Genomic DNA, 123,367 nt, shown 5'->3' on the forward strand with positions numbered 1-123,367 from the left:
AGAACCCGCTGGGGACAATGTCTGGAGGTGAATAAAATATTCATTGTTCAGGCAAACTTACACAGTCACTTGATGAATAATGGAATTTATAGACTTGCAGATACAAGTGGGGCCGGGAGAGGGTGCAGTCTGGAACCTGGGGGCATCTGTCTACTCTGCTCCCTGCTCTCCTCTGGCCACCCTCTCTGACTCATCTGAGGCCCAGCTCCTGATAGTGGTGGGAATGGACAGGGAAGCTGGGAACAGAGTCCATGTAAGGGCAAAGGGGACAGGTCTTTAAGTTTGTTCCTCTCTGAGAAGCAACTTTGGCATAGAAAAGGGCACTAGAGGCAGAGTCCAGGGTGACTGGACTGAAGCCTGGCTGCTGTCACCAGCTCTGTGCCTTGAGTGTGGCACCCACACTAGTAGTTTCCTGTCCTGTAAAATGCAGTTGGTGCTGTCACCACACAGCCTGCTTCAGTGGTCTGCTGAGGTGACAGATGAGGTGTACATTCCTCAGGCTGAAACTTTTGAGCCCCTTTCTGGCCCCTAGAAATCCCTGAGCCCAGGAGTCACTGAGCTGGAAGAGAGAGGAGAAGGCCACAGAACAGGAGGAGTTTCTGGCTCTTGTGGCCAGGTTTGATATCCATAACTACAAAAACCCAGCTGACCACACACACATTCAGGGACACAGCTCCTGTCCCTCTGAGTGACTCTGTTCCCACAGGGGTCTCTCAGAGGGACATTCTTAAAAGTCATGGGACAGCCAGGCTGAAAACCAGTGCTCCAGAGGAAAAGGGCCTGGCAGGGGAAACTGAGGCTAAGCAGACGTGAGAGGAGCTTAAGGATGTCCTGCCTTGGGAACAACACAGATCTCTGATCCTGGTGTCCTCTGGGAAGTGGGAGCCTATACCCCAAGTCTGGCAGAACTCAGGCTGGGAAGCTGCCCCAGGAATCAGGACCCTACATAGAGTGGAGGGGGCCATGGGTACTTCAACCCTGGCCATTGCTTCAGGCACCTCCTGAGTGACAGCTGTGGCAGCTGGCAGGAGGCGAGTCGAGAGACAGCTCCTAATTGCTCTGGGCTCACTAGGTCCCTGCTTCAGTCTATTGCCTCTGATGAGAAATGGACTGATGGCCTGGAATGGCTGCTCTCCTAGAACGCACCCATCTCCAGATACCCCAAGCCTGTGGTAATGGGTTGAGGGAAGTCACCTCTCCTGGGCAGAATCTCAACATCCCTGGAGCAGACTGAACCTGGGGCCCCACAGTCTCCCTCCTCTGCAGATGTCTCTGTGTGACATGAAGGGCTTGTGTGTAAGCTTGGGTGTCAAGACCCTCGTGGTGGGCTCTGTGCCCGCACCCACCTGTGAGCATAAGCACATCCTTCAGAGTCATCTCCTGGGTAACTTGTTGGCCCCTATTTCTCAGGGTGAGCACAGAAAGGCTAAAGTGTAAAACCAATGAGCCCAGAGTCCAGGACCGCACAAACATGTCAGCAGTATTTTAAGGTGCCTTCAGCCCTGTGTTCAGCACATCTCCTAGTGCTGAGTTTTCAGAGGGCAACTGCCCGCCCTCTCCAGTCAAATGGACACCCACTCCCTCGTTTCTTGTTTTCTGGAAGCACCTACAGGACAAGAAGTAAAGAATATGAGAGCAAACATTCTAGATTCTGTTTCAGGAAAACCTATAGCCATGTGCTCGGGTGCAGTCTGTTTGCAATCCCCCAGGCAAGGGGAGCTCAGCATCCAGAGCAGTGGCCAGCACTCTTGAGTCCCTGGGTTCTGTCTTTATGCTCAAAGGTATGCTCTGCTTTAAAACAAAGCACTTAGGTCACTACTGGGGCCCCCTTCTCATGACTTGAGAGAAGGCCAATGGTTACTTTTGACTGCTGGTTGGAGAGGCACTCTCCGTTCACTCTGGGGGACACTGTGTGAAGTTGGCACCTTGAGACTACAGAGAGTGCTATGATGGGAGAGAAAAGGGTAGGAACAGTTAGGGGCAAAGAGAAGTGGGAGCTGCGCCAGGCTTTCCGGTGAGCAACTCCATCCTTTGTCCCAGGACTCAGCTGCCAAGATTAGCCTGGTGCTGAGACTGGGAAATGGGATGGATGAATTTTGTCCTTGGGGAATGACATGGAGAAGTCTAGACTAGAGGCATCACTTGGGGAGGGGCTGGGCATGGAGATCCCCTTGCCACCCACTGCCACCAAATTTATGGGGAACTGGGCCATAGACTGAAACACTAGGGGTGGTGGAGGGAAGAACTTCCTCCAGGGCCAAACCAGGCCTACTTCCCTGGCCAGCTCCTGGCCCAGGAGTCCAGTAATGGCCCTTGAGGCCTGCAATGCCCTGGTCTTGTCGAGCCTAAGTGATGATAAAATCGACAGCAGTTTAATTGGTAATTTTAATCCTGGACAGAGCAGTAATGGTGTTACTAATTGGATCATTAGAGATTGTGCTTTATGGCTGTGTAATTAGAGAAGCTGTGGGGGCTGGGGTGAACTGGGGGGCCATGTGGGGCCAGGGGCAGGGAATGCAGGGCAGGGCCGTTTCCTAGGCTAGGGCTGGGTCACTACTAGAGCCTCCTGTTCTCCAGCAGTGCCGTGCAGGCTGAGGTTCTGGATGGCCAAGCACAGGAGGCCTGCCCGGGGTCTATTCATTGCCCCTCTTAGGTTCAGGTCCCATCATGTCAGGAGGAAGAAGACTTTGGAGAATGCTACAAGAAGAGACACCTTTTTATCCCACTCCATCCTAATAGCAAGCAGGGGCAGAGAGACTCCTCAAATTCAGATTCTCCTTGTGTTCCCTGGGTCCTTGGCTCTGCTCAGCCCCACTCTGGGTTCACTTTATGCAGTGTCCAACATCCCTGCCTGCATAAACCACAACCACAACCCCGGGCCCTCACCCCCAGGATTCAGCGTAACTGGTGTCCTCATTTTTTTTTGCACTGCTGGGAATAGAATCCAGGGCCTCACTTATGCTATAACACTGGGCCACACCCCCAGTCCTAAAGTGTCTTCATTTTAGAATAGGAAGGATCTCTGTGTCCTCTCATCCAAAAATGGATGAAATTGAGGCCCAGGAGGGGAGGGGACATCCTTGCATGTATTCTGTGGCTGATCTCATACTTGTGTGAGGCACATGCTTATCAGCCCTGATCACCCACATGTGCTGTGTTCTCAGGCACACACACAGGGGCCATCCTGTACCCACATGGAGCACAGGAGATCAGCTTTCTAGGACTTGGAGAGGGGTTGAAGGGGGCTGAGTCCCTACCCCATACCTCAGGACATCACAAGAGACTTGTGGGGGGATGAACAGCATAGAGCATCCTTTAGACTGATGTCACAGAGGCTGGAACTGTGCTTGGCATTCAGTAGATACTTACTGGATTAATTAATGAAAGAAAGAAGGAAGAAGGGAGAGAAGGAAGACAAATAGACCAACAGAAGGCCTCTGTCACATGCCTGGCCCAGGGGCCCTCTAGGCCCTCCCACTGACCCTCTAGCATCTCCTGTTGGACCCCTACCATACCACAAACGCTCCCCTAAACTATGTTGTGGTCCTCCTTTTCTTCCCATTCTGTGACACCAACCATTTTCCAAGGAAGACCCAAAATCCCCCACAGGAGCCTGCAATACCTGTTCCCTCACTGCACCTCGCAAACCCGCTTGCCTTGCTCCTCTCCTGCTCTGGCTGCCTCATCTGAGCTATGTGGCACCATCCTGCCTCAGGGCCTTTGCCCTTGCTGTGTCTTCTCCCTGGAATGCTCTACCCTCAGGTACATTCATGGCTCACCCTTTCATGTTTTTATTCAAAAGACATCTTCTTAATGGGCCTTCTCTGGCCATTCTATCTTTAAAATAAACAAACAACAACACAAAAACCAAACTGTGCCTCTTTCCCACCCTGCTTTATTGCCTAGTTTGCATTTACCACATTGTACTACATGGCAGACTTTTTTTGTTTGGTACTGGATTTTTCCGTACCAGGTTCCTGGCATATGGGAAAAATTGGGGGGTTGTGCATGATTGTTGAATGAAGGGAGGCTCCTTATAGAAACATCCTGGGGTGGGGGGGTCATGTGCAAGTCGAGGAAGGCAAGAGGCTGACATGGGACAGGGGTGGTGGCTGGAACACCTGGGCTAAGAGCTGACCTGACTCCCACCTGAACCCCCACACCCTCAGCAGATCAGTCAGGAGACAGCACCCCAGCGACCTACATCAGCAAATTACTCGGGGAGGTGGGGGAGGGGAGATAAAAATCTCTGTCCTCCTGCCAAAGGTTGCAGAGTTGTACTGCCTTGGTCCCCTCCGCCTGTAAGCCATCAGCCTGACCTACACTCCCTTCAGCCAAGTCACCCTGTGGCCTCCAGCTGCCCCCTGCAAGCTCCCACACATGAAGCAGCGACCTACAGGGTGGGCTTTGGGACCGCAGGGAAGCCCTTCCTCTGCTGGCCTCTGGTCTCCTTCATAGGCAGGTGATAGTGCCTGAAATCCCACCCTCAGCTCTGAGGCAGGTGGCACCCGAGTCCAGCAGCACCCTGCCTACCTACCGGGTCTTCCTGCCTCACATGGCCAGGAAATGCATGGCCCACCAGCCCTGCCAGGAAGTGACAGAGATGGATGGGCAGAGCTAAGGGTGGGCTGAGAGCCAGGTGCTGTGAGCAGGGGTGGGCAGACTCCCGGCTCTGGAGGAAGCCTTTCCTGGAATGTCCTCTCCCTGGCTAGAGTAGGGTGGGGAGGCAAGAGTCGTCTTGGGCATGGTTCCCAACTCCGGTCCTTGGAGTGGGGTAGTGCAGGGAGCTGAGGAATTCACGGCCCTTCACGGTAACCCTCCAGGCCTCAGTTTCCTCATTTGCAAAATAGCCAAGAAGCATCTACCGGGTCAATAGCAGGGAGAATTCACTGATCAGCACACTCAACCCTACTCCAATTCCTAGCCAGCCAACCCTGCTAGCCTTGTCCCCGAAACCTTCCTCTTCCCTGGATCGACTCAGTGGATCCCCTCCCTCCTTCCCTCAACCTGTAAGACAAAACACGGCAGACATACCTTGATCTTAGAAAGTTTCTAGTTTGTCCTCCTTCCCATTTCCCTGATGGGCAAACTAAGCTTGTGTGACAATGACCTGCCTGAGGTCAGGGAAAGTCTTGTGAGGCCCTCCACAGGGAGTCCTGAAAGAAGCCTTCTCCCTACCTTAGAGACAGAAGGGTAGCAAGTCACAGCTGCCCAGCAGGTGAGGAAGGACAGGCAGGACAGTACTGGCCACAGGGATGGGGGTTGGGGGACCAGTGCAGCTGCTGCGGCCGAGTCAAGATGCGCCAGACGCCTCCGTGGGCTCTGTCTGCATCCAAGGAGACCAGGACACCGGGCGGGCAGACAGCGTGTCCTTGCAGGCTGGGCCTGGAGAAAGTGGGAGGGGGGGTCATTCTGGGAACTGGGGCTGCCTGTGGGACTGGGCAGCATCTCCTGCCTTCTGCTCACCTGTCCTGATCTCCAGAGAAACCTGGACCCCACACAGGGCCTCCGGTGGTTGCGGCGTATGACAGAGAGGTGCTCAGACAGGTCTGGGTGGCTTGTCAGTGCAGATGTGTGCATTGGTGGTAGGGTGTGTGTGCAGTGTATGCTTGGGTGCCAGCTGTATGCATGCAGGGGTCTGAGCCACGAGAACCTGAGCCTGGGGCAGTGCAGGTGCCCAGCCAGGCAAACACATGAGGGCACATGCAGAGCAAGTATGCTCGCATTACATGCATGTGTGCTGCTGTGTCCCACACACGTGTGGCCCTGCACACTCACTCGACACCTACCAGGCTCTCCTTAAACTCAGTCTCAGTCAAGAGGATTAGTGGAAGGCCCCCGCTGTCAGATGGGAAAGTTGAGGGCAGCACCTACCTAAAGTTGCTGGGTTCCTGCCTGGAAATTCAGGAGAGTGACCCCTGCTCTGTCTTCCTCACAGGATTAGAAGATGTCCCACCAAGGTAGGAGGCAGGTCTGACCCTAAAAAAATACAGGCTCTGTGCCAGATCCTGATGGGGGATAATATTCCAAGACACGAGTCTTGCTTTGGATTTCTTCCTCTGAGCAAGGATAGGGTATACAGAATTGGATAGGATGCCTGAGACTTGGGGTAGCCCCCTGCTCGAGACCAAGGGGCAGAGAGGGTGGCCCATCTGAAGGTCTTCTCTCCAAACCTCAGTTTCCTCACCTATAGAATGGACCCCCACTACACTCCTCCCAGGTCTTTGCTGGGGAGGGCTGATGAGGCCCCACATGCCACTGCACGTCCACAGAGGGCTGGAGACCCAAGGTCACCTCGGGGCAAAGGTGATCGTCCCAGCCACACCTGGCCATATCCTGCACAGGCTCTCCTGCTGGTCCCCTGGTCCAGGACAGAAGATGAGCCCAGGGCGGGGAGAGGAGAGGTGGAGGGGATCTGAGGCAGGGCTGCAGGCCTTCCAGTTCAGTTAGTAAAGGGATTTGTCATCTTAATGATGTGATATTTCTTGCCTGGCTCCTGTCCGTGGCGGCACGGAGGGGACAGCTGCCTCTGTGAATGAGGAGGTGCTGGGCTGGTGGGGGCCATCCTCAGGCTTCAGGGCCTGTCGGGGCTGAAGAGGAGGAAGAAGCCCAGGCTCTGGCGTCCAAGGGGCCGACGGTTATTACAGAACCTTGCCTGCAGCTGGCTCTGCGTCCCCCTCCCTGTGTGACCTTGGGCAAGTCCTTGTCTGAACCTTAGTTTTCTCATTTTTTTTTTTTTTTTTAAAGCAGTACTGGGGATCGAACTCACGACCGCCTGCTTGCAAGGCAGGTTCTTATGCTGCTGAGCTAAATCCCCAGCCCCAGTTTTCTCATCTTTAAAACAGGACTGATAGGGTTGGGAGTTTAGCTCAGCGGCAGAGGACTTGCCTAGCATGTGTGAAGAGCACGTATGAGCCCTGGGTTCAATCCCTATCCCTACAAAGAGACAAAGAAAGAAACAAAACAAAAAACATAAAAATGGGGCTAATTCCTCAGCGTCTGGCACTGACCACTGTCGGCTCCAATGTCCCAAATCCTCTTCCCCTGACCCCCTGCCCTGCCACCATTTAGAACTTTGTAAGAACTTCTCCATCCACCTAATTTAGAACCAGCAGCCTGGTCCCTGGAGTCTGGTCAGAGGTGGCCTTCTCTGGCTCTCACAGCCACCCTCTACATGCCTTCTGATCACATTTGTCACACTGGGAAGGGTCATGACTAGTATCCTAGTCTGTTTTGCTGACTGCCATGTTCTAGCTCACAGCAGGGCCTGGATACTCATGTGTTTATTGAATGACTGAATGAGCAGACACCAACCTGCCCTCCTGACCCTGGAGCACAGCATCGAGGGTGCAGGTGGCGGCAGCAGTGAGGGTGGCCCATCCATCAGCCTGGCAGTGCACCTGACCAGATGGAGCTGTGCCCCTGGGGAACGGGAGAGGAGGAACAGATCCATCACCCTTCAGTGGGCTGGTGGGTGTGTGGGTGAGCCGGACGTGCCCGCCACGGGATCCTCATCCATCACCCTGTCTCTGGGACACTGTGAGGCAAGCAGGTGGTGGTCTCTCTGCCGTGCTTTTTGGGGTGGGACCTTCAGAAGACTGCAACTGTCTAGTGAAAAGGAGAAACTGAGGCCTGGAGGGTGGTAGAGGTCAAAGGTGGGTGCTCCAGGACCAGACCAACTGGTTATTTGAATGGTGGCTCTGGGACTCACTTACATGACCCCAGGTGAGTCTCTGGGCACTGTGATCCCATTTCTAAAAAATGAGGACATGGCAATGTCTTCTCACTGGGGAGAGAAGGATTCACAGAAATGGACACAGGGCCTGGCAGGTAAATGACATTTGGGATGGGCTAGCTCGGGAGTCATCCCCCTCCCCATTCCTCAGGCATGTTGGAGGAGGAAGTGGTGGCTTTGAGTGGCAGGCTGGCAGATTGAGGCAGGACTAATTGTCTGGGCCATCACAGAGAAGGAGACTTTGACGGATGCTCCTCTCGCCAGAGACACTGGGGGAGGGGTGGCTGAGTAATGACCAGGCCTTCAGTGATCACAGCTCAGCTGGCCTGACCAGCTGGCCTTGGGACATCGTGCACCTGGATCTCTCCCAGCCCCCATGTCCATTTGCTGGGAAGTTGCCATCTCCCTCCTCCTCTGCCTCAGCATTTTCATTATAAAAACAAGACCTTTTGTATCTATTACGTACCTGAGTTGCATGACAGCCTATCAAGTGGGCCAAGACCCTCTGGCACCGAGATGGTCATTCCACAAACCAGGATTCCTTCATTCACTCAAAAGTGAGTGAATGTACTGGAGACCTACTATGTGCCAAGCTCTATGTTGGGCACAGCAGAACCATACAAGCAAGCTCAGGCCACCTGCTGTCCCTGGGCATGCAGGTGGTTACAGGAGCATCAGGTCTGAGTTCTGTCGCTGGTGTGGGCCTGCCAGATAAATGCCAGTGTTACGGGATCTTATCCTTTCTGGTGGCGAGAGCTGCCTGGCAGTTATGGGCACTCGCTTGCTGCCAGGCGCTGTGCAAGCATTTACGGGTATTAGTTCATTTACTCATCCAAGGCAGACATCAGTGACCCCATTTTCCAGCTGAGCAAACTGGAGCTCAGAGAGGTGAAGAGACTCGCTCAGTGTCCCCCAGCTGAGCAGCATCAACCCCCGGACTCACGTTCTGTCAGCCACACCAGGGAGCACCAAGCCTTTTCCTCCTCAGCTAGGGTGGGGGGGTCTGCCCTGGGACCATTCCTCTTAGAATCTGACCTCTCCTCTGGGCAGCCCAGGCTGGGGTGCTGGCGTTGTCCCTACTGTTGGGCCTCTCAGAGGGTCACTGGCCCCACCTCCATGGTGGGGGCCATTCTCTGAGCCATTCTCCTCCAAGTCTGAGCCAGGGTACAGCAGAGGATGGGGTTCAAATCCCAGCTCTTGGAGTTTTTTAGCTTTTCTTTAGCCTCAGTTTCCTCTTTGTCTCACATGAGAGTAACTGCACAGAGCTCTCCTGGCGTTCTCCTATGATTCCACCAGTTAGGATCTAAGCAGGAGCCACTGCTCCTTCCTGGGCCCTGGTGTGTGCAATGATTGAGGCCTCCTCCTGGGAGTGCTGTGGAACTAAGGAGAGATCAAGTGTAGCGAGGCCAACACAGGTCACTGTTGGTATTATTGTCATCTTTCTCAGAGCCTGACCAGAGCAGGTTGCAGCCTTTCCCCATGCACACAGTATTGGTACTCAGATAGGGAACCAGGACCACAGGGGCTTACTCCCCTGAGCCGGGCGGGTAGGGCTGGGTCCACAGGGAGTTGCTAGGGACATGGGGAGGGGGCTGGCCTATGCTGATCTATTCAGTGGAGCACAGCCAGCTCTAATGAAGTGCGCTAGCCCCAGGCCACACTGATTTCACGTCTGGGTAGCCACTTCCCAGCTGGTAAATGTCACTGGAGAGAGCGGCAGAGGCACCTGGCACTGGCCCAGTAGGAAGTGGGGGTGGGAGGCTGCCAGAGGAGCTGGAGATGCCCAGGGAATGCTGATGCTGGACCAGTGCCCCCAGACCCTACCAGACACCCAAGTCCCCAAAGGGGGCTGAGTTGAGCTGGCTGAAGCTGTCTCTTACTTGGAGACATCTGTAATCACCAGCCCAGCCCTGCTATGAATCCACAACCAGAGCCCAGAGCTTGCCCCCCAGCTGGCCACATTTGCCCTCTTTCTTCACCAGGGAGGGAGCACTAAAGAATGTCGAGAGGGCACAGCTGTCCAGGTCCACAAACAGGAAGTAGAGCCATGTGAGAACCCTCCTGGCCCAACAGCCCTCCCTGCCCTGAGCTGTCTCCTTTGATAACTGATCCAGGACAAGCTAATAGTAACGAGCTATAACCACACAGCGGCAGGCCTCGTTTAATAAACTCTCGCTGCGGCAGGCGCTGGCTCAGAACCCAGATCTGTGATCTCATTCAACCCCAGGATGACCCTTTGGGGCCCTGAACCGATTCCACTGTTTAGGAGAGGAATATGAGGCTGACACTGACAGTCCTGGTGGCTATACCCCTGTTACCTCCAAATGGGACCCCTCCTCTGCCCACTCCACTTCCTCACCTTATGGGTAGGAAGTAGGAGAGGGTCTTGGGGTGTTGGCATATTGACTTATCTTGGACAGGGGGCTGGAAGGAGGGAAGAGGGACTTTCCCTAAGACATAAGCATGCCATCTCAAAGGGTTCCCAGGGGAGGCGGAGTATTTACCTTCATTATATCTCCAAACCTCTTCTCTCTCCCTCTGGAACCCTGATCTCTAGGCGTGAGATCTGCAAACCAAGCTTGGCTTGACCCACACCCAACCCAGACCTGACATCTTCTGGACACACACACACACAGCTGAAGTCACATGGATGGGCTCCTGCCTGGATACTGCATGTGAGTGACTCATGTTGGCCCTGTTGAGTTGGGAACAGTGGCCTTGGGCAGACGTGCAGCAGCAGCCAGGTTCAGGCAGCCCTGAAATTCTGAGACTTCCACATGGAGACCTCACTGGGGTCCTCAGCCCCATGGGTACCATCCCTGACTCATCTGCTGCTCTGACCACTTGGCATCTCCTTCCTTTCCCTGCCCTGTCCAAGGTTTGCCGTAAGGTTCGAGACTCACCATCATACACCCAGCACAGACTGGTCACAGCAGTGCTTGAAAAATGCTTTGGGTATGAGGGGAACTGGGCTGGGGTTGGGGGCTGCCCCAAGACCTGTGACCTCCCAGAGGGAAAGCAGAGAGGAAGATGCCTGCTGTACCTAGTTGTTGTTCTCTGTTTTCCTTTCTTGGCATTTCCAGAGGATATTCCTCAGTGGAGTAGGGAGCCCTGGCATCCCCGACCGCTTTCCCCTTTCCATGGGAAAAGAGGAGGGAGGAGAGAAAAGCCGTATTAATAAAAGAATAGGATACTGCGACTAACTCCGCAGCGTGTGCAGCTCAGAATAGCAATGTGCTTTCTCAAGGCAAACAGAACTCCCCAGGTGTTAATGCAAATTCACTCCGGTTAAGATGAAAGAGGGTTGTTTCCCCCTTTGCTGGTTAATATGAAGAACTTAATAGATTCAGCCTTAGGAACTCAGGATCTCAGACTGGAAGGCGGGGTGGGGGAGGGATCGGGTGCGGGCAAGGAAGGGAGGTCCCCGTGGGTTTCAGGGCACAGCAACTGTCACAGCAGGCCCAACCAACACTGCAGCTCATGCTATCCCCATCTTCTGCCTAGGCCAACAGGACCTAGGACTTGCTGCTTGAGACAAGGTGGCAGGAAAGCTCCGAATGGCTATGCCAACCCCCAGCGTTAGTGCTTTTCCCATTAAGCCATGGGCTGATGCAACCAAGGCCCCTGCCCAATAAATACGTACTAGAGAAGCATGGAACAAGGAGAAACAACGGGACTGGAAGGGATCCCCTAACCTGGGCCCAGGGGACCTCAGTGTAGTTCAGTTCATGACATGTAGTTTAGGTCAAGACTGTGGGCCACCCCTGTGGGATCCTGGGCCAGTGACCCATTTTTGATTCCCCAGAGGGTGACACTGATTTCATCGCATGTGAGGGGACTAGCCTGTGGAGTTTGAACTTAGGGGGCCTCAATGTTTTTTTGGCTCAACTGTGACCCTCCACAGTTCAAGCATAGAAGCTCAGAGAGTGGCAAGGACTTACTCAAGGCCACACAACAGAAGCAGAAAGCTGGAGGGACTAGAACCTCCTGTGGCCAGCTTTCCTGAAGCCTGGGCAGGCTAGGTAGTTGAGCTCCTCTGCTGGCCACAGGGGCCTTGCCCAGCAAGGAGCCACCTGCAGCCTGGGGCGCAGGGGCTAAGCTGGGCATCTCAGGACACTCAGACTTCTGTACTTCCTGAATGTCATCTTCCCCTGAAAATATACAGGACCCAGGCCAGGGAAAGCAGCTCCTGGGGAAGGCGGAGACTTCACCCATGGCCTGGCTGTGGATATGTGCTAGGGGGCTGGGGAAGGTATCACCTGGGCTCAACTGGGGATAAAGAGACTTGGGGAGACCTAGGCTCAGCTGCCCCCCATTAGCTGGTGGAAATTTAACTCCTCTCTCTTAGGGAAAATGGCACAGTAGGTGCCTGCCACAAGACACCTCTGCAGTCTTTTTTGCTTTTGTTTACTGACTTAATTCCTTCAGATCAAAGGCTACCCCTTCCTCCCCAACCAGGCAGGGAGGGGAATTACATTATTTATATTGGAAATGGGCAAGGCTCCACGGGGACTTCTTCCTTATGCCTGATAAGGGAAAACTGGGTCACTACTATGCTTCCCTGGTGTCTGCAGTTGGGTTTTAAAGCCCAGGTATCACAGGTATGGGGGAAGGAGCTCCATGTGCCGAGTCAAGTGTAGCTTGCCCAGCACCTCTCTTGTCCTGAGCTCCAGGAAATCATTGACCTGAGTAAGGGGTATTAATGTGAAAAACAGGAACACCTTTCTCTGGCAGCCCCAGTCCAGAGTTATCTATCATTTTCCAGCTTTGCATCTGGCACTGGGCAAATAGTGAGGACAAACAGGCCATATGCAGGTTCATTAAGCTCTGGGTGCAGGTGGGATGAGGGCCACATGGGGGGAGTGGGTGGGCCTCCTGCCTGTGAGCTGTGACATCCTCTCAGTCACCTTGGCTCTTTTTTGTGTACTCCTGCCCCCAAAAGAAAGAATTTAAAGAAAGAATAACATCCCCGGGTGGTGACGCAAATTTAGGTATTGAACTTAGGGCTTCCTAAGTATGATTAGTTCCCCCAAACCCTCTTAAATTCCCATTTTACAGATAAGGAAACTTTCAATGGCTGAGAAGTGGCCAAACAGGGATTTGAACCCAGGCTTGTCTAAGGACAGTCCTGGCGGGCTCTGAGCCCTTCAGGTAGGCTGTTTCCCCAGCTACCCATGGCTGGTGGTAAAGATTTCTTTTGCATCAGCAGCCTCTGTGTCTTTTGAATGATGGCAATATTGCTACATATCCACACCCCCATTTTCTTAGAAGTCAGAGTACTTTTTGCTTCGGTTCTTTATGTTGTCCTGGTAACACCCTTGAGGCAATGAGAAGAGCCACTGTCAACTGTCTTTATACAGAGGGGGTGGAACGCCTGGCCCCAGGGAAAGAAAGAGGCGCCTCCCTCCACCTGGCCTGAGCAGAGCAGCGCGGCTCAGCGGCTTAGCAGAGCAGAGAGCCGGGCGGGCTCTTGCGGCTCCCACTGCGGAGCTCTCAGGAGGTATCTTGATTTCAACTCAGCAGCAACGTGCCAGGTGCTATTCTGAGGCCACCACCCCAGTGAGAAATGGGCATCAAGTGGAAACCGGGAGAGGACACGGTGGGGGTTCCTCTCTGAGTCAGACAGAATCCTTGCCGCGCTGATAAACGGCCCTGTAATTTCCCTGAGCTGCCCTGTCACCGCTCTGAGTCCGGGGCTGTCTCCCTGCAAGCGAGCTGCGGTCTCCCTATTAGAGCTGGGACTGCGGCCGGCCGCAGGATCCTGCCGTAATGCAGTAATGACAGGCTGCCAGGGAGCCCTGCATGGCTGGGAGGGGTGAAAAGGGGAGGGGAACCCTTGGCCTCTGCTAGAGAGGAGGCTGCCCGAGGGAGAGGAAGTATGTGCAACTGACTCCACTTTCTCCTCCCCAGAGGGGTGAAGATTGGATTAAACACAGTGGCAGCAATCTTCCCAGTACCTTCACCCAGAGCTGGGCTGCCAGCTCTTCATTATACGTGGGTGGCTCCTCATCCGCTCCTCTACAGGAGGCTTCTGGGGCAGGCGGCCCTGGGGAGCAGCTGCCAGGCACTCCCCACTCAGGCGAGGCCCACAGCAAAGGAAGAACACTGGCAGGGCGGCCTGGATGATTGGCTTGGAGATCCCATGGGGTTGCAAATGCCATTCTGAAGCTTGGAGGTCCAGCGAGTAGCCTGTGTTTATAGCATGGTCACAACCAACTAAAAGCACCAGCAGAGAATTCAGCTGAACTCAATACTAAAATATGAGACAATATTGTTAATTCTAACCCTGCTTCCAGGAGACTTTAGGATCCCAGAATGAGCATCTTTTGGGGGCTGGGTGTCTTTTTAAAAAAGATTAGGTAAAAATATTACCTGGAGGAGGGGTGGGGTAGACAAAAAAAAAAAAAAAATACAGAACCAGTATATAGAAAGCAATTTCTCTGGTTTGATTATAAAGGAAATCAGACTACTCCCAGTTACTAAAATTAACAACTTCTCTTTGAAAAATGAAGAACTCATATTATTTATCTAATAAGTCTAGTTACTAATTATATTTAAAACTAACAAATATTGCTAAAATTTAAAATGCTCTAATTTTACATGTTTCCAAAATACATAAAAAACTAGTAATCAACTCAAAAAAATCTGGGAAAAATGTGTATACATCATGTATCATTTAATGACATTCTGAGAAGTACAGTGTTGAGTGGTCTCATGTGAACATCATAGTGTACGCACACAAAGACGGCTAGACCTCAGGGGGCCATATCGTGTGTGTGATCCACCAGTCACCACACCATTAGAGACACATGAATATTGTGATGGGCCATTTTCTTCATTGGCTTGTATGATACAGGCCAAGGTATATTCTCACATATGTGGCAGGCAGATCTCCTAGAAGCCCTAATAACCACTTTGTGTCACCTGTCAGGTTTTAGACTGTGGCTTGAAGAGAGTTATCCTACAGTAGTTTTGGTTTGAATAACAGACTTCTGTTAATTAAAAATAGAAAAAACAAGCCAGACATAGTGGTGCACATTTGTAAACCCAGCACTTGGGAGGCTAAGAAGCAAGAAGACAGTTGCTAGTTTGAAACTAGCCTGGGTTACAAAGTGAGCTCAAGGTTGGCCTGAACTGTACAGCAAGACTGTCTCAAAAAGATTTTTAAAAAAAAGAAAGAAAGAAAAAAGAAAAGGAAAAACAAGCCAGACATGGTGGTAAACATCTGTAATTCCAGCACTTGAAAGGCTGAGGCAGAAAGATATCAGTGAGTTTGAGGCCAACCTGGCCTGTATAGTGAGTTCAAAGTGAGCCTGAACTACATGATAAGAGTCTTGCCTCAACCAAAAAATAAAACAGAAAACACACAAAAACTCACATAAACCCGGCAGTGATGGCTTCTCAACATCAAACAAATGTTATTATGTAGCCCTATGACAGGAACTGAGTCTCTACTGCTCTACAGATGGTGCCAGGGCCCTGGTGGCTCTGCATGCCCGTCACTCTCCAAAGCCTGAAACAGGGAACTCCACAAGCAGAAGGGCCTGAAGGATGCCCTGGTCTAGCAGCCTGTTCTCAGATCTGAAGTCTGGGAGGGCAGGGGCTGGAGAGAGAAAAACCGAGGCACTTGGTCCCATTCAGGGCATTTTTCATGACCCCAGTATGGCGTATGGGAAGTGGGATAGTCCTCAGGCAAAGCTGTTTTTTTGGGAGCTGTTGTGAGAATGGATGGAGCTGATCCTCTTGCCACCAAAGACAAGGGGTTAGTGGCAAAGTCCTGGGCAGTCAAACGGAGTGAGAGGGCCCTTTCTCCACAGACCCTCAAAAGGTGGCCCATCGCCCAGGCTTCACCTGGCTACCTCGATGCTTTGAGTGACAAACTGAGAAAGCCCCTGATAAAGTATTACAGCTTAGGATTTTATTAAAACAATTGCTTAAATTACAACAATTTCCCAGAATAGCAAATAACCTTCCATGGTCTGGCCCTGACAGGAGGTGTGACTCAGGCGCTGCAGGAAGAAGTGCTGCTTGACATCTTTGAAAACGGATGGCACATCCCTAGGAGCCCCCGAAGGCCATCTTGGCCCCAGGGTAACTGGCAGAGGCTGAAGTTTTGCTAAGGCTGCCACCACAGGCCCCAGCCCTGTCAGTGAGGAACACTTAGTCACTGTCACTGGTTGTCAGCCTCAGGACTTTTGAAAAAGGAAAGACAGAGAAACCTGTCTCTAAGATGATAAAACACAGACACTCAAGAAGTGTTATATAATGCCATGGGGTGTTGTCTAGCAGGGCCGGCAGGTACATGAATAACTGAGTGGTGACCACAGGTCAGAGTGCTGCTGTGGCTGAGGTAGGGCCTTGGTCAGGATGCATCAACAGCTATGGGCCCAGAGCATGGCCTCAAAGGGAGTCCTGACCTGGGCAATGACCTCATGACTGGGTCCAGCACCATGGTGCTCCTGCCCAAGAGCTGCCAGAAGTGCTCCAAAGACATAATCACGGCCAGGGCTCCAGTCTCCCCTTCAGAGACTTCCTAATTTGACAAACTTCCATGCTTTAAAATGTTCTTTGGAAAGAATGGTTACCTCTGCTATAGCACAAGTCTCTGAAAACCAGGCACCGCTTTCATTCTTCCTCTTTCTCCTGGGGCTCCAGACATCCTGAGGACGCCCATCTTCTCCCTTTGGGGAGAGCTGAGCACTCCTGGCTGAGTGGTGCTTGCCCTCCCTCTCCGTCTGCCCCGGGGCTCCAGGTGCACTGGCATAGCTCAGATGCCAGCCAGCCAGCTCCCGTGTGGCCACATGGCTTGGCATTGCCCACACTTCAGATACACACGGCAGTTAAATTAAAAAACAAGGCCCAACATCACTTTTATAAATCACTATCATGCTCTTGTGCACCACAGTCACTGTTAAAGATTAAATTTGCAGATTGGGAGGATATTATGTCTTGGCAGAAATTCAAGGAAGAGTTTTAGGCCTAAAAAGATAAAGTCAAACCCAGGAGCTAGATCTGACTTTGTAAACGCTGAGGACTCAGGTCCTGAGGACTCTTTCAGTGGCAGTCATCCACTCTTAGGTTCCAGGCTACAGTTTCACCCTGCATGCCCTAAGGGGCTGTGGTCACATGCAGGGCTTGCTTTTGAAGGACAAGGTGGCCAGCCGAGGATGCCATTAGGTTAGCCTGGCAGCAGAAATGAGGCAGGATCTCATGAGTGCCTTTGATCCTCAAAACCAAACAAAATCTCTGCTCTCAAGGGATCTCTATCCTTCTTCAATTAATAAGAATCTTTTTGCTGATTAAGTTCTATCACCTGCTCTACATACGTCTTACCTATTAGGACCCGAATTGGCTATAGCAGCAATAGCAGCCATAAGTAAAGAAAGGGCCAGAAGGTGGCCCCCAAACACAGGTGGCTCTGAAACCCACAAGGAGCTGCGTACCAGCCTGTGTGAACACTAGCTTCTTGATGACAGTGTAAGGCTCTACTGGAAAAGACAAAATGGACTCTGATGGGCCCTCAAGGATAGACAATAATGGGGCTCCAGAGGAACAAGGGGACTGGTAAATGAGGCACAGATACAAGAGAGGGTTTTGGAAGACTTGCTTGTACATGGTCAAAGGAGGGGTGACTCAGTAGAAGTCTCGGGTTCTGGAGTTGAGTGGTGTTGGGGCCAGACAGGAAGTGCCCATGGGGCTTTGGGGCCTGTGGAGCTCCATGGTCATAGCCAGGTTTCTAGGCATTGATAAGAACATGACCAGCCCAAGCAGGAGTCTAAGGCTGACAGGGAAAAGGAGACACATGTAGCTGGCTGTCTTCTGTCTCTCAGGCTCTGGGCTGGGGTGGCTGGTGGAGGGTGTAAGCACTCCGTACCGTTAGATCCCTCCAAGGCTCTGACTCCCAACACAGGGCCTTTATCACAGCTTTTGCCCTGAGCTGTCCCCAAACCCAGCAGTGCTACCCCAGGGTGCCCTGGTGAGGACCCATTACTATTGATCCTGAGCTTCAGGCACGCTCCCCAATGATGAGCAGCAGTCAGCTTACTCTGGGCCTAACTCAGCCAGGCTATGCTTGTCCACTGTGCCAGGTCCTCACCTGTGGGGGGTGGACATTCTGGAATGCTACGTAGAATGTGGGTGGTGGAACTGGCTTCCTAGGCTTCAGCTTTGACACTTCACTCCCTACATCTGTTTCCCAGACTGGGCCATGGAGGTTGGCACTGGGCAGTGAGACACACATACACACCAGGCTACCAGGGACCAAGGATTTACAGGATCCCATATAAAACAAAGAAAGACAAACACTTCTCAAAAATAAGGGGGGGGGGTGGTTTGCAAGTCAGGAGAACTAAAACACCATGAGAGAGATCTCTACGGGGTCATAGTTCAAAGGCAATTGCACATGAAGGGGGCTGGACTCTCCTCTCAGCTGGAGAATATTCCAGAGCTCCCATGGGAGCTCCCAGTCAGCCCCCTACAAATGGTTCCCACGGAGTTGGACCATCCTGCTGGTGCTGGAAGCAACAGAAATGGCAGATCCTGGAGTGGCCGGGTCACCTGCTACAGCTCTTCAAAGAAAGCCACTCGGGACTTGGCGCTCTGCAAAGTGAGCTGTAAGAGAGCAGAGAAAAAGTTGAAGGGGGCACTGGGTTTCTGTTCCATCACAAGGGAGACCGTCCTGTAGTAGGGACTAATCTCAAAGGTGGTTTGGGGCGATAGAGATGCCTGTTCAAATAGATGTTCAAGAAGTTGGTGGTCAAGCCCAAATAGTATTCTAGATTTGCCCCAGAATTTAGGAGTTAACAAACAAGGACATGCCAGGGGTGACAGCCGGTGGGCCGAAGCATGTCAGCAGGAAAATGTCATCCATGTTGCCTTTCCACAGAGGCCACAAGGTCTCTGGATATTTTGCTGGATTTTCATTTTGCTGTCTACAAATCTTTGAAGCGCCACCTTTGTGCTGTGCTGTCTGCAGAGACACCAGCTGGAGATGCTCATATTTTCTGGGCTCAGAGGAGCTGTGGGTAAGTGTCTCAGTCCTCAAGCCCTGGAGCAGAATGACAGGCATGTGTCAGATGAAGACAAGCTTGTTCCTTCTGCTCCTGTTTCTTCAGGTATCCTCAAAGCAGACCTGCCTGTGATCCAGCAGCTGAGAGGTGGGAGGAGAATGAGTGTTCATGGGCAGTACTCTGGCCAGCAATTGCAGGAAGGACACTGCTTGAGATGGTCAGGGCCAGAAGGATGCAAAAGCAGAGGGGGGACCGGAAGCCAACCCTGGCAGTTTGTGCTTCCTAATTTCTGACTCTGGGGCTCTTCCTAGCTTTCCCCCAAATAGAAGCATCTAGCACAGGCCCCTTCTGCTGCCTGTGCCCTGCTCTGTTTCTGAAATGACTCAATCAGTAAGGCTGTGGGTTCTAGATCCAGCTCCAGAGCTCCCTATGAGTCTACACTCTTCATCTTCATGTTTTATCTTAGTGTCCGGTACCTAGTACAAACACAGATCTGGTTTGTTGTGTGAATGGGATGTGAACTATAATGTAACTAAATGATGAGATGCAGGAGAATGACAAGGGCTCCACCCAGGGATGACCACTGTGCTGTGTCCTGTGGCCTCACTGAACACCCCTGACCTCTGTTCTCTAGAGATAAATCACAGGCTAGGCTAGCTGGTGTGGTCCCTTTCCTCATCTCAGACATCCTCTGAATCTGAAGAGTCCTCAGCACTACCCACAGTGCTGCAAAGGCTCGGGGAGGGACACTCCAAAGCGACCACTTCACCATCAAAAGACAGGCAAGCATTAGTGTGCTCAAAATGAGACAGCTTGAGAGCCGACTCTTTAAATCCTGCCAAATCTTTTGGCCTTGAAGTTTCCAACTAACAAGCTGAATGCAAGGAGGCATCTGAGCTCTTTCTTTCAGTGGAACCAATTCCAGGAGCCCTCTACAAGCCCAGTTCTGATGCGAATGAAGAGCTTTTCTTTGCTAAATCCAAACTCCCTCCAGAAGGGAACTGTGTTTGGACGGGCTCCTTCAATGCTACCAGAGAAGATGCTACCAGCAGTCGTGTGCTCTATGATAATGGGACCAGGGTGATAATCTAGGAAGACAGACATTCAGCTGCCTGAGAGCTTCTGAGAAAAAACTCCACTGTGGGAACAGTTTAAATCCAAGTGTATGCAGCCCATGTTTATGCTCAGAGCCTCCCTACCTCGGAGAAGACTTCAAGAGGCTCCTCAGGGGACAAGCAACTTGGAGGGGTCAGGGCCATGCATGCCCAGAGCCCCTTGGAATACAAAAGAGGGACATCCAATCTGGTCCAGTGACCAGCTGGGTGGCCCTGGGCTGGTCATTCTCTCCCTCTGGTCTCAGTTCTCCACCATGAAGTAGGGGTGATGGTGCCCTGTCTTCTCAGGGTATATGCAGAGGAATTGGGAAACGTGTGCGAAGTGCTCAGCACTGCACCTGGCGTATGCAGAGAACTCAGCAGCTGTTATTACTAATAGTGGCATCACATTTCTTCCCCCACCCAATTCTGGCTGTTCTCCTTTCAGGGGCAGCAGGGCAGAGTGACTGTCTAGAAGGAGTATGGGCAAAAGCCGGGTCACGTGCTGTGCTGGCCTTTGAACAGGGCAAGCACTGCCCCAAGAGGCCTGGCCACTTCTCCAGGCATGGAGCCCAGGCTGTGGGGCCTGTGAGTGCATCCTGCCCATTTGCACAATGCTGGCTCCAAGAATTCCTGGATTCTCTAAATGAGGAGCATGCCGGCTATCCCCTCAAGGTGCCAAGGGATTCCAGTTACTGGAGCATGTGCTTGTTAGGATGCAAAGCTCTCTTCAGCAGGTGGGATGCTTCCCAATCCTCAATGCATTGCATGATTCAGCCCAATGTCTTCTCTTGCCAGAGCAAAGTTTGACCTTAGCTCCAAGGAAAGGAAAGGCCTAGACAAAAAGCCGATACTCCCACAGTCTTCCAGAAGAAGCAGCTGAGACCTGGCTGTACTGGTCAGTGATGGTTGCTGACCTCCTGTGGTTACTACCAAGCCCATGGGCAACATGGTTGTCACCCCAACTTCCACCCTCACCGTACAATTCGTGGCACTTCAGTTCCCTCTAGAATCTTGAAGCCTGAAGAATTTACCACACAAATTTACTTCCCATTGCTGGAACCTTCCAGCTGCCATCATGCCCTTTGCATCATCCTTTATCTCAGACATCAAATGCTCTCCTCCTGGCAGGACCAGGAGGCATGGTTTATGCAGAGGGAAGGCAGGCAGTGACACAAAGGCCTTCAAGGAGAAGCCTTGGGGATCATTCCTTCAGGTAGGAACTCAGGAAGCTCTTCCCTCAGGGCACTGCTAACAGCTTTTGCCAGCTGTGCTCCCTGCTGGGAAAGCCAGTGGATAGGCTCCCCTTACCTGTGGGACCCCTTGCCACCTGCTGTATCTACAACAGTCAGTGCCTGTGCTAGAAAGTTTGCTGTTGCATTTATAGCACTGCTATGGGCAGGAAGTATTCATAAAGGAAAAGGTGAAGGCTCTGAGGAAGTGGCACAAAGCTAGCCCTTCATAAAATAAACTGCTTTTATGGGTCTTCTTTTTCCACTCATGAAAATAAGCTAACAAGCTTCCTGGTTTTCCTGTGATTTTCTGATACCCTAAGGTGCCTGAGCTCAACACTTGGTCCATTTGCTGCTCAGTGACTCACCTTGTTCTCGCTACCCAGCACAGTGACACCTCTGCTTGCCAAAGCCAGAAAGTACCATGGAGATGATCCCACTAAGGCCTTCACCTAGTCTCATGTCTCATTGTGAATCAAGAATTGAAAGCATCCAGCAAGTCCCACCCACCACAAGAAGTCCAAGCCATGGTGCCTATGCTCCTGGTAATATAGCAACAGCCTGCCCCATCCCCAGCTTTGTCCAGGAGGGAGCAACCCCATGCATGCAGGGTGTGGGCTCTTTAAATACACTGCATTTTAGCACCAGGTTCTCATGGACAGTGGCTGTATCACTCTGTGCTGGTCTGGTAGACTTCCTTTGAATTCTTCTGTAGACAAGTGCGTGAAGCACTGCTGAATGTGACTGGTGACCACACATGCCACATACTGTCCTTCAGAACTGCTTATATCTAGACATCTTCCCAAAGACTCATGCACTCAGAGGTGGGGCTTTTGTGAAGGGACTGGATCATGGGTGTGATACTGGATTAGTCCACTGATTAGTTTACAATAGTTCTGGGTATGGATGATGGATTCACTGAAGAGGGAAGACTCACCCTGGATATGGGCGGCACCAACCAATAGGCTTGTAGCCTGGATGAAATAAAAAGGGAAAGAAAGAAGGCTTAATGCCTTCTGCCTACCACCTGATGAACTGTTTCTCCTCTGCTGTTCCACTTTGCCTTGGAACCAGCAGACTATGGACTGAAACCTCTTCAGTCTATGAGCTAAAATAAATCTTTCCTCCTTTAACTTATGAGTGTCAGGTATTTTATCTTAGTAATGAGAAAGTAACTAAGACAAGAGCTCACACTGAATTCAGGCAAGACCAACCACAAGTGTCCCAGTAGTTGGGCAAGCTCTTTTGGGAAGCCTGCAAGCCACGAGGGCTCTGTTTATAAAGTGTCCAACCCAAAGCGCTCTTGCCAGCTCCCTAAAGATGGCAAAAAGAACATGAAGTCTCCTCACCAGGCATTCGGCTGACCCGCTGCTCTCTTCCAGCTGTCTCTTCACATCTGATTAGAGTCAGTCGTGTGAATAATACAGGAGGAATTAAGTTCTCTCTTGACTGAACCGGCTGTTCAAGTCTGTCACTAATCCAATTCCATTCTGAGGAGACCAGACTGACTTCCTTTTCTTTCCCAGCAGCAGATACACAAGGCTTTGTTTTTATCTTAAGGGGCCACTGATCCATCTTCAGGGACCTGGCTCCTCCTTTCTGCCCAGTATCAACAGACTCCCCCTCTGGCAAAGTCACCTTTCCTCCCATGCACTGCTCCATCAAACGGCTACTTATTTGTGACAGCAACCAGGCTGTAGGCAGGCAGGAGAGGAAACCACTTGGCAGAGGTAGGCCTCCTCCTGTTCCCCAAAATGTGTGTGATGTAACAGAAATGGCAACATTCACCCAATCTAAACCGATTCGGATTCAGTTCTATCTCTCTCTTTTTTTTCAGTTCTATCTCTTTAGAAAGGCAGTAGCTACTCCCTACCCTGGAAGAAGAGCTGATACTGAGCCGGTGATCCCTAATCCAGGCATGCAAGCAGATGCAGCTGGCTCCAGTTCACTGCTGTGTGACAGGAAGTCCATCAAGATCTTCTGGAGAAATAGACCCAGGGTCTGGAGCCAAAGCCTGGAAAGCACCTGTGGCAAGGCTGCCTTACCTGTGGCCCACATGGATAGCTCCCAGCTTCCAGGGTTCTTCTAGCACCATTCCTGAAAGTGCCCCCTGTTGGAAACCCACCATGTGAGGCAGGCTGCCAAGTCTCCTAACCCAGCTCTCCTCTAAAAGTCCTTTTTGGGGGATTGTTTCCCAAAGAGACGAGAGGGTGACTAAATGTATTCCGGCACAGAGCCTGCAGCAGCAAGGCTGCTTGATTAAGAATGAATTACACTTTCATCAGTACAGAGAGAAAATTGATTCACAAGGCCGCATTGTGATAATCTTGTTCCTAAAGCAAAAGAGGGTGGAGGGGTGGGCAGGACACAGAACCACTTCGGCTATCAGTGGCGAGAGAAAGGAAGCTCTACAATTAAGCTGAGAGGACAAAACTAATCAGAGCACCAGGATTCCTTCAACTAGTCTCTGGAGGCCCTGCTTCAATCCACTCATCCCAAGGGAGGAGAAAGGAAGGGGGAGGGGGATAATTCATTATAAACAGTAAGATCCACTATGCTGAACCCATTTTAGATACTAACCTAATAACTCCTGGCGCTGAGACTCTGCTTGTCCCATAAAAATGCAGTGGAATTGAAATGCAAGCCCTAAAATCATGTTATACTTCCTCTCTGCCACTACATATTGAAAATGAAGGAGCGGGGGAGGGAAGAGATGCAAAAGGACATGCAGATTCTCTGGCTCCAGGATCCCCAAGGAGGAAGCAGGCTCTGGAGCAGAAAGGAGACAGCCAAATCCAGTAGCAGCAAATTCCAACATAATCTTTGGTTTGGAGTATGATAAACATTCCCCCTTCCAAGTGAGCTGAGGAGGAAGGGTTAGTGAAGGGGGACTGCTGCTGTAAAGTGGCCAGATTAAGCTCTTCTGCAGTCTTACTAGTGACAGCTTGCACCTAAATGCCATCTGGTGATGTGTACCGGAAGAGAGCTGTCCCTGCATTTATCCCTAACCAGGGGTGGTATCAAAGGCCACATCTATCCCAACGAACAAATCCAGTTTGGTATCAACTGTAGAGAGAAATCTGCTCAGGGGACCTTTTTGTGTATTAATCCTTTGGGGACCTAAAGCAGCAGAAAGATACCTGGAAACATCTCTATGTCTCTAGCCACCCATGTGATGCTGGCGGGGCTTTTTCTTACTCTGTCCTTCCACCTGACAAATGGACTAATTGGCTTGATTCACCTCACTGGGCAGGTGGAGACTAAGTGGTATCTATCCAACACTGAGTAGAGCCTTAGGAAAGAGGTCCAGATATACTGATGTCACTTTTAAATTGCCAATCTCAAATAAGAAACCATGGCAGGGTTCATAAGAACAAACCCTTGAGCCCACAAAATGAGTTTGCATCCCAGCTCTTTCCTCCCACTGTTGCAGCAACAAATCAGATGCCCGTGCAGAGCAGTGCTGAAACATATCTTCAGAGCCCAGGGGCCAATGGGATGTTTTACTGCATCAAATAAGACCCAATAATGGCCACAGGCACTTCCAAAAAGTCATAAAACATCCTAGGCCAGGAAGGCAGGGTTTGTAGGCTTGATACCTCCCAAAGAACAACTGCTTGAGCAGGTAAAGTCTCCCCAACAAAACCAGGATTAGGTCTAGTCTTTCTGGAAATGAGGCCAGTAGGCTCGTCTAAATAGAGAGCTGCCACAAACAAGCAAGGAAACTGTAACCCCCAACAGTCACAAGATACCCACAAACTGTGTCCATGTGGATGAAGAATGGCCAGGAATAAGCCCATGCTGTCACATCGGAAGAGGGCAGGCCTAAGGCCAGCTGGCTGTTCCCAACACCTTCAGTGTGCTGGGGCCGAGGAAAAGACTCTGAGAGACCACTGTGGTTTCTTCTGGGTGTCCTATGTCCCCATCTGATCCTGCTGCTGCTCTCATTCCACTCCCTATTCTTTTTTCTTCTCTTCTCAAATGCAAATGGAAGGTTCCAGAGGTGAGGAGCCAGAGCAATGCCTTTATATCATGGCTAAAGATGTTCTATCAGATGAGGCCTGGTTTCCAAAGCAAGCAGAGCCACTCAGCCTCCTGGGTCTTAAGGAGAGCTGGACACATGAACCCCATATTAAACACAAACTGTTTTAGCAGCTGCCTTCGAAGCTGACAATGTACACCGGAGGTCACCAGGGAGGATCTGGGTGCTTGTTTTAATTGTGGGAGATGCCTTTCACGCATATTCAATCTCTCCCTGAGATTTATCACTTCCCTGGGTGTCTAAAGTGTTCTGCTTCACTTCGCCAGCCCTGCATCTCCAAGGGGACTTGGCAGAAATTGGAGATGACATTGGATTTTTATGTCTTCCTGATCCAGAAGAGGTGGCAGGGCATTCCATGAATGTTAAAACTCTGCTATTCCCACTCCCCCACCAGTGGAAGCCATGGCTGGACACAGTCCACACCATCTACTAATGAAACAAGCTTTCTGTGCTCTGCGACCCCCATGATTTCTCATCTGTCGATTTCTTTTGAAATCCTTCGGAGACCACAGGCACAAAACTGATGGCTTGTTTGCTGGTGCTCCGATCACTTCATGATCAGGAGACTAAAATCAGTGTCTTAAAAGGGGATAGCAGCAAAACCTGGAAGTGGGCATGGGCATACTCCTGGACCACATTTGTACCTCTAGTATAGGGTGACACAGCTAAACCACACCTGGCCACCACTACAGTCATCAGTATAGTGGCTCTGTCGGCAAAATGCTCAGACCCAAAGAGCTCTGTGTCCCCCCATCCCTCTTGACTGCTGGACTTGCTCCCCTCCCTCAGAGGCTCACAAGCCAGGAACAGATGCTGTCTCTCTCTCTGGGTATGAAACAAATGCAGGTTCCCCAGGGCAGCTTTTGATCACTAGTGTTGCTGATTCAGATGCAAATGTCAAACCAGTTACACTGATCATCAACTGGGAAAAAAAGGAAATGTGGGGAGGTAGCAAGAAGAGAAAAATATACCCATCAAACCCAAGGAACCTGCAAAGTTAATTCTGTTTAGGATTTAGCTCAGCGGCATAAGCCCCTGCCTTGCAAGTGTGTGGTTGTGAGTTCAATCCCCGGTACCGATAAAAAAAAAGAAAAAGACAAGTAAAATAAAATAAAAAATAACTATGCTCACTACCAGCTCTGCACATAAAAGTGCCTTCCTCCTTTACACCATGGGTTCACAGGCAGATCTGGGGTTTCTTATATTGTTAAACCCTTATTGTGCTAAGTGCTTTGTGTACATTCCCTCATTTAACCTCACAACAATGGGGCTCGTCTTCCCTTTTTTTTGCATGGTGTTGAGTTGAACCGAGCTTTACACACACTAGGCAAGTGCTCTACCACTAAGCCACACAGTCTTTTTCTCTTTCTCCCTCTCTCCTTTCCCTCCCTTTCTTCCTTCCTTTCTGTTTTGCTTTTCAAGGAAGGATCTTGGTAAAATGTCTAGATTAGCCTTGAACTTGAAATCTTCCTGCCTTAGCCTCCCAAGTGGTTGGGACTACAGGCTCATGCCACTATAGCCAGTTTATAGTCACTTTTTATAGGTGAGGACAGTAATTCTTTTTTTTTTTTTTTTAATCGGTACCGGGGATTGAACTCAGGACTGCGCACTTGCAAGGCAGGCACTTATGCCGCTGAGCTAAATCCCCAGCCCCCAAGGACACTAATTCTTAAGAGAATAACAACTTTAGAGAAAGGAAGGAGCACCTCAGATAACCAGACAGTTCTGCCTCTTACTGTTCTCAAGGGATTGTGGTCCCCCAAGGGTTATTTCCCTTCAATTAACTTTGATTTTCCATAGTTCCCATAGGAACTGCTGAGACCATGTCAGACACTAAACCTCTAGGTGAAGCAGACAGTACTGAAAGCGAGGAGGAGGAGGAATAGGCACAGACTATACAGTAGTAGCTTGGAGACCTATTCTTTTGTTGAAGAATCTATGATCAAAAACCACTATAACGAAACAAAACCAATGCAGGCAGGTTTGCACCCTGATTCCTGAGCTCTCTGCTCAGGATACTGGAAACTCTCCAGCTCACCACCAGCTCTTATAGTTCTCACCCCCAGACATTCTAGATGGAGCTATGCCCTCAGTCTAGCTACCCACACTTCCAGAGTTGAAGCGGCATTTCTCTTTGGCTAGGTTCACAATGGCCCAGACTGCAGCAGGCAAGACTTCAGAACCACCCCTACACAAGCAGGTGGCTCGTCATCAGTCCTGGCCACAGGGACTGTTAAAATTTAGAAAATGAAACATCTGTCAAACTTCATGTGCAGCAAATGCTAGCACTGTTTAATCTACGGATGCTGGGAGAACTCCAGTCATAATAAAAGCTAAGTCCATGCTTTTAGTAACCTTTGATGAATGAGAATTCTTGATTAAATACAGGCTAGTAACTTGCTTGAACACAAGTTCACACATCAAGACACTGAAATGAAGCTAGGCATGGAGGCACACACATATAATCCCAGAAATTGGAAGGCTGAGGCAGGAAGACTGCCACAAGTGTAAGGCTAGGTTGGATATAGTGAGTTCAAGGACAGCCTGAACTGCATAGCAAGACCTACCTTAGACTCGAGCCTTTACCCTCCAAAAAAGTAAGAAAAGTGAAGTGAATAAATGCATGAAGGCCTCCATACACAGTCACATGTTGCTTAATGATAGTGACACAATGCAAGAAAAGTCATCAAAGCCAGGTGTTGTAGTGTACGCCTGTAATCTCTGCACTTGAGAGGCTAAGGCAGGAGGACTGCCATGAGTTTGAGGCCAACCTGGGCTACATAAGAGAGTTCAAGGTCAGCCTGAATTACAGAGCAAGACCCAGCATCAAAATAAATAAATAGCCTCAAGGGGCTCTCGCTTCTGGTACCATTAAATAAATAAATAAATAAAATTTTAAAAGCAAGAAAAAAAGGCAGGTGGCATTAGGGGACTTTGTTGTTCAATGACTATTACAGAGTACTTATACAATAAGACAACTACATCACTAGGTAATGCAATTTTCTAGGACCACCATTACATACTCAAGTTTACCACTGACCCAATGTTTTTATGAGCCTCATTATGGTATATCACAGAAGCTGTACCAACATGACTAAAAAATGAAGCTTCATTTCTCTACAATAACAATTCAATGAGAACTGACACTCAAAATTAAGGCCTTGAAGATGTTAAACATCCTGTATCACTACAAAAAGAAAGGGGAAACACATTCAGATTTTACTGTACAGTCTTATGCAAGAAACAACAGCACAGGCTGAAACAAAGCAGCACTTCCACCTGCTCTGGTGTTAACCACAGAGTCCAGTAAACCACGCTGAACCCAGCAATGGTGCCCTGGGGCCATGGGACCAACACTTGGGTGGGGACCAACACTTGGGTGGAAACCCACGTGGCTGGCCCATTCTGCAGCTGTTCCCAACTGCCTTGCTCAGAGTACCAACTGCCTGGTGTCAGGGTATTAGTGCCAAGGTGGCATGAGAATTGAAGAAACAGGAGCCCACTAAATCACTCAGGGCTTACAGCACACCAACATCAGGGTTCATGCCATGGATTCTTAGAATCACTAACAACTCTAACCTATCTTATTACAGATTTACCTGGAATTTTAGTAGCTAATTTCTCTTGCTAGGACAATGATCATAAATATAGTCTAGGGCTGGAGATTTAGCTCAGTGGTACAAGTTCCTGCCTGGCAAGTGTGAGGTTGTGGGTTTGATCCCCAGTACCAATAAATAAATATATATACACATAGATACATACAGTCTATTTTAACTGGGTGTAGTGCTGCACTCCTATAATCTCAGCTCTTGGGAGGTTGAGGTAGGAGGATCATCACAAGTTTGATGCCAGCCTGAGCTTCATCGTGAGTTCAAGGCCACCCTGCACTACAAATCAAGACCCTGTCTCACAAAAAAGAAAGAAAGAAAACAAAAAACCTAAATAACCTAAATAAATAAATATAATCTATCTTATGCCATATCTCATTTTTGGTAGAAAGCCTCCAATGAGCTTACTCTACTTGACTCCAATGAGGACTCTGAAGGATGCATTCCACACTCCTGTCAGATGGTGCTGGGCTCACTGGCAGAGGTATAACTAGGAATTAGGTGAGAAGCAGAGGTGGAATGTCTTTTTATTAGTGGGCAGAATAAATTCTCTCCAGGGTCGAGGCATGTTGGAAGAATAAGCAGCAATGGTTCAATTAATCACTCAACAATCACTGAATATTCATCTCCCTGGTGCCCAGGACAGGACTGTCTCAGTGTGGGCTCACCCTGCTCACAACTGCTCCACACTGAGCCCAAGCCCAGACAGCCTTTAGGGAGTAATGGAATAGACGAGACGATAAACTCAGACTCTCATAGCCGAGACCCTGTGTTCTGTGTTTGCTGCACTAGAAGACAAAAGGGGTGAGCCCAGAACAGGGAAGCTCTCATGGGAAATAAGCACACCTGGCAACTCCTCCCTTCTGTGATCAGAAGCTGACAGATGGGACCACAGATCTGCAAAGCTTACCGTTACACAGTAGGTGTGGATCTTGAGTGAGAGACACCAGCCTTAAAAGCACCCCAATTGGCCCATTTCCATGCTAGGGTTATTTATCTAAGGAGTACACCACCAAAACAGAGGATCTTTAGACAGACCTGACTGGACAAGAAGCCATAACCTTTCCCAGCCCAACAGTAACACAAGATGGAAAGGACAACCAGTCCTGCAGGCTGTGACATGCTCTTCAGCATGAAGCAGGCAGCCTTTTGGGCCCTGAAGGCTGGCCTGGCCCCACAGAATGGATGCCTGTTCTCAGTCAAAGCATGCTGCAGCGTGCCCGGGGACAGAGACAGGCAAGCTCATGCATGGGTTAGTATCACAGGGGGCAGGCCCATCACCACAGACAGAGTACCTGGGAATAACCTACTTTGAGGACTCAAATGCAGATAGGTCTTCTGCCTTGGGCTTGAGGCTAAACCAGCAAAATAAAATGAAGAAAAACAAAAACACACCCTGTGATATCAACATTGCCATATGTGCCATTTGCAAAATGCTCAGACAGGCCTGAAATTGTGATGAGTGACTTGTTTGTTTTTTATGACTTGAAACTATGTCTCCAGTTTTTAACAATAGGCTCCTGCGCCATAGCTGCAGTGGCAAAGAGAAGGCTGCTCCTGCTTCCCAGGTGACGAGGGGCAGGGGTAGGGCAGCTGAAATAGCTCCCTTAATGGCTGACCAGCTCACTGGCCCAGTCTTTGTTTCATCCCTTTGTTCAATGATGGAGGCCTCTATAACTCCCCTTTTGCTGATGAGTAACTCTGTTTTGGAAGGGAAACTACAAACTCCACTTCTCCTGGAAGTGACAGAAGCCAGAGGTACAAAGAACACAGAATATGGGAATGCCTTTCCTTCTAAATTATCCTATTAAAAGGAATTCTCCATTTACTGCCAATTGCCATTAGAGCCAAGAAAAAAACATGGGGGTTCCCTATCATACTCATCAGAAACGGGCAATGGGGCACAGATTTCTTGGGATTTCCAGTTATAGGGTAGCCACTGAAAAGAGATAGTCCTTAAACTAGGAGCCCATCTTAAAGACTAATGTAAAGGGCAAAGACTGAACCATAGAGATCTTTGAACTCAACCTAAATAACACCTCTTTTATAGGTGTACCCTGGCCCCTGGCTATCAGCTAAAAGCAGAGCTTTGGTTGGCCAGAAAGGACCTTTCTACTTTCCCCAAATAAGATACTTACACTCTCGGGCTAATCATTAACTGCTTAGTCTTTAAAACACCAACAGATTTAAACATCAGGAGGGAAAGGTAGGATATCATGAGCCTCATAAATGAAGACTCAGTTTTTAAAAACATTAAGGCTCCCCCAGACACTTCCTCTGATGTATGAAAAAACTAGAAACTTAAAATATGATTTCTCAATCAAGAACCAGATTTATAGTCTTTGCCACTTAAAAACACTAAAAGAAGCTGGGTGTAGGGGGTGTAATCTGGATTATAGGGCACATCTATAATCCAGATACTTCTGGTGATGGTGACACTGTGAGGCGAGAGGATCCCAAGTTCAAGGCCAGCCTAGATGGCTTTCTCAAAGTAAAATTTAAAAAATGGATAGAAAATCCTGGACTCAGGAAGCTGAGGCAGGAGTGAGTTCAAGGCCAGCCTGAGCTTCATGGAGAACTTATGGCCAGTGTGGGCTAGATGAAACCTTGTATGAGACCTTTTTATAATAAATAACTACATAAATTTTTTAAAAAGGGCTGGGGATGTAGCCTAATACGTGTGAGGTCTTAGATTCAATCCCCATTATTGGAAAAAAAAAAAAAAGGAAAACCAAAACGAACAAACAAAAACAAAGCAAACCACCAAAAGACTAGAGGGGACTCCACTGTCTGCAGCCTCGTCTTCATTATGCCTTCATGTCAAGCAAGGCAGCTCCCTGGGCGTAACTCCCTTTGGCTTAAATGACAGAACTGCTTTGGTGCTCAATGATGGATCAAAAACCGTGCTCTAGCAGGGATTCATCTCATCAGAGCTTTTAACACAAACTCCACTTCCATCAAGCCAATGGGCTCATGGTCACTGGCAGATTAAATTTCCTTTCTGGCAGGAGTTGAAAAATTTCCCCAACTAAGTACATGTAAAAAATGACAACAGTCTAATGATTCGGCTCCTGAGGAAACCAGATGCCAACCTCACATTTCATTAATGAATGTCTTGATCAGCAAAAGCCAAGAGACTCTGAATACCTTTTTAATCGTATTGTGCTTGCTGCTGGTGCCGCCCCTGTCCGAGTTCTCGTTGTGCAGAATGTCCAAAGCTGTCTCCCGCTCTTTCAGTTTCAAGGCCTCGATTTCTGTCTTCAGCTCATTGAGCTGCTCCTGTAGGTGCTTGCTCTTCTCCATGTATTCCACTCTATGGCAAGAGGACACCATGCATCAGGCCTCACGCAAGCACCGAGGCATGGTTAAGATGCTCTGTAACCCATGTGAGCTCAGTATAGGTGCCAGTGGCTGAGACTCGGGGTTCACACCTCAAATTGGCCATTCATGGGCTCTGGGAACTTGGGATGGTCACCTAACTGCTAGGAATCTCTTTTCTGACTGGTAAAATTAGGATAACAATCACAGGATTATGGTCAGGACTAAAGAAAGTATAAGAAAGTCCTCTGTAAAATCTCAGAATGCTCAACAAATACCACGTCATATAGTGGTACCTTTAGTTCTGTACAAAACAGCACATGGAATGAGCCTCCTGCGAAATAAATACCTGTTGCTTATAAGCCACTCAGCTTCTGGTATTTTGCTATAGCATTCTAAATACACTAGAACAATAAGAAAATATAAACTGCAATGAAGGAGGAACAGGCTCAGGCCTCACAGTGATCTCAACCACATACATATGCATGTCTGGACAAAGATGACAGGACCTTAGCAGATACTACCATCAGTGGCTCTAGGCCACTAGCTTCTTATCTATGCCCTCAGTATGAAGGCCTGAAGAGAAGTACAGCCAGTCTTGTGGTGGCCTAGGCTGGACTCCATGGAGGCACTTTCCTAGAGGGTTATCCTGAGGTAACCACACCCCTAGTCTGCATTTGACTCCTAGTCTGCATTTTGTCAGTTGTGTGATGCTGAGTGAGTTCATTAAACTAAGCCTGTGTTCTCATTTATAAAACAGAAACACTAATGCTAGGCATGGTGGTGCTTGCCTGTGATCCTAGCACTCTGGAAGGCTGAGGTAGGAGAATCCCCCAGTTTGAGCCCAACCTGGGCAACTTAGTGACTTAGGGAGACCCTGTCTCAACATAGAAAAAATAAAAGAGACTGATGTAGCTCAGTATGAAGTCCCTTAGTTCAATCTGCAGTACAGTGGAGTGGGAAAGGAACACTAGAACTTATCTTTGATGTCAGTGTGATGTTTGTTACTAAGAATTAAATGAGATAAAAGCCAAAAAACTAACAAAAACAGTCCATGCTGGCTACTGTGATTGTTTTCTGCCAAATGTGGCATCATTAATCAGTTCACCTCAGGTTCTGAGAATGGGATCTTGCTTAATCTTCCTCTGCAGTAGAACTCTCTCCATTTCTGGTTACATTTCCACTGACCATATAGGCAGCCTAGGCCAACCTGGGGCTCTGCTGAGAGCTGTCCGATACAGCAGATACTCCACCTGGCCACATGCTTTCCTCATCCTCAAGCCCTAGTTTCTTCTGTCTCACCTTTGTTCTAGACACAGGAAGCACCACAGATCCCAGCTATCAGAGAATATGATTAGGAAACTACAGGTTAGTACATGGCAATAGCAGTGTGACTGACTGGGAGGCCCCTGACAACCCTGCTCCATTCTTCAGAGTTCTGAGCCACTATAAACTCCAGGCCACCAACTGAATGTCATTTTATCCGACAGCACTGACTGCTCAGCTGTTGTCTTTAATTTCTATTTAGGAAACTCGTCCTTCAGTGGGTGATAACTGAGCAAACCTTTATGGGAGCTAGTGACAGGCCTCTGTTGTGACCTGTGTCCCTAGACTCAGATCCATTCACTCATGTTCCCAGCTGCCCCGAGCAGGCCACAGAGGACTACATACTTTTCTTTCTCTATTTCCATGGAAAGTCGCTTCATATCAGTATCCTTGAAGTCGAAAGACAGGCTGTCACCAATGAGGTTGAAGCTTGGTATGTCAGGAGGCATTGGCGCTGGGATTGGGTTCACAGGCTATCAGTGAGAAAGCTCAGAATTAGGAAATTTGGGTTTTATAAGAACATGCCCCCCACATTCAATGAGGTCTAGGTAAAAAGTCCCAAAAAAGGGAACAATAAAACTTATCTTTGATGTCAGTGTAGTATTTATTATTTATTAGAAATGAAACGAGATAAAAGCTTAAAAGCCCCAACATATAGGTAGCCCAGTGTGTAGTAGTTACTGTGATCGAACCAAAATCCAATCAAATTACTTGTCTTCCTACAAATTTAATCTTTTGCACACTCAGTCAAATCAAACATAAACTCCCATTCACTTTTTCGTTTAGCAAATTCCCATTTCCTGCAGTAGGAGCTGGGGATACAGACAACAAGGCAGGGTCTCTGGCTCTGAGCAATTGAAAGCCTTGTCCAGGAAACAGATGCATTCACAAATCTTCACAGTTAAAAAAGGCAAACACTGGAGCCAGGAAGCAAACAGGCCAAGGAAGATAGAGGGGACACACTAGAAGAGATGCTGCTTCTGCTACAATCAGACAACGTGCCAGGTGAGAAAGGTGCCAGATGAGAAGAACGGTTGCAAGCTGCACCAAGTGTCCAGCAAGAGTGCTGGCCATCTGCAGCTCCTGTGTGGGCAGGTGGGCAGGAGACTGGTTCTGGACCAGCAAGAGTCAACCAGCATGCTAAGGGACTCAAATTTGGAAGACAGGGCCCAGAATGAAGTAACACAAATGAAGCACTAGATTTATTTTGGGATTTTCTCATCCAAGAACAAAAGGTCATCTAAAATATGGCCCTAATTTACCTCCCTGGTTTCTTTTATTATTTGCCCTACAAAGTCCTAAGTGGTATTTAGTATTCTTTGAGCTGTGGTGCTTTTCCATCTCTTAAGCTCTGTGCCTTTCAAGACCCTTCTCAGACCCTTTGATCTCTCACCAAAGCCTTCAGATCCTTCTCAGACAGAAGGCCACCCTTTCTTTCACTGGCCCCTAAGACCGTGTTCATGGCTCAGTAGTGCCTCTTTTCCATAACTCTACATAGTAAAGACTCTTTGGTTGTATCTTTTTTCCACAGTCTGTGAGCTTCCTGAGGGCTGCATTTGCCTCTTTTTCATCCTTGGCTTCTTTACTAAGTCTAAGGTGAGTCTGGGAAGCAGTGGGGCCTCAGAACTCTCATATGAGATGGTAAGGCCTGAAGCAGGTGTCTGAAGTGATGCTGAGTAGGCGCTTCTGGAGTCCTACAATTTTTTCTTTCTGATCAAGGGCTGAGTACATGGACATGTTTTGTCTGTGAAAATTCAGCAAGCATACAGTTGTAATTTGGGCACTTCCCTGTATATATGTTACACTTCATAAAAACTTCCAGAAAGGATGAGTATTGGCTGCTGCACCACTGGTAGAGCAGAAACAACGTCTTTCAAGGGAATCAAAATGGAGCATCTGACACCATGGTTCTATTTGTGATAATCTCTACCGATATGGACACAATGTATGTGCAAAGATTTGCATTCAGGGATATTCAGTGTGGTTATGTTCAAAACTATAAAAGAAAACAGACTAAATGTTCAAATGTAAGGGACTGGTTAGATGCATTACAATCTAGCCAAAAGACCAAATGTGGTTAAAAACTGGTATTGATGATCTCCAGAATTTGTTGCTAAGAAGACCAAAGTTAGAGCAGTGTATAAAGTTTGTACCAATGTGTGTTTTAAATGTACACACACAAATCTCAGGTATACAGTCCAACCGAGCCCTCAGATGACTCCATTCCCAGCCCTCACCTCTCTGCAAGCACCTGAAAGATTCCAAGCAAGGACATCAGCTCAATCAACCCACCACGCTGTGAGTAACAATAAACGCTTTTTGGGAGCCACACATTTGACTTGGAGTGCTCTGTTACCCAGTAACTGATAACCATGATACGTAGCATAGCAAACCGTTGACATTTCTCTAGCTAATACCTTGGGTAGCTTATCCCTGCTGTGTGAATATGCCACATGTATGAAAGTGCAGTGTGCGTGTCCATGTGCACGAATGTGTAGTATCTGCCTGTGCTGTGTGTATGAATAGCATGTATTTGCGCTGTAGGGTACATCCAAGCCCTTGCCTAGAAGAACATCTGTCATCTCTTCTCTGCCTGACTAGTCCCTGCTCTCCCTTCAGGAGTCAGCTCAGGTGCCATTCTAGCCCCTCCTAACCCCAGGCTTGGCCATGTTTTAGGCACCTGTGCACACCTGCCTGGATATAAATTTTCAACGGTGTGGTTTTAAGTGGACAAAACATTTGCATAGTGGAATGGAAAGGAAGCAGTTTCTGTTTGTTTTGTGATCCCATTTACTAAAAGTCTGTCTCACTGTCCAAAAACTGAGGCTGAAATCAGGTTCTTGTACAGCAATAATTCACTTTGAGGAAGAACAGTCAATTCCTTCTCAGAAATATAATTATGGAAGATAGCAGAAGTATCTGATACTACTTCTACTGATGGTAGAAAATTATATTCACCTAAGCATTAGAGAGCAAATTCTTTTGAGGATAATTTGAGACTATATTATTTAGTATAAGAAAAACATTTGAACTCAGGCAGGCAGCTTATTCACCCGCCCTCTTGGTAAGCGCCTGTGACACGGGCCAGAAGAAGAAGAGAGCTCTCGAGATGCAGCCATGGAGGGACTCAGGCAGCTTCTTCACCCGCCCTCTTGGTAAGCGTCTGCAACGCGGGCCAGGAGAACAGAGCTCCAGAGATCTGGATATGGAGGACTCAGGCAGCTTATTCACCCGCCCTCTTGCTAAGCGCCTGCAGTGCGGACCAGGAGAATCAACTCTTCAGATTCGGCCATGGAGGGACTCAGGCAGCTTATTCACCTGCCCTCTTGTTAAACACCTGCAGCTTGGGCCTGGAGGAGAACCATTACCTGTAAGCTACTGCCACACAGGCTGAAAATCAAGCACCCTTCTCCTGCCTGCCCCCTTCCCCCTAGCTACTGGGGATAGATTTTTCAACATCTCCTGGGAGGATGACCATGTGCAGTATAGCAAATATGGGGGATTTCCTTCTATCTGCTGTTTGAAGGCATAGGTTGTTTTCACTGTTTTGTTATGTTTCTTTTGCTCTATTCAGTATTCTCAATTGGTTTTATAATGTTCTATTTTTGGTTTGATTTTACAATACCTAATTGACTGGACAACTATTGTTAAGTCAAAGAGATATACCATAGTACTTATTACTACTATCCCAGTATCCTACTGTGAAATCCTGTACCAATTTCACTGCATTGTCTCAATTGGCTTTGTTCTGTCTTGTGCTGTTGCATTTTTACTACTTAAAAAAGAAAAACATTTGAGAATTGGAAAAGGCCCTGCTACCTGTTATCTAGGTAATCAGAGAGGTAACTGACTAATCTAAAGCTAACAGGTGACCATGGATGTTTTGCCCAGTGCCTGGCCTCAGGCAGACTCTATACCATTGGCTGTGCCATGCTTTGCTGAAACTGTCACTCTGAAGATGAACAGAAGGGCTGGGAGGGACAGGAAGTTACCAGATCTAAAGAGCCACAGGCTGGCAGCCCCTGCCCAGGCTCACCAGGTATGTGGGCTTGGTGGCAATTTCCAGCAGCTTCTGCTTGGCTCTTCGCTCTGCTTCGCGGGCTTCTTGCAGGTCCTGCTTCAACTGATCTGCCTCCTTCGCCCTGCAAAGAAAGGAGATGTCAGTTTCATAGAAGAAGATGGGTAGAGAGAAGTGATTCCCACTCCTGCACCATCCCAAGAGAGGAGGGAACTGAGTTTATCTCAATGATGGCTCCTGACAATGCAGACAAGGACAGTGGGGCAGAAACATTTACAGGAAGTCAGAACTACCAAAGCAAGAGCAATATTCCTAGGCATTATTTTATTTCAATTGGAAAATTTAAACTGGAAGACTAGGGAAACTGGTAGAGCAAGAGCCAAACAAGAGGGGCTGGAGATTTAGCTTAGCGGTATAAGCACCTGCCTTGCAAGCAGGCAGTCATGAGTTCGATCCCCGGTACCAATAAAAAGGAAAAAGACAAAAAAAAAAAAAAAAAAAAAAAAAAAGAGCCAAACAAGAAATCGTGTAAGCTGTAGTGCATGGTGGTAGACACCTGTAGTCCCAGATCCTCAGAAGGCTGAGGCAGAAAGATCATTTGAACCCCAAAATTTGAGGCCAGCCTAAGCAACACATCAAGATGCTATTTCAAAAAATACAAAGCATCTGCAATAGGTGATGGTGGTGGTAGGGGGGAATGCTCTTGTTTTATTTCTGGATAAAAGTGGGCTGAACAGAGGAAAGTGCTGGTCATCAAGTCTTATACTGGGCCACAGAAGCCAGAATATAAAAGAACTGGTTCTTTACAACTCCCAAGTAAAACACCCTCAGACCAAGGGCCTACTAAGGCAGAAAGATAAACCTTACCATTGAGAGCAAATCAGATCCTTGCCCTATGGGACATGAATTGAGAACAGCATGTAAGGCCTAGCACATGAGCACCTGGCCCAATGTTTATCACTCACAGCAGATGCGACCGACACACAGAGAAAAAGGGGCCTGGATGGGGCAGGCATCAAGGAAACCATAGTCTCAGAATGACAAGCAAAGAATGGTGAGGAAACTATAGTGAATCACCTTAGTTGCCAGAAGCCAAATTTGAGTGTTCTAAATCAATAGAACCAGATGCTGTGGAGAATGTGCCAGTGTTTATCTGAAGGCTGCAGTACCAGTACGATCCAGAGTCTAGAACAGTCTGAAAAGTACAGACAACAGATCTGTACTTCAGCCTGGTCATGAGCTGGGACATCCTGGTCATAAGGAGGACCACAGCTTCTTCCCTCATCTGCCACGAAGGCTGCAGGCACCTAATTAGTATTACATGTAAAGAATTGCTGTTTTTTCACATCCCCTCCAAATTTAAAAAAAAAGGGAAAGAACCGTACCTTTTTAAAGTGCAAAAGAACCTCTTTGTATCTCCTTAGCTAAAATCAGTTTGTAGACATGCTTAGCAGCTGGCTATGCATAGCTGGCTATGGGAAGGATGGGGTCTCAGCAGAGAGGCCAGAGAACTGCACTCTGTGCCCTTCCAACAATTCTAGTTACAAGGACCAGGCATGAAAAGGAGCCTCCCCAGCCCGGATCATGGGGAAGCAGCTTAATGATGGTTGTGTCCTGCTCTGCTTCAGGGCAAAGTTTGGACTAAGCAGCTCTTTTCCGGGCTCTTTATAGGTTTCCTGTGCCCAGGGCACCCCCTCACCTTCTCTCCGACTCCTCAGCCATCTTCAGTGCCAGCACCTCTGCCTCCAGCACCTTCTGCTCCATTAAACGCTTCTCCTCCTCTGTCCGAATGGCTGTGGCCTTGATGCGCTGCATTTCCTGCTCAGCCTCTGCGGCCTTCTGTGCCAAGAGCTTGGCCTCCTCCTCAGTGATCTGGGCCTTTTCTGCCAAGAGGTCAGCCGTCTCCTCTGACCGCATCTGGAGGGAAGCATGCTCTTAGCTGTGCCCATTTCCCACCCAGATCTGGACTCAGAGAAGCAGCTCAGCAAGCAGTAGCCTCAGACTCCTTGGGCTTTGGCACTAAGCATCACGTTAGGGGACCTCTAGCAACAGATGACAAGTCACATCCCCCTACTATTCATAAGGATCATTAAGGCTTCACCCATGGGGATTAAGAAAGAGCATTCTTTGAGTACCCACTTTAGCTGAGGCATATGTTTTATGAGGCAGAAAAACAACATAAACTGTCTTCTCCTTAAATCGGTGATTCAAAATCAGAAAAGGTTTTGTCACTCCAGGAAACATGTGGCAATGGCTGGCAACATTCTGAATGTCACAGAGGATGAGGTGATGTTACTGGCATCTAGCAGGCAGAGACCAGGGATACTGCAAACCATCCTTCGATACAGAAGAAAGCTCCAGATGATCAGCCCCAGATATCAGCAATACTGAGGCAACCCCAAGGTCAAAGTAGAGTTTGGCTGTACACACACCCAACCTAAGTCTGCTTCTGTCAGCACAGATGTTTTGTGGTGCTGGGGATGAAACCCAGGGCCTCACACATAGTAGACAAGCACTCTACCACTGAGCTACATCCCTAGCTCTAGCACTTAACATTTTTTTGTGAATGATTCTGCAGACTGAAGTTGGGGTGCTCTACCACCAACTAAACTACTTTCCCAACTGGTTTTTTATTTTGAGACAAGGTCTCACCAAGTTGCCCAGGCTGGCCTTGCACTTGTGATCTACCTGCCTCAAGGTCCAACTGAAATAAAGCAAATCTCAGCAAATGCTGCTGATTCACAGAAGTCCCCACATAACCTCCTGGGACGCTGACTACACAGAAATCACCAGTGCTTCGTTGGCCATTGTTGCTTCTTCTTTCATCTGTAGCAGCCTCCTCTCCAGCTCATCTCTCGAGCGCTCAGCCTCCTCCCGCATCTGCTTCTCTCGAGCAAGGCGCTGCCGTTCCATCTGGGGGTGAACAAGAGCAGTACCGACTCAGTTCTCCTAAGATCCCCAAAAACCCAGTGTGCAGAGCTTCCTCTCACAGGGCCCTTCTCTTTCCTTTACTTTTGGCAGCCTGGGTCATTCTTGTTGCCCACGACCCTTTGTCCTTCTAACCTATCTCAGAGAGAGTGGGAAGCTGTGCTCCTTGGAAAAAATTCCAGTAGTGAATAAACAAGTGAACAAAGAACAGAACACCAAGTTCAGCATCCACCTGGACAGAAGAGAACATTCCCACACAAGGTATATGGCAACAGTGACCTTGTAATGCCCCTCTTGTTGGGAAATCTCATGCAGCTTTGCCCTGTAGCTGGTGGATCACAATGCAGATTCTTCCTCCCTGAGATGCAGGGCATAGGCACCTCTCTCATCTGGAAAGATGAGCTGCCTCATCATTTCTAATCCCACAGACCCTTCACACGTCTTTCATCTCAACCACAACAGCTCCACTCCTGCCTCTGCCCCTGAGAGAAGATGGAACTGCATGTGATGCATCAATGGCTCCCACAGTTTTTCACAGGGGGGAGGCTGCAGCACCATAGCACAGCCTCCCAGGGCCCCACGCAGAGCCAGGCAGGAAACACAGCCCCCATCCTTAAGGCAACAGTACAAAGCCACGCTGCCATGTCCCTGCTGTCTCCCCTGCCTTCTGGATCACTGTGTTAATTAGGCCACCTGCCGGGCTTAATAAGGGGAACATGACTAGGACAGCACTAGTCTCTGTGATCCCAGGGTACTAACTGAGTTCAGAAAGCAGAAGCCACAAGTGACCATTACACTATTTTCTGCCTTTAGTAATGAAAGCACATTTAATTACTTCTTTTCTGCTTTAATCGTAACCCAAACTCTAGTAGATTTCTAAGACTACTTTTTCTAAATACAAAGCCAAAAAAAAAAAATATGCATCAGAACATTAAAGAACAATGCACAGACAAGCAATAAAATACTGTAAATTCTCTGCTTTTCCTGCAGGTCAATGAAATGCTCGGTCAATTTGCTTCCTAATTTCCATTATATTATTTCCATCTCTATTATTCACCTCTTGAAAAAAAGCCCCAGGCAGCCCCCTTCAGTTCCCAGTGCTATACTTTCTGAGATCTGACCCCAATAATAAAGGCTTTTATATCTGTGAAGCAGTTTATTGCCTACAACAAGAATGACCCATGTTTCAGGCACAATAGGTCTTCTGATTTGAGACAAAAAGGTATTATTAGTGCCACTTGATAGATGAGAAAACTGAGTCGCATACTTAGTGTCAGATCTAGCTAAGTGGTCACTGTGCTACTGGGCCATGAAGTCCCTGACCTCTATTTGCTCACATGCCATAGGCATTGCCTCTATAGGGCAAGCTGAGTGCAGGCTTGGGGAGCTTTCAGCTATTCTTTACCAAGACCCAGAGGCCTGCATGCTTCTTGACAATTTTAGATCTCTCAGTTCTAAGCTTTGCCATACTAAGAAAGAGGTCAAAGAGAGCTCTTCTTGAAGTTGCCACTATGACCCCATACTGGTTCACTTAGCGTTTCTGTTTCCAATAAAACCAATCCCATCATCCCAAAGCACCCAAAGAGCACATCCACTGTCCCAGAAAACAAAGAGACGGAGAGCTGATGGCTGACCAGATCAAACTGGGCATTTCACTCTAAATGCCAGGGCTGGAAGTCAGCCTCTACAGGGTACCCAAATCAGGCAGAGCATACAAACTAATTATTACACCTCTGAGCTTGCAAGTCTTAAGGGCAGCTTGCCATTACTCCATCTAGCAGTTCATCCAAAAACACAATTGATATTCCCAGCAGCGAGGTCCAAATTAGGTGTGTGGATTTTGGTGAGTAAAGCAGGTCTATGAGTAGAAAACAATGATGTAGCTCTTCCAGTCAGCTGACAGGTGCTCCAGGCACCTCCCACAGCAGGTGGTGCGTGCCCAGCCTGACCCGCAGTGAGGAAGAGTGGCCTGAGTCTAATTAGCATTCCAGCAGCGAGCCATGCCTGAAATGCCGCCATCTATTCCATCACCATCTAATTAGAAAAGGAAAAGGCCGGGTAAAGGAGGCATGCAAAAAGAAAGATAGCTAAGTGTATGGAAAGACGAAAGCATACTTGGTCACCACATTTCAAACTTGTGTTAATCACACTTAACTTCATTTAAGTGTACACATAACTAGAGATGTTTCTTTTAGATATGTAATTAAAATTTATTGCTCATTTTCAGAGTTAATATCCCACCAGCTGGATATCAGCTAGTAAAGATCCAACAGGATAAAGTAACAGTAGGGATGGCCATGACAAAATGACTCCTACTAGCCCACAACCACTCTTCCTTCCTAGGCCACAACTGACCAAGCAGGCAGGGGACATCATCAGCCAAAACGAGGTACTGCTTACCTGTTTTCTAGCCTTTTCCTCCCTGGCCTGCGCTTTCATCTGCTGAACTTCCAAAGAATCAGCTTTCCTTCTCCTCATAAATAGGTCATGGTTCCCAATACAAAGCTGGAGAATCTGTGACCACAGAAGCAGGAGAAATGTTAAACTCACAAATATGCTTTGCTGCTTCTTAGTCCAATCCATGCTACAGCATCTTGGCCTCTTTTGGGTAGCAGTAAAGCTGACGAAGGAACAGGAGTAAAATACCAAAACCCTACTGACAGCCTCTAATGCTCTGAGCTCAGGAGACATGCAAAATGAAGATAAGCTGGGAAGTAAAAGTCACTTGTGAAGAGAGGAATAGAAGACATTTTATCATGTCTTCCAGATGCATCATACTCTCTTAAGTCAAGATGTGGCTCTGTAGATCAAGGAGAACAGGGAAGCTCATTTAGTAATGTAGGTTAGAAAAAAGTAAGTTGGATCCCTTTCTCACACCATACACAAAAATGGACTCCAGAATTAAAGACTTTAATACAAAGATGAAACTCTTGAAACTTTTATTAGCAAATATAGAAGAGTATCTTTATAATCATAGGAAAAGGAAAGATACCAAGACACAAAAAGTACAAATGGTTTAAGAAGACTTTTATATTTGTTCACATTAAAATTTTTAAAATGTACGCTTCTCATAAATTATAAAAGGAAAAACAAACTGTACATTGGGAGAAGATATAACCAATAAAGAAAAAAATTAAAAATGCAAGAGGATAACAGCCAAAAGACATGACACAAGTATTAAACAGACAGGAAATAAGATTGGCCAATAAGTGTATTTAAAGATGGTCAGACTGTCAGATCGAATTGCTCAGGGCTTTAACCCCAGCTCTTCAGGAGGTTTAGGCACAAGGGCCGTAAGTTCAAGTCTCAAATGGGCAATATTACACTCCGCATCTCAAGATTAAAAAAAAAGCCTGGGAACGTAGCTCAATGTGAGACCCTGGGTTTAATCACCAGTAGTAAAATTTAAGAAAAAAAGGATGTTCAATTTCATTAGTCATAAAAATGTAAATTAATATGACAAGAAGGGCGGAGGCTGTAGCTCAATGGTAGAAGATTTTCCTGGGATGCATGAAGCCTTGGATTCAGTTCCCAACATGGGGGAAAGAATTTAGGTTTGAGTCTATAGTTTAAGCAGTAACACATGAGTTACAGCAATAATATATCACTTTGAAGCCAGGCATGGCGGTGTACACCTAAAATCCCAGCTTCTCGGGAAACTAAGAATGATAAATTTGAGGCCCACCTTGTGTACACCTGCAGTCTCAGTACTCTGGGAGGCTGAAGCAGGAGGATTACAACTTGGAGTCCAGCATAGGTTTAGCAAGACCCAGTTTCAAGGTAAAAAACTAAAAAAGGGCTGAGGATATAGCTCAGTGTGAAGGACCTCAGTTCAATCCACAGTACAAATAGACAGGACATGGAATTTTGCTCAGCAAGTGTGAGTCCCTGGGTTTAGTCCTTGGCAACAAAAACTAAATAAAAATAAAAAAGAAAAATAAACAAACCAAAAAGAAAAGAAAAGAGGAAAAAATGCAAACAATAACAACAAATCCAGATAGATAAATAGGGCGAGGGGTGTAGCTCAGTGGTCGAGCACCTGACTATCACATGCAAGGCCTTGGTTCAATCCCCAATACGACAAGAAGAGAAAAGGAAAAAGATGTCACTTTGATATTCTTTAAAAAGCCAGCACTCAATTTTTCAGAAAAGCTATACTTATCACTAATGAAACGCAGAATCTCAACTTACCAGCTTATTAACTCGAAGCTTTGAGGAGTTAAATTTGAAGACATCAATTTTCTTATCCAGTGGCTTAATAGTAAACTGAAAGAAGAAAGCAGAAAATGGTTTCACTGTGACAACCTACACTGCTATCACTAAGTGGGAAATTCCACAACAGCAGCAACCACGGGGGGGGGCACACACAGGCTAAGAGTGCCTCGTCCTGGCTCCCTGCTGCCCAAGCACAAAGTCTATGAATTAGGAGTGTCTGAGGGCACCGGGTCTGAGGCTGTAGAGGTTTAGGATCCTAAACTGTCTTGGGTAGCTGTAAGGAAGGAATGTGTGCTAACTTGAAATCAGAACCTATGATGGGTCTATCCTTGCAGCCAGCACTTGGAGGGCCACACAGTCTAAGAAAGTACAGCTCCTGCCTTCAAGAAGCTCATAATCTCATAAGAACTAGACTAACAATAGTCAGTCTGGGATACAGCTCAGCAGCATAAACACCTGCCTGGCAAGTGGCCTGAGTTCAATTCCCAGTACCAAAAAAAAAAAAGAATAGACTAACAATAGTCAAGTACTCACAAAATGAAACAATACATTACTGTCTTACTGGTGGTACACAACACAAATGTCAATCATAAATGTTTAGAGTAGACCCAGCACAAGTAGAAGGGGACTAGAGCTGGTGTTAGATGAGTATGACAAGGGATGAGTACAGCTCAGTGGTGAAGTGCTTGCTCACATGCCTAGAGCCTTGGGTTCCATTCCTAGCACTGCAAAAGCAAGAGAGGGTGAAGGAAAGACCATGACAGCACAGTTAAAATGCAGGAGGGCATTCTAGAGTGGGCAAGCAGTAGCAATCAGGTAGAGATCGGGAAAGGGGCAGAGCTTGTGTGCGCATGCATGTGTGTGTGTTTGATGTTATTAGCTTTTTGGTGCTAATGATACAGATTGGGAGGAGACAAGCGTGGGCCAAGGGGTGACAGTGAGGAGTAAAAGACAAGAGTTTAGATTTAATATGACAGAATATAAGCAGTGGCTACAGTCTCTAATCGTGGGATGATTTGATAAAAACTGTTAATAGTATGAATAAAACATAAATAAAAATGGGTTGCTGTAGAAGAGAAAAACATCCTGAAATCAAAGTGCAGAGAAAGATGAACGACAGAGACAGAATGGGAACTCAGCAGGAGAAGCCAGGGCCAGACTCCTAGCAGGAAAGCCTAGAAAGAAGAAACGTGATCACCACTCTGCCACTACTGAGGGGACCTAACAGAACATGCAGTCCAAGACAGATCCTAGAGTGCACTTAAAAAGAAGGCATCCTAGTGATGTGGAAGAGGGTAAGGAAGTAATCAAGATATGCATGTGTCAATTCCCCCAAATGATGTAATTATGATGTGTGGCAAATATTTTTTGTGATATTAAAAAAAAGCGAGAGAAGGAAGCATATTGAAACTGGGCATAGTGGTGCACACCTGTGATGCCAGCGCTCTAGGTGGCTTAGGCAAGAAGATTCCAAGTTTGACCCCAGCCCAGGAAACTTAAGTGTCTTAGCAAGACTCTCTCTCAAAATAAAAAATAAAAAGGGCTGCAGATGTAGTTCAGTGAAAAGGCCCTGGATTCAAAACCCAACTTGGGGCAAGATGGGGCAGATCCATTCCTAGGAAAGATTTGCTTAACCATCCCTAAACTCAAAGAAAAAGAATCACTGTACTTGGGATAGCTCAGTGGGGGAGCACATGTTTAGCATGGATAAAGCCTTGAGTCTGATCCTCAGCACCACAACCTCGCCCCTTCAAAACCCAGAATACCAAATAAACAAAATGACAGGCTTAGCAGATATAAATATGTTGAAAAAGATAAACCTTTGGGTATTTCATTCACATGTCAGATTGTCCGACAAGGGATTAGCACACTGAGGACAGAAAACGATCCTTTGTTCAGCTTTTGGCCAAGTTAACTTAGAAGCAGCAGTGCTCTTGTATAGGCTGCTATTTATGAATTTCATGAGCTTATTTCTGGCCTTGCTGTCAAACCCCAGAGCTGTCAGTGGGAAACCACAAGGAGTAGGGAAACCACAGGCTCCGTGCTATGCCAGGACATACACAAAGAATCAATGGATAACTTAAAATAAACTAACACTTCTGTTTTGACAGCACAGCTGTCTTGCATAACTACCAAGACTACTTCCTATTATGCCAAGGCAGTTTGGGGGTCTGCCTTCTGCATGAGTTACTGACATGATAGAAGATGATGGTACCTTGCCCCTGGAGAGAGCAGATTAGAGTTTGTTGTGTCAGGTCATACAAGGGGAGACTTTAATCCTTGGATTCTCTGAAAAATGAGTGTTTGGGGAGCTTTTCATGTGCAGATGTGTGTTGTGCAGTAAACAGACTTTATGAAATTGGGAGATGAAAAACTATCACACTGTGGCCCATCTATAGTCACGCAAGGCTTTAATGCAGGTACTTTATAAAAAGAACTACCTAATGCTTATCTCCTGTGCTACCTACTTTAAAAACTTCTAAGTCAAAATGTTTGGAATTAAGAAGCTCGATTGTCTTTATCAAGAATGGCTGCATAGATCTTAATCATGAACACCAGGGCCTGGTGTTCCTTCCCTTGAGTTTCTATGAAAAAAGGGAAAATAGGAAATCTGTTTAGGGCTTTGAGCCCTACAGGCAACAATATAAGCTATCTTTGTTATTCACTGTCCACTCTGTACATTGAATGTGGTATCAGCAAGGCACTGAGCAGTCTAGATCTGTCTCTCTGTGCCTATTGCTTTGTGTTCTCAGGGTCAAACCTCTGGCCCTCCCAGAAAACCAGGATGGATATCAGCCACCCTTGGTTCCCAGCTCCTCGTATTTCATTTATCAAATGCAAGTCTCTGGATTCCTCTGCATCTCTACTTCCTCATAAATACCATTGCCTTTGCAGTAAGATTCTTACAAGGATTAAATAAAGGGCAAAAGTGCTTGTAAGTGAAAGCATTCTCTCTTCCTCCTCACCATCATCATCCTCTTCCACTGCATTTACTCACCATAGCAGTCAAGTTATTACTTGACTGTAACTTACCCTATGAACTCTAGCACAAAGCCCAGTAATTCCTTTAAAACAAATGCATAAGGGCTAGGGTATAGCTCAGTGGTTAGAGTAATTATCTATTATATGCAAGGCTTAGCACCATTTAAAAAAATAATAAATGAATAAACATAGGACTATGAATTTGGGAAAGTCTTCTTATACAGGGAAATACTTGAATTCTACAAGTGTTGATCTAAATTACTCAAACTCAATTACTTTCAAATTCTTGTGAGCATGTAGTACAATATACTTATTCATTACTGCTGAAAAAGCCACACACACGGGTTTGTGTTTGTGCACATACAAGCGTGTTTTCCCACATGTTCAAGCTGTACATACAAGAAAGCTCGGTAGAGACCACATTTAAAATACAGAGAATTTACTACCAAAAATAGAAAGTCAAGCAGTAAGAAAATGTTCTTTTTGTCTTTTTTATTGTTCTATAGGGTTTACCTCTTGACATGCTAAGCCTTTCAGTTTTTTGTTAGTCAATAGTGGGGCTTAACAATGCACTTTGAAAAAAGGATGCCAATACTGTTCTGTAAATATTTTAAAAATCAACAATCAAAGTCTCAAAGCCTGGGATTTAAGGGACTTTTACAGATAACAAGGAGCTGGCCTGGCTAGGGAAGCTCTAGCTAGGGAGAGAGACGGGAAAAGACCTTTCGCTGGGCCCTTGGGTCCACCAGCAGTATCTGCAGTACACACATGTCCTACCTCCTTGTCGCTGTATGAAATGTTTCTGATTTCATTCCACGGGAAGGAGATCTTGGGGGTCAGCCTGTTCTCAGGGTCATAGATGTGAAGTCCCAGAGCATCTACTCCAAGCAGCAGCTCTGTGCCCTTTTTATTCTGTAGAGTCAATAAAGAGCAGCCACAGTCAGCTTTGGCTGGAGATTTTGTTCAACCGTCCAAAGAGCCTGGCACACAGTTACATCTGACAAATTTCAACAGGTCCCAACAGAAATCACAGCTGTCTTGTGACCTGGGAGGCTTCTAGCTTTCAGAACTGGGACAGGCTGAGGCAAAACTGCACCATTCTTGTAACTTGTGTTGTTACCTGCAAGGGTCACTGGGGACTTCTGTCACTGGCTTGGTGGCTAAAGGAAGGGTAATCTAAGTGTTATTACCTCTAATGAAATAATCAGGTTATCACAGACATAGTTAAATCCTGTAAGTTTAAGCATTTCTAATGTTAAAAGAAAGGTGGTTGGGTGCTGGGGGTGTTGCTTAGTGGTAAACCACTTGTCTAGTGTAGTAAAGACCTTGGGTTTGTTCCCCAACACCTCAACAACAACAACAACAACAAATGAAAGAAAGAAGAAAATTTTAAGTGTGACTAGATGGTCACAGGTTTAGGTTACAATACAGTCTTAATGTAGTTTTACTACATACTTCATACTTCAATATAACTACATACTTCAATATATTAAATATTAACTGCAGCATCTGATAACATGGTCATTCACTGAAAAATTCCTAATTTTCCTGTATGTTTGAAATATTTAATAATTAAACATTGGAAAAATATATCAAAATGAATTTTATACAATTTGAACCTCAGCAAAGCTTTTTAAAACAGTGGTAAGACTACATGTATGCTATGCCTCTGACAGCGTTTCTGGCCAGCAGTCAGGAGTAAGTGCTGTGGACCCCACATCACTAACTCAGCTATAGACCAGGGTCACAGCCTCATGGACAGGTCCTCTGCCAGCCCCACAATCTAGCCTTTGTTTTATGGTGAGAGGAGACGCCCCACATGAGGGTATGTGTCCTAACGCCCTGCTGACAACAAGAAAATTGAACCAAGACTCAAGGGTAGGAAAACAGATCCATAAACAGAAAAAGGTGCTTCATCTGTGCCAGTCGAACAGCAGGTGTCAGATGGAGAAGCAAACACTCCAGGATAAATTTCTTTATGCCTCCTAACACCTAAAGTCAGACACTATCACCAAGCCCTGAGAGTCTTCTGCTTATCTGCAAAGTGCTTAAAACTACTGTGTTAATAGAAATGAGGCTTGGTATTTTCGTAGAGAATATTTTAGAAAACAAAACATTTCATTGTACTTTAGTTTAAACTTTTTTTAAAAAGAGGGTATTTTTCCCTCTGTCTTCTATCATTACAACCCTGACATTTCTAGAGATTAAACGGGTAAAGGGGTTTTAAGCAACCCTTTTTAACTGCTTTAATCATATGGCACCCTACTAATATGTACAATTTTATGTATTTATGTATTAGTGTAAAATGTAAATTTAAAAACTTGTTGTAAGCATATATCTTCCTTAGTTAATGCTGGAATTCCAAAACCTCTAACATAAAAGCCATTACAATCCTCTTTAACTTTGTCTATTGTTCAATATAGTACATGTAAAATATTCTTTAATAAGAAACCGGGTTTTTTGTTTGTTTGTTTTTGTCCTTCTAAGGATTATAAAACTCTAGTTTTCTAGAATCTAGGTGATAGCAAGTTGGGGAAGAGGAATTAGGCAGACAAAACAGAAATGTGTTAAATTAGTCTGAATTTAAAGAAACAAAACAATTACAAAACTTTAAAAACCTTCTGCATTATTATGTAACATCTTTTAGCAACTTGTTTACTATATGAAATAACATCTGACTATATTTTTATGCAAAGTAATCCATAAATACAGTAATATCTTGGCTTAGGAATGCTTCTATTTGCAAACAATTCAGTTCACAAACCAAAGCTTTCTCTAAAGTTTTGCTTCTGTTCACAAACTTCCATTTGCTGACAAACAAGACCATGGCCATACAAACAAAGCTATCTTTCCCAAAACTGTAAAACAAGAACATTCATAAACTAAAGTTCCACTATATTTGTATATAAAAAGTGAACAAATTAAGTGGAAAGCTATTCTAGAATGTTGAAAACGTTTCAGTTTACCCAAATTTAATGTAAAAAGTTGTAAGAGCATTAAAAAGGAAAGGAAAGCATAACTGTGCTCAGAAAGGTGGACAACTGTGGCCAATCATTTTACCAGCCATGAAATGCTTCTGCACATTGTGCTTATTCCTTTGGAGGAAGATGCTTATATACAACATCCAGCAACTAAACCCACCCACGGGAGAAAGATACGCTAAAGGGGCAGACATGAGCTGAACACAAATGCCTCTCTGCAGAAGCAATGGGTTCCCAGAGGACAGCAGGCCATTAATGGTCTGAAAAGAAAACCAATTAGCCTCATAGTGAGAACACGAATCCCACCCAAACAAATCAGTAATCAATAAAGGAAGCTTTACTCTCCATAGACCCTGGGGAGGGACAGTTATTTCCAAGTTCTCCCTAGATCTCACAAAGCCTGAAATAATCAAATGTTAAAAGCCCAATATTCTAACAGGTTTCTGCCGAGAGCAAGATGCCGAAGTCCCCTCCAGGTTCAACTGACACTTAATTACCTATGGTCTAATTTGAAGTCCAAAAATAGAAAACGAATCCCCTCTCCCTTCCTTTTGTCTTCTATATCACTGAACCACAAAGACTCTATACCTTGGGATGAAAGGTAACCCAATTTGGCCAGCTGGCCCTCGTTCTATGTCTGTTTGCTAGCCAGGGAACCAGGGAGGCCAGTTTACTAGTACTAAAATATTTCAACACACCCGGATTGCAAAGTAGTTCACACCGTACATTTCCAGATCCTGCGCTATCTTCAAATACTCCATTTCAGCTTCATCCCTGTGAGGAGAATGGAAAACACTGTCACCAGAGTTAAGTGACAAAGATGGGGAGCAGATACCTGCCAAACAGAGCATTCCGACCCTGACATTCTCCTAAGCCCCTGACACCTGCAGAAGACATGAGCCTGAGCGAACGCTGGCAAAGCACTTCCCAAACTCGGGTCTATTAGACACAAGCAGAATTTCCCATTCCCATAAAAATAAGAAAACAGATTCATTATGCTGTCTCTTGGCTTCAGTTTCACACTTTGCCCTTGGTAAATAGTGATACCTGTCTCAAATGATTCAAGAAAAGTACACGGGGACTGGAGGAATAGCTAGCTCAGTAGTACAGCACTTGCCTGGCATGTGCACGGCACTGGGTTGAATCTACAGCACCTCAGATAAAAGAAAGCAATATATATGTATGTTATCTTCTACACTCAAATGGGAGTGGGTGTTCAAATTTTAAGTTGTCTTTTCTTTGTGTAATTTCTACTATCTAATATCTATCTATCTATCTAATTTGTTTTAGATTTTACTTTTGAAACAGGGTCTTGCTACGCAGCACAGGCTGGCCTTGAACTTACAGTGATCCTTCTGCCTCAGCTTCCCAAGTGCTGAGACTACAGGCATGAGCCACTACACCCAGCTGTCCGTGTAATATCTTAACCTAGGTTTCAGTACTGAACAATTCTCCTCTCCTGACAGTTACCTGTCAGCTATTTTCCTGATTTAATTTCTTGGAGTATCGCTGAAAGTTAGGATGGGGGCATCAGAACTGCAAAACTCAACCCAGGTCACCAATTTATAAGTCAAATTAAATGTAAGCTCTTGAAGCAAAGAGTACAGCTCAGTGTAGACAGTGTGTTAGCATATGTGATGCCTTGGGTTCCAGCCCTTGCAACCAATCAATTAGCCAAGTAAGTTAGCTCTTGAAACAGCAGTGACTTGCAGAAAACTCCCAAACAGGTAATAGTACTAAAATATTTTAACTCAAGCCTTCCTATGACCTTGTCCTTTTCATTTTGTCTCTGATCTCAAAATGCTCTCAGATGGATTTTAAAAATTCACCCTGAGAGAATGCCAAGTGTTGGCAAGCAGGTAGAGGAACCAGAAATCGCACACACTGCTAATGTAAATTGGTACAATTACTTTGGGGAACAGTTTGACATTACTGTAACAGCAGAAACCAGGAGACAACTGAATAACCTAAGTGTCCTTCAGTAGTAGAATGAATAAATAATTTGTGGTATATTAATACAGTAGAACTCTCCATGAAAATGAGAAAACATGTCATATGTCAGAAACTGAAATCTCATAATAGGATGCTGAATAAAAGAAGCAAGGCACAAAAAAATAGAAACTGATTTTATTTATCTGGAGTTTAAAATACTTGCCTAGTATGTGTGAGTACCTAAATTTGCTCCCCAGCACTGCAAAAATAAAATAAAATGGGTAATACCTATGGTATTAAAAAGCAGGAGACTCACTACTTTTGGGGAGAAAGGTGGCAGGGAGAGGATCATGAGCTATTTCTTCCTTGAGGGTTATGTGTTGTTTCATTTTGTGACAGCTGATTAAGTAGTATACTTATGATTTGTCTACATTTTGATGTGCAGTTATAATTTTTTTTAAGTTAAAGAAAAATCATATGGTAGGAAATTGACTTGAGAAAAAAATTTAAAGCTAATGCAAAGACGATCAATTCCTAAAGCCATTGGGGGAATGCTAATAACCTAAGAAATGAATGCTGACTTTTTAGCCTACAAAAATTATAGAGTAACAAAAACAAACACTGATGATAGACTGGGATGGGGAAGACACTCTTACAACACTGCTGATGGACAAGTGCCAACAGATACAACCTTTTGGAGGCCAATTTGGTGGCAACTCTCAAAACACAAAATGCTCACATGCTTGGATCAACAGCTCTCCTTAAAGAATCCACCCTCAGACCCTTGGTCATAAAATTGTGAAACAATGTGAGATTGGGCGCTACACAACTTTTCATAAAAGTGAAAAACCTACAGATACAAATGTCAGCAATAGAGGAATGGATACAAAAGCAGTGGGCTAGCCATACAAATAGAATTCTTAAAATTAAATTAGCAGTAGTTACAATAGGTTTGTGTATCCTGACAGGCAGTACACTTGTCCATTTTATATTAATGCCCTCGAAAAATAACATACATGAAACTGAAGACCAACATTACTACCAGTTCTCTCTCTTTCTTTTATATATTTCAGTACTGCATTTTGTTCAACAAGCATGTCCTACTTTTGTAGTTCTTTAAGGCAACGGGGGAAAAAAAGGCCCATAAAGAACAGTAAACCAAGGATGAAGCAGCCTCACCTGGCTCGGCCTCGGTGCCCTGCATACCAGGCAGTAATTCTTTCCTCCCACATTTCCGGAGTCATCTGATACAGATTTATTACCTACCCAAAAGAGAGCAAAATAAAAAAAACCCACACACAAAGTAAGTTTGGGTATTGTTTGCCATTTTTATAATTATGCATCATTTTTACAAAACAGCCAAGCTATTTTTGAAAAGCCGCACACAGGGAGAGAGTCACACACAGAGGTGGGTGTGTAAACAAGCACCATTCAACTGAAGGAGCAACCTGGAAACTGCAGGAGTCCTCTGGCCTGGGTGTACCCCTGAGCTGGCAGCGACCCCCCTTTCTTGACTGAGCTGTACATTCCAGAGACCACCTCCGGCAGTGGAGCAGTGCTCTCTGCCCCATGGCCTTCCCCTTCAAAGAAGCCCTCAAAGGATAGGTAAAGGCAAGGAGAGGAGAAGAACAGGTCTTTATTACCCAGTGACAGATGACTGGAGCAATAAAATCAGAAGCAGCAAACGGGAGGGAGGGCCTGCTGCTGTGGCTAATGAACAAGATGAACAAAGCTGAGGATTAAAAATCATAAGGCTCAACCCTGCCTCTTCTCCTCTATCCACCCCTTGCTGCTGCAAACAGCTCAATTCCCTGGGCTGAACACACACCACTCCACACACCTCCCTGGGAATCAATGCCACTCAATCACCTTTAAAGAAATCACCACACTATAGAAATACTGACAGGCCATGCTCATCCTGGCAACTCCACGTTAACTCCAGGAGCCTTTGCTTTTCAATATGCTTAACAAAGATCTCATCTCCTTTACTCAAGGTTTATTACAAAATGCTTATGAAAATATGCTTGTAAAGTACTTCTAACATTTCTTAAAGTCCTTCAGTTAGTTTGTTTTGGATCACATCTCTGCTATGTTTTCCCCCAAAATTTAATTTCTTACCCTTTTTGGAAGCAATTCCTCTTGGGCCAAAAATCCCAGTTTGTGTAGAGAGGGGTCGTAGTCACCATACTGGAAAAGAAAGGAGAACAGGCGATTGAGACCCTAAACTACTGCCACTTCTGAAGGAGGCTCAACTGGGTCTCATCCCCTCCCCCGCTCCTCCCTGCTCTGGAGAGCAATTCAATTCTGATGACAAGTCAAGATTTAAGCCTTGCTGGTCTGTTATCCTTCAATGAAAATACAAAGCTGATTATATCTACGAAGGAGTTGCAGAATGCCTAAAGCATGGATGGGTGATGTGGTAATAAGAATATGATATTTGTATGGAAATGTAGTCATGTTTTCTAACCCTCAAAAAAAGCAGTCACTTCCAAAACATTAGCTTTTGAATGGAAATAACAAACACAACTGTGAGAGAAAGTTCTGATTAACAAAGATTGATAAGAGTCTTACCTACAAATGCTTCTAAGCAGCTGGTAATTGGAGCTGGATTACTAGGTGGGAGCCAGGAAGAATGCAGGCAATATTTTTAATACCCTTCACTCATAGTTTTGAAAATTGCTTTAGAAAAATCTGATGTCAACACTACCATTTCTATTGTGCAGACAAAGGAAGGTTAACTGGCTCTGCAAAAGCAGCAGAGTAAGTCACTAGCAGGGCTGGAAATGGTATCTGCACTTAAATTTGTTCTTCCAGGGACAATGACTTAGAAGCCCGTTCTTTAACTGTAAAAGTGACTCCTTTTTTTCCTAGAAAACTTAGTTCTAACGAGAAAATCATCAAAAATGAAAGAATGGTGCCAGGTGTGGTGGCACGCGTCTATAATCCCATCACTCAAGGAGGCTAAGGCAAAAGGACTGATGTGAATTTGAGGCCATCCTGGAATACATATGAGTTCAAGGCCAGTAAACTACACAGTGAGACTTTGTCTCACAAAAAGAAGGAAGGAAGGAAGGAAGGAAGGAAGGAAGGAAGGAAGGAAGGAAGAGAAAGAAAAGAAAGAATGAATGAGGCTGGGGATGTGCCTCAGGCAAAGCACTGGGTTTATCTCTAGCACCATGAGGGAGAAAAGGAAAAGTGTTTGAAGAGACTAACTGTGATGCACAATGTATAAAATCAAAGTCTGTGTTTTTATCAATCAGCACTGATTCAATGGCTTTTCTTTTTGTTAAAAAAAAGGAAGATTGGTATTTTAGTATAATCACCTATAAAACATTTATCCTTTTAGCCACCAATATGGGAAAAACAAAAGACAGGTCAAGCACAAGGCTGTTGGTTCTATTCCCAACAAATTGGGTCACCCTCTTACTGCCAAAACAATAAGCTTGTGGTTTGTTCTCCAAATGAACTTGTCCACCATGCCAGACACAGGATTCAAAGGAGATTTACCATCCACTTTAAATTGTGCCTCCCCACCCCTTCCAGGAAAGTCCTTGTCAATTCCATGTGCTCTTGCTACATGACTTGTTTCCTCACTTGATCCTCATTGATGATTAACCCAGAGGACTACACTTGTTGTAATCTTATTGGCTGACCATAGTTTTGTCCCACCTCGTACCCACCTAGTGACTTCCCACTGGATCAATATTACCTAAGCGACTACACTTGTAATCTTATTGACTGATTATAGTTCTGTCCCACCTTGAACCCGCCTCACTTTATGGCTTTACTCAGTGAAACGCTCTTGAGAACTGGGATTGGTGGCCAACCCACGTTCTGGGACCCCTTCTGTTTCTCTTAATAAATTCTTTCTACTCTTTTTTTTTTTTTTGGTACCAGAATTGAATTCAGGACTTCAAGTTTTCCAGGCAGCTGTTGTGCCCCTGCACTAAATCCCCAGCCCCTTCTTACTCTTAAAAAGAAAAACTGTCTACAAACTAACATAAACTGAACATGTTTTAAATTCAGTTGAAAGTATTTTTTAAAACATTGATGAACTTTATAGGGCTCTTGTATAAAATACTGCTTTGTATTTGTAAATTTAAAAAATTTTTCATTTTAACATGTTTTATACTTGATACATTCAGGGGGCTCCTTGTCAAATTATTGGGAGAGAAAAGTTTCAACAGAAAAGGACTGTAAGTCTTGCTTATATTTTGTGAATAAAACAGTCAAACGTTCAAAAAAAAAAAAAAAAAAAAGAAAAACTACCTCATTCTCTTACCAATCGGATGATAAAAACTCTGTGAATTAATATCTCTTATGAACGTCATAATTATCTTTAAAATAGATGATTTCTTGATGGTAAAGGAATTTGTCAAGTTTAAAATTTTAAATATGCCACAAGTTTTTGTAACCCCGTCTAGGTATTTCCATATTCAAAAATCTAGGAGGTTAGGAGGTGGCTCAGTGGCAGAGCACCTGTTTAGCACAAGAAAGGTCCTGAGTTCAGTTCCCAATACTGGCTGGGCATGGGGACACACTCCGGTAATCCCAGCACTTGGGAGGCTGAGGCAGGAGGGTCACCATGAGTTCCAGGCCAGACTGGCTACACAGTGAGTTGAAGGCCAACCTAAACTACATAGCAAGACCATGTCTCAAAAACAATTCCCAACACTAGAAAAGCATAACCAAAGTAGAGGTGGCTCTGATTTCTCTCTAGTTCTGGAAGGCCTGGAGATGGACTAGGTCCTAAGTGTACAGATCTTTACCATGCATCTGGGGGTAAGCAGCTGCAGAGCTCAAGAAGGAGACTCTTGGGTGGATTGCTCAAGGTTCTACTCCAGCTCTTTTTACTTAATAGCAGTGTGACCTTGTACATTTTGGGTCTCAGTTTTCTCTTCTGTAAAATGGGGATAATAGCAATTAACTTATAGGACTCTTCTAGGGGTTAAATGAAAAAATACATGCAAAGTTTTAAAAAATGATGTCCAACATATACAACCAGATATCAAAAGATCTCCCAGTCTGTTTTTATGTTTGTCAGATGAGAGCACTAGATCTGAAGTTCTTGAAGTGGGAGCTCTGGGGTACTGTCTGTCTCCTGGTAAAAGTCAGCTATAATTATTATATTGGAATCCTCTGCCTTATTTGGGATGACCTTGGTCACTGTTTGCTTCCCTAGTTTTTTTTTTTTTTTTTCTTTTTTGTCTTTTTCGTTTTTATCGGTACCAGGGATCGAACTCATGACTGCCTCTTGCAAGGCAGGCGCTTATGCCGCTGAGATAAATCCCCAGCCCCGCTTCCCTAGTTTTTAGAGAGGTAGGATGCAAAAGCCCCCTTGGTTGCATTTGCAAACCTTTTAACAATGCTGACCAAACTTTAATGCAAAAGTAAGCAGATATGCAAAGTTAAAGTTGTAAATTCAGGCTTCCAAGGCTTCCAAGATTAATGATCCCCATTATTAAATTATACCAAGCACCTAGCTACTCCACTGATCAAATATATTACATTTGAGCAATGCAGAGATAGCGAAGACTCTGCTCAAAGAACTTCTCCATTGGACTAACTCCACTTACAACATTAAAGCCACCTTGAGGTATGTGTCTCCTCTTAAATGTCTCTTTAAAAAAAATAAAGGAAGAAAAAAAGATTTGAAGGTTGTGGCAGTGGTAAATATAAAGAAAGGCAGACCACTCCACAGATGGAGACGGCTATTCCTCATCCTTTTATGTAACAGACACATTCTGATAATATATCCAGGGCATCGTTACTGTGAGGAAGCTTAGATTTCAAGTCTCTGCACTTGCATGGGCCTGTGCCTAATTTTATACTCATAATTTGGTATTTCTGCATTAAAAAGAAGCTCCTAAATTAATAAATTCCAGGCCTCACAAAATCTGGATCTACCCCTCATATGAACAAATTAAATTTCAATTCAAGAAGGGAGTTTACCAGTTAAAGGACTCTTGGACTCAATTTTCTTTTTCTTTTCCTTTTTTTTTTTTTTTTTTTTTTCCTTTTCTCTCTTTCTGTGCTCCTGGGGATGGAAGCCAAAGCCTCAAACATGCTAGGCAAGCACTCTACCACTGAACCACAGCCAGCCCTTACAGTTAATTCACAAGTTAAATGGAGGCTCCTTCTGGATACTAAGTAATTTCTTCTGTTTATATGTATAAAAAATTAGGTCAAATGCTTTGAATAGGATTTGTTTAGTATGTATACAGATTATAGATCCCTACCACATACAGTCACTAAATCCCAGATGGATTAAAGGGTTAAACCTATAAATGAAAAGCCATAAAAATACCAGAACAAAATAGAAAGTATGTGTAAAAATAATAGTTGGCAAAGTCATTCTAAAAGTCACAACAAACATAGAAAGGAAAAAATTTACAAGCCTCATGTAAAAATGGACAAAAGTCTGATATCCATAATAAATGGAGTTCCTGTAAGTCAGACAGGAAATACAAACAATACAAGAGGACTAGGGATACAGCTCAGCAGCACAGTGCCTGCCTGGCAAGCTCAAGGTCATGAGTTTGATTCCCAGTACAAAAAAAAAAAACAAATCCACAGCAGAAAAAGGACCAGTTCACAAATAGTTGGTTCACAGAGAAAAGAAACACAAATGGCTAATAAATCTGTGAAAAGATGCCTCACTCTGATGGGAATCAAACAAAAACAAATTTTTCTAAAATCGATTTTTCTATTAGATTAACACAAAAATATTTAAATAACTGATAGCATCCACTGTTGGAAAGGATGTGCAAAAACAGGTATCCTACACTGTTGTTGGAAGTTAAATTAGGACAGTATTTTGAGAGGGCATTTTGGTCATACAATTTGAACTTTTAAAATATTTATTTATTTATTTTTGGTACCGGGGATAGAATTCACAACCTCATGCTTGCTAGATAGGTGCTTAAACTACTGAACTAAATCCCTGGCCCAAAAATTTGAATTTTTTTTCCTTAGGTAAAATTTACATCCATAAAATTTACCATCTTTTTTTTTTTGTTTTTTTTTTTTTTTAGCCTACAGCACCCGGTATTCCCAGGCGGTCTCCCATCCAAGTACTAACCAGGCCTGACCCTGCTTAGCTTCCGAGATCAGACAAGATCGGGCGCGTCCAGGGTGGTATGGCCATAGAGAAAATTTACCATCTTTAAGGGTATAATTCAATGGCTTTTAGTATATGCAGCATGTTATGCAATCAGCACGACCATCTAACTCAGAGCATTTTCATCGCTCTCAAAAGAAATTCTCTACTCTTAATTTCTTCCTCTTCCTGTTCCCTGGAAACCTCTAATCTGCTTTTGTCTCTAAGGATTTATCTAATATGTACATTTTGTATAAAGAACATCATATGTTATATGATTTTACTTAACACTAACTAGATTTTAACTATTCATATCCTTCAACTCGGTTATGCTATTTCTTGGCATTTATCACATGGAAATTTGCTCAAAGAGGCATATACTGTTTGAAGATGTTAAGTGCATCTGATTAAACAGCAGAATGAAACAAACCCTAAATATCTACTAATAAATAAAGACATATGTAAATAATTATGATCATTCTTTTCTTTGAAAAATCCATCAGTTAAAAAGAATGGGGGCTGGGGATTTAGCTCAGCGGCATAAGCGCCTGCCTTGCAAGCAGGCAGTCGTGAGTTCGATCCCTGGTACTGATAAAAAAGGAAAAAGACAAAAAAAAAAAAAAAAAAGACTCCTCACATAAAGGAAATAATAATTGTAAAAAAAAAAAAAAAGAATGGTGGGGCCTATATTTTCTGATAGTCTCAAGTGAAAAATATGTGATGTGCAGGAGCTGCATATTACGATTCTGTTTATATTAAATGTCCACAACGGGAAGTCCACAGAAACAGGAAGCAGGTTAGTGCTCACCAGAGGAAAGGAAGGAAGGAAATAAGAATGACTGCAGGTGGGTAGGACATTTCTTTCAGAGATGATGGAAATGTTCTGGAATGACACACTACGGAGGACTCTATGACACTCTAAATATACTAAAGTCCAGAGCAGCCACCTAGAAGGATTGCTGGGGAGTCCTTGGATATTTCTCTTCCTTTCAACTGGCTGTTCCACACTCAGTGCTCTGTAGAGCTATGTTAGTTTACTGTGCCTCCAGCCATCAAGTGAGCTCCAACAATGTGGTCATCAAATTTCTTAACCCCTACCAATCTTCTACATTTAAAATATGACCTAAGCCAGGTGTGGTGGCTCATGCCTGTAATCTCAGCACTCGAGGGATAAGGCAGGAGGACTGTTGTGAGTTAGAGACCAGCCTAGGCTACAAAGTGAACTCACGGCCACCCTGAACTGCATAGTGAGAACTTATCTTAAAAAGACAAAAAACAAAATAAAATATGACCTTATCTGGGCATGGTGGTACACATCTGTAATCTCAGTCCTTGGGAGGCTGAAGCAGGAAGAGCACTGCAAATTTGAGACCAGCCTGGGCTACATGGTGAGTTCAAGGATAGCTTGAACTACATAGTGAGACCCTGTCTCAAAAAAAACAATCAATCAATCAATATGAAATGTGACCCTACTGTTGCTTTCATTTTTCTTCTTCCTGATTACTAGTGAGACTGAACACCTTTTTTGTAGTACAGGTCATTCTTGTTTTCTATAAAGTACCTATTCATATGCTTTGTGTCTACTTTTCTTTGTATTTTTCCCATATACTTAGAGTATTTTATATTTAGGTATATATCTTTCATCAACTCCACAAGACAACTTCTAGAAATCTACCTTACAAGAAAAACTTTTGCACATGTACTCAAGGAACCATATAAGAGCATCTTTAATAAAACACTGTTTATAAAAGGGAAAAAAGTAGAAATAACTTACCTCTCAGAAGGAAACTGGGTAAACTAGGTTTATTTATGAGTGGCTACCATATAGCAATTAAAAATCAAGAATCTACATCTATGCATGCATCATGGATACATCTCAAAATCGAGGCTGAATGCACAAAAAACTTGTAAAAAGATACCCAAGGGGGGAGGGAAGGACAGGTACGGTATAGCACCATTTAAACAGTTTTTATCTCCTGGACATTTTTAAGTCAGTCTCTTCCCATCCAACCAACCACTACCAGAGAGGTGTGAATCTCAGTCTCGCACTTGGACAGCTACCTCAGTTCTCTAATGAGGCTTTCATTTTCCAAACCTGTTTCATTCCAATCTGTCCTTAACACAGTTACCAAAGGCTCACTCTAAAATATAAACCCTTCACCAGTGTGGCATCGCCTGTGGGATAAAGACTTCTTATGACCTGCTCCATGCGGATCCCTCCAGTCTCAACTCTTGCCACTCTTCCTATACTTGTACTCTACTTCTTAACTGAATTGAATTTGTCATTCTGCCCCTGATCACATGAAAGAGTGTAAGAAATACCAAGCCTCTTCTCCCACCATAGTCTTCTTTGTTCTGAAGGGTTAGAGTCTATAGGCAGCGCCAAAAGATTCATAAATTACATACTACTCTCCCTCAGAGTCATTTTTAATAAGAACACATTTCAAATACCAAACTGTCAATATAAAATTCAACGGATGGCTTAAACATTGCAAGATGGTTTTGTGTGTCACATGACTGGACCAAAAAACCCTGCCCATGTGTTCAGTTCCAGTGTAACTCAAACTCCAATGAAGAAATATGCTTCTTGCTAACTGAACCATGTGATTAATATTTATATTTATACTTTGAAGGTAATTATTTCTTTATGCTTTGGAATTAACTGTGTCTATATCATTCGAACAGCTGAAATACTGTAACGACTACATTTGCACATAATTACATTCCATGTGTTAATGAGCTTAATTCACTTTCCCCTCCATACTTTTAAAGTTCCTTTCTGTTCAAAAAGGTTGTGGAAGAAAACTGCATAGAATGGAAGGAACCAGCATGACTTACTGAAAAGCTTGGCCTACTGTGATTGTGAAAATGAAACTGGAACTCAATGAAAGCATTTCTTGATCCCCACAGACCTCCCTCTCACTAGATGATGACAGGTAAGAGCAATGCGCTGACTCAGGAAGGCTGGATGCCAAGTTCCCCAACCTGGTTCCTTCTAAATTCTCTCCATCAAGAACTGTGCTAGAGAGCTAGAAATATAAATCAGAACACTCTCATAGCACACGTGAGACCCTGGGTTCAATCCCCAACACCACCACCACCACCACCAAAAATCAGAGTGAGTTATACATTCCATACAAATAGAATTAATATCAAAGTATTTTCATTTTGAACAAAGCACTGATCTCCTCTGAGTCTTAAATAGTTCATCTGCAAAACAGGTATAAACTATATAAACCTTGGCTTCCAGAAAAGACTACACCAAGAATTACATGAAATATTCTTGTTGTAGCACCATTAAACTCTATAGACACACATAAGATTTTATTAATAATATAATCAGAAATATTATTTTACTGTTAGCCAACAGTTCTAGAAATTACATGTTACAATAAACTTTAGTTTCCCGACTTTTAAAGCCAGAGATTACCCTTATTTGTGAGATCCTTAAAAATTTACACTGGAAAAAAAGTTAGAACATCCTCCTCCGCATGAACTACATATGCTATCTGTGAATCATTTTCATCTCCAAATTAGGAGGATCCAAATTAGTAGGGCTTTCCTACAGTGCAATTTGTTTAAGCAAACATCTACTGATTCCCTGAAAAGTGATTCCCCACCACCACAGGTGGCCTTTGAATTTGTGGCCCAAAATTTATATAAGAAAATATAGCCTTTTAGACTAAGGTACCATAGTGTCCTTAAGAGCCTGTGTCCCCTCTCAGCCGAGAGACAGCATGTGAAAAGGATTGCTCTGGGCCAGAAAGTGCCTGAATTTAATGAAAGTGACAATGACTGCTTCATCACTGTCAAGAGAGATACTGATTGAAAGGACACATTTTTCCTGTTACTAATATTCTTGATCAAAACTTAAAATGAAGCATATGTCTTTGTTGAATCAAGTCCCATTTTCTATTTTCTCAATTATTCTTTTTTCAGGGAAGTAGAGTAGGAGAAGCACAAAATAAATCCCAAAGCCATAAATTCTGTCCCAATAAGTTTACCCAAGATTTCCCAAATGATTATGGGACAATAAAGACACTTGCTTTAGTGCCTGAATATATGACAGTTAACGAATACTGCCAATATTCCCAGTATGGTGAATATTCAGTAAATACTAGACAACCCATCAAATGATGGCATTGATTCTGGTGTTATTAGTCTGACCAGTGTAGTCTGACCAGTATAGTCCTTCCACCACCCACAAACAACAGGTCAGTTACTTTACTGCTTTTACCTGAAATCATACTAAACTACCTATAAGTGAGCTAAGAATAATGCCTTATTAATTTTTCTAACACTAGAAGGATAGTTTATTAATACCAGTAATGAAAAAGAAAAATAACTGAAATAATTACAATCGTAAGTCATCAGAGTATATCAATTTTTAGAGATATCCTCTTATATTTCAGTGAAAGGCAGGAAGCAGGAGGTATATTATTAGGTTGGAAATCTGAGGGACACAAATTAGCTTGGTCTGGCTCCATGTATGGTGGCCACACCTACTTAGAAGGCTGATGCAGGAGGCTTTTCAGTTCAAGGTCAGACTAGACAACTTAGTAAGACCGTACAACACACACACACACACACACACACACACACACAGGACTGGGAATGTAGCTCAGTAGCTCTTGCCTAGCATACATGAAGCCCTGGGTTAGATCCCTAGTACTGCAAAAGAGTTGAGGGGGAGGTGCACAAGACTCACTGATGTGTCCTTCTCCCACCATCTCTCTGGTCTGCATTTAATTAAAGTAAATGATTTTCAGCTAACCAAATGGTTCAACAGGGCTCAGTGACTCCAGTCCCAGCAGTATTGGGTCACAGCCACAGGGCACAAGCCCATCAGAATGGAGGAAGCAGGCTTTCTCCAAGCACACAGTGGGGTTCCACACACATGGCAGATAGTTCTCAAAATGTGAGTCTGGAAGCAGGGCCTTTTTCTTTCAGCAGTAGTTGGGATTGAACTCAGGGCCTTCAATTCAGCTCTTTTTTATTTTTTATCTTGACACAGAGTCTTGCCAAATCCCTAAGATGCCCAAGCTGGGCTTGATCCTCCTGCCCCAGCCTCCGAAGATCTGGACATCTGGGTGTAATTAGAAACAATTAATTCATTTATCCTGGTTAATAAAATAAGGCTGGTGTGATGAATGTAATAAATCACATGTATATAGTATTTCATTAAAATCCAATCAATCCAAATAAATGCATTCAGAATGAACTCTAACGCATTAAATGATACACATCATTTGCACATGTACACACACATACACACAATTATACAAGAGTTGGGACTGTGACAGAAGATTCCCCCCAGTCCAGCAATAGGACCATGACATCTCAATTTCAGAGACAGGTCTCTCTGAAGTCCAGAAAATTCAAAGACACAGAAGATAAAATCCATTCTTTGATCCAGTGAATATCCAGAAGAAGGCGCTTTTCTTTATTGCACCTACCTTCGCCTGGACAGCATACGAAGCCAGGAGCACTGAAGCCTCAGGAGGACAGTAGATCTTTTCCTCTAAAATTTGCTTTTTCACCTGAAAGAGGCAACAAGGGAGGCATGAAACTCTGTTCATGGAAGTAAGTCACACAGGATAGTCAAAGCAGATGGCTGTAAGAAGTTAAATTATTTGTCGATGACATGATACACTACATAGAAGACCCCAAAACCTCCACCAAAAGACTTCTAGATTTAATAGCCAAATTCAGTAGCATAGCTGGATAAAAGTCAACACTCAAAAATCAATAGCATTCCTGCATACAGGTAACAAACTCACTGAGAAAAAAATTAGGGAAACAACACCTTTCACAGTAGCATCCAAACAAATGAAGTATGTAGGAAGCAATCTATTGAAGGAAGTAAAAGACCTTTACAATGAAAACTGTAGTACTCTCAAAAGGAGACTGGAGTAGATATCAGAAAATTGAATGATAGCCCTTCTTCTTGGGTAAGAAGAACCAATATAGTGAAAATGGTCACATTCCCAAAATTGTTATACAGATTTAATGAAATTCTGGTCAAAATAACAACAGCATATCTTACAGAATTTTTTTTTTTTTTTTTTTGTCTTTTTCCTTTTTATTGGTACCGGGGATTGAACTCACGACCGCCTGCTTGCAAGGCAGGCGCTTATGCCGCTGAGCTAAATCCCCAGCCCATTACAGAATTATAGAAAAAAAAATCCTAAAATTTATTTGGAACTAGAAGAGATCCAGAAAAGCAAAAACAATTCCAGGTAACAAACACAAGACAGGAGGCATCACAATTTGAAATTATACTATAGGGGCTGGGGATTTAGCTCAGCGACATAAGCGCCTGCCTTGCAAGCAGGCAGTCATGAGTTCGATCCCTGGTACCAATTAAAAACAAAAAAGACCAAAAAAAAAAAATTATACTACAAAGCTCCTGTGATAAAAACAGCATGCTACTAGCAAAACAAAACAGACCTGAGGATCAATGGAACAGATTAGAAAATATAGAAACAACTCCAAACGTGGTCAGCTCTCTTATCTGTTTGTTTGTTGCTTTTTTTTTAACCTTTTTGAGACAGGGTTTTTAGCCCAGGCTGTCTCGAATTTGCAACAGTCTCCCTGCCTCAGTCTCTTGAATGCTGGGATTACAGGAGTGCACCACCATGCCCAGCTTCAGCCACCTTATTTTTGACAAAGGAGCCAAACACCTTCACTGGAAGAAAGATAGTCTCCTTAATAAATGATGCTAGAAAAACTAGCTTTCCACATGAGGACCATTAAAATGGGACCCATGTCTCCTACTATGCACTGAACTAAAATCAAAATGGATCAAAGATCTAAATATTAAAACATAAACACTAAATCTGCTGAAAGACAGACTAGGTAGAACTCTTGAAGACATAGGTATAGGCAAAGACTTTATGAACAAAGCCCTAATTGCATGAGAAATATTATAAAGAATCAACAGTTGGGTTCTTGTCTTACTAAAAAGTTTCTGCACAGCAAAGAAATCAACAGAGCGAAAAGACAACCTACAGAGTGGGAAAAATTTTTTTGCCAGCTGTTCTTCAGACAAAGAAAGTATAAAGAACTAAAAAAAGTCAGACCTCCCAAATTTAAAGATCTAATCCAAAAATGGGCATCTGAGATGAACACATACTTCTGAGGTGAAGAGGTACAAACAGCAAATAAATATATGAAAAATGTTCAACATCACTGGTCTTTCGAGAGATGCAAATTAAAACAATACTGAGATTCCTCCTAACTCCAGAAAAAGTGGCTATTATGAAGAAATCAACCAATAACAAATGCTGGCCGGGCTGTGGGAAAAAAGGAACCCTCTCCTACTGTCAGAGAGAACGTAGACTGGTACAATCACTGTGGAAATCAGTGAGCAGATTCCTCTAAAATTAGAGGTTCCATTCAACTCAGCTATTTCCCTTCTGCGTATCTTCTCAAAAGAATTAAAAGCATCATACCGTAGGGATATATACACTCTCAAGTTTATAGCAGCACAGTTTGTCATAGCTAAGTTTTGGAAACAATCCAAATGTCTGTCAGTCATTGAACAGATAAAGAAGATGTGCTACTTTTAGACAATGGAGTACTGCTCTGCCATAAAGAAGGATAAGCTTGAGACATTTCTAGCTAAGCGAATGGACCTTGAGACTATGTTCATAAGTGAAATAAACTGGACACACATGTTAAGTACTGCACTGTTTCTCTAGACCTAAACCTAAAGTGTAACTAAGGACCAAAATGTATAATAGATAGTAGGAAATAAGAAAAAAAATGTTCAAATGAGACGAGGAACAAAGGAAGGGGGAGGGAGAAAGGAAAAGAAGAGACAGAAAAAAAGAACAAAAGGAAAAAATGAAAACAAAGCTTTTGTAAATAAGGAAGGGAAGGCTAGCCATGGTAACAATGCCTGTAACCTAGCACTCCAGCACTCCGGAGGCTGAGGTAGGAGGATCACTGAGTTCAAGGCCAGCCTGGGCTATACTAAGGAGTTCGGGACAGCCTGTACTACATAGTGAGACCCTGCCTCACAAAGAAGAAAAAGAAGAAGAAACAGAAGGAGGAGGAGAGGAAAGAGAAGAAAGAGGAAGAAACAGCAGCAGCAGCAGCAATGGCAACAGCAAGATATATCATGTACAGATACAAACTCCCTATGATGGATGTTATCATTATGTATAGCTAAAATGTACCAATAAAAGAAAAAAATGCAGATAGAAAAAAAAAGGCAGATGGCTGCAGGGTGTTCTAAATGAGAGCTGCCAAAGCAACCTGTTAATGATTTTCTGACAAAGGGGACATTTTTTTTTTTAAACTGCTGCAGACTGGCTGAGAGTTCAATCACGGGATACTTTTCAGTGAGATAATGAAGCATAAAAGCCCCTCGTTTGGGGCTAGGGGTGTAGTTCAGTGGTATAGCACATGCCTTGCATATGAGAAACCCTGTACTATAAAACAGCAAAATAAAACAAAAAAACTCCTAATTGCTTCCCTTCATGATCAAGGCTAAAGGGTAAATGCGATCTTCACGGTAATAACAGAGACTGACATCTGGGCTGTGACAGAGAGCTGTGAACTTGAGAAGTGTCATGAGTACTCGGCCCCAGCCAAGCACTCACAGCACTGGAGGAAATGGAGTCTACTTTGAAATCTATACACAAGACAAAAGCCACCAAGGCCACTGAGTTATGACTGCAGAAAAAAGCCATCACTTTCAATGTGCTGCTCTAAGGAAAAAGGAAGCAATAAAATTTGATTGATTCAACTTTTAAGTACACGTGAGGTCCAGGAAATATAATTCCTAAGCCATAATGTTGAATTAACATATCTCATTGCACTTAATTTCTTAGAATGGTTCAGTGTGTGATCCTCCAGACAGAGAGGCAAGAGAGCCACATAAAGGGGGGGCACACAGAAATAAGCACAACAGGAAAGTCAACTCTCTTTTCACAGATCTAACAGTCCGCAGATTCAAAAAAATAGTCAATTTTACCTTGTTCAGTGGCAAAAACACCCTAACACTGCAGTGTGAAGGAAAATCAAGACAGAGTCTCATGAAAGATAGGCACTGTTTTCAGGTGCTTAGAGGAAAGCCATTTCTGTGACACTAAGACATTCTGGGACCCATGAGATCTTTATGTGGCTTCATTCACACAAAAAAAATCCTTCCCAGGTTTTAAAGCTGATTTCACATTCTTACAGAGAAAATGAAACCTGAGATGTTTTGAAGTAGTGCAACTTTCAAATCCCTTGGCTTCTTTTCAAAGGAATAAAAAAGAAGTCACACTATTGAAAAAGTGAAAGGGCTACCCTTTGGCCTGAAAAATTTGAAAAGAAATTTACCATTTTATATATGTATACACACACACACACACACACACACACACACACATTATGTTTATATAAATATATCACATCTATTTTGTAAAAGAAATTATTTAGGCAGTCTTATTAAATTTTACTTATTATTTACTGAACAAGATATACTGAGGTTGAAATTAATTTACCTCAGTTGACAGACCACATATCTACTTCTGGGAAATCGTACAGTTAATGACCCTGCTGTAGTCTTTCATATCGCTGACAGTGAGCATCTTTGGGCAAACAAGAAGCCCCAGTGCCAGTCACCACACCTAGCCATGAAACTGGGGAGATCCTCTGACCAAGCAGTAAGCACATATGCAAAACTGGCAAATTAGCCTCTGTTTTCCTAGGTCAGTGATGGCAAATATTTTAGAGACACAGTGCCAAACTGCAACCCCAAACCCATTTATTTATTGCAAAGTCCCAACACTGCAATTAAACCTGAATACTGAGGGTTAGTTCAGAAAAAACAACTCTACATTAACTAATCTTTTGTCTTAAAAGTGAGCTAGAAAATTATAGATGGTCACCACACCTGGCATCTGACACCAATTCCCATTGCCCAGGTTCAGTTCTATTCTGAAGATTTCTTTTTTCATTACAGAATCAAAGGGACAGACTACCTAGAATCAGGATATTTCTGTAATGTGGAACTGTTTGCGATCAATACCAACAGGTTCACCCACGCTGCCTCTGCAACTATGCCTGGTTCTCTCAGAATTTGGTGGGTAGCACAGGAAGGTGTACCTGCAAGAAGAATAAATGTTGTGTGCTCTCCTGAACCAGCTCCTCCTCAGCATTCTCAGGATAAAATTTGGCCAGGAAGTGAAAGGTGACTGGTTCTTCCTTTGAGACGTCATGGTCCAGCACCTGAGGAATTATAGAGCAAAAGACACACTAGATTGGCCTTTCTTCCTTGTGTGCTACTAGCAAAAAATCTTTTGCAGGGAAGGTACAAATTTTTTTCCTCATATTTCTCACATTTCCCACAGGCTGTGATTCTACAGTTGGAAGCATCCAGAGCCATCAATAAGAAGAGGTAACATCCACTTCATGTAGGATTTCTCAAGCAAATCAATCAATATCCCCAAGGGATTAAGCAGAGCTAAGATAAAGCCACGAATTATCTCAAGGACACAAAAATAGTTAAAAACTATAACTCAGAGGTCTTAGGCACTACCCTTTATGGAAGATTAAAGAGTTTTAAAATTTTTTTGAAGTCGTAGAATCTTTTTTTATTCTTTATCGTTGCTGCCCACCTCTAATGTGTAGGTTCAATTAGAATACAGTTCAGAGACTACGAACTAGATCTTTGTGACACAGTTTAGATTTTAACTGAGCAACAGAAGTGAACCATGTCCGCTAAGCAACGTTTGTTTCTAAGACCCTCCAGCAATCCCTCAAAAAATTCCTGCAGTGCAGTCAGTAAACCACTGCCTTTAATCTTCTAACAATTCCATCCACCCCCTGAAAAGCTTGAACCATCTGCTCTCCAGAGTGAATTTCATTTCAGGACATAAACATGCCATGTGACAGGCTACCAAGCTCCATTAACATGTGTCATAATTTATTTCCTTTGAGCAGCAGGTTCTATGGCTCCTGATGCCCCCAATCTAATATCCATTTGGCCCACACTCAGGTATGATTTAAAATACACTTTGCTGCGAATCATAAAAAGGTAACAAAGTTTTGCTGTCTTTGATACATAACTTTCCATGCTCCTGTCCAATTCCTGGGGTTAAAGAGGGCCCAGGAGAGTCAAAATAAACCCGATCTAGGACACCCTTGCTACCTCTGGCACTCCATGGCACCAAGAGGTTCATGATCATTGGGAATTACCATTTGAAATTACAACCGGTAGGGATTTCAAATGAAGACTGAGATTATCATCTGTATGTGAACATGATTTGAACACTTCAGCTTAGAGTCACACTCATAAGACACATGAAGCTTTCACTATTTGTCATGCCATCCAGTAGATAATATGGTGGTATTAGGTGAGCAATGGCAGGGAATACCATTTGGGTAAGAATTAAGACATTAATTTACTTTGCAATTCAGGTGTTTTTCAGAGTAACTAATAAAAATTCATGGTCCTGCTCCCCACGTTTTCATGCTTAGGTGGGCAGGTAAATAGGTAAGCATGCCTCCATGAACATACAAGCCCATACACAGGGTGGTTCCTCTAGACAACACCTATTTCAAAGACACATTAAAATGATCAGGAGCCCAACTTCATGGGCCTTTAAAACCCCAGAGAATCCCAAGGTCCAAACAGGCATTGTTCTCTCACCACAAGGGCACATACACTGTTTATTCTTTAGGTCACATTAATGATTCATTCAGGTTGGGGCATGGTGTTCTCAAAAAGATTTTTAAAAATTCCCCAAAGAACATAAGCCCCAAGAGAATCTTTCAAAGATATAACGTGGTAAAAAAAAAAAAAATCTATCTATCTATCTGTCATTTTTATCCATAAAGCCTGATTAGTGGTTCAATAAACTAAAAGGCATAAAACCAGAAACAAAATGGGCAAAGAAGCCAGGGCTGTCAAGGGTTTAACACCGGTAAGTTGTGCTTGCCCAGGAAAACCTGTGAGGAGTAGAAATCTGCAGCAGCTCCCAGACCTTGTTTCTATGTGATTTCACATTGCTGTGACACCCTGAGATGGGTAAATAAGCTAGGTGTGTGCTTGGGGGGAAGGAGGGAATGGAAAGTGCACGCCTGCCCACACATTTCACAAAGCTCCAGTCCAACCTTCTTGTCCATTTTGAGCCAGGCCACGGTGTCCTTGATTGTGTACTGCAGTCCAAAGAACCAGGTTTCTCGCAGCCCCAGAGTCCGACACACCAAATCAAATAGGTCCTTCCCTTTCCACTTCATCTGCAATGTACCAACCAACAGGGAAGGTCGTTATAAGCAAAAATCACAATCCACTTGCCCGCAAAACTGTCTTCCTCACTCTCTGTTGATACTAAGATGGCTGATGAGCACTGAATTCCTAAATAATTTTAAAGCTTCCCACACAAAACCATGAGTGGGAAAATACCAATTAGAGCTTAATGGCTTAATCACTGCAGAGCATACACAATACTTCCCTTGGACAGTTCTTTACAGAGCTTAATATCCCCAAAGCTGCTAATTTAAGAAACCTGATAAATAAGCATTCCTCATTTAGAAGAGTGAACCCAGGGAGATGACCAGCTTCAGAGACATAAATTCCTTTGAGAGGGCTGGGCGTGGTGGTGCACACCTGGAGATGAGGCAAGAGGATCACACTGAGTTCAGGCCAGCCTGGGCTACAAAGTGAGTTCAAGAGAACTGCATAGTGAAACTCTGTCTCAAAAAGACAAAAAGACCTTGGAGAGTTTGTTGCTATTCTTTTTTTTCAAGTCATGACTCTGCCCTTTGATAAAAAGCAAGTATTTTGTGGTTTTCTTTCTTTCTTTCTTTCTTTCTTTCTTTCTTTTTTTTTTTCTAACTTAAAGACTGGATTTAGTAGGGTTTTCATATAGGAGAAGTTGTAATCAAAGTCTAAACCAAGGGAGAAAAAAAAAAAGAACCACAAGAAACCAGACAGTTCAATCAGAGGTGTCTATCACAGATGCCAAACAGGAAGCAACTCAACCCCTACTCCATACACACACAGCGCAATTTCAAACCCTCAGTATGTAAATGTAGATAATGAACAGACATCGGTATACTGTGGTGCACTGATCCTATAGCCTCACTTTTAAAGGACCCAAAGCAATGGCTGCTAAACTGTTTTTCCAGTTATTCAATCTTTTAGCTGTAGCTGGAAAGGCAAGTTCAACACATCTTATTAGATAAAAGAGGATGCCCTACAGCTTAGCAAATGTTGCCACCTAGTGGCTTTCCACCTGAATCACTCAGAATATTCCCACATTATCCCAACTATTGCTTGCCCCCTTCCCAGCCCCAACCAGCCCTAAGTATCAGGGGGACACTGGAATATACACTTGAGTACAGTTATGATCAATGAGACACATCACAAAAACCAAAGTCACAGTGAGAGTAATCTTGAGATTCAAATGCTAGGTCACCAGACCAGGGAAGAAATGAGACCACAGAAGTCTCTCTTCTGCCCTCATTTAGAAATGTCTATGCTGGGGGCTGGGGATTTAGCTCAGCGGCATAAGCGCCTGCCTTGCAAGCAGGCAGTGGTGAGTTCAATCCCTGGAACCGATAAAAAGGAAAAAGACAAAAAAAAAAAAAAAAAGAAATGTCCATGCTGCCAAGTATGCTGCCTCTCTAACCTCAGCTACTCAGGTTTAGGCAGGAGGATCACAGGTTTGAGCCCAGCCTATGCAACTTAGCAAAAAATAACAAGAAGAGACCTTAAAAGGGAAACAGTGTAAAGAAGGATAAAGCTGAGTCATTTGTAGGAAAATGGAAGCACCCTAAAGACCATAATATTAATAACTTTTCTTACATGAAAATCCCAAAAGATGAGTAATTTTAAAACTAAAAGACAACAGTAAACAGGAGATTGATCTTTGGCAAATGGAAAAAGGGTGGAAGAAAGAAAGGTAGGAGAGAAAAAGAATTAAGTACCCATGCTCAAAGAATTAAGTACAAGCACCTACTTCCTAATGTGCATGTAAACATTAGGTACTGAAAATACATATTAATAGACATTTAAAATTTTTTAAATTTATAAAATGGGGAGGTGGGAATGTAGCTCAGTGGTAGAGTGCTCGTTTAGCATATATAAAGCCTTGGGCTCAAAGGGGAAGAAGGAGAGAGACAGAAAAGAGAGGTCTTCACCCAAAGCACACTGAAGATACATAACAAAAAGAAAGGGGAAAAAAAAAAAAGGCTTAGGAACTCGTAAAAGCAGGAGGAAAAAATAAGTTAGACTCCTGATATATGACTGACTTGATTCTACAGGGGAGTTTTCAAGTCGACCTTCTATTTTTAATAGATGTGCATGAATAATGTGATCTCTGAAGCCCTCAAGAGGAGAGGCATCCCTTCCCTGTGTTGGCAAAGTCAGCAATCTAGGTAGCAGGGCACTGAGACTGCAGGGGACAAGGGGTTGAGGTGCCTACTGGCTTTTGCCCCCACTGGGCATTTATCCCATCTGATCTGCAGCCTCTGGTCATCTTCTCTCTGACTATTGTGGGACCCCTGGACTACTAACCACAAAGACTAGAATCTTTAGAGGTTAGTTTGAACAGAGTAAAATAAACAAAATAATGAGTTTTATTTTTAAAATTTGCCCCCCCCCCTTTCATAAGGTGGAATAATAGACTTGCCCACTTCTCTGACAACTGGACAAAGGGTTTCTTAATTCATGGCAGGTTTTAATTCTTACAGGCTGACTTCACTAAAGAAATGTTATTTTGGAAAACTGGAAGCTTCAGGATGCTGATTATCCTCTTGTCTCTATTTTAAGCCAGCACACAGTATATAAATTATAAATGCCTACCTTGCTAGGAGATAATGTACCACTAAAGAACAGGCATTAACTTGGAGAAGTTAAAACACTCAAGGGCCAAGAGGATCAGGTAATGATTCCCAGGTTCCCAGAACTGCAGGCCACGGCCAGGCTGTACGTTGGCACAAAGGGGCAGCCCACAGGGGATGTGCGGTGTGTGGAAGAAAGCTGCCAAGGGAATGGTGAGTGGGTTTCCAGACTTGGGAATTTAAATCCTCAAGCATAATATTGTATTAATGTAGTTTTCCTCTATTTTTTTCTACTTCATTTTTAAAATGCAAAATTATCTTTGTTGAATGCTAAAAGACAATGTCTTTCTCCCCATAGAGCTTACAATAAAATGAGGAAGAGGGAAAGAATTCTCACTACACTTCAGAATGCCCTACTTAGGAGTCTTCTTCCTACTTAAATTTTTAATTTTAGTGCAAAGAAGATGCATACTGTCAGAGCTGGATATAAGCCTGAGTAGTTACCTATTGTAAACTCATGTCTTTCGTACACATAGGGAAACTAAGTCACGGATTCGGCAGCCTGCCCAAGCTCCACTGTTCTTTAGCATGATGATCCAAAGCAGGCAACTCCCAGTCCCTTGAGCACCTCTTTCCCTGCTTTTCGGTCTTCTTTTCTTGCTGTCCACCATTCCCAGCAGGTGACTAGCGTCTAAAACAACACCCATTCTCAAAAGAGGCCAATATGGCTCATTTATAGCTCCATGTGAATTAAAGCCTGTTACCTCTCATTTTTTCTTTCAACAAGTACTACAGCACACACATGCTGCAGTGTGCTGTGTGTGCAGAGCACACCCTATATGCAAGCAAATGTCAGACACAGAGGCTACAAAATGATGGAAGCAGAGTCCCCACAGGACAAACAGGCAAGACCTTGGGTCACAGAAGGGTTGTAAGAACAAGTAAGAGTTCTATAACAAGAGGGAGGAAATATATCTTTTAAAAAGTCAAGATCTCTACAGGGAACCACAAGTCATCTTGCAGAGCTGGAGCTGTCAGCTGGGCTCAGGAAGGGGCATAGCAGGATGGTGCTAGATGCTAGACCACAGGATCACCTTCAGCCTGACAGTCACAGATGCTTTGAGGACTCTTGGACAAAGGCGTGACAGGATTAGATCTATATTCCAGACATATTCTTACAACCAGGAGGAAAATAAGTAGGAGGAAAGGAGCCTAAATCACGAAGTGCACCTGGGTATGATGACACAGGCCTATAATCTCAGCTACTCCAGAGGCTAAGGCAGGAGGATCACAAGTTCAGGCCAGCCAGGACAAGGTCTCAAATAAAAATAAAAAATTTAAGAAGCCAAATGTGGTGGTGTATGAATGTAATCCCAGCACTTGGGAGGCTGAAACAGGATCACTGAGAATTTGACGTCAGCCGGGACTACGAAGTCAGTTCAAGACTAGCCTGAACTATAGACCGCACTGTCTCTAAACACACAAACAAAGGCTGGGAATGTAGCTCAGTGAGAAGACCACTTGTCTACATGCACAAAGACCTACGTCCTCAGCATAGAAAAAGAAAAATAGGGAGGGAAGATAAAAAGGAGTTCATTTCAGCCATAGGGAAGGTGATGGGCAGGAGAGAAGACAGTCTGAGAAATGGAAAAGAGACAATCATAAAACTGGTTCCTGAACAGGAATGGAAGAGAAAGAATCAAGAAGGACATCAGTGCTTCTGGCTTAAACACCAGGCAGTTTCACTAAAGGAGAGATGGAACACAGGAGAAGGAGCAGTTTGTGGGAAGTAGATGAACAATGAAGTTTTAGATGATATATATTAAGCTACCCAAGAAAACCAGGTAGAGATGCCCTAAATATATTTGATTTAAAACCCTCCATTTATAAAATAAAATGTTTTGGGCTAAGGCAGAAAGATCACTTGAGCCCAGGAATTCTGAGACCAGCCTAGGCAATATAATGAGACCTTGTCTTCCCCCAAAATAATCATTAAATTATTCTGCTTTTAAGCAATTAAGAAGATTTCTCTTTGACTAAATCTAGCTTCAACATATTATCTATATGATGCTGTGCTTTTCAACATGCCCTTGCCCAAATGTCCAAGAGATGTTAGGTGTTTCTAATTTGGGTTTCTACTTCTCTACAAACAAGAGCCATGGTCACAGATGCTTCAGATGGTTTTTTAAGATCCAGTAGAAAGGAGGTCTTAGGTTGGGGAAGGGGCTTCTTTGGCCAGTTCATCTTCGGTTTTATCCCTGGTCTGCTGCAATGTAGAGATGTTGTAAAGTGACTCACTGTCATCTGAAGGTCTCCCTGGACTGGAAGTACCTCTGACTAGGAGCTGCATTAGTCATCTTCCTGTTCCCCACAGTGCCCAGTGAGTATGTGCACATAAGACAAGACAAACAGTGGCTGTCCAATGTAGCTGACCAGGTTACTTCAAAACCTCAAGGCTCAAGGGCTGGGAGTGCAACTAACCCCCATACATCCACCCCTTCCACAAATATTTAGTGAACACACATTGTCTAACCACCACCCCAGGTGCCAAGAGTAAATGGAAAAGAGATGAGTTCCAATCTCACAGGTCTAGTAGGTGGTCACCTCTCAGCCCACACATATAATAAACTCTAGCTGAGGTTTTAGTAATACAACACTTGTGAGGAACAACAAGGACATCAAGTGGCTTTAGGAAGCCCTGGGATGGGATCTTCCTACTCAGGGGATACGGGAACTGACCCAGGGGGAAAGAGAAGCCAAGTCAAGATTGGGCTTAGAGAAAGGAAAGTCAGCAGAGAAGTGTGTTCCAGACAGAAGGAATAGTGCATGCAAAGGTCTAGAGGCAAAAAAGAGTACAGAGTGCCTTTATGGGAAATAAAAATAGTATAGTACTTTGTTGCAAAATACCAGAGAATACTGCCATTTCAAAAAGAAGCAAAAGAGGGCCAGGGATGTAGCTCAGTGGCCTAAGTGCCTGCCTGGCAAGCACAAGGTCGTGAGTTCAATCCCCGTTAGCAAAAAAAGTATCACTTAAAGCCAATTCTTTGTCAACTATCTTACAACTTCATGTCTCACACCTGAACCACAAATCTCAGAAAGTTACCTAGTGACTATTTCCTCCAGTCTCCTAAGGATAGAACATAATTAATACCACTGTAGATAGCAAGTAGGTTAAATCTTTATGTAAGATGAATGGCTCAGGACATTAGGGTTTAATTCTTTCCAGGAACTCGTCTAAAAGGCATAGATAAGTGATAGTTACTACTATTGGTATGAATCTCAGCACTGTCACTACGTAACCTTGGGGCAAGTTATTGAACTTCCTTGGGCTTTGCAACAGGGATAATAAACAGAACCTGTCTGAGCAGATTGATCTAAGGATTAAGTACATTAATACATTTAAAAAGACTAAGGCAGTGCTCAGCCTAGAGTAAATAAAGGTTCAATAAGGGAAGTTATTGTTCATTCTCACCATGCTTCCTCCCTGTGAATTCTCAACTGGCACTGTTTAAAGCCTCCCAGGCCTGCTTCACACCATGGATGATGGATGACAGATCGAAAAGGGCACCATCAATTCTCATCGAGCTAACCACACAATCACTCATTTGACAAACATTTATTGAGCACCCACTACATCCTAGTCATTGTGCTCAGCACAGAAGATAAATGAGTGCAGGACAAGACACGGTCCCTGTTTGTGTCTGACAGGGAAGACAGGTAAGTGGATAATGAAAGTGAACCTGTGCTAATAGAACATGGTGCTGTGGGAACAGAACTCGGACCCAGAGGACTTGCTGGGTGAGGGGCTTCACTGAGTGACGCTGCCAGGTCTCAGAAGCCAGGTGGTAGCTGGGCCTGAGGAGAAGGGGCTCACAAAAAGAAGGTCACGCCAGCCGAAGGGAACAGCATGTCTTCCACTCGGGTCCAAGCTGTTGCAAAGTGAAGGAATGTTCTTTGCACTTTTCTAGCTATCTGACAAACAGCATAATTATCCAATCTGCAGCACGGAATGTTCAATGCGGTACTGAATATGCAGCTTCACCCGAAGCCTGTGACAATTCTGACGGATCAGGAACCACATAGTCCAGGTACTGGATCAGAGCAGGGATACATCCTGCAACAGCACTGCAGGGCTTAGAGAAGCTAGGGCGAGGGGGACAAGTCTCTTGTTTGTCTCTTTGTTTAAAACACTCCCTTTTCTGGGTTGAGGATGTGGCTTGGAGGTGAAATGCTCGCCCAGCATGCTCAAAGCCTGGAATTCAATCTCTAGTGTTGCAAGATTTTTTTTAAAAGTCCCTTTTCTGATACCTGATGGCACCTAAGTTTTTCAGGCCCTGCATTCACAGTATTTACAGTCCTTTTTGTTACAGCTGTTTATTTTTCCTAGATAGGTTACCAAAAAATAGAGCTGTTCCTGGTTCTGATGAAGTGGCAGTTTAAACCAGTTCTTTGCCCTGGCCAAAGCGTTCAACTGTTTTGTACCCACTGCAGCCTTCTGCCTCACCTCATCCTAGCGAAAGGGGAAAACGGTTAAGGAGCAGATATTCATTTTGTGGAGAGAAAAAGAGACATGGAAGGAGCAACAAAGGTGGTTTACAAAAAGAAGAAAGAGAGAAAGGTGCATAAGTCTGGATTCTGCTATGTGGAAGGTCCCCTCTGCAGGTCTGTCCTCAAGGTGCCCTTCAGGAAGAGAGGACAGGAGGGAGTCTGCAAGTACCATGCTGTTTGACTCTGTAGCTGTGCTTTCCTGTAATTTTAACAGGCTGTAGTGCAATTTCATAGATATATACTTGTGCCCGTATCAAAGATAGATGTGTATGAACTTTATAAACAGGACTAAGTGCTGTCAGCTTGTTATTTTTTGTAGGGCCTGGATTTACGAGCTTTATCCAGAGTGAAGTACTTGTCATTTATCAACCCAGAATGTTTTAAGTAAATAGCACTAAGCACTTACCCTCCTCAGCAGGAACGCAGCTAGAATGCAGCACTTTTCTGTTATAGGAAGCAAATGGCACCAATAACCTGCAGGGCTGATTGGGGTCTATTAAGCAGAGACGCCTTATGAATAACTTCTACTGACAGCCATCTTGGAGTTGGCCCGGGTTCCACTCGTCTGAAACGGCCATTTGTTTTTGTTTTTGTGCTTTGGCAGCCTTCACACTGCATTTATCCATTTCTTTGGGCCACAGCAGCCACTGACAACCAAACCTCCTGTACAGTACTCGTTGATACAACAGTTCAGGGTGAGGATGGACTCGACCACACATTAGGGAAAAGCTACAGCTAGACAAGGTCAATTCTCTTGAAGAAAGTGAACCCTATTTGGATGCTACACGTGAAATTCCTAAGAATTAATACGCAGAGAGAATCTTGGGCTTTACTGAGCTGACTACATCTGGAAAATGCTAAGAAAGAGGCAATATTCTGTTTCATAAAGATGTGGGGGGCTTGATTACCAGCCACACAAGCAGTGCTATTTGACTAGCTGTGTACTCCACCAAGGATGAAAGAGAGCTGACAAATCCGGCATTTGCTTATCAGTTTCTTCTAATTAGCTCACAAGCTGCCTTAGCATTTGCTATAAAAACTGTCGAAAGGTTAACTCCCTTGCAGACAGAGCAACATAAGGAACTGTGCCTCCCCAGGCTCGGGGCATGTGCCACGTGTCTGCCATTATTTCAGAAATAGAAAACCAAGAGTGACTACGATGTCCCCACTCAATGTTTATCCATAATTGACTTCTGTAGTCATGGCCTATGAGATCAGATTGATAGAAGATTTGAGGATTTTAGATGTATATGTAATGACCTAAACCCAAATATAACTTTGTCTGTTCTGAAAAACTAGATGTCAAATACCTCAGTTTACAAGGAAAGCGTTACAGGGGTGGGTGATAGAGCTCAGCAGTAGAGCACTTGCCTAGTGTGCACGAAGCCTTCTATTCCCCTTCTATTCCCCCCCCAAAAAATTATAAAAATGATTTTGTTGTGTAGTACATGAATAATGAATTCCATTACAAACTCTTCTGATTAATGTATTAAGATTTTAAAAGCGTGGTAACGCTGGTGTAAACCAACATTCTTTGGCTAAGGATGTGTTTTCGTCATGCCACAAGAGGAGGTTCTTGTGTCTCAGGAGCTTAAACTGGGAAACCATCCCACTATTTCCTTTTGTAATTAAAGGATATACCACTCCTACACATGCATTATTTCTCAACATGAGGAAGAAAGAGATCCTCCAAATAGAAACAAAATCATAGGAAGAAAGAGACAAAGACAGAAAGATTGTTTTTGCTCTGACAATCCTGAATCCTACTACCTTATCAAAATCTGGGCAAGATCCAAACCTGAAACCTCCTCTTGGTAAAAAATCCAAACTCCAATCTGTTGCCCTGTTTCCCATAATCAACTAAAATCATCTCTGTTATTGCACCAAACCTATTTGAATTATTGGCTTCGAAGTTATTCACCAATTGCCTTTTCCCTCCTTCAACCAATTATCCTACCTCACTAAAACTCTCTGTGTACCTGTAAGCATGCTTGTATTTATCCATCACTGACCCTTCTGAGATTCTTTGCCCTTCCCTCTCCATTACCATGTACAAGTCAGAATGTGCTTCACATGTAAGGAAAAATGAGGAATCTGTCTTTCCCTAAGATTCCTGCCTCTCCTCCAGCTCTGCAGATCACACACTCCTGGAAGGGAAGGGCTAACATAGACACAAACAGACACACATGCAGGCCTGCGCACGCGCGCACACACACACACACACACACACACACACATACACACGGTCTTTATGTCTCCGAACACTCAAGCAAGTGCTGCATAATCTGTGGACACTCCATAGATACTTGTGGTTGGCTGGTGATGCTGATGATAATGATGATAATAACTAGATGAGGATTCTGAGTAGAACAGACTTGTAAGTAATCATTTCAATGAAGTAAGAATTTATGACACTCCTTATTAAAATTCTAATTACATAACTAGGCCTTAAGGTATATATTTTTCCCTTTTGGTGACACATACTTATTTCCTCTCTCTAAAAATACCTTGGCAAAGAAATCTAAATCTCAAAGAACCAAAGAAGAAAAATTTCCACAGAACAAAAAAGACTAGTAAGAAACAAATCACAGCACCTTGGAAGCCACAAAAATGTTGATTTTAAACTCATACATTTCTAGTCTTTCAAAACAAAACGAGTTGTAGTTTTTTAGGAGCAGAAAAGTCCTTACATTTGCAACTTCTGGCATCTTTGCCACCAACAACATAGAGAACAGTTACAGGACCAGCAGTGTACCCAGAGCGGAGATCTGGATCCTGGACTTGCTCTGCCCACCACACATGAGTCTATGACTTAAGTGAACCACACAATTCAGCAGGCCCCAGGGTCTTTATCGGTAAATCTCTTGTGCCCTGTGCAAACCCCAGGTATAATGATGTTGTGAAGAAAGAAGATGTACTTGCTTTAAAGTCGGCTGACAGATGATAAAGTAAAAAGAAACACGACAATCATAGTGCTGTAAGAGTAAAACAATCCCCTCAAGAGCAAAGAAGACAATCTGTAGCTGTGGAATTTAGCTCACAACATGAGAGCAATCATAGCCTGGTCAAATAGCTATAAAATACCCAAACCCGCTGTGTGGGGTAAGTTGCTTAACCTCTTTGGGTCACCACTTTTGCAGTCATCAAGTAGTCTTTCAAGACAGGTACCACCCTCTGAGTCTATGAGCTTGAGATGCTTTTGTATAAACCATGTATACTTTTTTCATTGCTATAATGATTTTCTGATAATCTTTCAATCCACTCTGTATCTTAATCATTAGGGTGGAAATGACACTTAATGTTTCATTTACATGTGGTTTCTACATTCCTTTCCCTTACTCAGATTTTGCTATCATGAACCTTACCCCTCATAATCAAGAAGTGACTATATAACAATAAACTCAATAACGTGATGACAAAAAAAAGGCAAGTGTAGTGCTGCTGGAAAGTATAAGTTTTTAGCACTGAACATCCTGCTGATAATCAGCAACTATCAGTCACGACAAAGGTTCAAAATACTGAAAATAAAAATTCTGCAGAAAACTGGGTACAGTGGTGCATGCCTGTAATCCCAGCACTTGGGAGGCTGAGGAAGGAGGATCCCACAAGTTCAAGGTCATCCTGCGTTAAGTTCAAGGCCAGCATGAACTATACTGTGAAACCTTACCTCCAAAAAAGACCAAAGGAAAAATAAATCTGCACAGAGCTATGAATAGGAAACATAGTAAATTCAGTGCAGATAAGACAACACTGCACTCTAACTGCCTAGCTCTCAGGCAAAACTAACAGACTATGAAAGATAACCATGACAAGTAGTATACAACTTACTGTGCCTATGCTAACACTGTAAAAATTATGCTTTATATGTAACAGTGAATTTCTTCAAAAAGCTCCCAATAGGGCTAGGTGTGTAAGCGTAGCTCAATAGTAAACCATGTGCTTAAAATGGAGTCCTGCATTTGATTCCCAGCACCATTAAAAAAAAAAAAATCCCACCACAATAAAACCAGAGCATCATCCATTTGTGCAAACTAACTTACTTAGGTAGTACCCAGACCCTAGCCTGAAAAATAAAAATTAAACATTTTGTTTCTATTTGTAGCTTAATATTTTGATTGAGTTTCACAGTCAACAGTAATATGACACGGTAAAGATAGGTATAAATAGGGCTGGAGCCAGGCTTGGTGGCACACGCCTGTAATCCCAGCACTTGGGAGGCTGAGGCAGGAGGATCACTGTGAGTTCAAGGCCAGCATGAATTCCATGGTGGGGCTGCTCTGTGAGTAAGACTGGTAAAAATTTCTGTAAATGAATGAGAATTATTATGGGTTACATAGACTTTTCTTCAAACATATTTATGAGACTAATTCAATCCCAAAGTCAATATGAGTAGGGTGGTGAGTAAACGCACTGCTGGGGGATTTCAAACCACAGATCAGTTGAAATACGTTTAATAATTAATTAATAATCATTCATAGGGCTGGGAGTTTAGCTCAGCGGCATAAGTGCCTGCCTGGCAAATGTGAGGGCGTGAGTTCAATCCACGGTTTAAAAAAAAAAATCTTTACAACAATTTTTTAAATCATCCTTTTTAAAGTTTTACATAAATCACACTAGCCAACCTACTGACACTAACTAGGAAATTAAAACTGGCAACGTGGCTGGGGAAATCATAAGCAACACAACCCACTAACAGAGTTTCTGTGAATTTTCCAAGGCTAGGTCTAAATTTGACAAAGAAGGAAAAGGGAATAGCAGTGGAAGAGCTGCAGTGGGAAAGGCAGTGTCTTTGGAAATGATGGGCTCCGCCGCCACCTAGTGGTACAACAGTGACTGCTAAACCGCGACAAGCAACTTGAATCTCAGCACTATGACTAAAGGTTTGATGAAAGACTTTTCCCTTTCAAATTAGCAGCAGTTTAGCATAAATGTGTGCTAAAAGTGTCTTAAAACATGTGGATTTACGATCTAAATTATACAAAGCACAAACTGAAATAGAGAACACCTCATCCTGTAACAAGCCAGAGACACCTCATCCCTAGCAGGCTAACGTTTAGCAGTTCTGAGAAAACTCCATGCTGAGTTTTTAAAACCTCAACTGCTTTCAGGACCAAAACTAAAAATAAACAAGAACTAAAAGTGTCCTTGGACAGGAATGCAAAACAAGCATGAGTAATTAGAGATGTCATCAAAAAGAAAAAAGAAGGCATGCCAAAATGACACGTTGGGACCAAAGAATGGAGACTAAGTAAGTACAGCAGAACTCAGAAAAAACCCTGCTATCACAGTGGACACCAAGCTAAACAGATCAAATTATATACACATTACAAAAAAGATCCTTCAACAGGAATATGGCATAAACTCTTTAGGAAATTTAGAGTTTAGAGGTTTACAATTTAAAAGGCATGGATAACTTGAAGTAGGTTCAAAGAGCAGGGCCTGGTGACACATGCCTGTAATCCCAGCACATGGGAGGCTGAGGCAGGACTGTCTCAAGGGCAGCCTGAGCTACACAGTGAGTTCAAGGCCAACCTGAACTACATATGGAGACCCCATCTCAAAACAGCAACAATCACAAAGGTTCAAAGAAAATGAAGGAGGTGATTAATGGAGAAAATTCATACTGCCTCAAGCATGAGATTTTTCCTCCTGTTCCGACACCCCCAATCAATAACAAAGCACCCTGACCCCCAAACATCTCAAATCATTCTGCGTGCTGATCACTTTAAAAATCACATCCCTACGAGCAAACTTCCATGTTCTCCCACTGTATCTGATAAATATAAGCTCCTTAGCCTGGCCTTTATAGGTCCCCAAAATCCAGCCTGAACCTACCAATTCCAATACCTCCCTAGCCACAGCACTCCTACCCCACTGCATGGTGATTCCTCCTCTCAACAGTAACACAACCTTGTTCGATGTGTGTGTGTGTGTGTGTGTGTGTGTGTGTGTGTGTTATCTCTTATCTTCTTTCCTCTCATTATTTTTCTTTATGTTGCAATGCCTTAAATGGGGGCTGCTAGGCCAGGTGTGGTGGTGCACACCTGTAATCCCAGCACTCAGGAGGCTGAGGCAGGATGATCACCATGAGGCCAGCCTGGGCTACTGTTCCAAAACCGAATGGACCCCCCATAGTCACAACCTTTAGGTTATGCTGCCTCTGTGTCCCTTATAAGGAACTCAAACTAAGACTTGCTTATGGGATAGGGACCTTCTAAAACGTTAAAGAAAATGAAACAATGTCATCTGATCAGATGCAGACATTTTTCAAAGCATCCTTATATGAGTCTCAAAGTACACATGTTAACTACTATCTCTAGATACACCAAATGCTATGAGAAGACACCAGGTTGAACACAGGCAAGACCATCCTACTATAAAGCATGTGAAATGCGCAATGAGAAAATATTTAATTTGCACAGTAAGCTTCATTTTAGACTCAAAGGCAAATAATTCCAAACAAACTATGGGCAAGTGAAAAAGATTCACTTATGTAAAACATGCAGGTAATTTTAAAAAACAACAAAAGAGACATCTAGGTAAGGCAGCAAGAATTGTTAGTCACGTCTTTCACCCTGCTAAAAGCCTCCTGGCAAATTCACAAAATAGTTTTGAGACAGTATCTTACACCAAGTACAATAAATAAAACAAGGTCACTGGCAAATAGCTGCTGAGTTAGAAGTTCTTTGAAAGTTCTACTCCAGGCATACTTGTAAACTTTCTGTAAATGTTTTTGTCATTTAATGTACAATGATAACACGTAAGAAAAAAAGATTGATTTTCTTTACAAGCAAGTGCTTCAAACAACAGTGGTCCCAACATCAGTGAGAAGATCATCTTTCAGTTGAATTGAATCATACACATTTATTTATAATTTAAAAAGACAGAGTTTCTCTGCTATAGATGCATAATCAGATAGTAGCTAACTATATGCAACTGAAATTGCAAATGCATGTTATCTCTGGATGTGGCTTTTCTGTGATCACACAAGAAAATTATTAATGTCTTTTAAAAAGGGCATAACATCTCACATGTCAGGGGACTATAAATTTATGTAAATAAAGAATTAGAGATATAAGTTTAAGAGGAGAATTAAAATCACTTTATTGGAAAAAATGAGGATATAAACATCTACCTTATTTTTCCTGTTTACCAAATACTTACACTCTCTAGAAAGAATGTTTTCTTTCCTTTTCTACTTTGAACTTCCTATTTGGGTGGCACAGCATGGTGGGAAAAGGGTTGATGCTGAAAGATAGGTGTCCTGAGTTCAAATCACAGCCCCATACCTGAGCAGCTGTGTGATATCAGCACAAAAGAGAGCAAAACATACAGCACAACCCAGAAGGAAAGTGAGTATACCCATGCCAGGGGACTCGTGGGAAAGAGTCCAGGCCAGGTGCAGCAGTGTGAAACAGTGACACTTTCAAGAAAGAGCAGTCAGGACAACAGGCCCAGAACAAAGAGTGCAGATGAGGAGTAAGAGGAGGGACCACTAAAGGGAAAAAAACGAAGAAGCCTCTGGACTGGGTTCTTTTAAAGTATTTGTATGTACAAACCTGTGTATCCTTGGGCCAGGTGCTATTTTGAGTGCTTACTAATAACAACTCAATTTCAATCCCTGCAACATTATAAGAATCATTACAATCCCCATTTTACAGATGAGGAAACTAGAGGTATGTGGGAGGTGAAACAAGTCATCTGAGGTTGCTCAGCTCATCAGAGGCAGCTCCAGGGCTCTGACATAGACACACACACACACACACACACACACACACACACACACACACACCGCCGCAAGTGCATAGTCACAACCTCTAGGTTATGCTGCCTCTGGGTCCCCAATAAGGAACTCAAACTAAGACTTGCTCAACTTACTTGAAAAGTTCATTGTGAGGTTCAAATAAGCAACTGAAGGCCTTACTGGTTGTTATCAAATTGCAGTCGTGCATCTCATAAGGAAAAGGTATGTTCCATGAAACATGTCACTGCGTGATTTCATCATTGTAGGAACAAAAGAGAGGACACATACTCAAACCTAGATGGTGCAGCCTACTACATACCTATGCTCTATGGCTCTTGCTTACAAACCTATATATATGCATTTACTGAACTGAATGCTGTAGGCAACTGCAATGCATTGGTATTTATGTTGCTAACCTTATTTAAACATAGAAAAGGTACAGTAAAAATACTAGGCAACTACAACTTTCAGCTCCATTATAAGTTTTACATGATTATGACACATGCTTAAATAACACTATGTGGTATGTGACTGTTGTGTCCACTTAGTCTCTCATTGCTTACAGGTCCCTGTTCTCTTCTTTCTTGCAAAATAAAAGGTGGACACCCCCATCTATCCATTGAGACTTCTTTCTTTCTTTCTTTCTTTCTTTCTTTCTTTCTTTCTTTTGTGGCAGTACCAGGAGTCAAACTCACATGTGCTCTATCACAGAGCTACACTCCCAGGTCTTTTTATTTTTTATATTGAGACAAGGTCTTGCTAAATTATGCAGGATGGGCTCAAACTTGCAATTCTACTGTCTCGGCCTCCTGAGTCTCTGGGATGACAGGTATGTGCCACCACGTCCAGCTCCGCTGATGCTTAATGTTACTCTGTCAGAACTTCTTTTTCCCCTGGTCCCTCACCCCCAAAATAAAACCAACTACAGTATCCATGTCCAAAGTAATGTGAGAACTCAGTAAATTAAATTTTCTTTCTTTCTTCCTTCCTTGCTTCTTCCATCCCTCCCTCCTTGCCTTCCTTCTGCCCTTCTTTCATTGAGGTACTAAGGGTGGAACTCAGGGCCTTGCACATGCCAGGCAAAAGCTCTACCACTGAGCTATACCCCCAGTCAAGTAAATATTTCTTTTCTTTTTTTTTCCCCAGTAAATATATTTTGAGCAAATAAATCAATGTTGTATCAAATAAGATCACGCATTTAAAGCACTAAGCACTATACCTGGCACAGGCTGTTCCCAGCCTTTCCTCCCATAAAAGAGCAGACAGGAGACAGGAGCACTGAGTAGCATACATCCTGCTTCCTTTTTCATGCTCTTCACAAGCCCACACATGCTCCCTGTTCACCCACCCATCCATGATCAAGACCTGAGCAGTGGTAACCATGCTCTCTGAGCCCTGCTTAAACCCAGAGGATGTAAGCAGTAAAACAGGAGATGAAAGCCTTTCTTCTATAATAAGAACAGAAGCTTTTATGGTATGGTTGTACATGCCTATAACCCCAGCTACTCAGTAGTGTGCATCAGGAAGATTACTAATTTAGCGGGACTCTGTCTCAATTTTTTAAAAAATAAGTGTGTGGGGGGTAGCTCAGTAGTAAAACGCTTGCCTAGCACGTGCAAAGCCCTCAGTTCAATTACCAGTACTGTCAAAATTTTAGAAAACAGACAGTTGCACAATGGATAACACCTCTGACCATGCATCAGAAAAGAGAAAGAGTGGGTTGTGGTGTTGCATGCCTATAATCTCAGCACTCAGGAGGCTGAGGCAAGAGGATCTCTGTGCATTTGAGGCCAGCCTGAGCTACATAGTGAGTTCAAGGTCACCCTGGGCTATATAGCAAGACCTTGCCTCAAAAACAACCAGGAGAAGGAAGAGGAGGAGAAAGAAGTTTTTCAGTGTACTCAAAGAGAGTCCTATTATCTTACTAGTATGTATAGTTTAGTAATGAAATAATCACACTACCCTCCTGGAGTTCATATCCTCAAAGGGGATCATTTGCCTAAATTTAGGGAGTCTAAGGGAGATCGTGCTGAAAATACCACAGCTGTTCTTCCTGTTTTCCCCTTGTGAATGTTCCTTCTGTTATGCCCACTTGCATGTTGGAATGACTTATAATTCTGGCATTCAGTCTGATCATAATCCTCTCTGGGTATGTGAAAACATTTAGGATGTTAACCAACAGGAGAAGGCATTGTTTCCAATATAAAATGTATTCAAATCTCCCACAACTCAATTTTGAGAAATTTTTCCTATTTGGCTCTTCTTAGTGATAGATTGAATTATTAGAGTAAAACTCCAGCCTAGATAAGAAATAACACAACCGTTTAACCTCCTGGCAAATTACATTCAGCACCCACTTTCTCAAGATGACAAATACCAAATCTTTCAAGTGGAAAAATCTTCCAAAGCATCAAGCCAATTGTGCAATGCAGCAAGTAGTACAAGAAAGAAATTTTTCTCCATCTCTGCAGCAAAAAGTCTGAACTTATTACCATAAAATAACATGACTCATACGCTAACTACACCTGGTTCAGAAATTGAGTCTTCCTTGGCAAGCCACCAACATCTGACCTTAATAAAGCCATGAGGCGGGTGTGGTGATGCATGTCTGTAATCTCAACATTCAAAAGGCTGAGGCCAAAGGGCTGCTGTGAGTTCAAGGCCAGCCTGAACTGCATAGTAAGATCCTGTCTTAAAAAAATAAAAAAAATTTTTAAAGGACACCAAAATAAAGCCACCAATTTCCCAAGCACCATCTCTCTTCCTTTTTTCAAAATGCATCTGCTACTTCTTTGCATCAGCACCTTGTTCAGTTAATGTACAGCCTAAAGGTAGGGCAGCCCAGGAGATTAATCACTTCTCTAATTTCCTATCATCATAAATCAAACTACTATTGCTGGGCTTAGTGGTGCATGCCTAAAATCCCAACACTCTGGAGCCTGAGGCAGGAAGACTGCCAGGAGTTCAGGGCTAACATGAGCTACAATAGTGAGTTCAAGGCCAACCTGGACTGTACAGTGAGATCCTAGCTCCAGAAAAATAAATAAATAAAAATCAAACTACTATTACTTTTAATAGAATATTCAAACATCATTTACAAATACTGAGTTTCCACAGGAATTTGAAGTTCAGAAAAATGCAAAGACAACAAATCACAAGAGGGCAGTACCCAAGGTGACCCAAGCCTCTACCTTAGGCCAATTATAGTTTTAACTGTCCCATTCTGCCAGGCTCTAGGCATTTCACAAATCCTTATAATAACAACTGTGCAGGGCCAGTACTGTTAATCCCATTTTATCCATGTGGAAACTGAGGTCTTGAGGGCTTAAATATGTTCAAGAAAGTAGTGTAGGGGCTGGGAATTTAGCTCAGCGGCATAAGCGCCTGCCTTGCAAGCAGACAGTCGTGAGTTCGATCCCTGGTACCGATAAAAACGAAAAAAGACCAAAAAAAAAAAAAAAAAAAAAAAAAAAGAAAGTAGTGTAGTTGAAAATCAAGTTTAGGTCTGTTTTATTTCAAAGCCCATGCACTTGTGCTGGGGTATAGCTCTGTCTAATAGCCTGTACTTAACATATTCAAAACCCTGGGTTTGATCCCTAGCACTGTAAACAAAAGCAAAGTCCATGTACTTCTTACTGCTGTTCTGCCATTCAAAGTGGCATTAGTATCACCTAAGGGTAGTATCCCTGGGCCAGCGGCATTAGTATCACCTGAGGGTTCTGTTAGATACACAAGTTCTTCATCGCACGACAGGATTACTGCATCAGAACCCACATAATATTTTACCAAGATCCCCACATCATTTTGGTACACATTAAAGTTTACCAAACTTTGCACTGTATTATTCGGCTTCCATTAAGGCCACTACTGTTCTCCCTTCACAGATCAGTGGTTATCCACGTGTGGGAGAAACGAGAGGAGAAGACAGAGGAGCAGGGAGGGTGCTCTACCAGGACACTTGACAACGTCTAAAGACTTTTTTCTAAATTTTGAGAGAGGTCTCACTAAGTTGCTAAGGTGCCCAGGCTGGCTCAAACAACCTACAACCTTCCTGCCTCAGCCTCCCAGAGCACTGGGACTATAGGTATTTTTAATTGTCACACCAACTGGGGCAAGGTAGTGGGGTGATACTGTGGTTGAGTGGGAAGAGGCCACAGATCTTGCCAAAAATTCTTTAATGTACACATTACTCAGCCAAAATGCCAGCTGTGCCAAAACTGAGAAACTCTGCTCCAGCTGATACTGTCCACCATTCTTAGATCTGGAGACCATTTTTAAAAGAGAAAAAGAGAAAGGTTTCCTGGCTAAATTATGCCTGAAGAAATGTCATATAAAATTCCTTTTTCCTACAGGCCAGCCTTTCATATCTCCTTACAATATTCATCAAATAGAAACTTAGGTCAATGAACCAAGGCCCACAGGACACATTCAATCTGTCACCTATTCTTGGGCAGTGTGAGAGCTAAGAATGATTTTTACATTTTTTAATGGTTAATAAAAAGTGTCCTCAGTAGGACGTGGTGGCACAGGCCTGTAATCCTAGCACTCAGGAGGCTGAGGTAGGAAAATCACTGGGAGTTCAAGGACAGTCTGAATTTCATAATGAGACCCTGTCTCCAAAGAGAGGTGGGGAGTCCTCATGTGAAACTTTAATTCAAATTTCCCATAAAGTTTTATTGGAACACAGTGATGTCCTCTGGTTACATTTGTCTTCATTCTGTTTTGTTGTGCTTGGGACTGAACTCAGGACTTTATACCTACTAGATAAGTGCTCTACCACTGAACTACACTTTTAGGCCCTACATTTCACCTAAGGTTGCTTCTTAAAAGCAGCTTTGTTGAAAGTCAGACATAGTAGCAAAAGCCTATAATCCCAGCACTTGAGAGGCTGAGGCAGGAGGATTGTTTCAAATCAAGGCCAGCCTGGACTACATAGTGAGTTCAAGACCAGCATGGACTCATAGCAAGACCCTATTTAAAAAAAAACAAAAAAAAACAGGCTTGATCACAGCACTTGGGAGGATGAGGCAGGAGAAGCACTGTCAGTTCAAGGCCAGCCTGGGCTAAACAGTAAGTTTAAGAGCAGCCTGAACTACATAGTGAGATCCCGTCTAAAAGGTAGGGGTGGGGGACTCTGTTGAGATGTAATTCACACACCTTAAAATTCACCTGTTAAAATTGTACATTCAGTATACTTTTAGCAAGTACACAACTATTACCGCAGTCAATTTAAGAACATCTTATCACCCTCCAAAAAATCTCTTATCCTTCCCTTTTTATTTCTATGATCCTACTCTCTTTTCCCATCCCTCAGCAACCACTAATCTACAGTCTCTCTGTATTCTAATATCTATTCTAAACTTGCATATAAATGGAGATATACAATATGTGGTTTTTTTGTTACTGATTTCTTTCATTTAGTATGTTTTCAAGTTTATCCACATTGTAGAAGGTATTGATACTGATACTTCAAATAATATTCCATTGTACTGATATACCACATTTTGTGTATCCATGCATAAGGTAATGGACATCTGTTTCCACTTTTGGCTAATATGAATATTGCTGTTATCAATACTGTATTCACATATAAGTTCCTCCTTAGATGGTGTAATTTCTCTGGGGTAAAAAATCTTGAGTATAATTGCTAGGTCACATAGTAACTCTAGGGCCAGGGATATACCAGAAGTCCTGGGGACCGGGGTTCCAAGCCATATGGTAACTCTAAATCTAATTGTCTGAGGAACTGCCAAAGTGTTTTTTTTGGGTTTTTTTCTTGTTGTTGTTGTTGTTTTCTCTTTTTCCTTTTTATCGGTACCGGGGATCAAACTTAGGACTGCCTGCTTGCAAGGCAGGTGCTTATGCTGCTGAACTAAATCCCCAGCCCCCCAAAGTGTTTTTCAAAGTGGCTATTTCTCCATACATACTCTGTATGACTTTTTGATTCTAGCCATCCTAGTGGTTGGCTCTCATTGTGCTTAAGTTCTGTGTTTTTGATTTGCATTCCCTGATAACTAATGATAGTGAGCATCATAAAGAAATGTCTGTTCAGATCCTCTGTCCACTTTTTAATTTGATTATTTCCTTTTTATTATTACTAAGCTATAGGAATTTTTTGAAGTTTTAGATAAAATGTTACTTACCAGATACATGCTTTGCTACTATTTTCTCTTATTTAATGGTGTCCTTTGAAGCAAAACTTTTTAATTCTGATAAAATCCAGTTTATTTTTTTGTTTGTACCAGGAATCAAACTTAGGCCCATATCTGCCCATACCAGGCAGGTGCTTGTGCCACTGAGGTATACCCCTGGCTCATTCCAGTTTATTTTTTATTGTTCAGAATTCTGACATCATATACAATTATAAAAAACCTATGATAAACCTATATGTTTGTTTATATATATATATGGGTTTTTTTGTTTGTTTGTTTTAAAGATGGTCTCATTATGTAGTTTGGGCTGGTCGTGAACTCACTATATAGGCCACACTGGTCCCAAACCCGTGGCAATCCTCCTGCCTTACACTTGGCCCCATTCTCCTACATTTTCTTGAAGAGTTTTATGGTTTCAGCTCATACATTCAGGTCTTTGATGCAGGCTGAGCTAATTTTTCATGTATTGTGTGAGATAAGTGTTTATATTCATCCTTTTCCACTGGCTAACCAGTTCTTTTCAGCATCATTCACTGAAAAGACTATTCTTTCCCTACTGAATTGTCTTAGTGCCCTTTTCAAGAATCAACTGATTAGGAAGGCCTGTGTTGAGCACTGATGGCAGCAGGTGATAGGGCCCTGAAGCCAGGCACCTGGGGAGCAGCAGCAAGAGTAAGTGGTAGCAACCACAGCAGTGGGAGGCTGGGGTGGGGGCTGCTGAACAAGCCCCGCGGCATCCCTGCAGCACCTAAAGAAGCAAGATTTCAGGTTGGAACAGCCGTGCCAGTATGAAGGGTCCTGCATCCCGCATATCCTGCTGGCGGGTCAATGGGAAACTCTTCAACGTGACTAAAGGCAGCAAGTTCTACAGCCCTGGGGGCCATGTGGATAGAATATTTGTTGGTGGAGATGCCTCCAGAGGATAAGCAACCTTTTGCCTAGATAAGGACCCACTTAGAGATGAATATGATGACCTCTAAGATTTGAATGCAGTACACATAGAGAGTGTTGGGAAGTGCGGTGTAAAGAGAAATATGGTCATAGAGGCAGACTTCCAAAACCGGGGGTAGTCTATAGATGAAGGCAATACAAAGGCATCACAATAAATAGGATTGAACTTTGTAAACAGCCAAAGTCGGAGACCTTCAGAACTGCAATTTTTACTCTCTTTCACAGAATGTCCAATGTCTTTTGGTTTGATTCACCTGCTACAAAAAATATTCAGCAGATTGTACACAAGATAAATGAGTCTCACTATGAAAAAGAACCAGCTGATTGTGGGTGTAGATGCACGGATTTATTTCTGTGTCTATCCTGATGTCAGTATTGTACTATTTTGGTTATGACTGATATATATAATTTTTTTTTTTTAAACCGGTACCAGGGATCAAACTCATGACCACGCGCTTGCAAGGCAGGCACTTATGCTGCTGAGCTAAATCCCCAGCCCTGATTGTTTTATATTAAGGTTGTTTTTGGCTTTGGTCTTTTTGAAACAGGGTTTCACTATGCAGTTCAGGCTGGCCTTGAACTCACGGCAATCCTCCTGCTTCAGCCTCCCCAGTGCTTGGATTACAATGAATTAAGTTTTGAAACTGGGAAATATCAATCCTACTTTGTTCTGTTTCAAAAGGTTACTTTCTAGGTATTCTGGGTCCCATGCATTTCATATGAATTTTACAATTACTTTTTCAATTTTACAATTGACAATTTTACAATTGACAATACTTTACAATTTTACAAATTTTACAATTACTTTCTATAAGGATGTAAGCTGGGATAATGGAAAAGAGTAGATCAACACATTATATTGACTATGTTTCAATTTTCAGAATACTGTCAACTTATCAATGTTAGGTATTATATCATCCATGGACTGGGGATGGTTTTTCTATTCATTTAAGTCTTCCTTTCTTTCAAAAATATTTTAGAGTTTTCACAGAATAAATTTACATTTCTTTTGCTAGCTTCATTTCTAACTTGTTTTGTTTTGGGGGAACTGGGATTGTTTGTGCGGTGCAGTCTAGTGCAATGCTGAAGATCAAACCTGTGCCTTGCACATGCTACGCAAAAGCTCTACCACTGAACTACCAGTATAAAACCCTACCAGTATTTTATACTTTCTAAAGTTACTGTAAAGGGAACTTTCTTAATTCAATTTTCAGATTGTTCATTGCAAGTATACAAAATTACAACTTTTTTTTTTTTTGGTCTTTTTCGTTTTTATCGGTACCAGGGATCGAACTCACGACTGCCTGCTTGCAAGGCAGGCGCTTATGCCACTGAGCTAAATCCCCAGCCCAAAATTACAACTTTTTTATATACATATTGATCTTGCACCCTATAACCTTGCTGAACTCGTTAGTTTTAATAGTTTTTTAAATGGACTCTTCAGGGTCTATATACAAAATCATGTCATCTGCAAACAGTTTTACTTCTTTCTTTTGAGTGTCTTTTATTGCATTTTCTTGCCTAACTGCAAAGGCTACACCCTGTAGTACAATGTGGAGTAGAAGTGGTCAGAGTAAATACCCTGTTATTCAGAAGGTCTCTCTTCTTGAGACAATTTTGGCAACCTATGTCTTTCTAGGAATCTGTCCATTACATGAGTTCTCTAATTATTTGTCATCAATCAACTGCCATATTGCTTTTTCTGTTTCATGGTGTTTTATGTTCCTCTATTTTTTTTTTTTTTTTTTTTTTTTTTTTGAGACAGGGTTTCACTATGCAGTTCAGGATGGCCTTGAACTCCTCAGTCACCCAAGTGCTGGGATTGCAGGTGTGCACCACCATGCCCAGCCCTCTATTCCTTCTTTACTCCTTGATCTTGATTTAATGAAAATTTAAATTTTTAAAGATTATTTCACCATAGTTTTAGATTTTTTTTAGTACTTGCTCTAGAGTTTTTCATATAATCCTGACTTACCAGAATCAACTTCAGATTTATACTCATTTAGCTCCAGTGATATATAGAAATGTTATTCCTACAGAGCTCCACTCTCCTTCCCTCTTTTGTGTTATTACTGTTACACATATTACAAGATGTACATATCCAATGACTCAGGGCTATAGTTACTATCTTACCATCTGTACTCATTTCCTTGGCCTCTTATACCTTTGCTCTCATCCACCTCTTTTGTGCCATCAATGGCAAGTATATTACACACATATTTCCATCTCTTATAAACCCTACAGTATACTAGATACATATTATTCCTTAAATAAGAGAAAAAATACACATCCTTGTCTTTTATAATTCATTTACCAATGTTTTTGGGGGGCTTGTAAGTGCCAAATGCACAAACTGTCTCAGGTCACTCACTTTCAACCTTCAGAACACCTTACTTTCCCTCTTTTTGTATTTATTTGATCAAGTTTGGTTTTTGTTTTTATTTTTGTTTAGAGACAGGACCTCATTATGCAGCTCAGGCTGGATATGAACTCCCTATATAGCCCAGGCTTATTTTCCTACCTCAGCCTCATACATGTTGAGATCATGAGCATGCATACCACCACAACCAGCTTTGACCAGGTTTCTAAGCAATAAATTCTCTGTTTTTGTTTCACCTTCATTTTGAAATACTCATTTTATCTATAGCCAGCCTCACTAGATACAGAATTGGTTTTTTCCCCCCGCTTTGTACTAATGACAACCTACAACCTTCACACTGAGTTACATCCTCAGCCCTTTTAAAATATTTTTAAAATAGTATTTATGTATCTATTTATTTTTGTAGTACAGAGTGGTTGAACCCAGGGTGTTCACAATGAGCTACATCTTCAGCACTTTTACTTGAGACAAGCTCTTGTTAAATTGTTAAATTAACAAGGCAATCGGGGTTTGAAATCGTGATCAGCTTGCCACAGCCTCTGAGAGTACCAGAATTACAGGTGCCTGCCAACATGCTCAGTTTATTTTTTTATTTTGAGAAAGGGTCTTGCTAAATTGTCCAGGTTGGCTTCAGAGTCGCCCAGTTATAATCTTCCTATCTCAGCCTCAGGAATCTTATCCATAACAGGCTTCCACCACAAAGTGGGGTATTCTTTTTGTTGGAGCACTTTTTTGTTTTATTTTGTTACTGTTTTGAGTAAGGCATTACTTATGTTGCCTAGGCTGCCTGGAAACCTGTGATTCATCATGCCTCAACCTCCCTAGCAGCTAGGAGTCCAGGCCCATAGCATCATACCTGACTCCTGGTAACTTTGTGTATGTTGTCCCACTGTCTCTGGCCTCCAGTTTCTACTGAGAAGTCAGCTGTTAATCATATTAGGGTTCCTTTCTAAGTGATGAGTCTGCTTTGCTCTTTATGGTTTCAAGATTTTTTTTCTTGTTGCTCACTTTTGGTATTTTTACTACAGTGTCTTTTTGTGGTCCTCTTTATATTTACCTTACTTGAAGTTGATTGAGTTTTCTGAATATGAGTCTTCTGAATTACTATTTTCAAAAAATTAGAAAGTGTCAGATGTAATTTTTTAAAGTATTTTCCCCTCTACTACTCCTATTGTAAAGACACTGGTTTTGCTCCTTCTTATTATTTCTGCCCTATTCATCTGCTTATATAATCTCTTATCAATCTATTTTCACATTCACTAAGTGTTATGGTTTGTGTTCAGATGGCCCTCCCAAGCTTTATGCAATCATGGACGTAGCTGAATCTACCACTCGTGATTGGTTCATTGTCTAGCACTGGGATTGGTGGTGTAAGGGTGTGAGCCCAAGGGTGGAACCAACATACAGTGTAGGGGCAGGAAGAAGGTGTGTCTTCTCTCTTTTGCCTTGTTCACTCTTGCTGTTTGTGGCTGCCATGAATGGTTGCCCCTCAGCCAGCCACCCTGCCTTGGAGCCAGCTGAGTACGGACTGAGACCTCCAAAAACTGTAAGATAAACAAACCTTTCCATCCCTAATTTTGGGCATCAGGTATTTTGCCTCAGCAATGAAAGAAAAGTAACCAAGACACTAAGCCTTCTATAAGTTAAATCTACAACTGAGCTCCTTTACAGGATTTTTTACTTTTTTAAAATATAGTTCAGGCTGGCCTTGAACTCATTTTGTAGCTGAGACTGTTCTCAAACTTGCAATGCTCCTTCTGCCTCAGGCTCCTGAAAGCATGCATCATCATACAAACAGAAACTAGACATTACAGATAATGTACTATAGCGACACTAGGGACTAATGCCCCATCTCCAAGACATATCATTTGCTTCTTTTCTTGAGTAAAATTCTTGACCCAGCTAGGAGTGGTGGTAGACACCTGTAATCCAGCTATTCCAGAAGCTGAGGCAGAAGGATTGCAAATTTGAAATCAACCTGGGCAATTTAGCAAGACACTGTCTCAAAATAAAAAAAAATTTTTTTTTGTACCAGGGATCAAACTCACAACCTCACATTTGCCAAGCAGGTGCTTACAGCACTGAGCTAAACCCCTGGCTCAAAATGAAAATTTAAATTTTGGGGATGTGTAGCTTAGTGCTCTCTGGACTCAATCCCCAGTACTGGGCGCGGGGGTGGGGGGGCACACGACTCTGAGCCAGGGGCTCTGGGAATAGAAAAGGGGACCATGACAACACAAACTCGGCATGTCAGACCTAACTGCTTGCAGACACAATATTTTTCTTATAGCATATTTGGAGGTTATCCCTGTAACACCTCCACTCTAGGACAGAGCACCCCAGGGACACACAAACACACTAGCCTGAGGTCTCAGTTTGCCTCTTGCTGTGGCTGTCAGAGAGCAGTAAGAGCATAAGTTATTTCAGTGTGTCTTACCCTCTTCCACAAGTAGGGACTGGGTGGAAGAAGAGTACCTTATTAGCACTAGTAATGCATGCCTATAGTTGCAGCACTTTGGGAGGCTGAGGTAGAAGGATCACAAATTAGAGTCTAACCTGGGCAATTTAGCAACTCAGTGAGACACTGTCTCAAAATTTTAAAAAAAAAAAAAAATTCAGGCATAGTGGCTCACATCTATAATCCCAGCATTTGGAAGGCCAAAGGAAGATAGCTGGGAGTTCAAAACCAGCCTGGAGTCATATTGAGTTCAAAGCCAGCCTGAACTGCATGAACTTGAGAACCTGTCTCAATAAATAAATAAATAAATAAATAAATAAATAAATAAATAAATAAATAAATAAATAAATGGTCTGGAAATACAGTTCAGCACAAAAGCCTTGGATTCAATCCTCAGTACCACAAAAAAGAAAGAAACTGAGAAGGGAGGTGATGGTTCTTGGGATAAGAAACTTATCTCTAACCATATTTTATGTCTTAAAAGAGAGCCTGTGAGTCAGGTGTAGTTGTACATGCCCTTAATCCCAGCACACAGAGACTGAGACAACAAGATCACAAATTCTAGCCCAGCCTGGGCTACTCACAAGACCTTGCCTAAAAATAAATAAATAAATAAAATGGGGCTGGGATGTAGTTCAGTGTGAAGACTGAAAAAAAAAAGTACCTCATTTATCATTCAGAAATTAGTATCAGCAACAAGTAGCTCTGAGTAGGAAGAGAAACACTAATGTCCAGCCCCTCCTGAGAAAATAGCCATATGATTGGCAAGTGAAGGAGAGGGTGCCTGGGTTGCTGATTAGGGAGGGAAAGAGTACCTCTCCTTATCAAATTTTCACATTTTGTTTATTTGTTTTTTGAGATACTATGTAGTCCAGGCTGGCACTGAATTCACAGTGGTCTTCCTGCCTCAGCCTTTCAAATGCTGGGATTATAGGTTTGTGCTATGTCCCATTTGTTTTTGTTTTTATTTTTAATACATTCATAGTTACTGTAGTGGCATCCTAACTACCTAAGAGGCTGAGGCGGGAGAATTACAAATTCAAACCCAAGCCAAGAAATTTAAAACTATCTCAAAAATAAAGAGCTGCAGTGCATTGTAGAATACACCTATAATCCCAGCAGTCAGGAAGCTGAAACAGGAGGATCACCATGAGTCTAAGGCTAGCCCATGTGAGTTCAAGGCCAGCCTGAACTACACAAGACCTTGTCTCAAAAAAAGACACCAACCAAAAAGAAAAAAAGAAAACACCTCCACCAACAACAAAAAAGACCCAAGAATCTAACTAGCACTCTAGGGTTTAATCTCCAGGATTGCAAATAATAATAATAATTTTCACAAGTTTTACAGGAAAATGAGTCAGTGGATCTCCTCATACAATCATCCGGCAAATCAATCCTGTCTAAGGATTGCGCTGTAACAGCAGAGTTGAACTGCTGAGTAGTTCCAATGGAGATAACTATGGCAGTGGTTGGCAAACCTATGACATGTGCTGCAGCAGGCGGTTTGTATCATTGAAAGTTCTAAAAGGTTCCACATCATTGTCTATGGCCTGCAAAGCTGGAAAGATTGACTATAAGACCTATAAATATGTTCGCCAACTGCTGATTTAGATTATTACTGCTAATTCTGCTGTTCCATGAACCACACTTTGAGTTCCAAGTAGCAAATTACTTGAAAGGTAGTACTACACTGGCTAAGATCTTGATCCAAAAACCAAAATCTTTGAGGCACTTTGTGGACATATGAAAAAAATAAAAGGTCTTTTTTTCTATACATGCAAAAATGAACACAGGAGCCACAAAACGTGTAGGGATTCCTCCCCACAAGCAACCAATCAAGCCTTTTCTCCAAAGATCTGGGTATATGCTAATTCAACTCAATTCTGACATGATCTATCTAGAGGTAATGAAAGATCGCACGGGTAGAGGGCTTAGTCCACAAGACTGCCGCCATTTCTGATGCCAATCACAAGCCTTATTTACCTGTACTTCTGATCAACCAACTAAAATTGGGTTCCCACAACCCTCATTTTTCAGTTTACCATATAGCACCTCACAGAAACTAAGGGAAACACTTACATATATGCATTTCAAAAGATACATCACAAGGGCCACAGATGAAAAGATGTATGAGGCAAGGATTAATGGGCAGAGACAATGAATTTCCATGCCCTCCCCTTAGGGCTCCAATCCTACAGGAACCTTCACAGGTTTGGCTATCTGGTAGCTCTTTAAACTCTTGTCTTTGGGGTTTTTTACTGAATCTCATTACATAGGCATGATTAATTAAATCACTGGCCATTTTTTATCAGATTACCCGTCAGTCCCTCTTCTCTCCTCCAGGTTAATGGTAGAGCTGAAAAAATCCCAACCTTTAATCAAATCTTGATCTTTGTTATCAACCTCCATCCAAAACCTACCTAAGGTCCACCTGCAGAGGTCGATTCATTAGCACACAAAAAGACACCACTTTGCAGATTCCAAGGATAATATAAATTGCATGCCAGGAGACCAGATTAAATACATATTCTACAGTGTCACAGGCACCTATCCTACTGGGTTGTTGTAAGGATTAAATGTGTGACCATTAAACACAAAATACTGAACAAACCATAGCTATTATCATGTTGAAAATTGTATAAGGTAAGATCTCTTTCCTCAGTTTTTTTTTTTCCCCTCCGCAGAAAACTTCAAACTTTGGAAAATGGAAACAAGTAAAAACTTTTCATTAAATGAGACATACTATTTGCGGTACATAACATTACCTAACGAAAAACTCCCTAGAAATTAAGCTTAAACCTGACACTGTAAAGCAAAATTCGCTACCAAGGAACCCTCCAGTCTCTTCCAACACCGATGAATGAAAACAACCCTCCCAAAGTGTTAAACCCGAGAACCCCACGTGAAACGGCAGTAACTAGCTGTAACTTGTGAGTTAGGGCCTAGATGGCCCCTTCCGGTTCCAACGGTCTCTATCCATGCCCAGGGTACCGTATAAACAGAATTCCTCAAGCTTCCACCTCGACTGTCACCAAGGCTCGAGCGCCCGAGTAGGTGCCGAGTGGGTTCCGTTTGCGCGCCTGGGTCAGGCGGGCCAGAATTCCATCGGGCTCTCCTTGCCACAGCCCGTCGGGGCTGCCAACCGGTTACCTCGCAATTGAACTCCATCTCGGCGTCCATGGTGACGATCCGCACCGTGAACGTCTTGGGCTGCTTCCTCTTGAGTGAGCTGAAGCTCATGCGGGAAGCGATGGCCCCAGCCATGGTGTGAGGCTCAGGCCCGGGACCCTTTCGCCCCGAGGCCTACACTCTGGACCTGTTAGCCCCCCTGAAAGAGCAGCACAGGCCTCAGGACCACCATGGTGGCCGGCTGGCCGGCCCAAGAGCGGTCTGGGTTGCGTGGGTCCCCAGCGGCCAGCATGGGCCGCGAGGACCCTGTCCCAGGAAAGGAGAGTTGGGGGCAGGCCTTGACAGTGGCGCGGAGGAAAACTAACTGGGGCAGACGGGGAGGGCGCGGCCCTGCGCTCCGGGACTCGGGTCTAGGACGCCCGGGACGTCCCGGAACGGAGACCCTAGACGGCGGCGACCCAGACTTGGGGCGCCTCTAAGCGGCCGGCCGGGGTCATGCGGCTGCGCCGTAGCCAGACGCGCACGCGCGCGGGTGGCTGTCACCGTCCTAGCTCCGCGCGCCCCCGGGAATTGTCCCCTCCCGGCTGCTCCTGGCCGCCTCCCCGCCCCGCCCTCAGGCCTCCAAGAACTCCACACACGGCACAACCTAACCGAAAGATCTTTCCCAAACATGTGATTGGCTGATAACAGTAAAACAGGCGGGACTTAATCCGTTCGCTCTCTTTAGGGCTACTTCACCAATTGGAAATTCCACACTACAGAGAGGCGCGGGCTGGTGCTCGGCATTAAGTGGCTATGGCGCTAGTCACTCTGAAGCTTTTGTTCCTAAGGGTACGCCTACTCTAGCAAGATTGGTGGAGGCGACGGAGTCCCGCGCGCCTTTCCTGGGAAACCACGAAGAACCTGTTCCCCGGACCCCAGATCTGGGGAATTACAGTTCCGAGAAAGTACACGAGTGCGGTACCCCAGGAAATAGCGTGCTGGACACCCGGCAGATATCACTGCTTGGCACTTAGTTATTGTCGGACACTCGGTAGATATTCCTATTTGGCGCATAATTATACACATTGACTTTTTCTCAAACTTCTGAAACACTTGTGGAGGCCTGAGAGGTTACCAGCACTTTCCTGCTCAATCCTTTTGCTACTCTTTTTAGAATACTATTACCAAAGGGTGGGGGATAATGATTGTACCTCTTTAGTGAGATAAGTTGAGGAATTTAGGTGCGTTTAATACATACGCCAGTTTAGGCTAAGAGTGCTGGAACAGGCCTATGATCCTAACAGTGGGAAAACTGGCAAGAGGATCACCAAGAGTTCGAGGCCAGCCTGGGCTACTTAATGAGGCCAACCTGAACTAAATAGCGAGACCTTGTCTCAAAATAAATAATAAAAAATATATAGAATATATATAAAGCATTTTTCACTTTGTATGATTTCTGGTTTTGCACCATATAGATGTGTTATTCGTTTTTAAAAAGTCTTCAAAGGTTATTGTGTATGTATGGAAATTACACTTTTCTGTATTTAAAAAAATCAACGCCAGGTGCACTCGTATAATCTCAGCACTTGGGAGGCTGAGGCAGGCGGGTTGTGGCAAATTCGAGACCAGCCTGGGCTACAAAGTGAGCCCAAGGCCAGCCTGAACTGCGTAGCCAGAACCTGTCTCAAAAAGAACAACAACAACAAAAAAAAAAAAAAAATCAATAAACTCTTTATCGATTTATTGATTTGTTGTTGATTTGAAATACACTGTTGCCCAGGCTGACATCCAACTCCTGGGTGTCCTGAAGCCATGTATGGTGGAATGAAGACGATCCATGTGTTTTGACTGAGCAATGAGCATTCCATAACTGTGAGGCTTCCTACAGACACGAAACAGGATCACCACGGTAAAACTTCTTGCTGTCACTCAGATAGGGAGAGGCAAAGTAGGACTGGAATCTGGTCTATTTCATCAGAGCTTGTTTACCTTTGTGTGCTTCAGTGGTTGAGTCTTCCAAATTTTCCCTATTGTAGCTTCAGGAAATGTAACTAAATTCTGGAGAATTTAGCAGACTCTGTTGCTGTAATTGTTCTAATAACACAAATCTTACTTCTCTGAACATATCTCTGTGGTGTCAGGAAGCACTAGCCAGTCCCCAGGAATTAGTTAGTGGCATGATCAGGGAGGCTGCTGTAAGAGAATTTCAGTGTTCTGAATACTGGTAGCAAATTGCCAACACTAAACTGATTGTTTGGGGTACCATGAACTTGGTATGGCAGTGTCTTCATTTTTATCACTTCAGTTCTTCCCTGCAGGTAAAAGAACCAGGCTGGATTCTCCTCTGGGCTCCCCACAGGGATGTCTAATCAGGCCTTTATCCCAGGGCCAAGGATGCTTCCAGGAAATAAGTGATTTGGGGAACCTACTAAGGAATAGCAAAAGGAAATAATCAGACAGCAGGGGCCAGTAAATAAATAAGCAAATAACACTGATGACCAAGAATAACATCTTTATAGAAGATTTAATAGGTGCTAGACACTAGGCTTATTGGTAAAACATATAATTTAAAGTTTCCTAGGAGGCTATCTAGGTAATATATGTGCTTCTAGATCTCAGAAGGGAGGATCAAGAATAAAAATAGGATGAAATAATGTGTTCATATTAAAAGCGCTATTTACAAAGAATAAACACAGGATATGGTACCTATCACCTAGAGAGTTAAAGAGGATGGATTGTTTCAGACAGGGTCTTGCTGTATTGTCCAGGCTGGCCTCCAACTTGAGGCCATCCTACCGAAGAAGAGTAATTTAGGTAGAGCTCATTAAGACGTGCCACACACAGACATCAGCCAATAAATATCTTTTGAATGAATAAGTAAAGGACATGAGGAGATGCTTACATTCTCACCTATGATCAGGACAATATTAGTAGCTATCATATATTGATTGCTTATCATATAAGATATTCTGCAAAGTGCTTTGCATGCTTTATTATATTTGACCTTTAAAAAAAACCCTATAGGTAGGTATCAGACCATCGATTTACACATAAGAAACATTATCCAGTTTCCTGGGTAAGGCTGAAATAAGATAATTTACTCAAGATCATAACGATAGAGCTGCAGTTTGCATCTAGGACTGGTTTAATCTTTATCTCTCGCCTGTTTAACATTTTGTTCCTTCATTCTTCCAAGATCAGGAGTTCTCCAAGGGTGGTCTCTGTCCCACAGGGGACATTCAGTCATGTCAGACTTCTTTGGTTGTCACAAATAATGATGCTTCTGATCTCCATAGGCAAAAGCCAAGGATGTTATTAAATAACCTAAAATGCAGAGGACGTCCTCACTCACATAACAAAGATTTATCCAGGTCAAAGAGACAATAGTGCCTAAGTAAAGAAACCTTGTTATACAGCATTGATTCTTTCATTTTTTAAATTCAGAATCACTATTCAAGGTCAGCCTGGGCAACACAGCAAGACCCCATTTATTAAAAAAAAAAAAAAAGCCAGAAACACTAGCTGGGCATGGTGATGCACATGCCTGTAATTCCAGCACTCAGGAGAATGAGTCAAAAGGATCACTGCAAGTTTGAAGCCAGCCTGAGCTACAATAGTGAGTTCAAGGCCAACCTGAGCTATGTGGTGAGATTTTAACCTCACAAAACCACATCAAAACAAAACAAACCAGGGCTGGGGATTTAGCTCAGCGGCATAAGCACCTGCCTTGCTAGCAGGCAGTTGTGAGTTCGATCCCCGGTACCGATAAAAATGAAAAAGACAAAAAAAAATAAAAAATAAAACCAATACTCTAATGAATTAATCTGATGAAGTCAGGGGATCCTTTTAAGGGAACGCACATATACTGTATTCTTTTTTGGTGTACTATTGGGAACTGAACCCAAAGCGTTGCACTGAGCCCCATTCCCTACCCATTTTTAAATTTTTTTTATGTTGAGTCAGGGTCTCATTAAGTCACTTAAGTTTTCCAAACTTGGCTCAGACTTGAGATACTCCTGGCTTAACTTTTCAGAGATGCTCAAATTACAGTTGTGTACTACCATGTCTAGACTTTGGTTTTTTGTTTGTTTGTTTTTGTTCTTTGAAATAGTGTCTTATTATGTAGCCCAGGCTGAGCTGTAATTTGTGATCCTCTTGCCTTAGTCTCCTGAGTAGCTGGAATTACAAGTGTATTCCACTGGACCAAGATGGTTTTGCAGATATTTTAGGAAATTTGTGAAAAGACCCATCCAAAACACATTTACAAAACCCAGTGTGTTTGGTCAGATTTCTGTTACTGTAACAAAATATTGCGATAATCAATTTCTGAAGAGGAAAATTTTATTTTAGCTCATGTCCTGGATTTTTTTTTTTAAGGATCTTGCTATATAATCTGAGTCTGAATTTGTGGCAATTCTGCCTCAGCCTCCCAAGTGCTAGGACTATAGGTATGTGTCATCAACCCTTGCTTGGCCTGGACTTAAGAGAGAGAAATAGGAGGTGTTGGGGTCCCAATATCTCCTTCAAAGATGTGTTCCCCTCCCAAAAAAAGACATGTCCCCAGTAACCAAAAGATCTCTCTTAAGATCCCTTGTCTTGATAGTTCCACCACTTCCTAATAGCATAAAGCTGAGGATTGGGTCTTGTGTGTTTGGGGGAGATACTGTTTTGTGGTGCTAGGAACTGAATCTGGGGCCTTCCACATGCTAGGCACCTGCTGTACCACTGAGCAACAGCCCCAGCCCAGGGACCTCTCCTTTAATATATGAGTCTTGGGGGAATATTTAAATTCCAAATTATGTCAACCAGACTAAATTAACTCATCACATAAATGTGCTATGTGAACTCTAGATTATAGTTCCTCTGCCAAAAACTGTACCCCTCCATTTTTTCATATTTACTGTTGCTGCACTTTGGTATGAAGCCAGTATCCTGCACTGAGTGTCATGAAGAAACAGACTAAGGAACTCTATCTATATAACATAGATTTACACAACATCCACTCAATGAAAATTCATGAGAAAAATATATTTTGTGTTCTAGCACTTACATTTCTCATAGGCAACTAGTTTTTTTTTTAAATAATTGATTGTTTTCCCTTATTACAAGTAATCCATATGCATAATTAAAAAAGAAATTGAGGGTGGAGGTATAATTCAGGGGCAAAGTGCAAACTTAGCATGCTCAAGGTCTTGGGTTCAATCCCAAGTAATATAACAATAATAATAAGGATAATCCTGCTGCGGCTGCTGCTGCTAGAGTGACAGGGCCCTGTAGGCAGGTGTAGTGAATTAACTAATGGGCACCTTGTAACACCCAGCTGAACTGAATCAGTGTGGTGCTAGATGTGGAGGGCCCACCTGAGGATTGTTGCCAACAGCATAAAAGGCAAAGTGAAGGGGAAGATGGTGCACTGTTGATTCTCCTGTAGGAGTTTGTCAGCTAGTTTTCCTGATATGAACCCCGCTGTTCTCATCATTGGAGGAGCTCAGATCCTCATGGTTGCTGAGGATGGCTGCGGCTTTCTTCGGGGGAGCTAGGTCCTTATGCTGAGTGTAGCTTTTAGGCTTCAATGCAGATCCCTTGACCTGCTGGCGCAGATCCTTCATCCCGCTCATGCAGACTCTAATTTCCACCAAAGGCCTTCATGCCTTCCCAGTGCAGATCCTTGATACAGAATTGCATGAAAAAAAAAAAGGATTTGATGAGATATTGTCATAGGTTCTGCCTCCAGCTGGACTCCTGAAGGATATTCCTATAGGACTCTGGTTGGCTTCACACTCAGGACATTGTTGTGAGATCCAGGCCCTCAGCTGGACACCAACCCTCTCCACTATGCATTCTCATGTATGCTAGAAAGATGATGTTTATATACAATTAAATTAGGCAAATATAGGCAGTCAGGTAAGATTGGGCCCTCCAGAGAGTCAAAGCAAGAGGTAAAAATGCACCACAGCTGTGACTAGAGACACATCAGTTAAGACACTCCCCAAAGGATGAGATAAATGATAACACCTGATATAATAAAATCTAGATAGACATCTGTCACCTCAGTGGGAAATCAAGACCCCCAGATCCTTATCTATCTAAAAAGTTCTTTGGTCTTTCTATGTCTGTTCACTATGTGACTTACTTCCCATTAGATCAATATTACCTAAACAATTCACAGGATCCCTTCTGTCAGTTCAGCCTTTCTCTTCTTTATGAAATCCTGTCTTGTCTTTGCACAGGGCAACGGCACTGGTGCTGAACTGGTTTTTCTCTGAGAATAATGCTGCTTCTGACAAACAGGCTGAGTGCTAGAAGGTCATGTCCAAGTCAAGACTGACAGATATATTATGGAGGTTTCTATATCCTATATATTTTTTCTATTTTGGTACATAGGATCAAACTCAGGACCTTGTGCTGGCCAGGCAGGAACTTTGCCCCTGGGCTAAATCCTTGGCCCTTCCACATCCTATATTTAGTGTTTCTTTTCATGTATTGAACACTAATGAAATGTATGAGTTAAAGCTGTTCCTTGCATATATAAAGTTTTTTTTATCTCTGAATATTTTATATTTTTTAAGAAAACTGGAAAAAAAAAAAAAAAGGAAAACTGGACCATATGAAGGTTTGTCCTCATTGCTAGCATTCATGGGTTTTTCTCAGTCACGTATGTTTTCAGTAGTAAGAAGAACAAACAAAATTGGACATAGTGTTAATGCCTGTAATACCAGAACTAAAGAGGCTGAGGCAAGAGGATCACCATGAATTTGAGGCCAGCCTAAACTACACAGTGAATTCAAGCCCAGCCTGAGCTACATAGAGAGATCTTGTCTCAAAAAGGAGGAGAAGAAAAGAGGAAGAAGAAGAAGAAGAAGAAGAAGAAATGTTTTTCCACACTGCTCACCTGTACTATGGTTTCTCTTCAGTGAGAATCCTTTTATTTATTTGAAGAGTATTTGAACAACTGAATGCTTTATCACATTACTTACATAGATAAGGTTTCTCTCCATTGTGGACTCCTTTCTGCACTTGAATGGAACTAGAACATATAATTGTTTTCCCACATAGCTCATATTTATGTGATCTATTGTGAATTCTTTTATGTATTTGAAGAGTATCTGAATGACTTGACGACACTGCCACATTGCTTACACACACAGAGTTTCTCTCCAGTGTGAGTCATTTTATATTCTTGAAGGACGCTGAAAATCATAAAGGCTTTTCCACGTTGCTTGCATTTATAAAGTTTCTTCCCAGTGTAAACTCCTTTGTGCACTTGAAAAGAACTGAAATATATAAATGCTTTACCCCAATGCTTACATTCATGAGGTTTCTCTCCAGGGTGAACTCATTTGTGAACTTGGAGGAAACTATAAGTGAATGTTTTTCCACACTGCATGCATTCTTGGGGTTTCTCTTGAGTGTGAGTACTTTCATGTACTTGAAGACCACTAAAACTTCTGAAGGCTTTCCCACATTGCTTACATTCATAAGGCTTCGCTCCAAAGTGAATTCTGTGTAGTTGAAGGAAAGTGAAAGACGTGAATGTTCTCTCACTTTGCATGTCCACATAGGATTTCTCACCAGTGTAAGTTCTTTTACGAATTTGAAGAACACTGGAAAAACTAAAGAATTTCCCACATGGCTTACATGCATAAAGTTTCTCTGAAGCATGATTTCTTTCATTTATGAGATGGGTACTGGCATGAGTAAAGGGTTTTCCACAGTACTGGCATACATAAGGTTTTTCTCCAGTGTAAATTCTTTCATGTACTTGAAAATAACTGGAACATCTGAAGGCTTTCCCACATTGCTTACCTTCGCAGAGTTTCTCTCCGAGTATGTTCTTTCAAGCTCCTGAAAGCACTGGAGGTAAGTGAAGGGCTGTCATGTCCCTTAGGGTTATATGACTTCTCTACCAATGCCTGATTCCCATGTGGTTTGTGTCCACTGTGAGTTCTGAGGTGCATTCATCTAAGGATGAATGGCTTCACACACATGGCTTTCACATGTCTGTAGTCCAGTTTTCCTGTTTAAAATGTGATCTGGAGCCTGAAGATCTGGAGATCTGAAGGATTTTCTGTACTGACTTCCTTCTTTATGTTCACTCGCCACAATTTGACTTCTAACGAGGCTGGGATCCTAATACATTTGTTTTGTTCTGATCCTAATAGTTTCCTGTGTCATAACTCTGTAGAGATTCTTCTTGGAAGGCACCAGGAAATGCCACTCTTCCCAGGTGAAGTTTCCAGTCACATCCTCAAGAGTCACTGCTGCTGTGATCCTGGCATTCTCCCAGCTCCTAAGGTCAGTGACAGGCATAGAGGGACGCAGACTGAGCCAATGAGGACTCTCCTAGAGCAAGCAGGACCCAAAGTCTTCCTTTGTTAAACTCTGTTCCTCTAGTTCATTATTGGTGCTGAGTTTATAACCCCAGTTAGCTGCTCATCCCAGTGGTGCTCACCCTAAGATGTGACAATAATAACATATAATCATCATAATAATAATTTTAAAAGAGCCAGGTATGTTCGCATATTCTAGAAATTCCATCATTCTGGGAGGCTAAGGCAAAAGGATCAAGTCAAGCCGAGCAGGGCTGGGGATTTAGCTCAGCGGCATAAGCGCCTGCCTTGCAAGCAGGCAGTCATGAGTTCAATCTCCAGTGCCGATAAAAAGGAAAAAGACAAAAAAAAAAGTCAAGCCGAGCTTGAACAATTTAGTAACTTAGCTGGGAGGTAGCCCCATGGCAGAGCAGTTGCCTAGCATGTGCGAGACATTAGATTACATCCTCCCACGTCAAAAAGCAAAAAATAAATAAATAAAAAGAACACCACGACACTGAGATAGGCTACAAGAAATAAAATTAGTAGAAAGGAGACTGGGAAATCAAGAATTTAAAATTGTACTTTTTGGGACAGGGATTTAGCTCAGCCACAGAAGCACCTGCCTGGCAAATGTGAGGTTGTAAGTTGGATCCCTGGTTCCAAACAAACAAACAAAAAAGGAAATAAAATCGTACTTTTTGTTGTGATTCTTTTTTTTTGAGACAGGGCTTGCTATGTACTCTACTTCAAATCCCTGTGAATGGCTTACACTGTAACTTGGCAGACAGTGAAAATATGCATCAGAGATCTCCCATATTGATAAGTATTTATTTATTTCAAGACAAGGTCTTGCTTCATTGTTCAGGCTAGTCTTGACCTCACTGTGTAGTCCAGGCTGGCCTCAGACTCATGGCAATCCTCCTGCCTCAGTTTCCCACGCCAACATGTCTGACTGATAATAGCCTTTAAATGTGTGCCCTTTCCCATTGTGTCTCTTCTCCTTGACCACCTGCACTCTGCTGTGAAGTGTGTCATAGATCTTCCTCTAGTAAATACTTCTCATGCCTGTTTTTACTGACAGGTTCCAAAAATTCTTTTTCTCAACAGGAGTCAGCAAACCTTTGTACTTATAATAAAGAAGTGGGGGCTGGGGATTTAGCCCAGTGATATAAGTGCTTCTTGGCAAGTGCGAGGTTATGAGTTTGATCCCCAGTATCAAAAATAAAAAGTGGGTTAAGGGGCTGGTGATATAGCTAAGCAGCACAAGCACCTGCCTGGCAAGCACGAGGCCACAAATTCAGTGCCCAGTGCACAAAAAGGGGGCGGGGGTTTAAATTCCTTATATCTGCCTCAGGGACCCTCAGATCTAACCTGTGACAACATTGCTGTTAACTGAAGACTTTATTGAAATTTCAAGTTTTTCCCCTTATTGTCCTTTTTCTATTCCTGAATCTTACCCAGAACACCGATAGCACTTGGTTATTTTCCCTTAGTCTCTGCAGTCCATAATAATTCCTCAGTCTTTCCATGTTTTTCATGACCTTGACAATTTTTGGCAGAGCATTAGTGAAATATCTGTCAAAGCTCTCTTGGTGTGAGTTTTTCTTGTGTTTTCTCATGATTAGACAGATGTTCTAGGTGTACTTTTGTAAGCTGTAACATACCGTTTTTGGAATGGGGTACAGACACAAATCAGCTAAGAGGTTCTGACATATCTGAAGCCTGAGGCTCAGGGAGGTGATCTGTATGTTAAGCATCACTAGGCTCAGGAGATCTTGGAATAAATGGGATGCCTTTTCAAAGTACCACCCTGAGGCACTGAGCTTGAAGGAAAGCTAGCTGCAGGCAATAACTCTTAAGATGCTGTTGGAAATACAGGAGTTTCTTTGCAACTGCAATCTGATTTTGTGTGTGTGGATGCGTGCAGGTATGCATGTATATGGTTCTGAAGGTTGAACACAGGACCTTTGCATGAGCTACATCCTAACCCTTTAAAAATTTTTTTTATCTTGTTGCAGGGTCTCACTAAGTTGACCAGGCTGAGTTTAGGCAGGACTTGGACTTATGATCCTCTTACCTCAACCTCCCATAGTGCTGGGATTGTATTGACCTCACTGTGTAGTCCAGGCTGGCCTCAGATTCATGGCAATCCTCCTGCCTCAGTCTCCCACGCCAACATGTCTCTTCTCCTTGACCATGGGGATTTAGCTCAGTGATATAAGTGCCTGCTTGGCAAGTGCGAGGTTATGAGTTTGAGCCCCAGTATCAAAAACAAAAAATGAGTTAAGGGACTGGTGCCACCATGCATATCCTGACCTGAAAATATTAAATGAAAAATTTCAGGAAGAAACAATCAAACATTTCAAATTTCACACCAGTATGAGTAGTATTGACATAGCTCTTTCAAATGATATAAGGAAAAAACTCCCAACTTGCTAGATGTCTGAAATGCCAAATTAGCGTTGCCTGAAGCTTAAGATCGAATTCTATGGAACAATGGAGGTTGAGTAGAAAATTTACTGGGGAAAAGGAATGGAAAATAAAAATAGCTCCAGAGAGACAGGAGGGGACCTGAGTGGGTTGCCAACGAGCCCAGTTTTCTTTTCTTTCCTTTTCTTTTTTTTTTTTTTTTTTTTTTTTTTTTGTCTGTCTTTTTTGCTATGCAGTTCAGGCTGGCTTTGAGCTTACTTTGTAAGCCCAGGTTGGTCTCGAACTCCCAGTGATCTTCCTGCCTCAGCCTTCCCAAGTGCTGGGATTACACGGGTGAGCCACCACGCCCAGCTTGAGTCCAGTTTTCAGAGAAACTTTTATAGAGCAAAGTCATGAGGCAGGTACAATGTGGAACAAAATTATGATCACCCAAAAAGTACAGGTATAGTTGCTTAGGTAATATTGATCACATAGGAAGCAGGTCACATGGCAAGCAAGTGTTCATGGATGGCATCATTAACCTTGTTTGTTAATCTAGATTCTTCATCTTAGTCTTGCTGTGGAAAACAGGATACCAGACTTTTTTAGATGGCACAAGGAACAAAGTGCGCACACTCAGAAAAGCAGAGGAAAGTTTCTATTTGGCTATCCTGGCTCAGAGAAACTCAACTTTGTAACTTCTGCACCCCAGAGATAGTGTTAGAAACAGTTTTTATAGAGTTTGTGGTGGAAAAAAAAGAACTCAAATAAAGACATTTACTCAAAAATGGCAGCGTTAAAGCTTTTAGCTACCAAGCCCACCTCACTAAGGTAAAGAATTTAACCTAGGGGCTGGGGATTTAGCTCAGCAGCATAAGCACCTGCCTTGCAAGCGCACAGTCCTGAGTTCGATCCCTGGTACCAATAAAAAAAAAAGAAAAAAAGAATCTAAGCTAAAGCGAGGGAGGTGGGGATAGGTGCCACAAATTAGGGAGTGTAAGTCCCAATACTAGAAGGGAAAGGAGGAGAGCAGGGCCTGCAGATTCAGTGAACTGTGAAAAACCTCTATTAGCATATCAAAGGGTTGCTGGTTAAGAGGGAGGACAGGGGAATGTACTCCAGAAACTGCTGCAATCACCCTTTATTTACTTATTTATTTATTTTTTGCCATCACCTTTTAAAATAAACCAATTTTTTCCTCTTAGTCTTAATGGGTAAGGGATGATAACTCACCCCAAAGGAAATAATGATTTATTTATATGGAAAAATCTCAAAAAGTTGGTACCAATAATCTCAAATTCCCACTTATCCCATTGCAATGTAAATTTGACCATTGGGACTTTAATCTTTTTCAGATGCACCTTCAGCCACAATTTTGATGTGCTCTTGTCCTCTACACTGATTCTTTCATGGGCTTGTCCCTGACTGTTTCTACCCAGCTGAGCTGTCTAAAACTGTATGATGAAATCTTGCCCTGTCTTGCCCCATCTGGCCTGGGAGGTGAATCATCCCTATGCCTGGTTTGTTGCTGTATATATGCCTGTTAGTCTCTTAGTAGCCATTTTGGCTATCAGAAACAGTCCTTGTATTCAACTAAGCCTTATTTCACTTAACAGTTGCCCAAAAGCTCAGGAAAAGTGAAGCTAGCAATTTGGATATGCCAAAAGAAGCTGTAGAGTACTTCCTTTAAATGAAACGGTGACAGTTCTCAATAAGTAAAGAAAAAAAAATCATACATTGTGGTTGCCAAAATCTAGGATAAGAATATATTTTGTCAAAATGTTCTATTTAGTTATTGTTATTGGTATCTCTTATTGTGCTTATTTTATAAATTAAATCTCATTATAAGTATGTATGTATGGTGAAAAACATGGTACTGTGTATGTAGGATTCCGTGTTATCATCGGTTTTGAGAAAGGAGATTTGAGCATGGCAAAGTTGGCTGAGGAAGTAAACATGACCTGTTAACCACGAGATCCTGGGCACATGCACAGAACAGTCCCCAAATCCCTGCATGGACTGCTCCTAAGAACTCAAGCCTGGACCTGACATCAGCCTGAGGCATGGGATCTGCATGTCACCTCTCAGAACTCATATATAAAAGTTCTCACAGGTTTCCTCGTGATTTAGACAACATAAAAGAACACATGAGGCAACCCATTCAGGACCCCTTCTCTCTCTCTCAGGAGCTATTCCTAATCCACTCATTTCCTCATTCCTATTCCTTGTTCCTTTTCTCCAATAAATTTTTCTACTCTTAAAAAAAACCAGATACATCCACGCCATGAAGGCTTTGTTATCATGACTTTCCATAATACTCCATGCTATCCTTGAACTCACTATATAGTCCAAGCTGGCGTTGAACTCACAGCAATACTCCCAACTTGGCCTCCCAGGTACTGGGATTACAGGTATGCACCACCACACCCAGCTTGGTATTATAATTGAGACTGCCATTCTATACCCATCTCTCATCATTTCATAGTATTATGGATCACAAAAAATACTGCAATAGAGGATAAATTGTTAAAGACAAGGATGGAAGTCCTGAGGGCTCCAACTAGCTAAATACATGGAGCCTATGGAGAGAAAGAGAAGACTAGATCTGGAGTCTTTCAGAGAGTGTACCCCACAGGAAGACACAGACCCACTGTGTCCCGATAGCACCTTCCATGAGACTCAACTGTACAAGATATCTCTGGTGAAGCAAGTGGCACAGAAGCATATGCCTCCTGACCCACTATGACTCCTTTAAGATCAAATTGTTCTCACTTTTAAAGGCTACAGCATAATGGAGAGCGCTCTGACATGTGCATGGTGTTTCCCATAATATACTGGCATACTGAATTCTTTTTTTTTTTTTTTTTTGTCTTTTTCCTTTTTATCGGTACCGGGGATCGAACTCACGACTGCCTGCTTGCAAGGCAGGCACTTATGCCGCTGAGCTAAACCCCCAGCCCCAGCATACTGAATTCTTAAAGATAAGGGTGGGGTTCCCAGGGTGGGGAAAGGCTCCCTCAGAAGCAGGAAACCACTTGAGAAACACTATCCCTTACATTTATCCCCTTAATAAAAACTTTGGGCAAGACTTCTGGGAGGATGGTGGTGTGGTAAAAAGCATAGAAAAAGCCTCTCTGAGATTTGGTGTCCAGACACTAGGATATAGCAACATGAGGAAGAGAAGAAGGAGGAAAGTGGGTTCCCAAGACTGAGCAAGGATCTAAAGTGGGAATTGAAGCCCATAGGCATAGTCAAGAGAGAAACATCAGTGAGGAAGCTGGTGGCAAACAGTATTTTCTCCCTGAGCCCTGATTCACTGCATAGAAGGAGCAGCTTGAACCTGCAGGCACACAGTGACTACTGGTGACCCCAGAGGCCTCCATGGAGAAACATACAAGTGGAACAGAGCAGTAAATCCAGCAGATTGCAGTGGCTGGTGAGTTACTCAGGTTCAGATGCCTCCCAGCAGAGCACGATTGGCCGTCTTAGAGAGGGGCCAAATGAGCTCAGAACTCAGAGCAGCTGTGGGCTGGTCTATCTAGTAGCTTCCAGTGTCAAGGGGAAGAAGAAATGAGGTCCAAGTCAGCAGTAGATCAAGGAGCTGAGTTCAAGCTGGCAGAGATCCAAATTTGGCAACCACAGCTTGGCAGGAGGTAGAGTGTCACAGACTGAACAAATCAAGTTCCAACCTCACAGCCAGAAACCAGCCTGAACTTCAGTGAAATTAGAGGTGCAGGCTTGCTGGGACCTAGCAACTACCCTGTGGTAAATCTGTATCTGGCTTGCTGGGATTACTCAATATGAATCTGGATACTGTCAGTCCACTCTGCCTACAAGTGACAACACAGACACATCTTGAAGAGGACATTTGTTTTTTGTTTTATTTGGGGGTTTTTTGTTTTATTTTATTTGTTATTTTTGTTTTGTTTTATTTGTTATTTGTTTTTTTGTTTTGTTTTATTTATTTGTTTTTTATTGTTTTTGTTTTTATTTTCTTGATTGTTTACTCTTGCTTTTATGAGTGTGACCATTGTTTCCAGTTCCTTTGTTATTGTTGTTCTGTTCTTGTTTTTATTTCTTCCTCCCCTTTCCCTCTTGTCTTCTTCACCAGTTTCCCAAAATTCGCATACTCTTCCTTTGCCCTCTAGCCTTGATTTTACTCTCGTCCTCTATTTTTCTATTTTTCCCCAAAATCCATGATAATTTCCTCCTCAGAGGGTAAAATTGTCATACTGAGGGCATATTTACTGTATACAATTTTCTGGCTTGTTTTAGATTTTGTTGTATAACCACAAATATAGTTCATACAATTAAAGGTACAAATTAATAGTTACCACAGCCTTTCATTTTCTAGTGTTTGATGCTACTGTCATTGTTGCTTGTACTACTTTACCCAAGGTGACATAATAGTTCTAATCAGTTGTTCCTCCTGGTATGCCGAGACTGACATTATGCGAGATTCGTAGGTAAGTACTATATCCCAGTGCCAAAGAACCAGGGGCTAGCCCAAATAGACACCCACTTCTCATCCCCAACAAAAATGAAGAGGTAGGATCTTATAAGAGACTCAAAACTCAAAAGCCATCTAATACACCTGGAAAACATCTCTGACAAGTAATCATTTCCTAAGGGTTCTGAATACTAGCAATGAAGCTATTGCCATAAGCAATATACAAGTGTCAACCCAGGGATTAAACTAAAAAAATACAAAATGAGAGACACTTGAGCAAGATGCAACCCCAGACTCCCAGCTCACCAAAGGCAAACCCAGGAGACAATGAAGAAGAACAATTTGAAAGCCACATACCAGGACACTCTGAATGTGGCAACAGCAGAAGTAACAAAGCACATGAATGAGTCTCTAGAAAAACTCAAATCAGAAAAAACTTCTCAGATAATTACAGAAATAGTGGCCATAATGAAAGATATGGTTAGTGACTCTAGAGCACACACACACACACACACACACACACACACACATATATATATATATATGTATGTATAAAAATGATGAAAATCATAGATGTCCAACATAAGAAAGAAATGGAATCCATGAAACAGATTCAAGCAGATATGCAGGACATTAAAAATTCCATCTGAAGTATGTGCAACAGAATGACCCATTACGAAGGCAGAATATCAGATGTAGAAAACAGAATTGCAGTTAGTGATCAAGAAAAGAAAGCTTTCTTACGAGTATTAAGGCACCATTAGAAATCAATCTAATGGCTGCTAGGTAGTACAAAGAAGAATAAGATTAGAATCAGTGCAAAAGCAGGAGATAGTGCAAACAGCATAAAAAGTCTGTTCACAGAAGTAATGAGAGAAAACTTCCTAAGCAAGGAAAATAGTTTGATTTCTGGATAGCTGAGGCATATAGAATTCTAATTAGCTATGATAAAAAAAATTTATACCAAAATCTATAATAGCCAAGATTCCATAAATTCAACACAAAAACAAAATATTAAAAGACGTTAGAGAAAAGAAGCAAATTACCTATAAAGGAAAGCCAACAGAATCACAGCAGACTTCTCAATATAAACTGTCAAGTCAAGGAGAGTTTAGAGTGAAGTATTTCAACTCCTAAAACAAAACAACGTCCATCTCAGACTGAGGTACCCTGACCGGAGCCGCGGGAGACAGGAGACCAAACTCGAGCAGGATCAGCTCTCAAACTTTATTGCGTACAGCGAACCGGACCTAACAAGGTCCGCCACCCTCAACGTTGGTTCCTCTTCCGCCCGTTGGGGGCAGGAACAACCTCTTATAAGGGGAAGCAGTATCCAATCACAGAGAAGCGCGTCTAACAAGCTGATAGGCTAGCGTCACGGGTAACTGGGTAGACATGACAATTTGGCGGGCTTGTTCAGGCTGGGAAGAACCCGGAAGCAGGAAATGGGCGCCATCATAGGTGGCTTCCCACAGTACCCCACAAAACTATCTTTCAAAGTTGATGGAGAAATAACATCTGAGGAAATTCATGACAACCAAATCAGCACTTCAAAATGTTCTCAAGGACATTCTGAAAAGAGATAATAATGACTACAACGCCACGAACTTCAACAGAATGAATTCATCAGGCAAGACAAGCAATTAAACAGGACAGGGCGGGGGAGACCAAAAACAGGAAAATAACATGACAAGGATAAGTCAACACATATCATTTATAACTATCAATGTTAACGGTCTCATTTCACCAACCAAGAAACCAGACTTGTAGAATAAATCAAGAAGCAAGATTCAACAACATATTGCATGCAAGAAACACATTTAATTCAAAAAGAGATTCACAGACTGAAGTCAAAACATGCAAAACATCACTCCAGATGACAGGAACCTTGAAAAAAACAAGGGTAGCTATTTTATTTGCAGACAAAGTAGATTTCAAGCCAAGACTTATGAAGAGAGACAAAGAGGGTCACTATATACATCCTTGTAAAGGGAACAATCCAAGAGGAAGAGATAATAATCATAAATATGTATGCACCAGATACCAGCACACCCAACCATATAACACAAATATTAGTGGACACAAAGAATCAAATCAGCATTAATACAATTCTAATGAGGGGCTGCAATGTTGCAGTCACAAATAGACAGACTGACTACACAAAAAAAATCAACAAATAAATATCCGAACAGAACTAAACTTTTGAACAAATGGACTTATTAGATGTCTACAGTGTTTCGTCCCACAATATCAGTACGTATTCTTCTCAACTGCACATGGGACATTCTCCAAAATAGAGCACCTACTAGTTTATACAACATTCTTAAGTATATGCAAAGGAATTAAAATTACCTCATGCAAACTGGGTGTGGTGCACACAATTATAATTTCAGCACTCAGGAGGCTCAAGCAACAGGGTTGCCATGAGTTCAAAGCCAGCATGGGCTACTTGGTGATTTCAAGGCCAGCCTGCACTACAAAGCATGACCCTATCTGAAAAATAAGAAGAAAAAGAAGGAGGAGGAAGAGGAGGAAGAGGAGGAAGAGGAGGAGGAAGAGGAGGAAGAAGAGAAGAAAGAGAAGGAGAAGGAGAAGAAATGAAATTTTCTTGTGCATATTATCAGATCATAGTGCCATGAAAGTGGGAATCAGCCACGTGTGGTGGTACATGCCTGTAATCCTACTACTCAAGAGGCTGAGGCAAGATGATCAATATGAGTTTGTGGTCAGCCTGAGCTACATAGCAAGATTGTCTCAAAACCCAGACAACAAGAAGTAAGTGAAAATCAATAGCCAAAAATTTCACAAGAACTTTGCAAACATATGGAAATTAAATAATATCCTCCTTTCAACCAATGGACTACAGATGAAATTGAAGAAGAAAGTAGATAGTTTCTACAACTAAATGATAATGTTGTTACAACACGATCAGAGACATCTATAGCGGTGAATTCCCATACCAGAAAAACAGCACAAGCTCAAATAAATAATGCTGACCTCAAGCTTCCAGAAAAAAAAGAAAAGTCAAGCCCAAAGCTCATATGAGGGAGGAATTCTAAACATCAGAACAAAAATTGATGCAGTGGATCTCTAAGAAAACAATACAAAGAATCAATGAATCAAAAAGTTTGTTCTTTGAAAGATTAAACAAAATTGACAAATCCTTTGCAAATCTTATCAAAAATAGGAAAGAAAAGACTCAACTCTGCAATTAGGAATGAAAGAATGAAATCACAACAGATCCTGCAGAAATCCAGATCATCAATACTTATTTTGAACCTGTATTCTAACAAGATGAAAAACAGAAGAAATGGACAGATTCCTACATATATAAGAATTACCAAAGCTTAGGGCTGGGGGTTTAGCTCAGCGGCATAAGCACCTGGCTTGAAAGCAGGTAGTCGTGAGTTCGATCCCCGATACTGATAAAAATGAAAAAGACAAAAAAAAAAAAAAAAAAAAAAAAAAAAAGAAAGAAAAAAAATTACCAAAGCTGAATCAAGAAGGTATGAAAATTCTAAATAAACCAACATCAATCGATGTCATTAAAAACTTATCAACAAAGAAAGCCCCAGGCCCCGACAGATTCATTGATGAATTCTACAGGAAATTTAGAGAATTAATGCTTCTATTTCCAGAGAGAGATATAGCTCAATGGCACAGCACTTGCTTGGTAAGTACGAGGTCCTGAGTTCAAGTCCTACAAAAAATTGAGAAGAATCCAACCTACCTCTCAAACCCTTTCATGAAATTAAAAGGAAAGAAATGCTCCCAAATTGATTCCAGGAAGCAAGCATTATACCTTACTACCAAAACTAGAGAAGGATTCAACCAAAAAAAGAACTACAGACCAATCTCTCTAATGAACATAGACATGAAATCCTCAATAAAATACTGGCAAACAAAGTGTGGCAAATCATCAAGTATACTATATACCATGACCAAGGAGGGCTCACTCCAATGATGCAGGGATGGTTCAACATCCACAAATCAATAAACATAACACACCATATTAACAGAGCCAAAGACAAAAAGCACATGATCATCTCAATAGATGCAGAAAAAGCATTTGACAAAGTTCAACATCTGTTCATGTTAAAAACTGCAGAAAACTGGAATAGATGGTTTTTATCTCAATATGATAAAAGCCATCTATAACAAACCAACAACCAACATCCTACTAAAAGGATGAAACCTGAAACCCTTCACATTAAAATCAGGAACTAGACAAGGATTTTCACTGTTATTAAATATAACTCTGGAAACATTATCCAGAGCAGTTAGATTAAAAAAAAAAATGAGGGGGCTGGAGATTTAGCTCAGCGGCATAAGCGCCTGCCTTGCAAGCAGGCAGTCATGAGTTTGATCCCCGGTACCGATAAAAAGGAAAAAGACAAAAAAAAAAAAAATGAAATAAGGATAGGAAACAAATAAATTATCAATATTTGTGGATGACCTGATACTCTACATTCAGTAGTACAGCTGGATACAATGTCAACACTCAAAAATCAATAGCATTTCTGTACACAAATAACAAACTCACTGACAGAGAAATCAGGAAGATACCTTTCACTGTAGCATCCAAACAAATGAAATACATAGGAAGCTATCTAATGAAGGAAGTAAAAGATATTTACGTCGAAAACTACAGTACTCTGCAAAAGGAGATCGAAGTAGATATTCCTTGTTCTAGGGCAGGAAAAACCAATGTAATGAAAATGGCTATACTTCCAAAATTGTTGTACAGGTTTAATAAAATTCCAGTCAAAATACCAATCACAGATCTTACAGAATTAGACAACAATTCCAAAATTCATGTGAAACAAGAAAAGACCTAAAATAGCAAAAGCACTTCCAGGCAACAAAGGCAAGGCAGGGAGCAGCACAATTTCTGACTTGGAATTATGCTACAACGCTACTGTGATTTAAAAAAAACAACAATAAAAGCATAGTACTGGCAAACAAAACAGACCTGAGATCGATAGACTCCGAACATAACTCAGCCACCTTACCTTTGACGAACGGGCCAAACACCTTCACTCTTTAATAAATGAAAGAGAACTGCATAGCGAGACACTGTCTCAAAAAGACCAGCAAATAAACAAACAAACAAATAAATGGTGTTGGAAAAACTGGCTTTCCAGTTTTCTAGTTTTAAGGCCAAACATCAAAACTAGATCCATGTTTCTCACCTTGCACTAAACTAAAATTGAAATAGATCAAACATCTAAATATTAAAAGAGAAACACTAAATCTGCTGAAGATAGAAGAGGAAGAACTCTTGAAGACACAGGTGTTGGCAAAGACATTATGAGCAAAGCTCCAGTTGCTCAGGACACATCACCAAGAATCAATATCTGAGGTCTCTTCTTATTAAAAAGCTTTTGCAAAGGCCAAGAATATAGCTCAGTGGCACAGGTGGCTGCCTGGCAAGCACAAGGTCCTGAGTTCAATTCCTGGTATTGAAAAAAAAAAAAAAAAAGCTTTTGCACAGTAAGAGAAACCACCAATAGAGTAAAGAGACAGTCCATGGCATGGGAAAAAAGTCTTGCCAGCTATACTTCAGATAAAGGTCTAATATCTAGAATATATAGAACTAAAAAAAAATCCCCAAATTTAAAGACCCAATCCAAATATGGGCACCCAAAATGAATAGACATTTCTCAGAAGAACAAATATAAATGGCAAATGAATATATGAAAAATGTTCCACATCACTGGTCATTCGAGAGACACAAGTTAAAACAATGCTGAGATTCCTCCTTACTCCAGCTATTAACAAGAAATCAACCAATTCCCAGCATTCAGGAGGCTAAGGCAGGAGGACTGCTGTGAGTTTGAGGCAAGCCTGGGCTAAAAGTGAGTTCAAGCCAGTCTGAACTGCTTACTGAAACTCTGTCTCAGAAAGACAAAAACCAAAAAAAAAAAAAACAACAAAAAAACAAAGCAATGAATAACAAATGGTGGTGGGGCTGTGGGGAAAAAGTATCACTTCTCCACTGATGGTGGGAATATAGACTGTTGCAACCACTGTGGAAATTTGTGTGGCAATTCCTCAAAAAAGTAAAACTAGAGGCTCCGTTTGATCCAGCTATTCTCCTTTCTGGTATCTTCTTGAAAGAATTAAAAGCATCATACCACCCATATTTATAGAAGCATGGTTTATAACAACTGAATCTTGGAAGCAGCCGAATGTCTATCAACTGGTGAATGAATAAAGAAGATGGGGGGTTTTTATACAATGAAGTACTACTCTGCCATAAAGAATAATCTTGAGACATTTCTAGTCAAATGAATGGACTTTGAGACCATACTCTTAAGTGAAATAAATTAGACACACATGTTTAAATACTGCATTGTTTCTCTGCTGCAAGAAACTGAAAGTGTAATTAAGGACCAAAATGTATAATAAGATATTGGGAAATGAGAAGAAAATGTTCAAATGAGATGGGAGAAAGGGGAAAAAGAAGGGTAAAGGAAAGAACGGACAAAGTAAAAAACAAATAGAAGGGAAATATGGAAACAAAGCTTTTGTAAACAAGGGACCAAA

At 43.1% G+C, this 123,367-nt stretch overlaps 1 protein-coding gene, 1 long non-coding RNA gene and 1 other non-coding gene across 6 annotated transcripts; 1 reads left to right on the forward strand and 2 right to left on the reverse strand.

Moving 5' to 3' along the window:
* Window positions 1-9,309: 9,309 nt before the first annotated feature.
* Window positions 9,310-27,471, forward strand: LOC134470679 (uncharacterized). Its single transcript, XR_010039727.1, has 3 exons — window positions 9,310-10,410; window positions 21,394-21,615; window positions 22,908-27,471. It is a non-coding gene; the product is annotated as an uncharacterized LOC134470679 (long non-coding RNA).
* Nf2 (NF2, moesin-ezrin-radixin like (MERLIN) tumor suppressor) lies at window positions 15,632-102,260 on the reverse strand. Of its 4 annotated transcripts, none has more exons than XM_063225974.1 (17): window positions 101,687-102,259; window positions 71,631-71,756; window positions 69,621-69,743; window positions 64,976-65,059; window positions 54,539-54,607; window positions 53,600-53,682; window positions 51,187-51,262; window positions 48,285-48,419; window positions 44,502-44,576; window positions 42,711-42,824; window positions 40,173-40,295; window positions 39,082-39,299; window positions 37,401-37,506; window positions 33,710-33,837; window positions 31,868-32,033; window positions 30,031-30,075; window positions 15,632-18,346 (listed from the first exon to the last, which is right to left on the reverse strand). In XM_063225974.1, exons 1-16 carry the CDS (start codon window positions 101,798-101,800, stop codon window positions 30,040-30,042), a joined length of 1,776 nt encoding a protein of 591 aa, XP_063082044.1. In that variant the 5' UTR covers window positions 101,801-102,259; the 3' UTR covers window positions 15,632-18,346; window positions 30,031-30,039. The 4 variants fall into 4 exon arrangements, with proteins under 4 accessions (XP_063082044.1, XP_063082045.1, XP_063082043.1 ...); XM_063225975.1 differs by having other exon boundaries at window positions 30,016-30,075; XM_063225973.1 differs by lacking the exon at window positions 30,031-30,075.
* Window positions 59,453-59,571, reverse strand: LOC111754050 (5S ribosomal RNA). The gene has a single exon (XR_002788780.1). It is a non-coding gene; the product is annotated as a 5S ribosomal RNA (ribosomal RNA).
* Window positions 102,261-123,367: the final 21,107 nt, after the last annotated feature.

This window comes from Cavia porcellus, unplaced genomic scaffold (assembly GCF_034190915.1).
Source record: "Cavia porcellus strain 051 isolate PalLab524CR breed Dunkin Hartley unplaced genomic scaffold, mCavPor4.1 scaffold_16, whole genome shotgun sequence".
NCBI lineage: Eukaryota > Metazoa > Chordata > Mammalia > Rodentia > Caviidae > Cavia > Cavia porcellus.

Bases quoted from the DNA above. Each gene is read 5' to 3' on its own strand.
- Nf2 (XM_063225976.1), bottom strand. From the start codon at position 101,800: ATGGCTGGGGCCATCGCTTCCCGCATGAGCTTCAGCTCACTCAAGAGG. The intron at 42,825-44,501 runs GTAAGTTGAGAT...CTGTGGTCACAG, and splicing joins AGCTTCGAGTTAATAAGCTG to ATTCTCCAGCTTTGTATTGG. The intron at 37,507-39,081 runs GTGAGGGGGTGC...CTTTCTTTGCAG, and splicing joins GCTGAGGAGTCGGAGAGAAG to GGCGAAGGAGGCAGATCAGT.